Raw genomic sequence first — 136,107 nt, 5'->3', positions numbered from 1 at the left:
GCATAGTTTAAGATTCAAGAGTCAAGAGTGTTTTATTGTCATATGTCCCTAAAGGCGACAATAAAACTCTTACTTGCAGCATGACAACAGGTCTGTAAACACAATAATCAGTAGGTACCATAATAAACAACAACAAAAAAATACATATATAGTTGAAAGAAGCCCTCAAAGGCTTAAATCAGGATTAAAATCCAGAATGCTATGCTTCAGAAAGAAATAAGGTGGAATTTTAATCCCCCAGCGGGATCCCATCACAGCGGTGTTTTGGAACGATTGATCTGCATAGTTGGAAGTGTGCTGCGCTCTGTTCTTGAACAACATGTTCTGGACAATGAAGGGTTGCAAACTTTATTTTGTGAAATTGAAGCAATTTTAAATGATTAGATGATTAGATTAGATATAATTTATTGCCACGATCGACCCGTTACCAGGAGTTCTGATGATCCGAGGGGCTTGGAAGCACTTACACCGAATCATCTTCTTCTATTGAAGACCAATCCAATACTACCACCTGGGCTCTTTGTGAGAGAAGATTTGTACATTGGACGCAGATGGAGACAGGTACAATATATGGCAGACCTTTTTTTGGAAACGGTGGACACAGGAATACTTGCCTCTAATCCAAGAATGACAACGATGGTCAAGGGTTAGAAGAAATTTTATTCCAGGTGATATCATTTTGGTGGTTGATTCAACGAGGCTCCTGGCTGATGGGCAGAATATTAGAGATCAGACCAGACGCTGAAGGTTTGGTGCGTACAGTACGACTTCAGACTAAGAACATCTTGGTAAGACTGATAACCAAGATATGTCTGCTCCTAGAAGCTAAAGAAGAGGATAGAAGAATCGTTAAAGAAGTTTGAATGCTAACATATAGTGCAGATTTATTTTGTTTTTGATAATATGTTAAGCTTTTACAGCTTATTTTACTGTCTGTTAGTAATTGCTTCGTTATATACATAGAACAATTAGGTGCCGGTGTATTGGAGCCATTTATGCTTAAGTTGGTATATTATAGTCATGTCCTGATAGTTCTAGCTTTATCATTCTTTGTATGCTTGTGGGTGGGATTTGATACGTAGTAGGGCATGTCTACGTCTGAGGAGGCTGGCATAGCCACAGAGATTGGGATTCAGTTTAGCCTCGAGGGATGATTGAGACAAGAATTTTTTACCACTCTCACACGACTCTATTTGACACGATATGGATGAATACTTGATATGAATCACTTCTTTGTTTGTACTACAATAAAAGATCAATTAATCAAGAAACAATGACTGGGAGATTCGTTATTGCCATCGACGAGTGCATAAGCTATATGTCTTCTACATCCCCAAGTACTAATGGCAATCAAAAGATGGACATTGGAAAGTTAAGAAATTGCATATATATATATATATATATACACACACACACACATACATATATATATATATATATATATATATATATACTAGACCAAGTGCAGACCCGTTGGGTCTGTTTCCCCAACGCGCATTTGCGGGGGGGGGGGGGGGCTGCGGCATCACTCTCACACTAACCACCCCCAAACACACAGGTGGGGAGAGGGAGGCGGGGTGGGTGAGAAGCGGGGAGGGAGGGGAGAGGGGGAGGAGGAACGGGAGAGATTTGGGAGGAAGAGGAGAGCGGGGTAGGGGGAGAGAGAGGGGGATGGGGAGGGGAGGAGAGAGGGGAGGGGAGAGAGGCGTGGGGGAGGGGGGAGGGAGGCGAGGAGGGAGATGGGGTAGGTGGTAGAGGGGGAAGAGTGTGGATGGAGGGGGAAGAGTGGGAAGGGGGAAGTGGGTGGGAGAGAGAGGGAAAGGGGTGGGGGAGGGAAGGGAGGTGGGTGGGGGAGAGAGGGAAGGGGGTGGGGTGGGGGAAGGATGGGGGGAGAGGGAAGGGGGGTGGAGGAGAGGGATGGGGGTAGGAGGAGGAGGGGAGGGGAGGAGAGGAGAGGGAGAGGGGCAAGGAGGGAGATGGAGAGGGGGAGGAGAGAGGGATGGGGAGGGGGAGAGAGGTATGGGGGAGGGAGGTATGGGGGAGGGGAGAAAGGTGTGGGGGAGGGGGGAGGGATGGGGGAGGGAGGGGAGGAGGGAGATGGGGTAGGGGAGGGAGGGGGAAGAGTGTGGAGGGAGGGGGAGAGGGGTGGGGGGAGAGAGGGGAAATAATGGGGAGGGTGAGTGGAAGGGGGAGGGGTAGGGACAGTCCATCTGTTCCCCATTCCCTATCATCCCCAATCCACTTACTCTATTCCCACACACGTGATGAAGCACTTCGACACAGGCTGCGGGGGTGGGGGGAGGGGCTGGGGCTGCTGCAAAGGCATATGTAAATGATCCATTCCGATTGGACATCCGTGAGCATTGGGCATTGTGACATCACACGATGGAACGTTCACCAACATTCTATGGCTGAGGGCTGTTTTTTTTTTTTAATTTTGGGGAAGGGGGGGGGGAGAAGGATTTTATTAAAAATGTGTACATAAACACGATGACATTTAATCAGGAGTGGATACTTGGAATGAAAAATGAAATCTCTACCGAAATGGAAAATATCTGGGCGTTTCTGTGTCTGGTGTTGGCGTGGCAACGAATCAAAGGCTGGCAGCCACAAGTCAGAAACACACACAGCCACACACACACACACAGAGTTTTAAATATAGATAGATATACACACACACACACACACACACATATATATATATATATACACACATACACATATATACATGTACACATATTTATATACATATACACATATATATATACACACACATATATGCATATACATATATACATCTATACACACACACGCACACAGATATGCCCCCAAGTCTGTAGTTCAGAGCTTATATGGAGGTTGTAGTATTTAATGGCCCACTGACAGGAGAGAAATTAGTGTTTTAACTCACTGCAAGAATCACAAGGAAAGGCTTTTGACTTCATGTTACTTTATCAACAAACTACGTGTCTGTAATTTGAAAAAACTAATGATGGATTTTTTCCGCATTAAATCTAATTTTCTCACCTAATGCAGTGACCACGTGCTGTGCAATGGCCTGCATGCAACAGCTGCCCTGCAGCACAAATGCAATGGCCAATCTTTAAACGCCAGATAAGTTGCACAGTGAATGCATTTTTGCCGCCAGCTTGCTCCACCCATTCATTGATCTATAAATAAAAATTGCTCAGTGTTTTAAACAAAGCATTTTGTGCTTATCTCACTGAGGAGCTATAGCTGAATCTAGACTCAACTGTCTGAACGAGGAAAGTTCAACAAGAACTTTACTTTTTGCCTGTTCAGTTTTGCAGAGTAAACTGTGAATCCTGAAAGCAGAGTTTTACAGAGTTGGTGACTACAATCATACAAAAAAGTCAAATTACCCTTATTATATATAGATAAGTATGGTGAGGTGCAGGTACAATGAAAAACTTGCCTGAAGCAGCATTACAGGAACATAAAGTCAGATTCTCCCCCTCTCTCCCTTGTGTCCCATCTGGACGTGTACCTATTTCTACCATTCCACTTCCCCCCTCCGTTTCTTTCCACCTCTATTCCTTCCTCTGGCTTCACATTTCCTAACCCACCAGATGAGTGAAAGCTGTCCAGGGAGATGGGCAATAATCAGACAGATACCTGCCTATCATATACCTGCCAGAGATGCTGCCTGTCCCACTGAGTTACTCCAGCTTTTTGTGTCTATCTTCAGTTGAAACCAACATCTGCAGTTCCTTCCTCCACAGATGCCTGCCTTCTGTACGATACCTGCTCTTTCACGGTAAAGAACTAAATATGCTCCTCACATAGTGTCATAGAGTCTTAGCATGGAAACAAGTTCTTCAGCCCAACCTTCCCACGCCGACCAACATGCTCCATCTACACTAATCCCACCTGCCTGTGTTTGGCCCATAATCCCACTGAATCTTGCCTACCCATGTACCTGTCTAAATGTTTCTTAACCATTGTGATTGTACCTGCCTCAACTGCCTCTTCTGGCAGCTCATTCCATTCTCCTACCATCCTTTGTGTAAAAATGTTGCCTCTCAGGTTCCTATGAAATCTTCCCCCCTCTGGTTCTCGATTCCCCTACTCGGGGTAAAAGTCTGTGCATTTACCTGATCTATTCCTCACATGATTTTGGGCATGTCTACATGATCAAAATATGTCTGGACTTAAACTCAGATGCTCCAATTGAATTTATGACATTATTAGGTTCATAACCACAGGAAAACGTCAGCTGTGTTTAGCCTAAACCTAAACCCACATTAAATCTATGTCCTCTGGTGCATTTATCCTATCTATTCCTCTCATGATCTCATGCACCTCTATATGGTCACCCCTGCTCTCCAAGGAATAAACTCCTAGCCTGCTCAACCTCTCCCGACAGCTCAGGCAGAAAGTCAGCATATCCGGCCTTGCTCATCCCTCTCTGGCAATGATGACCCATCCAATACAGTATTCAGTTGCTTCCTGTAGCTTATACGCACGTTCCCCTTATAAGACCATAAGACATTGGAGCAGAATTAGGACATTCAACCCATCGAGTCTGCTCTGCCATTTGATCATGCCTGATTTATTTTTCCCTCTCAACCCCATTCCCCTGCTTTCACCCCATAACCTTTGACGCCGTTACTAATCAAGAACTTTATCCTCCCCTTTCTGTTAATCATCTATGAACAGACATGCTTTATGTGTCATTCCTAACTGTCACTTTATATATCATGTTGTCACTCGGGCGGAGCACCAAGGCAAATTCCTTGTATGTGAATACTTGGCCAATAAACTTATTCATTCGTTCATTCCAGTTTGAGGAAGGGTCCAGACACAAAACTTCACCTATTCATGTTCTCCAGAGATGCTTCCTGACCCGCTGAGTTACTCCAGCATTTTGTGTTCTTCTATGCTTTCCTGCTCTTTAATTGTCATAAGGGATAGGAGTAGAATTAGGCCATTCGGCCCATCAAGTCTACATCGCCATTCAATCATGGCTGAACTCTCTCTCCCGCCTAACCCCATTCTCCTGCCTTCTGCCCATAACCTCTGACACCTGTACTAATCAAAAATCTATCTATCTCTGCCTTGTAAAACTATGAGGTATATTAAAAAGACAAATATTACTCCAAGCAAGCCTTTTGCAACATGGAAACAAAATGCCTTTGATTAACCTATAATGCATGTGTTTTAGGAGGCACAACTGCCAAGAATTTTCGATCATTCGTACAGTAAACAGACCAAAGTCCTCAAGCTACAGTATTTTGAGTTGCTGAAGTCCCTTCAATCAGAAACCATTCTCACCGCTGGACCTTTTCCAAGATCTTTTATCACCCGCAATGTGGCAAAGAGAGAGAAACGTAAACAGAGTACGGTATCCTGGATACCTCTGGCCATTGAGGTCATAGTCATAGAGTTATACAGCGTGGAACCAGGCCCTTCGGCCCAACTTGCCCATGCCGACATACATGCCCCATGTACACTAGTCTGACCTGCCTGCATTTGGCCCATGTCTCTCTAAATCTATCAGATCCACATACTGTCCAAATGTTTTTTAAACGTTGTGATAGTACCTGCCTCAACTACCTCCTCCAGCAGCTCATTCCATATACCCACTACCCTTTCTGTAAAAAAAGTTGCCCCTAGGGTTCCCATTAAATCTTTCCCCCTGTCACTTTAAAAAGGTGTACCGTGCGGGCAACTGTATATTTTGAGTGAAACAAATATATAGTTTTTACAACCCATTACACTTATATTTAGCTGCAGTTTCTATTCGTTGGTTATGAGCTTTTAACATTGGAAAAGAAAAACATAGCAAGTACGAGTTGCACTATTCAATTGACCCACATCGTCCAATCCAATGCAGATGGCATGCAAAGTTTGCCATGGCTTTTCACATAGTGAGTGTTTGCTACACATTGCCGGGGTGATGGTGGAGGCAGATACGATAGTGGCGTTTACGAGACTTTTAAATAGGCACACCCATATGGACTGAGTGGGAAAGATAGATTAGCCATGGTTGAATGGCGGAGTAGACTTGATGGGCTGACTGGCCTAATTCTGCTCCTATGACTTATGAAATCACAAAGCAGAGTCTGAAGAAGGGTTTCCGCCCGAAACGTTGTCTTTTTCCTTCACTCCATAGATGCTGCCGCACCCGCTGAGTTTCTCCAGCACTTTTGTCTACCAAGCACTTTACAACCAGTGAGACAGTTTCAAAGCACAGTCAACTGAGCTGTGGAATTCTCCGCCACTGAAGGCAGCGGGATCCAATTCACTGGATGTGTTCAAGAGTTAGATATACCTCTTAGGTCTAACGGAATCAAGGGATATGGGGAGAAAGCAGGAACGGGGTACTGATTTTGGATCATCAGCCATGATCATATCGAATGGTGGTGCTGGTTGGAAGGGCCGAATGGCCTACTCCTGCACCTATTTTCTATGTTTTTATGTTTATATGCAAGGAATGGAGGGATATGAATTATGTGAAGGCGGATAGGATTTGGTCTTGGCATTATGCGAGGCACAGTCATTGTGGGCTGGAGGGCTTGTTGCGCTGTACTGCACTACGTTCTGTGTTATGCCCATAGGGATAAAAGTACTAACTTAAGGAATTTAAGGAAACAACGCACAAAGAAGGAAAAAGCAAGAACAGACTGCTACAAAGATCCCTTTAAGTTTGTGAAAGGCATTTTCACAAAAGAAAAAAAGCGGATCGCTGAAAGCGTTAACAAAGGAGGTTGAAGGACACATCAGAACCATCCACACTGATGACTTAAAAGATGAATCGATTTTTGTCCCCGCTGGCATCCCACCAACCTCACCCCCACCACATCAATTTGACAACAGCCCTCCCAAGCGGAGTGAGGTAAAATAAGTAGTGTAATAAGTAAAATAAGTATTGTAAAAAAGGAAGGCAAGAACGGCCTCTGCACCAGGCCCTAATGGTGTTCCGTATTGTGCCTACAAGAATGCCCCAGATATTCTGAAATTCCTCTGGAGAAATACGAGGGTTGCGTGGGGAAAGGAAGTTATCCCTAAAGCCTGGCGAAGAGCGGGGGGAGTGCCGATCCCAAAAGAAAAAAATTCTTCCACCATCGAACAGTTTCGGCAAATAAACACTCTTAACATAGAGGGCAAGATCTTTTTCAGTGTGGTGGTGAAAAGACTTAAAGTATCTGAAACAAAACCATTTCATTGATACGTCAATCCAAAAGGCTGGCATAGCAGGCTTCTTGGGATGCCTTGAACATACCAGCATCATATGGCATCAAACCCAGACTGCTAAGAAAGAACAAAAGAATCTGCATGTCTTGTTCCTCGATCTGGCCAACGCCTATGGATCAGTTCCTCATTTGCTACTGTAGACTGCTTTTGAATTTTTTCAGGTGCCTGCAATAATAACAAATCTGGTCAAAATCGACTTCCAGGATCTGCAATTTTGTCTCACAACATCAGACTTTACCACAGCTTGGCAGCCATTGGAAGTAGGCATCATGGCGGGGTGCACTATCTCCCCATTGGCCTTTGCTATGGCAATGGAGCTCATTATCTGAGCATCAAAATGGGTTGTGGGAGGAAAACGGCTACAGTGTGGTCAGCGATTGCCACCGGTACGAGCCTATATGGACGATATAACAACACTACCAACAACTATCCCCTACACCAAGAGACTTCTGGAAAAACTTCATCAAAACATCCCATGGGCAAGGATGAAGATTAAACCCAGCAAGTGCAGAAGCATCTCCATTGTCAAAGGTCAAGTCAAGGATCAAAGATTTCATATTGACGGAATACCTGTTCCAACTGTTTCAGAAATGCCAGTGAAGAGTTTGGGCCAATGGTATGATACAAAGCTCAAGGACACCGAGCGGTTTGAACAACTGAAAAAGGATACCATCATGCACATAGCTCGCATCAACAAGACCTTGCCACCAGGGAAACTCAAACTGTGGTGCTTCTAATTTGGCATACTACCAAGAATCATGTGGCCTTTAACTATGTATGAAATCCCCATCAACAAAGTAGAAAAGCTGGAAAGAATGATCAGGACACATGTGAAACAGTGGCTTGGACTTCCACGATGGAAACAAACCATCAATAACCCGTTCACACTAGTTCTATGCAGGAAGGAACTGCAGACGTTGGTTTTAAACTGAAAATAGACACAAAAAGCTGGAGTAACTCAGTGAGACAGGCAGCATCTCTGATGAGAAGGAATGGGTGACGTTTCGGGTCAAGACCCTTCTTCAGACTTCTTCAATCTGAAGAAGGGTCTCGACCCTAAACGTCACCCATTCCTTCTCTCCAGAGGTGCTGCCCGTCCCGCTGAGTTGAACTCCAGCTTTTTGTGTCTATATTTACACGAGTTCTATGTTATCCCGATTCCTCATCCACTCCCTACACACTAGGGGCGATTTACAGAGGGCCAATTAACCATCTAACATGCACGACTTTGGGATGTGGGAGGAAACCGGCGTGTCGGGCGGAAACCGAAGTGTCTGGAGGAAACCCACGCTGTCACAGGGAGAATGTACAAACTGCAGACAATACGCGTGATCAGGATCGAACCCAGGTCTCTGGCGCTGTAAGGCAGCAGCTCTATCTGCCCAGCCCCTGCACAGCCCACAGTGCTCCAGCTTTGGTTTGTTAAACAAAAACTCCACCTGTGCTCTCACACAAACATGAAAAACTCCACCACACTATCTTGAAAAAGATAAGGATTTATCCCATATGTAGAGATAGGCATTAATCCCTCAATCAACTGAAGAAAAGATTATTTAGTTACTATCACTTCCTGGCTGCTGCAAATTCTACACCACAGCAGTGATTGTGCTTTGAAACTGTCTCATTGGTTGTAAAGCGCTTTGTGATTTCGTATGTCATAGGAGCAAAATTAGGCCATTCAGCCCATCAAGTCTACTCTGCCACTCAATCATGGCTGATCTATCTTTGTTTCTCAACCCCATTCTCCTGCCTTCTCCCCATAACCCCTGACGCCATTGCTAATTAAGCATCTGTCAATCTCTGCCTTAAAAATATTCAATGAGTTGGCCTCCATAGCCATCTGTGGCAATGAATTCCACAGATTCACCACCTCTGACTACAGAAATTCGTCCTCATCTCCTTTCTAAAGGTGCTTTCGCGGTGGAGCTCCATCCGGCGCGGCCTTGTTAGCTTCGGAAGCCGCGGTCTCGAGTAGGGAGGCGGCCGTTCCAGGTATCCCAAGCTGCTGTGAGGATTCTCCCGACGCCGGAGCACCATCATCCGGCGAGAACGTCCTGGAACATCGGGTCTCCGTAGAGGCGACTGCAGAGGACTCAATAGGCCCGACTATGGGTGAACTGGGGATGGGGACTGGACATTGTGCCTTCCCCCACAGTGGGAACCATTGTGGGGGGATGTTTTTATGTTTATTGTTAAATTTCTTTAATGTTATGCCTAATCTTTATCTGTGTGCTGCATGGCAAGACAAATTTCACTACACCATTTGGTGTACGTGACAATAAATGTCCTTTGTCCTTTCTTTTATTCTGAGGCTGTGGCCTCTGGTCCTAGGCTCTCCCACTAGTGAAGGCCTTTCGCTTCAGTAAATCAAGAATTTTGTATAAAAAGAAGGGTTTATTTTCTCTGTTTTCTTTCCACAGGTTTACTTGAGCTGGTGTTTTCAACGCTTTTGATTTTATTTCCAACATCAGCAGTACCTTGCTTTTAGACTTAATGCCAAAGTGCATTTTTTGAAAGGGAAGTAGTATTCTAACAACTGCGGGTAGTGGGAGCCATTCCATGACAAATTCTGATGTAGGACAACGCGATTCATTGGCTCTGGGCTCCAGGGTTGATTGAATTGATTGAAAAGTACCGCATGATAACAGGCCATTCGGCCCAACGAGACCATGCCAACCATCGATCACCCATTCACACTAGTTCTATGTTATCCCAGTTTCTCATTCACTCACAAGGGACAATTTATAGAGGGCCGATTAACCTGCAAACCCGCACATCTTTGGGACATGGGAAGAAACCGCACCTGGAGGAAACCCACGTGGTCACAGAGAGAACATGCAAACTCCACACACACAGCACCCAAAGTCAAGATCGAACCCAGGTTTCTGGCGCTGTAAGGCAGCGACTCTACCAGCTGTGCCACCCATGAATGAGCCAAGAGGTTGGCCGTAGATGCTGGAGATATCTTCAACACGGGCCCTGAAGGCCGCTGATGTACAAATTGATGTACAAATGATGTACTGAATGAATGAATGAATGAAACTTTATGAATGATACCTTGTTGTCACATACCCAGGTACAGGGAATGCTTTGTTTCGCTGGTAACCTCGGCAGTACACAAGTGTCGCCATGTTTTGGCGTTGACAAAGTTATAAAAGTACCAAACAGTCCTATCTACTGCCTGCCGCTGCATGTGGTAGCAATTCTTTGTCTCCTGAGATGCTGCCTGACCTGCTGAGTTACTCCAGCGCTTTGTGTTTATCTTTGGTATAAACTGGCATCTGCAGTTCTTTGTTTCTAGAAATTGGAAAATGTGGGTTGGGAGGTTGTGATGTGGTGAGCCAGAGCGGTAGGAACCCATCTGTTACTATCCCTCTGGGATACAATCAATCTGAAGCAGGGTCTCAACCTAAAACATCACCTTTCCTTGTTTTCAGTGATGCTGCCTGACCCACTGAGTTACTCCAGCACTTTGTGTCTTCTCCAGGAAAGATGATGATGATGATGATACCTTTATTGTCACGTGTACCCAAGTACCTAGTCACAGGGAGATTACTTGTTTTGCATACAATCCAGTAAAATCAGACTATAGATAATCACAATCATAGATAGATACGAAAGTACAACAATCGCAGTGTAATAGTAAACTTCACCAAGACAGTACACAAAGAGTCGTCACGTTTCTGGCACACAAAGTTTTTAAGTGGTATGATCTCTTGTAAGAACTCTTCTACCCCTTCACCTTCCCTTCCCCTTCCACAACCTTGCACAGATCTGTCTTGCATGTACCTTCAGCTGCCTCCCTCATTTGTATCCACCTATCTGGAGACTGTCCCAGCTTGAAGAAGGGTCCCATCCCGCAAATTAAAAAAAAAAAAAGCCCCCAAGTCTATATAGTTTGGAGACTATTTGGAGGTTCTAGTGTTTAATAGCCTGATGGTTGCAGGGAAGAAGCTGCTCTGGAATATGGACATTACAGTTTTCAGGCTCCTGTACATTCTTGATGGCAGGAGTGAAATGTGAGTGTGGCTCGGGTGGTGTGGATTTATGAATAGTTCAAGTTCATATAAGGAATGGTTTGAAAAAGATGTAAGACCTAAACACTCAACAACACTTCATAAAGGTTCATGAATGCTCATCAATGTTCTGTTGGTAAACCCCACAGTTTAAAGTACAACAGTGCAAAAATAAATTGATAGGTAACACTTGGGTTTTATCACTGGCCAGTCTGGTGTGTTTAAACAAACCATTACTGTGCCAACTGAAGCGATCTCTGCTCTTACTTAGTGGCCTAACCCGTTTCTAATCTTATGTAAATCTAGCGCACACTGACACATTGGGCCAGGTGTGATCACACCAACGTGTAGAAATAAAGATCCTCAATATCTTCCAGAGAAAACAAATTCCAAATAGGTCCTTTCAATTTACAATTGGGTTATTCAGATGTACAGTTGGTGTAATTTTGCTGAAAGACAATAAATTTCAACAAGGAAAGTTTTTGACCAGAACATTGGAAAAACCATGATATATTTTTAGAAGCAAATTTTTACACCATAAAACATACTGCAGGAGCAGAATTAGGCCATTCGGCCCAGCGAGTCTGCTCTACCATTCGATCATGGCCGGGTCTATTTTATCCTCTCAATCCAATTCTCCTGCCTTCTTCCCGTAACTATTGACACTCTTACTAATCAAGAACTATCAATCTCCACTTTAAAAATACCCAATGACTTGGCTTCCACTGCTGTCTGTGACAATGAATTCTACAGATTGACCACCCTCTGACTAAAGAAATTCCTCCACTCCAAAGGTATGCCCTATTATTCTGAGGCTGTGCCCTCTCGACTCTTCTAAAACAGGAAACATCCTCTCCACATCCACTCTAACCAGGCCATTCATTATTTGATAGACACAAAAAGCTGGAGTAACTCAGCGGGACAGGCAGCATCTCTGGAGAAAAGCTGTATTCATTATTTGGTAGGTTTCAAAGAGATCCTCCCTCATCCTCCCAAACTCCAGCGAGAACAGGCCCAGGGCCATCAAACACTCATCAGACGTTAACCCAATTATTCCCGGGATCACTCTCACAAACCTCGTCTGGACCCTTTGACATCCCACCAAACAGAAATCTCCAACGCCTTCAAGGTTGGCTGCGAGAGGCGCTCTTGTGACGGAAAGATGGTTGGACGAGGAGAGGGATGCCGGTTTGTGGGAACTGCTCCAGTACATCGAGCGCGTGGGCGGACCAGACCTTGGACCTTGGAAATGGCGCCGAAACATGGCAGCGCCTGCATGTGTGATATATGCAAATATAATTTCACTGTGCGGTTGCATAAGTGACAAATAAAGCACTATTGAATTATTGAAGAGACCTGCCTTGGAGATAGATGGTTGATGCTATGTTGATCAGCCTATTTCAAAGTTCAGGAACTTTGAAGATATTGGGATCATGGAAAAGTTTTTGATGGACGATATATTTAAATAAATAACCTGCAATGGCACTAAACATGATCTCATCTTCAGCACACCCTGATTAATGAATCACAGTTTGTACTCATTGTCCTGTAGACAATTACATCAAGTGATCCACATTCTGGACAGTCTGACAAACTTAAAATAAATGTGCACTCAACCTTATTTTGTTATGGGATGAATGTTGGTACAGAAGTCAGAAGAAATCTCTGATGTGTGAATAGTGTAATACCAACTTTTACATGTAGTCCAATTTAAAGCCATAAATATGTGGCATTTCTACTTGGGGGAAAAAAAACACCTCCAGATTCAGGGACAGTTTCTTCACAGTTGTTATCAGGCAACTGAACCATCCTATCACCAACTAGAGCGTGGTCCTGACCTACTATCTACCTCATTGGAGATCTTCGGACTATCTTTAATCGGACTTTACCTTGCACTAAACGTTATTCCCTTTATCACGTATCTGTACACTGTGGGCGGCTCGATTGTAATCATTTATTGTCTTTCCGCTGACTGGTTAGCATGCAACATTTTCACTGTACCTCGGTACATGTGACAATAAACTAAACTGTACTCATATGCCCATTATTATATTGTATGAAACAAGATTAAGAATCAGGAGTTTTATTGTCATATGTTCCAAAACAGAACAATTAAATTCTTACTTGCAAATTTGCAAAGATATGCAAATACTGTATAGTACTCTGTAAAACCCATAATAAATAACAAAAACAAGTTCAGTATTATATCTATAGATCAAAAAAGAAATAAACAAACAATAGTACAAAGACAAAAAATAATGCCCTCAAGTCTGAAGCAGGGTTTCGACCCGAAACGTTGCCTATTTCCTTCGCTCCATAGATGCTGCCTCACCCGCTGAGTTTCTCCAGCATTTTTGTTTGCCCTCAAGTCTATGTAGTTCAGAGCTTATTTGGAGGTTGTAGTGTTTAATAGCCTGGTGGCTGTAGGGAAGAAGCTGCTCGGGACCTGGTCATTACAGTTTCATGCTCCTATACCTTCTCCCCGATGGCAGGAATGAAATGAGTGTGTGGCCAGGGTGGTGTGGGTCTCTGATGATGCTGGTTGCCTTTTTGAGGCAGCGATTTCTGTAGATCCCCTCGATGGAGGGGAGATCAGTGCCAGTGATGGACCTGGTGCTCTATCCCAAACGCTGTGACTTAGAACTGAAAGTGTTAAACAGAGCTAAGCTGCTGGCATAATATCCTGGGGATTTTCTCAATGATGTCAAAGAGAACAAGAGGTATCTACCATACACAAAAATGCTGGAGAAACTCAGCGGGTGCAGCAGCATCTATGGAGCGAAGGAAATAGGCAATGTTTCGGGCTATTTCCTTCGCTCCATAGATGCTGCTGCACCCGCTGAGTTTCTCCAGCATTTTTGTGTATCTTCGATTTTCCAGCATCTGCAGTTCCTTCTTGAACAAGAGGTATCTACCGTTCTGCTGGTTTCTAGATGTGGCAATGTATCAAGTTTAAAACTCTCAGCACTGTTTACATATCCCTCTGTGCCAGTACTATCAGTATAATTTTAACCAGTCCACAATCCAACCCCCGAGATGTTTCTTCTCATCCGTTCTCATACTGGACTCTCACTATGGGTGCTGTCAGTACAGAGTTTGCACGTTCTCCCTTTTACTGTGTGGGTTTCCTCCCACATCCCAAAGACATGAAAGATTGTCGGTCAATTGGCTTCTGTAAATTGCCTCTCGCGTGTAGGATGCGAAAGTGGGGTAACATCGAACTTGTTGTGTACGGGTGATCAATAGTCGGCATGGGTCTGTTTCCACGCTGCATGTCTAAAAACTAAAAATAGTGTACAGCGCAGATGTCTGTGTTGGACATGAAAGATCATACTAATCTCCTGTCCCTTAAAAGTCTCTTAAGCATTACTATCGTATCTGCCCCCACCACCGCGCCTGGCAACACGTTTCAGGCACACACCACCCTGTGTGTAAAAGACTTGCCCCGTACATCTCTATTATCCAAAAACTCTTCCCTTTGTTCTTAACATTCTAAATGTGTGTGGGCCAGTGTTGTGTTGGCTTTCTTTTAATCTCCTTAATTTGTATCTTCTTCTAAACGCTAGGCCACAGCCTTCCCATTTTCACACATTCTACACACATTTGTTCCCTTGATGGGATAAACATCTTCCTGTCGCATTCCAACCTATATTTCCAAAGTTTTTAAAGTTTCAATCGTTTATTTCAAAAAATTAACTGCTTTTCAGTGGGAGACTCTTGCAGCACTTCCCATTGATGGTGTCACAGTGCCATCTCACAGACGTCCAAACACAATGGATCTCATCACAATGGGACGGGTGGGAGATTGCAACCTTCACCTGGTCCGCCTGTTTCGACGAATGCAATCAACCTGGCGTGCACAATCAAATAGAACAAGTTGTCCTCCCCCTCCCTCTCTAACCCCCCTATTTGTCCCCCTTCCTCTCTACCCCACTTCCCTCTCTACCCTGTTTCCCCTCCCTCTCTAACCCCCTCCACCTCCCTCCCTCTTTCCATCTCTACTCCCCTCCCTCTCTACTCCCTCCCTCGCTACCACCTCCCCCTCCTTCTACCCCCCTCCCTCTCTACCCCCGCTCACCCTCCCTCTCTACCCCCTCCCTCTAACCCCTCCCTCTCTGCCTCTTTACTCCTCTCCTCTACACTCCCCTCGCCTCCCTCTACCTCTCTACCCCCTCACTCTCTAACCCCCTCCCCACTCCCTCTGTACCCCCCATCCATCTTTGCCCCCCCCTCCCTCTCAACCACCCCTACCTCTCTAGGGAGTGGTGAGTATTAGGACCTATGAGTGGTGGAGTATTGCGTTTGGGGACCAGCCCTCACCTGTGATGCCATGCAACCCCCCCCCCCCCATCCTCCTCTCTACCCCCTCCCTCTCTGCCCCCTCCCCCTCTGCACCCCCTTCCCTCTCTGCGCTCCCTTCCCTCTCTGCCCTCCCCTCCCTCGCTAGGGAGTGGTGAGTATTGGGACCAATGGGTGAGTGGTTGAGTATTGAGTATTCGGGGTCCAGTACTCCCGTGATGCCGCGCGCCCCCCCCATCCCTCAATCTCTACCCCCCTCCCTCTCTACCCTCTCACCCTCTCTATCCGCGCATGCGCAGTTGGGGGCTATGCGTGAGTGGATAGGGCAGGTGATGGGTGAAAAGGAGCAAATGAATAATTTAAATATAATATCAAGGGGGGGTTTAGTGTGTGTATGTGACACCGGACGCCCCACCCCCCGCAACCACGCGTTGAGGGGACGGGACCCAACGGGTCCCACGTGGTCTAGCCTCCTTTAAACTTTGGCCTTTTCATCTTAACGCTATGCCCTCTATTTCTTGCCATTTCAAATCTCTGAAAAGAGTTCTGTCTGACCTCTCTGTGCCTCTCATAATTTTATATACTCATAATCTCATTCCTCTACTCATAGATATAATTCCTCCACAGAAGAGTAAATGAATAGCTTTCAGAGCAAGTTTCCTGTAGGGTATTTTCTATAAAATAGGGTTACATATTAGACTTTAGAGATACGTACAGAAACAGGTCCTTCGGGTCACTGGGTCCGCATCGAACAGCGATCACCCCGTACCCTAGCACTATCTGATACACTTGGGGCAATTTACAATTTTATCGAAGCCAATTAACCTACAAACCTGCACTTCTTTGGAGTGTGTGAGAAAACTGGAGCACTCGAAGCAACCCCACATGTTCATAGGGAGAACAGACAAATTCCGTACAAACGGCACCTAGGTCTCTGGCCTGTAAGGCAGCAACATATTGAAAAATGTTCACGAGAGCCCCGAGTACCGACGAGTGGCCATTAGCGTAAATCTCCGAGTTTGAATCAGGGCAAACTCGGGAGAGCTCTTGGAATGAACTCGTACCGTGGGACAGGGCTTTAAAGACAGCTGTGTTAACTGTCTCAATATGGAAGTGAGTTTCATGATCTGACTACTCTGAGACAAAGGATGTTTCTCCTGAATTCCCCATTGGCCTTTTCAGTGACTAACTCACATTTATTTCCTAAGCAGATTCCCTAAGAAGTGCCCACTCCACTGAGTCTTAATTCTTTTAAAGATCTCTAAAAGACTGTTCATTCTTCAGTGTCAAAGTAACCCGTCCATTAATGTCACTGTAACAGCACTCTCCTCTTGAGTGGTGAAGGGAGTAGGTCTCTTTTATTTAGGGCCAGTACGTTCTTTTATACGGCCAATGTTACGCTGCATACAATCCTCCATGGAGTCTAAAGTCACAGAAGAACACATCAGCCAGACTTCACAATCGGCATCAATTAAAAATAAAATAATAATTTCTATTAACTGAGCAAAGTCCACACAGCCCACCTGAAGTCGCGATCAAACCCAGTTCTCTAGTGCTGTAAGTCAGTGGCTCTACCAGCTGTATCACTGTTTGTGTCCTTTTTTAAAAAAGTCTGTGGGGGAGGTGACAAACTAAATGCCCATGGATTATTACTAGTCCTGGGGCAACAAAGCTAAACAAAGCAAAAGCAAAGCTGAAAATGCCCGAGTGCCATAATAACTGCTGTTGAATATCTGCCCACTGTGAACATGATCAATCATTCACTTACCTGAGTTGGGTTCCATTGATCCAGCTTCTGGCCTTGTTGTTTTCATTCAGAATCAAGAACCGGGCAGGGAATGATCCATAGGGTGCTGAGAACACCCAGAAAAGGGCCCAACGTACGGACACAAAATGACGGAGGAACGGAAACATCAATAATCGAGGTAACAGTTATGAACATCTGAAACTATTCAACCAATCTGATAAAAATTTGTGCAAAAAAAGTCAAAGTTACATTCAACTGAAACTGGTAGAGTTGCTGCTTCACAGCGCCAGGGATCCAGGTTCGATCCTGACCTTGGGTATTGTCTGTGTGGTGTTTGCACGTTCTCCCGATGACCGTGTGGGTTTCCTCCAGGTGCTCTGGTTTCCTCTTACATCCCAAAGACGTGCGGGTTTGTAGGTTAATTGGCTCTGTAAATTACCCCTGACGTGTAGGGAGTGGATGTGAAAGTGGGATAACATTTGAACGGGTGATAGACCGGCCCAATGGCGCAGCGGTAGAGTTGCTGCCTCACAGCGCTAGAGATCTGGCTTCGATCCTGACTACGGGTGCTGTCTGTACAGTTCTTCCTGTGACAGTGTAGGTTTTCTCCGGGTGCATTCACAGACTGCTGACGATGGACATGAACGTAAGTAAATCCCACTTTCTCGTCCACTCTCAACACAAGTGGGCAATTAACCAACAAACCCGCACAAATTTGGAATGTGGGAGGTAACTGGAGCACCTGGAGGAAACCCACGCGGTCACAGGCAGAACATGCAAACTCCACACAGACAGCAGCCGTGGTCAGGATCAAACCTGGGTCTCTGGTGCCGTAAGGCAGCAGCTATATCAGCTGTGCCACCCCAAATCATTAGAAATTATTGAATTAAATGAGATTTGAGCAGTGGGTGGGAGCAGTGAGAGGAAGGATGTATCCAGACACCAAGCTTATTTTATTGTAAACAGCATTTATTGTCCAATGCACATTTCCAGCTTATTCTATGCAGCAGTTGCTCCATAATTCTCATTGCAACTCTCTGTAATTAAAAAGGTCACTAGCATAGACCTACGGGTGTATATCCCACATAATGATCTCTGTGACGTTAGCACCATTGGGAATTTGGCCTTTTCACATTGTTATTGTCTGTGATTTTTACGACTAAAAGCTCAAAGAATTAAACAAACATTGCTTACAGTTTGCTCCCTACCTCCTGATACCACAACTGCCCATCCACTCACTCATTCATCCTCATCCAACCACCAATTGATCGTGAGAAGTCTTAGGACTTTAAAGATACAGCGTGGAAACAGGCCCTTCAGCCCACCAAACCCGTGCCAACCAGCGATCACCCTGTACATTTCTAACTTCCTCCAGTCCCGGTGAGCTGTTTGTTAACTGTGCATATTTTGTCACAGATCCTTGATATGATGTAAACTTCCAAGAAACCTTCCGCTCTTCTCAAACATGTGTCTGCAGAACTGTTTTCTGATCACTGTCTAGAATGGCCGGTTGTTCCAGACTCTGTTTTCATCTTCTATTCCTAATCCGGCATCTTTTGGCACATAGAAAAAGTGAGTCGGATAATCTCACAAGCTCGATGAGTTTTATTCCCGAATTGTGCAGTCAGATGGCTTCGCCTAACCTGGTGTCACTTAACCTGGGGACGTTTGATACAGGCACTGGATGGTCAATTCATCACGACTGAAGAGTAGATTCATGAGGATGTTTAGCTTGGCTGAGAGATACAGTGTGGAAACAGGCCCTTTGGCCCACCTAGCCCGTGCCGACCAGCGATCACCCCGTACACTAGTTCGATCCTACACACTAGGGACAATTTAGGGAGGCCAATTAACCTACAAGCTTGCACGTCTTTGAAATGTGGGAAGAAACCGGAGCACCCAGAGAAAACCCACGTGGTCACAGGGAGAACATATAAACTTCGTCAGGCAGCACCTGTAGTCAGGATCAAACCTGGGTCTCAGGCGCTGTGAGGCAGCAACTCTACCACTGCGCCATTGTGCCACCCTGTTGCCAAGACTAGATGGCCTGAGATTTAGGGAGAGGTTTGTCAGGCTAGAACTTTATTGAAACACAAGAGGCTGAGCCATAATCTTACAGAGGTGTATAAAATCATGAGTGGAATAGTTAGGGTGAAGGCACAGAGTCTTTTACCTAGAATAGGTGAATTAATAACCAGGGCACATTGTGAGAGGAGCAAGATTTAATAGGAACCCATGGGGCAACAATTTCACTCAGAGGGTGGTGGGTATATGGAACGAGGTGCCAGAGGTACTTTAACAGAATTTTAAAGACACTTGGAAAGGTACATGGATAGGAAAGATTTAGAGGGATAAGGGCCAAAGCAGGAAAATGGGACAAGTTTGGTCGGCATAGACAAGTTGGGCCGAAGGGCCTGATTTCATGCTGTATGACTCTATCTAAGAACCTTCCAGCCATGGAGATACAAACACATTTGAACAGGTACAGGCAGTAATGGTTTAGAGGGATATGGGCCGAATGCGAGCAAATGAGACTAGCTTAGATGGGGCATCTTGGTTGGCACAGACGAGTTGGGCCGACGGTCCTGTTTCTGTGCTGTTTGACTATGATTGCAGTTCCACCTTTATGTTGTAAAATTAATTTAAAAATAAACTATTCTTTGATTTTGTGGGATCTGGATAACTGCAACCAGCCCACCCCTTCCCCATATCTCCCTTCAGAGGGTGAATCGTAAATGTCCTCTCTGCTTTCCACTTTCAATTGGTGAAATGCCAGGAAGAAATATTTAACCTAACTCCATTTCCAAGAACTGTGTACATATACTTGTGTGTATCCAGGCCATTCGATTCAGTCTGAAGTTCCTCATCTTTCTTGTGCGTGTGAAGTGAATTATTATTTTTCCCTGCCAAGTTACTCAGTTGAAAAATCATTAACAGATGCTAAATACATTGCAGTGAATGACTCAACCACAACCCATGGAGATGGTGGTAGTTGGAATTTTGTTTTAACGCCATACTGCAGTTGCCGTCTTTTCTTATTGTTTCCAGCGTCGTTGATTGTGTGGAGATGTCATAAAATTAAAGGAGTCCTCTGCTCTTCCTAAGGCATCATGTCCTTACAGTCCCTTGTTGAAGTAGACGTACTTCACTTTGTCTCCGTACATGGTGGTTATTGACTCCTTCAGCTCTGGATCCAATTTAGAAGTTGCCATAGAACTGTGGAAAGTGGAAAAAGAAACTCTTAGAGAAGGCAAAATGTTTAAGAAGGAACTGCAGATGCTGGAAAATCGAAGGTAGATAAAAAGTGCTGGAGAAACTCAGCGGGTGAGGCAGCATCTATGGAGCGAAGGAAATAGGCAACGTTTCGGGCCGCATTTGCCCGCATCTGAAGAAGGGTTTCGGCCCGAAACTTTGCTTTTTTCCTTCGCTCCATCGATGCTGCCTCACCCGCTGAGTTTCTCCAGCACTTTTGTCTATCTTAGAGAAGGTAGCTGTGTTTCTACAATGGCCAAGGAGCATGAACACCCTCCTCTGTACAAGTGAAGTCGAAGACTATAAATAATGTGGACCAATGTTATCAGTTATTCCACAATAGAATGCTTGAACCCCCAAGCATAAAGCACTCCCATCCTATCACCTCTGTAGGCATTTTGAAAGCAGGGTTTGCCCCAAGTACAACTCAAGTCGTCAAGTCAATTTTATTTCTATAGTACATTTAAAAACAACTCTTGTTGACCAAAATGCTTTACATTGGTGCAGATACTAACATGCTACAAACAGTGGTACATAGATCAACAATACTTACATAGATGCATACATACAGTGCTCCCTCAGAGGACCTCAAGAAAGGCTTGAGAGTAGAAATAAGTTTTAAGTCTAGACTTAAGAGTCGATGGAGGGGGCAGTTCTGATGGGAAGAGGGATGCTGTTCCATAGTCCAGGAGCTGCAACCGCAAAGGCACTGTCGCCCCCTGAGCTTATGCCTAGACCGCGGGATGGTCAGTAACCCCCAAATCGGCCGATCTGAGGGACCTGGAGGTGGTATGGTGGGTTAGCAGATTTTTGATGTAGGTGGGGGCAAGCCCGTTAAGGGCTTTGTATACATAAAGAAGGAGCTTGAAATTGATTTGGAACCACACTGGAAGCCAGTGGAGAGAGACCAGGATCGGGGTGATGTGGTCCCTTTTTCGGGAGCCCGTCAGGAGTCTCGCTGCGACGTTTTGGACCAATTGCAGGTGGGACAGGAAAGATTGGCTGATGCTGTGTAAAGGGAGTAGCAGTAATCTAGGCGGGAGGAGATAAATGAGTGGATGATCTTTTTGAGGTCGTCAAATTGGAGGAATTGTTTTATTTTAGCTATCGTTCGAAGTTGGAAGAAGCTAGCTTTTACCACAGCATTGACTTGTTTGTCAAATTTCAACACGGAATCAAATATCATGCCAAGGTTTTTGACGTGAGGTTTGAGCAATAGGGTAAGGCTTCCAAGGCTGCCTGCTATCGTTTTGATTTGAGTTCGAGGGACCGAGTAGGATGACCTCAGACTTACTCTCATTTAGTTGGAGGAAGTTCTGGGCCATCCAACACTTTATATCCTCGAGGCAGTGGATAAGGCTGAGAAGATTAGATCGGTTGTTGGGTTTCAAGGGAAGATAGAGTTGTGTATCATTCATTATCCTTGCCTGACCCACCCTGCCACTCTCCCCACCCACACTGTACCCCAAACACAATTATGCACCATCCACACGCCCACATGTACCCACGCAAATGTATGCACACACACATTAGCGTACACATACATGCATGGACACACACGTGTACATGTGCACACATGCACGCTGCACACATGCCACATAAACACACTCATACATACACACACGAGCACGCGCACATACACACACTTTCACCCACAAAACCACACAAACATATGCGTGCACATTTGTACATACACACACACGCACACACATTCACATCACCCCTGCTCACAAACACATGCAACCCCCCCAAACCCATGTGCCCATTAATGTCAATACATTATGGGGGAAAATATTCCTACATCCCTCCTGCTATTCACAATGTTCCGTGGAGCACTCAGGCAAACCCTGCCCTCACTCAATCCCACTTGTTCTTCGTTCCGGAATGAGCTGCCAGTCCCGTCCGGTTCGGGAATATAGAATCTCGCTCCACAATTCGCAATTCTTCAACCCTTTTGTCTCACACCTTCTTCCTTTAATCTCTGGCCTTTAGGTCGTGGAGATACAGCGTGGAAACAGGCCCTTCGGCCCTTCGAGTGCATGCTGACTATCAATCACCCTGTACACCAAGAACTGCCCTACACACTAGGGACAATTTACAATTTTTACCAAAGCCAATCACCCTACAAACCTGTACATCTTTGGAGTGTGGGAGGAAACCGGAGCACCGGAGAAAACCCATACAGTCACAGGAGATTGTACAAACACCGTACAGACAGCACCCGAGGTCAGGATCAAACCTGGGTCTCTGGCGCTGTAAGGCACCAACTATAATGCTGCACCAACGTGCCGCTTGTGTTCCAATCATCTGCATTAAAAAAAACCTCTTGCCTCAGTACACCTATCACCTGCCACGCTTAGTCCTGCCTCCCATCCCTCCCAGATTTCTAGCTTCTCCCCCCCTCCCCACCTCACCCTCATACAATCTGTCTGAAGAAAGGTAGACCTGAAAAGTCATCTATCCATGTTCTCCTGAGATACTCCGGCACTTTGTGTCCCTTCTGCCCACAGAAGACATTAAACGAATCACTCACCACCTCTGAGGGAAAAGTGAACATGCAGCTGGCACCATAAAGATTAAGCTGTGAAGAAAAACAGAACCAAGTTCAACCTACAATGCTAAATCCATTAGGTACAACAAACATACTTGCAAATACTGTTGTATAATCGACCTTCTAGGCAACTAGGGCAATCACAAAAACTGTGTTTAGTTTAGTTTAGTTTATGAGATACAATGTGTAAACAGGCCCATTGATCACCCGCACACTAGTTGTATGTTATTCCCACTTTCACATCCTACACACTAGGGGCAATATACAGACGCCAATTAACCTTCAAACCTGCAAATATTTGGGATGCGGGAGGAAACCGGAGCACCCGTAGAAAGCTCACGCGGTCCCTCAGAGAACGTGCAAAGTCCGTGCAGACAGCACCTGTACCACCCTATGTGCTCACACGATTAACTTTAATGTTTATACTTCAAATCACTACTTGCTGATGTTGCTATCTTCACATTTATTCTACATTAAACATTAAACAGGAGATGAAATAGTAAAACATTGATGGAATAAATTCAATTTAGTCTTGAATTCATTTTTGACCTAAGACATTGACCTAACTGTCAGCATGTGTCAGCACTGTGCCGTAACGGTAGAGTTGCTGCCTGGCTGTGTCAGAGACCTGGGTACGATCCTGACTATGGATGCTGCCTGTACAGAGTTTGTACGTTCGCCCTGTGACCGCGTTGGTTTTCTCCCACACTCCAAAGACATGCAGGTTTGCAGGTTAAATTGGCTTCGGTAAAATTTGTAAATTGTCCCTATTATGTAGGATAGTGCTAGTGTATGAGGATCGCTGGTAGGCAGGAACTGGGCCTGTTTCTGCACTGTTTCTCGAAACTAAAAAAATTGTTTAGGGCAGAAGCTAAATGTATTTTAAACTTTAAAAAAAAAACGTGTCTACCTGAACGTGAATCCAAGAAGTGGGGAAAGCGCTGAACACATCACATGTGTAGGATAGAACTGCAGATGCTGGTTTAAATCGAAGGTAGACACAAAATGCTGGAGTAAGTCAGTGGGGCTGGCAGCATCGCTGGGGAGAAGGAATGGGTGATGTTTTGGGTCGATGTCTGAAGAAGGATCTCGACCGGAAACATCAGCCATTTTTTCTCTCCAGAGATGCTGCCCGTCCTGCTGAGTTACTCCAGCAATTTGTGTTTACCTACAGGGATTTAATGACTGGATATTACAGAACTTCTAAACAGGAAGGAGAGCACTGCACCTTCCGTACAGGGCAAATTTAGCACAGACACCAGAAGGTGTTTCCTTTTATAGAGGGCGATTACTGGAATGAGTTGCTGTGACTACATAAAAGGGAAGTGTTGGGTGTTCCCTGTGGGAAAGCACCAGAGTTTTGGAACTGAAAGAATGGGAGGAACAGACCGGAAGGTTGTTTGCGTCACAGAGTTATAAGGCACGGAAACAGGCCCTTCAGCCCAACTTTCCCATGCCGACCTAAATAACCCCCAACTGCACCCGACTCACCATATGCATTTGGGCCATATCTCTCTAAACCCTTACTATCCATGTACCTGTCCAAGTGTCTTTTAAATGTTGCTATAGTACCCGTCTCAACTACCTACTCTGGCAGCTTATCCCATATACCCACCACCCTTTACTTTAGAGTTTAGAGATACAGCACGTACACGGGTCTTTCGGCCCACCAAGTCAACGCCAACTAGCAATCACCCCATTTATTAGCACTATCCTACACACTCGGGACTATTTACATTTGTACCAAAGACAATTAACCTACAAACCTGTACATCTTTGGAATGTGGGAGGAAACCGGAGCACCCAGAGAAAACCCGTACAGTCACAGAGAGAAAGTACAAACTCCGTACAGACAGCGCCCGTAGTCAGGATTGAACCCGGATCTCTGGTGCTATGTGGCAGCAATTCTACCACTGCGCCATTGTGCCGGCTGGTGGGTATATGAATTTTCTGTGGATTTAAAAAAAATCAGAAACTAGGTGTCACCTACATCTCAGTGGGTAGAGTCTTAGTTGCGATGCATCTTGACGCTCTTATAAAGAACCAGGGAATTCCTGCGATGATTTAGACATTTATCTATTCTAAACCTACATCATCGTTATCATTTGTTTAGTTTTGTTTATTTAGTTTAGAGATACAGCATGGAAACAGACCCGCAGTCCAAAGGAATCCAATCTTTGATCACCCATTCACACTAGGTCCACTCCCTACACACTGTGGGTATTATACAGAGGTCCAACCAATTAACCTACAAACCCACATGACTTTGGGAGGAAGCCGGAGCGTCTTGAGGAAACCACGCGGTCAAGAGTCTTTACGGCCATGGTCATTTTTTTTTTTACCATATGTTGACCATTCACGGTCATATGTTTTATTGTCATATGTGCCAGACAGAACAATGACAATCTTACAGCACAACAGAATATATAAACATAGTACTCTGTAAATAATATAACAAACAAATAAAAGTATATATACACACACACACACACACACACGTGTATATTATATATATATATATATATATATATATACACACACGTGTATATTATATACATATATAAACACGCACACACGTGTGTATATTATATATGCACACACACACATATAAACACACTTACACATAGCATGCACACATAAAACAAACAGATAGGGAGAAGAAACAGGGTCACAGGGAGAGTGTGAAAACTCCACACACAGACAGCACCCGTGGTCAGGATTGAACTCGGGTTTCTGGTGCTGTGAGGCAGCAGTTCAACCAACTGGGTCACTGTGCTGCCCAGGTTTTGAGCGCTAACTCATGGTCCTCCGAGCAAGCTTGCTGTGTGCAAAATGGCTGATGGATATTTCAACAGGGGGCAACACATCGAACGGTTATTCATCCACTCCAGACTACTTTAGGACTTGTGATGGGTGCCACACAAATGCAGCGTCTCACGGCACATTACAGTGGGTCCATTTGCTGAAACTATATTTTGGCAAAAGTAAATCCAGTTTTTTTTTCAGTGACTGGGGCTCACTGGGAACAACGCCAAGAATGTATTTGAAATGAATTCAGACAATAGTTTCTTAGATACCTGCATGAACGCAAGTTAATCCAGAGATGTAGACACAAGGAACTACAGATACTGGTTTACACAAAAGGACAAAGTTTGGGAGTAGCTCAGCTCAGCGGCTCAGGCATCATCTCTGGAGAACATGGATAGGTAACTTTTCAGACGGGGAATGCTCCTGATCTGAAACATCACATATCCATGTTCTCCAGAGATGCTGCCTGCTTTGCAGAGTTCTCCAGCACATTGCAACCTTTTAAATCCAGAGATACAGGTACAAATGCCACCATAGCAGCAAAGGAGAGTGTTTAATTAAATAAATGTAGAATTGACAAGAAGATCTGGTCTCAATAACTGTAAGTATTAATGAATTGTCATAAAAACATATCTGATGTAATAGGAATCTGGGGCAACTTTTTTTTAAACATAAAGGTAGGTATATGGAACAAACTGCCAGAGGAGGTATTTGAGGCAAGTACTGTCACAACTTCTAAAAAACATTTGGACAAGCCAATGGACAGGTTAGGTAACGAAGGATATGGTCCCAAGGCAGGCAGGTGGGACTGGTGTAGATGGGGCATGTTGGACTATTTCTGTACACTTTTGTTAATCAGGATGTGCTTGGGTATGGAAATACTCTACTGGACTATTTGTAAGAAAGGAATCTCACTGTGCGTTTGCACATGTGACAATAAAAGCAACATTGAACCATTGCCACTCAACCAATGAAATCAGTTTAATTTGACATCATGTTCGGCACGAGCAACGTGATCTTTTCACTGTACCTTGGTACACGTGACAATCTTAACCTCAATACAGGAGCTTTAGAAGACAGGGGTAGGGCTACGATATCTGACACTTCGAACCTGCTTTGCCGTTCAATGTCATCATGGATGATCTGGCCAGATCTCGAGTTCACACCACAGCCCATCATTCTCCGAACATCCAAAAATGATACCTATACCCTTTCTAAATACCTCCAATAATCTAGTTTCCCCGAGGCAGGAAATTCCAGAGATTCAGCACCTTTAACAAGAAGAAATACCGACACACCTTTCAAATGAACACTCCCTTTTCTTGTACAAATGTCCCTTTGTTTGAGTCTGTCTCACAAGATGAAATATCTCATCAGCTATCCTGTCCTGTCCCCTTATAGGAAAGATATTGTCAAGCTGGAAAGGGTAGTCCCGCTGAGTCACTCCAGTATTTTGTGTCTATAAAAGGGTACAGTGAAGATTTACGAGAGTGTTGCCATGACTCGAGTGCCTGAGCTATAGGGAGGAGTTGAGCAGGCTAGGACTCTATTCCTTGGAACGCAGAAGGATGAGGGGTGTACTAAATCATGAGAGACATAGATCGGGTTGATGTGCAGAGTCTCGTGTCCAGAGTAGGGGAATGAAAAACCAAATGACATTGGTTTAAGGAGAGGGGGGGGAAAGATTCAATAAGAACCTGTGGGGTAACTTTTTCACACAAAGGGCGTTTGGAACGAGCTGCCGGAGGAGGTAGTTGAAGCAAGTACTATTGCAATGTTTAAGAAATATTTAGGCAGATACATGGATAGGATGGGTTTGGAGGGATTTGGGTCAAACGCAGGCAGGTGGGACTAGTGTAGATGTGACATGTTGGTTCGTGTGGGCAAGTTGGGCTGAAGGACCTGTTTCCACACTCTATCACTCTATGTCCTCTCTGACATGCTTAGAGTTCCACCATCAACTGCTCTAAAATCACCCCGTTCTTCTCAACTCCAAAGAACACGGATTCTACTTCTGAAGCCCTTAGATGGTGCAACCACTGTCATGTGGATCTCTTTCGGAATGTCTCCAATATATCCCCTCCCAAACAAGGAGAACAAAACTGTACACGATACTCCAAGTGTGGCTTCACCAACACCCTGTACAATTGAAACAATGCTCCATGGAGTATTACAACGGAGGAAAACATGGTGTCAAATTAAACTAAATCCTTCTGTCTGCATGCGTTCCATATTCTCCATTCCCTACACCTAAAAGACTCTTAAATGCCACTATTGTATCTGGGGCAGTGCGTTCGAGGCACCAACCACTTTCGTTGTAAGAAAAAAAAAAACTTAGCTCACATAATTAGAGTCATAGAGTGATGCAATGTGGAAACAGGCCCTTCGGCTCAACTTGCCCACACTGGCCAACATGTCCCAGTTGCACCTGCCTTCTTCTCAACATTCCAACCAAATTGACGACCTGAAATAATCCCATTTCTTTATACTTGGTTCATACTGCCATTAAATCTTTTCTATCCATGTACTCTCCTAGCCATGTGCTTTTGTGAATGTACTTGCCTTTACCATATCCCATCGCAGCTGGTCCATATACCCATTATCCTCGGAGTGATAAACTAGTCCTTCAGTTCCCGATTAACTCTTTCACCTCCCACGTTAATCCTTTGTCCCCTGGTTATAGACAGACATATGTTTTAGGCTTAACAATCATTAAATGTCTTTTGAGCATATCCTAAAATTTCTACCATATCCTAACATTTCTAACAAATGATTAGAAATATCTTATTCACATGTCATGGATTGTTTAGTTTAGTTTAGAGATATAGTAATGAAACAGGCCCTTCGGCCCAATGAGCACGCCAACCTTCGATCAGCAGTTCACACGAGTTCTATGTTATTTCACATTCTCATTTAAAATTAGGGTAAATTTTACAGGGGCCAATTAACCTGCCAAACTCCATGTCTCAGGGATGTAAGGGGGAAAACAGAGCACCTGGAGAAAACCCACGTGGCCACGAGGATATCGTGCAAGCTCCACACCGACAGGTTCCGAGGTCAGGATCGAACCAGGATCTATGGTGCTGCGAGGCAGTAGCTCTACCAGCTCAATTAAGGAGTTTAAATTGTTTACTCCTATTGTAAAACACATTTTCTGCTGTAAAAATAAAACTGTGCCAAGTTACAGCTCGTAAATAATTTAAGGCATCTTTTACTTCAATAAAGTTTAAAAACAAAACAAATTGCTGTTAAAAACACTGCCTGATTATGCTGATAAATGGCAGATTTTCCAGTCGGCAATCAACATATCGGCAATTAACTAAATCAGAGTGGAATACAAGAGGGAAAATATACTTGTTAAAATAGGCATCAAAAGTATTTATAGATGTAAGCACATGTACTTACAAGCATCCAACCAGCGTCACTTGCAGTGGGGCATGAAGGAACTTAATTCTCTGCAAATGAAAAGTATAAAGATAAATGCAAGATTAGAAGACTAAGAGTCAAAGTTGAAACAACCAAATTAATCAAAAATGAACGAGTAATGATTGTTCTGACTTATAAAGGAAGATAAAGGTCACAGCAATCTTCCAACATTGCTTCCCAGAAAATACCTCAGAAAGAAATGCTTTAATGTCCTCAAATGTTCTGCAAAAACATATTGAAACACATGTTGTAGGACATCGAACTATCTTTAATTGGATTTTATTGGACTTTATCTTGCATTAAACATTATTCCCTTTATCCTGTATCTATACACTGTCGACGGGTTAATTGTAATCATGTATAGTATTTCCACTGACTGGATAGCACACAAAAACCCCCCAAAAAAAACTCACTGTACCTCGGTTACATGTGACAATAATACACTAAACTAAACAGTGCGCAAGGCGCTAACTGTAGATTATCATAACTGATGGATTCCTAATTTCAGCAACACAATCATAGGAACATCGCCTATTTACATTCTCCAGAGATGCTGCCTGACCCACTGAGTTATTCCAGCACTTTGTGTGTTTTTTTGTTGTAAACCAATAGTTCCTTGTGTCTCCGTAGGAGACCAATGATCGGAACCTTTGTGCTTCTACTCTGAAGAATAGGAAAGGTTTACAGACTTTCCCTAGTTCCCTTCTTCAGACTGAAAGTAGAGGGAGGAGGTGTGGGGGGGCCACACCTCCTCCCTCTACTTTCAGTCTGAAGAAGGGTTCCGATCTGAAATGACACCTATCCTTTTTCTCCAGAGTTGCTGCCTGACCCGCTGAGTTACTCCTGCATTTTGTGACTATCTTCAGTATAAGCCAACATCTACAGTTCATCCCTGCACAAGTTTTTGAAGGATATGGACCAAATGCAGGCAAATGGAGCTGACTTAGATGGGGCATCTTGGGCGGCAAGGACGAGTTGGGCCAAAGGGCCCCTTTTCTGTGCCATATGGCTCTAGGTGGGGAGGGGAGATGGAGTTGTGTAACAAATCAGAGAATCTCTCTTGGCAAATATATTGGCCTAGAATTTGACAGTCACTTGCAGAAACATCAAACAGTCATTGAGAGATGCTTTCGTTTGCAGGTTGACTGCTTGGAAATTTCAGGCAGCAACTCTACCAGCTGCTGCCGTCACTGTGCCGCCCTCAATCGGTCTCCAAGGTATAAAGAAGAATAAGGTGGAGGAGAAACGGAACAGTGTAAAATAGAAGAGATGACATTTACCCCTGGTTATATCACACTTGGTTCTAACGAGATCCCTGGAATTTACCATGATATCCCTGGAATTTGCCAGGTTAAATATCAGCCTCAAGCATCTTGTGGCCTTTGTGAAGCTGGCAAGTTGATATGGAACAGATCCAGCTCAAAATACAAGCACCTTCACACACTGGAATCTACAGTACCTGCTCTCGGTGTCATAATTGGCGCCAAAAGGAAAAGAAAAACCTGTTTCTCTTGACTGTTGGTTTCTGAAGTGGTTGCATTAAACTAACAAGCTCATCAGTGCACAGTTGATATTCTCTTACACAAGGCAAGATGCCAACAGCAGTGAATGTTCAGCGTCGTTATTGATTGATAGAAAGATATAGCATGGACTACTTCTATCTTTTTCTTAAAGCTCAAAAAATGAAGCGGTACAAAAAATGTATTAAGACATATGTGTTGTGTATTATTGTAACTTACCGTGCTTCTAATAAAAATATTTAAAAAAAAGAAAAAGAAGAAAGATATAGCATGGCAACGGGTCAACTTACAAACCCGCAAGTCTTTGGGAAGACCTATCTTTCAACGATGCATTTAATATTGTCTAAACATTTTTAGAAATGGATAAACACCACCTATTTTGCCATCTAAATCTTGTTTGTTGCTAAGTTTGTATTACTCATTCCATTCCATAACGTCCAAATATTTTCATAAATGGACAATAACTTCCCATTTGCCAACTATGTCTTGTTTGCTCCTATATTTCTTTTACTTGTCCTCCACAAGCAGGGAAAGGGCTCCCAGGGGTTGTTGGATAGTGAAAAGTTGCATTCATTTAGTTTACTTTAAAGATACAGCGTGGAAACTGGCCCTTCGGCCCACTGAGTTTGCACCGATCAGCAATCCCAGTACACTAGCAGTATCCTACACACTAGGGACAATATACAATACTTACCAAAACCAATTAATCTATAAACCTGTACGTCCTTCAGATGTGGGGGGAAACTGGAGTACCTGGAGGAAACCCACGCAGTCACATGGAGAATATACAAACTCCATGCAGACAGCACCCGTAGTCAGGATTGAACCAAGGTCTTCGATGCTGTAAGGCAGCAACTCTACCGCTGCCGACCCCGACTTGTTCTTGTTTCTTCCTACGTTTGTCTTATTCGTTACATTCCATAACATCCAAATATTTTCATAAATAGATAATAACTTTATGCCAACTACTTCTTGTGTGCACCTATATTTCTTTTACTTGTTCTCCACAAGCAGGAAAAGGGCTCCTAGGGTTTGATGAAGTGGGAAAAATGACATTGCTTTGTAATAGGTATGAGCAATAATTAACATAACCCAAACAGAATGCTCTACCAATCAAGAGTCCGACGAAGGATCCCGACCAAAAATATCACCTATTAATTTTCTCCAGTGATGCTGCCTGACCTGTTGAGTTACTTCAGCATTTAGTGCCTATTTTTAGAGTGTTCCACCACAATGTGTACAATAATACACGTCAGGGAGTGAGCAAAGTTAACATCAGCTCTGGTCGAGTACATCCCGAAACAAAGTAGACCGGCAAAGGCTAGAATGACAGGAAAATACCCATTAGACTGATGGCTGGTTTCAAGGGTCTGACTTACGGGGGGGGGGGGGGGGGGGGGGGCATGACTGACATGTTTTAGGCCTCCATAATGTTTGGGACAAAGACCCATCGTTTATTTATTTATTTGCCTCTGTACTCTACAATTTGAGAATTAGTAATTGAAAAAAAAATCACATGTGGTGAAAGTGCACATTGTCAGATTTTATTAAAGGGTATTTTTTATACATTATGGTTTCACCATGTAGAAATTATAGCTGTGTTTATTCAAAGTCCCCCTTTTTCAGGGCATCATAATGTTTGGGACACATGGCTTCACAGGTGTTTGTAATCGCTCAGGTGTGTTAAAATGCCTCCTTAATGCAGATATAAGAGAGCTCTCAGCACCTAGTCTTTCCTCCAGTCTTTCCATCACCTTTGGAAACTTTTATTGCTGTTTATCAACATGAGGCCCAAAGTTGTGCAAATGAAAGTCAAAGAAGCCATTATGAGACTGAGAACAAGAATAAAACTGTTGGAGATATCAGCCAAACCTTAGGCTTCTCAAAATCAACTGTTTGGAACATCATTAAGAAGAAAGAGCACTGGTGAGCTTACTAATCGCAAAGGGACTGGCAGGCCAAGGAAGACCTCCACAGCTGATGACAGAAGAATTCTCTCTATAATAAAGAAAAATCCCCAAACACCTGTCCAACAGATCAGAAACACTCTTCAGGAGTCAGGTGTGGATTTATCAATGACCACTGTCCGCAGAAGGCTTCATGAACAGAAATTTAGAGACTACACTGCAAGATGCAAACCACTGGTTAGCCGTGAAAATAGGATGGCCAGGTTACAGTTTGCCAAGAAGTACTTAAAAGAGCAACCACAGTTCTGGAAAAAGGCCTTGGGGACAGATGAGACGAAGATTAACTTACATCAGAGTGATGGCAAGAGCAAAATATGGAGGAGAGAAGGAACTGCCCAAGATCCACAGCATACCACCTCATCTGTGAAACACGGTGGTGGGGTTGTTATGGCCTGGGCATGTATGGCTGCTGAAGGTACTGGGTCACTTATCTTCATTGATGATACAACTGTTGATGGTAGTGGCATAATGAATTCACCCATCAGGCAAAATGTATAGAAGTGTAAAAACACACACCACCAGATTCAGGGACAGTTTCTTCCCAACTGTTATCAGGCAACCGGGTCACCCTTCCACAACTAGTGGGCAGTGCTGAACTACCTCTTCGGTGACCCTCGGACTATCCTTGATCGGACTTTACTGGCTTTACCTTGCACAAAATGTTATTCCCTTATCATGTATCTATACACTGTAAATGGATCGATTGTAATCATGTATTGTCTTTCCGCTGACTGGATAGCATGCAACAAAAGCTTTTCACTGTACCTCAGTATACGTGACAATAAACTAAACTGAACTGAGTGAGGATCTTGAGCCGATAGGTTGGCGTACTGCTCGACCGGCTAAACTCTTCAAGCATTCTGTTTTTCTCCTAGATTTCAGCAACTGCGGCATCCTTTGTCTGCAGCCAAATATGAAACATTGCCTCAAGCAGCAAGGACATGCCATGCTTGAGAATGCCTCTCGTTTTAGCACAGAGACATTTTAGTTCTATGTTTTTGTTTGTTAATAGACAAGGTCCACTTACTTGCATGAAAGGATACTTCTCCAACTTTTCCATTATGATGGGCAGAATGACTAGAAACAAGAGAAAGAGGTGAAAAAATGTAAATACACCTGCATTTTGCACAGGGCATGGGTTTTAGCTTCTAAACCCGTAAGTCAAGTAAAAGCAAGTATTCAGAATAGCAATCAAAGTTCATGACTTTACACAAAGGGTGGTAGGTATATGAACGAGCTGCCGGAGGAGTTAGTCGAGGCAGATACCTTCATTACGTTTAAGAAGCATTTGGACAGTTATGGGCCACGCACAGGCAGTTTGGACTAATGTAGATGGGGCATGTTGATCGCCGTGGGCAAGTTGGGCTGAAGTGCCTGTTTCCACGCTGCATGACTATATTGTTACACCAGAGATGCTGGCCTTCATTGAAAGCAACTGGAGTAATCAGAATCAAATACTAACCCTCCTCCACTATTGCATTGGTGTCAGTTTTTGAAGTCCACATATAAGTAAGTTTATTGGCCAAGTATTCACATGCAAGGAATTTGCCTTTGTGCTCCGCCCACAAGTAACAACATGACATACAGTGACAGTTACGAATGACTCAGAAAACACTAAACATTAATAATAATAAAACATAAAACATTAATGATGTTCTCTTCGGAAACATAGAACAAACTACAAGGATGGGAACAGGCTAGGAATACTTAACGTAACCTCTTCCCATGAGGTTGCTGTACCATGGGAGGGCCAATGCTGTTATATACATCTTTCCCTTGCGTGGATCACTAGTTCCTTGTTAGAGGATGGAAACTACAAGGGAACTAGGGACACTGGGATCTATTGTGAAGGCCGTACCATAAACCCGACAGAGAGATCGGAAAATGACTCGGCAACCTTCTGAGTCTGCAGGATTTCCATTCTATTAAACTAAATAATTGCAAAGAGCATTATTCATTCCCCAGTGATAAAGAGCGGCAATTCTCAGCAGATCTCGTTTTCCATAATGGGCCAAGAACCATGAAGTCAAGTTGCAGAAAAATAAAGCAGATTCATTATAGTTCAGCAGAGGGAAACACAAGCATCAGAAATAAAACACTGAGGAGCAGGAGAGAATACAGGAACTCCCAGAAAAATTTAAAGAAAATGCAAGATTTCATACACCGTTCTTGCATGTTTGTTTAGTTTAGAGATACAGCGCGGAAACAGGCCCTTCAGCCCACCGAGTCGGCGCCGACCAGCAATCACCCGGAATGGCATTGGCACTATCCAAACACACTAATTTTACAATTAACCTACAAACCTGCACGTCTTGGGAATGTGAGAGGAAACTGGAGCACCTGGAGAAAACCCACATGGTCACAGGGAGAATGTACAAACTCCGTACAGACAGCCCCTGTAGTCAGGATCGAAGCTGAGTTTCCGGCGCTGTAAGACCTTTGTTCCAACCATCTGCCTGTCAAGACCTATTACGTGTCATGCTTTGTCCTGCCTCTCCCATTTTCCAGCTGTCTTCTCTCCCCCACACCTCCCACAACAATCACTCATAAACCTTGGAGCCAATCCTAGGAATTTAGAAATGTTTTTCGAATTCTTGCCTGCTTTGCCCAGTCTTCCGTGTCCCTTTTAGGGCATCCCAAGACATTTTACAGCTAATGTAAGCCATGGTGATTGTGTAATGTAGGGAGATGTGTTGGGTCGTTCATGTACAGCAGTGTGATAATGACTAGATAATCTGGTTAGTGATGCTGTAAGAGACAGATATTGAGACTGAGTCTGGAGACATTGCTGGTGCTCTTGGAACTATTATTATATGATCTTTAGTGCCCAACCAAACCAGATGGGCCCTGCCACCCTGTTAGCAGGCGGCACAGTGACTCAGCATAGAGTTGCTGCCGTATAGTGCCAGAGACCCGGGTTTGGTCCAGACTATGGGTCCTGCCTGTATGCAGTTTCTCCCCGTGACCGTATGGGTTTTCTCCAGATGCTCCCGTTTCCTCCCACATTCAACAGACATACAAGTTTGCAGATTAATAGGCCACTGTAAATTGCCACTAGTATGTAAGGGGTGGCTACAAATGTGAGATAACATAGAACTGTGTGAATGGGTGATCAATGATCATTGTGGACTCGAAGATAGACACAAAATGCTGGAGTAACTCAGCAGGACAGGCAGCACCTCTGGAGAGACGTCTGTTCCACATTTCGTCATTGTGGACTTGGTGGGCTGATGGAGCTGTTTTCATGCTGTGTATTTCAATCAAAGACATGCAGGTTTGTAGGTGAATTGGCTTCTGTAAATTGCCCACTTGGATAGAACTGATGTACGGGAATCGCTGGTTGGCACAGACTCGGTGGGCCAAAGGATCTGTTTCCCCACTCGATCCATCTCGAAATTGTAATCAACCGTGTATTGTCATGTATACATCGTAATGATCATGTATTGTCTTTCCGCTGACTGGTTAGCACGTGACAAAAGCTTTGCACTGTACCTCAGTACACCTGACAATAAACTAAACACAAACTCAACGAAAGTGCGGCGCAGATAACCAACTGTGTGCATCGGATGGATCAGCAGCATTTTCCTGTCTCAGCGCTTGATGAAACAGTTTACACCAATACACTTAGCTCCAGAGTGACTAAATGGTTATTTCTGGAGACAAAGCCCGGTGTCTGCCTGGCAACACCGATAGATCCCGTCTGATGAGAGTCACAGAGTGATCAGCAACACCTGGGTGCGGCTCAACTTGTTTGAACAATGCTCCTTAAAAAACACTCTTGTCCTTCCCTGCGGGCTTGGATAATTTGCCTCATAGTCAGACGGCCCCCAAAAAAAAACAAAACAAATCTCCCGAGATATATTCCGTGTCATGGTTACGGCAGCTGTTGCTGTAAAACGCTTTATCTACGTAATCACTGGGAGGAAATATGCTTTTACGTTCTTGCCAAAGGCAGAACCAATCTTCAGATGTCTCAGCCGCTGTGAGAGAGGCCCAACGAGCGGAGAACAGAAGGGACATGTAGACGTAAGGAACTGCAGATGGTGGTTTACAAGACACCAAAGTGCTAGAGTAACTCAGCAGGTCAGGTGACATCTCTGGAGAACATGAATAGGTGACGTTTTGGGTCAGGTCTAACAAGGGGTCCAGAGCCGAAACATCACCTATCCATGTGGAAACAACAAACTGCAGATGCTAATTTATACCAAAGATAGACACATCGTGCAGGTCAGGCAGCATCTCTGGAGGAAAAGGATAGGTGACGTTTTGGGTCCGGATTCTTCTTCAAACTACTATCCATGTTCTCCAGAGATGTTGCCCGATCTACTGAGTTACAAAAGAGACAAGTTCTGGTATTTTGCCTGTCCTCTCAAGTGCCAGTGCAAAGGAGGTGAAGTGTTGCAAACATCCTTCACCAGAGGCAAGGTCTCCCAGCAGAGCGAGATGTCCATCAGGGAATGTTGCCCACTGGCCCGCTCCAGACTGCGGGAGTACGTGCTGAGGGACGCACTGAAGCTCAGTGCAGACAACGGCATGGTACAGTGGGGGAGAACCACACTGTAGGTTAAGCTGGTTATTACACAGTGCTGGAATAACTCAGCGGATCAGACAACATCTCTGGAGAACATGAGTGTTGCCGGCCCCTGATATGTTCTGGCCAATTCTCAGCTCCACCCTTGTTACTGAGAGCAAAGGCTTTCCAAAGATCAGCACCAAAAACACCAAGGGTAGCATGGTGGCGCAGCACCAGAGATCCGGGTTCGATCCTGACGACAGGTGCTCTCTGTACGGAGTTTGTACGCTCTCCCCGTGACCATGTGGGTTTTTGCCAGGTGCTCCGGTTTCCTACCACACTCCAAAGACGTACAGGTTTGCAGGTCAATTGGTTTCATAAAAGATTGTAAATTGTCAGGATAGTGTTGGTGTATGGGAATCGCTGGTCGGCGCGGACTCTGTTTCTGTGCTGTATCTCTAAACTAAACTAAACTCTTGGGGGAAGGCACAAGGCCATCTGTGGCCAGAAATATTCTGGGCACGAGGCCAGATTCACCTGTTTTATAAACAGAGCTTTGGTCTGGAGCACTCAACTCTGAGGAGGAAATTACATTTTTTTAGAAAGAGGGTTTTATATTTAAGAATGCAATCCATTGTTGAGATCACTTTGAGCTCAAAGGTCCCTTCCCATCTTTCCCCATGCTAATTATAATAGCTGTCAGGCACACTAATCTATCTCACATTTGATTAAACTAGAAGAACAGCTTTATTTGGAAGGCCATAAACCTTCTTAAAGATATCTACAAAGTATGCAATTGATAGGTGGATAGATACAAAACTCAGCGGGTCAGGCAGCATCTCTGGATAAAAAGGATGGGTGAATTTTCGGGTCGGGACTCTTCTTTGGTTCTCCATAGATGCTGCCTGACCTGCTGAGTTACTCCTGCACTTTTTGTCTATCTTTGGTATAAACCAGCATCTGCAGTTCCTCGTTTATATACTATGTGACAGGTGGATACAGGTGAAAGAGGTTTTTGTTTGGCAGATGACTGGATAAAGGGCAGAGATGAAAAGATAAAAAGTGTGCGAAAAGGAGATAAGGATAGAAATTGCATGAAATGTGAAGCCGGAAGGAATATAGGTGGGAGGAGGTGAGGGAAGATGAGGGGAGATGAAAAGTGATAGGTGGATACAGATAGAGGGGATTCTCTGTCATGATCACGTTATATTGTATTGACTTGCTCAAATGCGGAGCATTGGGTCAAAGCATCAGGAAGTCATGATCTAGGAGCATTGGATCAATAATAATAATATAATAATAATAAACTTTATTTATAATAATAAAACTTTATTTGTAAAGCGCTTTAAACAACCGCAGTTGCCACAAAGTGCTGTACATGAGAACTCATGGACAAAAAGTTATTACAAACCATTAAAAACCGTAAAACGAAGGACTAAAAACAGTAAAAATTAAAAGACATTAAAAGCACTAAGAACAGGAGCAATGTCTCAGCCAGTGTCGAAAGCCAGAGAATAAAAATGAGTTTTTAGGGAGGATTTGAAGATGGACAGTGAGGGGGCCTGTCTGATGTGCAACGGCAAGGTGTTCCAAAGTGCCGGAGCAGCAACAGAAAAGGCTCTATCCCCTCTGAGCTTCCATATAGACAATAGGTGCAGGAGTATGTCATTCGGCCCTTCGAGCCAGCCATTCAATGTGATCATGGCTGATCATCCACAATCAGTACCCCGTTCCTGCCTTCTCCCCATATCCCCTGACTCTGCTATCTTTAAGAGCCCTATCTAGCTCTCTCTTGAAAGTATCCAGAGAAGCATCAGGAAGTCATGATCATGGAGATTTTAGTTAGGCTGCCTTTGGAATGTTGCATGCATCTCTAGCACACGGCATTGGGGGTTCAGTATTGATGTGGATAGAGAACTGGCTGGCAAACAGGAAGCAAAGAGTAGGAGTAAACGGGTCCTTTTCACAATGGCAGGCAGTGACTAGTGGGGTACCGCAAGGCTCAGTGCTGGGACCCCAGCTATTTACAATATATATTAATGATCTGGATGAGGGAATTGAAGGCAATATCTCCAAGTTTGCGGATGACACTAAGCTGGGGGGCAGGGTTAGCTGTGAGGAGGATGCTAGGAGACTGCAAGGTGACTTGGATAGGCTGGGTGAGTGGGCAAATGTTTGGCTGATGCAGTATAATGTGAATAAATGTGAGGTTATCCATTTTGGTGGCAAAAACAGGAAAGCAGACTATTATCTAAATGGTGGCCGACTAGGAAAAGGGGAGATGCAGCGAGACCTGGGTGTCATGGTACACCAGTCATTGAAAGTAGGCATGCAGGTGCAGCAGGCAGTGAAGAAAGCGAATGGTATGTTAGCTTTCATAGCAAAAGGATTTGAGTATAGGAGCAGGGAAGTTCTACTGCAGTTGTACAGGGTCTTGGTGAGACCACACCTGGAGTATTGCGTACAGTTTTGGTCTCCAAATCTGAGGAAGGACATTATTGCCATAGAGGGAGTGCAGAGAAGGTTCACCAGACTGATTCCTGGGATGTCAGGACTGTCTTATGAAGAAAGACTGGATAGACTTGGTTTATACTCTCTAGAATTTAGGAGATTGAGAGGGGATCTTATAGAAACTTACAAAATTCTTAAGGGGTTGGACAGGCTAGATGCAGGAAGATTGCTCCCGATGTTGGGGAAGTCCAGGACAAGGGGTCACAGCTTAAGGATAAGGGGGAAATCCTTTAAAACAGAGATGAGAAGAACTTTTTTCACACAGAGAGTGGTGAATCTCTGGAACTCTCTGCCACAGAGGGTAGTCGAGGCCAGTTCATTGGCTATATTTAAGAGGGAGTTAGATGTGGCCCTTGTGGCTAAGGGGATCAGAGGGTATGGAGAAGGCAGGTACGGGATACTGAGTTGGATGAACAGCCATGATCATATTGAATGGTGGTGCAGGCTCGAAGGGCCGAATGGCCTACTCCTGCACCTAATTTCTATGTTTCTATGTTTACAGGAAGGATGTAGAGAGAGGGTGCATAAGTGGTGTATCTGCATATCCGCCTGCATTAGGAGAGATTGGACAAACTTGGACATCTCTATCCAATTAAGAGATGTAGATAGGGTAAACAGTCAGAATTTTTTTCCCAGGGCGGAAAATGTCAAAGATTAGAGGGCATGGTTTTTAAGGTAAGAGATATGCGAGGCAAGTTTTATTTTTACACAGAGGGTGGTGGGCATCTGGAATGTACAGTTGGTGGAGGCAGATATGATGAGAGCATTTCAGAGGCTTTTAGATACGCACATGGATATGCAGAGGAATGGAGGGATATGGATCACGTGGGCAAATGCAATTAGTGTATCTTGGTGTGAAGTGTAGAAGGAGTCCATAGTTTGCACCAAGCTGCCCGCATTTCATTTATTTTACACCAAGGGGTCAGCAGACAAATGATCAGGTTTATTAAAGTTCAATTTCACATTGAGATCTAAACTCATGGGTTACTACTCTTGCATTTGCCAAACTCCTTGGGCACTTTTGCAAGGTACTGCAGAATTACAATCAGCCAAGGAATGGCGATTAACTGGTATCCATGTCAGCAGCAGGGCAGAGAAAAGTGGTCAGCAAACAATTAAAAAAATATATTTTATTTGTACAAATGCACAATCCTTACGCTCGCAAAACAACCTGAGCTATGAATCAATGTGAGGATCCAAGCCTAATGGAGCTAAACACGAAACGATGAGGTATTAGCAGCTACCCAAACATTTAATAATCTAAAGGAATAGATGAGGCAAACTCAGGTTGGGCCACAATGACTGGATGCTGTTAAAGGACTCACAATAGTCAATCGCTTGCAAATAATTACATACCATTGCATCACCAAATGTGTAGAAGCATCCAAAAGGATAGTCACATTCCAGATTTAGAAGTGGAGCAAGAAGGGTTTAGGTTTAACTCTGGTGAGGTCAGGCAATAAAAGCAGGAGTGTTGAATAAGGACCCATATAAGAGCGGACCAATGGCAGTAGAGAGCTTTATCTCACAACAAAAAAGTCTGCCATCTTGATCCATGATCTCATCTGCAGACAATCTTCTTGACTAACCAAAGATGGTTCTGAGCTAACTACAGATTTGAATTGTGTTTATTTAGATACTTACTCATTCCTGGAGCGGCCATGGTAACTCTAGAGATCACCACTTGCGTGATACCCTTTACAGCTGCAATCTGAAACACAAACATACGCTTAACACGGGCACATCAGAGGGGGAGGGATCATTTGGCAGGATTTGCATTTCATTTGTAACCCCCAAGCCATCGCTTACCAACAATTGCCCAAAGGTTTAGAAACATAGAAAATAGGTGCAGGAGTAGGCCATTCGGCCCTTTGAGCCAGCACCACCATTCAATATGATCATGGCTGATCTTCCAAAATCAGTACCCCGTTCCAGCTTTTCCCTCCCTATCCCTCGATTCCCTTAGCCCCAAGAGCTAAATCTAACTCTCTCTTGAAAACATCCAGTGAATTGGCCTCCACTGCCTTCTGTGGCAGAGAATTCCAGATTCACAACTCTCTGGGTGAAAAGGTTTTTCCTTATCTCAGTCCTAAATGGCATACCCTTTATTCTTAAACTGTGACCCCTGGTTCTGGACTCCCACAACATCGGGAACATTATTCCTGCATCTATTCTGTCCAATCCTCTAAGACAGGGGTTCCCAACCTTTTTCGTCCAGTTTACCGCTGGCAGCTTTAATAGCACATAACAATGTTATTTCACTTATTTATGAACAACTAATGTTGAACTGATACCAGAACCAAACACAGTCTGTCAATGAGAAAAAATATGTACAAATCCATAATCAACAAATTTATCCCCTGGGTAGGTGAAATTTACCCCCCCTGGGGGGAACCCTTGCTCTAAGAATTTTATTAAGGTTTACATTAAGGATTATATGGTTTTACCTACAAGCAAGCGAACTACCCGAACATTGAAAAAGGATTGCCAGAATTAACTCTATGAACATTAACATTACATGACATAATACAACATGAAAATATATAAAGAGTTTTAACTTCTGCCTCAGACATACAGTGGGCAACTTATAATAAGGAGAAATCATCAATAGTATGGGAACAACTTTAAGGCGAGCGTGGGTAAATTTTAAGGAGATGTGCAAGGCAACTATTTTTTTACACAGAGGGTAGTGAGTGCCAGCCAAGGGTGGTGGTTGAGGCATTTAAAAGGCTTTTGGATTGACACATAGATATGCAAAGAATGGCTTGTGTGCAGGTTGATAAGGGATGGTTTTGGCTTCATTTCTGGCACAGACACTGTGGGACAAAGGGCCTGTTTTAGTTCTATTTTCTCACAGCATCCACGCCCAGGTGTTTGTTTTCTAATATAAGAAAGTAGCTTATACATTTTGAGACACTAGACAAATGTAAGAAAAGTAGAACCGGGATTCTGCATGTTCTGTCATGTTGAGAGGAGTAAAGTCTTTGATGCCAACTTTAACTAGTTTAGAGATACAGCATGGAAACAGGCCCTTCAGCCCACCGAGACAATGCCGACCATCGATCACCCTTTCACACTAGTTCTATGTTATCCCACTTTCTCATTGGGAGCAATGGGTGCAAATTTTGGGTGCAAATTTAACAGTTAACCTACAAATGCACACGTCTTTAGGATGTGGGGGGGAAACTGGAGCATCCAGCGGAAACCCATGCAATCACATGGAGAACATACAAACTCCACACAGACAGCAATCTAGGGAAGCACCTCTAACCTTTGGACATAGGCTTAAGTTGACTTTAGAGATACAGTTTAGAAACAGGCCTATCGGCCCCGCACCGACCAGCGATCGTCCTGTATACTAGCACAATCCTACGCACTAGGGACAATTTACAATTTTACTGGTCAATAAACCTACAAAACCAGTATGCCATTTGGTGTAGGAGGAAACCGGAGCACCCAGAGAAAACCCTCGCAGTCACAGGGAGAATGTACAAACTCCACACAGACAGCACCCGTAGTCAGGATCGAACCCGGGTCTCTGGCGCTGTAAGACAGCAACTTTACTGCCGTTAACACTGTGTATTAATTTATAATCTCTTCCTAAATTAAATGCAATGACTGTAATTTGTATTGAATCTGTGAAAAATAATTATACTTGTTTTTCCCTGAAAGCAACCCAGATACCAAGTTCCACTTGGTTTTGCATGTGATTGAGGGTTGAAAAGCAGAGTATAGGAACAGTCTGATGCTCCTCCTGGTGGCTATCCTTGAAAATAACTGATATATTTTTTCAACAGAAAATACAAGACCTTGAATAATTCAGCAGATCAGGCAGCATCTCTGAAGAGCATGGATAGGTGATGTTTTGGTTCGGGACCCTTCGTCAGACTGATTACAACAGGCAGGAGAAAGCTGGAAGAGAGGTGGGGGCAGGACAAAGCCAGGCAAATGACAGGTGGAATAAAAATATACAAAGTGCTGGAGCAAGTATACAGGTCAGGCAGCATCTCTGGAGATCATGGAAAGTTGATGTTTCCGGTCGGGACCCTGAAGAAGATCCCATGTTGTCCAGGGATGCTGCCTGACCCGCTGAGTTACTCCAGCAGTATGTTTCTTTTTTAACACCTATCACTTGCCTGGCTTTGTCCCGCCGCCACTTCTCTTCCAGCTTTCTCCTCACCTATTACAATCAGTCCGAAGAAGGGTTCCCACCCAAAATATCGCCAATCCATGTTCTCCAGAGATGCTGCTTGACCCGCTGAGTTACTGCAGCACTTTGTGTTTTTTATTCAAGATTCTAGTATCTGCAGTCCTTTGTCTCGACTTTTCTTTTGGAGATACAGCGCAGAAACAGGCCCTTTGGCCCACTGAATCCACGCTGGCCAGCGATCTCCTCGTACACCAACATTATCCCACGTAATAGGGACAATTTTACAACTTACCGAAGCCAATTAACCTACAAACCTGCACGTCTTTGGAGAGTGGGAGGAAACTGGGGCACCCGGAAAATCCTATGCGGTCACAGGGAGAACCTACAAACTCCATACAGACAACACCTGTAGTTAGGATCAAACACAGGTCTCTTGCGTTGTAAGGCAGCAACTCTACCACTGCGCAACGGCGCACAGTAAAGATATCTAGTGATTTTTTTTAATGGTGTAACCATATGCTGGTTCTTTCTGTACTCCCCAGAGAGGCTGCTTGTCAGGAGGTCCGAGGCCCTCGGTAGGGTAGCATATTTGTGGTGTAACTTGAGCAACTCACATGACCATTTAGACTTTGTGATGTTCTCATGCTAATACATTTGCTGATTTCCCAGATCATATACCCGAGGCCAATTGCAATAGTTCACCGTTTGCTCTGTCAGTGACACATCAGTAACCCTGTGTGGCAAAGGACTTCACCGAGCATTGCCAAAGGCCCAAATTACGTTGTATTTTCTCCACAGTCACACAGTGTCGAAACAGGCCTTTGGCCCAACTTGCCCACACAGACCTACATACCCCATCTACACCAGTCCCACTTGCCTGCGTTCGGCCCATATCCTCTGAACCTGTCCTATCCATGTACCTGTCTAAATGTTTCTTAAACGTTGAGATGGTCCCTGCCTCAACTACCTCCTCTGGCAGCTCTTTCCATGCACCCACCACCTTTATGTCCAGAGAACCGGAACCAGAACTTGAGGGGAGAGAAGTTATGCTACAGCATAACTTATTTAGTTTATTATATTGTTTACAGAGTATTATGTTTACCTACTATATTTACATATTCTATTGTGCTGCTCCAAGTAAGAATTTCATTTTCTGTCTAGGACGTACGGCAAGAAAACACTCTTGAGCTGTACAAGGTTAGACCATTCACTCAAGGGGCGGTGACTGTATGGAACAAGCAACCAGGGTGGGTAGTTAAGGCAAGCACTGTAGCAGGATTGAAAAGACATTTGGACAGGTACATGGATAGGAGAGGATTAGAGGGATATGGGCTAAATACAGGCCAAATGGGACTGGCTTAGATGGGGTATCTTGATCGGCTTTCTCGATTTGGGCTGACGGGCCTGTTTCTGTGCTGTATGACTAACAACCTTTCAGCCATGTAATCACAAAGACTGTTTCTGTGTGGTTTGACTCTAGAACTCTATCTGGAACTCGTGCAGCGGTTCTAGTCACCACACCTCAGAAAGAATCTAATATCCTTGAAGGAGGAGCAGAACAAATTTGGTCAAACAGTACCCAGTCTCAAAGGGTTGGCGCAGAAATTGATGGCCTAAGAGTATGTTCCCATTCACTACTGTTCCATCCATCTTGGATTACAGCGTGGAAACAGGCCCCTCAGTCCACCGGGTCTGCACCGACCAACAATCACCCCGTAAACTAGCACTAACCTACACACCTGGGACAATTTTTTACCAAAGCCAAATTAACCTACAAACCTGTATGTCTTTGGGGTGTGGGAGGAAACTGGAGCACCTGGGGAAAACCCAAGCAGTCATGGGAAGAACGTACAAACTCTGTACAGACAGAAACCCGTAGTCAGGATCGAACCTGGATATCTGGCGCTGCAATACAGCAACTCTACCGCTGTGCCACTGTGCCACTATGGTTAAATTGTGGAGCAGTTGAGCAATCTGTAGATGTATTAACTTGAATTTAAATGATCAAGGCTAGTTTAATTGAAGTAAGAAGTCCATGAGTGGGGAGAGAAAAGATTGAGCAAATTGACCAAATGCCCATTCAGTCTTGCAGCAGGTAACACTCATCTGTGCAAAAGGAGGCAGATTTGGAAACTTTCTAACCACAAATGGCAATTAATGGCAGGGACGACAGGACGAAGCTTCCCTATCTTTTGAAGTAGAAGTCAATATCCAACGTCTTTATTTAATGAGAAGATTTTCCAGCCACAACCTGCCTCTGTCGTCCAACACATTAGCCAAAGGGTCAGTTGCCGTGTACTACTGTATACTGAACACTACTTGTGTACTGCCGAGGTGAGGTCTGCTGCATGATTTACACGGGTTGAATGCAAATCAAAGCATTTCACTGCACCGGCACATGTGACAATAAAGCATTATTGAATCACTGAAACCCATGTGTGGAAAATCTTCCAAACCATGCCAATATACTTATTAAAGAGTCTTATAGCATTTAAATTACAAAAAAACATACAAACAATGGATGGGGCACAAAATTGCAGCATTCAAAGAAGATGTTTTCACTGTCCATTCCAGCCCATTTAATTAGTCGATAAAACAGCATCCAGTGTGAAAACATTTCTGCCTTGTTTTATCATCATTTTACTAAAGTGCATATTTACCCTGGATTCTCCCAGCTTATTCTCATTTTCATCAGTCACGGCGATTCCACTTATAATTTCCCTAAAATATAGAATGAATACAACACTGTGAACACCAACTCCTGTGTTAAGTGCATCAACTCGATTCTTCAATGGTTGGCATAATAACAAATAATCTCCCAGTGGCTGAAGGCCATTAATTGTATTGATTGATTGTAAATTGAAAACCGTGCCTCCCTGTCACAATTAGTCAAGTTCCCCACCTTCCCAATTGATGCTGCGTTACACTTTACAGATGCAGTGCGGAAACAGGCCCTTCAGCCCATGGAGTCCGCGCTGACCAGCTACAAGTGGAGAAGCAGGCAGTGAAGAAAGCAAATGGCCTTTATAACAAGAGGAGCAAAGAGGTCCTTCTGCAGTTGCACAGAGCCCTAGTGAGACCACACCTGAAGTATTGTGTGCAGTTTTGGTCCCCTAATTTGAGGAAGGACATTCTTGCTATTGAGGTAGTGCAGCGTAGGTTTACAAGGTTAATTCCCGGGATGGCGGGACTTTCATATGCTGAGACAATGGAGCGGCTGGGCTTGTACACTCTGGAGTTTAGAGGGATGAGAGGATATCTTATTGAAACATATAAGATTGTTAGGGTTTGGACACGCTAAAGGCAGAAAACATGTTCCCGATGTTGAGGGAGTCCAGAACCAGGGGCCACAGTTTAAGAATAAGGGGTAAACCATTTAGAATGGAGACGAGGAAACACTTTTTCTCACAGAGTGGTGAGTCTGTGGAATTCTCTACCTCTGAGGGCGGTGGAGGCCGGTTCTCTGGATACTTTCAAGAGAGAGCTAGATAGGGCTTTTAAAGATAGCGGAGTCAGGGGATATGGGGAGAAAGCAGGAACCGGGTACTGATTGGGGATGATGAGCCATCATCACATTGAATGGCTCGAATGGCCTACTCCTGCACCTATTGTTTATAAGAAGCTATTCCTCAATTGTGCCCTTTTGTACCTTCTGCCCAAAGAGAGAGGGAAGAAAAGGGAATGGCTGGGGCTAATAAGGTCCTTGATTATGTTTAGCCAGGCAAGGAAGGAACTGCAGATGCTGGTTTAAACAGAAGATAGACACAAAAAGCTGGAGTAACTCAGGGGGTCAGACAGCATCTCTGGAGAAAAGGAATAGGTGATGTGGAGAAAGGTCTCGTCCCGAAACATCACCTATTCCTTTTCTACAAAGATGCTGTCTGACCCACAGAGTTACTCCAGCTTTTTGTGTTTATCCTTGATTATGTTGTCTGCTTTCCCAAGGCAGTGGAGAAGTATAGATGGAGTCAATGGGGATGTGGGGTAGACCTGTTTTATGTGATGGTCTGGGCTGAAAAGTTGGTTGCTTTCTGGCAGAGTAAAGGGATATCATCGACCCATTTTCAAATATAAGCTTAATTTATTACCCAGCGTTGGACCCCACTCATTGGAGGGACATCTGTACAGATGTTTGGTGAGGAGAAGAACAGGTTAAGCTGTCTCATTAGATAGTCTTCTGACAGAGACCCTCAGCCTTGTCGCTTGTCGCTAAGGGTGATTGTTGGAACAAGGCAAGGCAGAGGTTGGACTGTCCCACGACACATACCAGGGGCGGCACAGCGGTGCAGAGTTGCTGCCTTACGGCGCCAGAGACCCGGGTTCGATCCTGACTACGTGTGTTGTCTGTACGGAGTTTTTACATTCTCCCTGTGACCACTTGGATTTTCTCTGGGTGCTCCAGTTTCTGATTGCAAACTATCCGAGCAAGAGATGCCGTTCCTCCGATTTGCGTGTTGCCTCACTCTGGCAATGGAGGAGGCTCAGACTCAGAGAGGGTACTATGGGAAGGGGAGTAAAAATGATTAGCAACCGAGAGATGCTGAACTCAACGGGACGGGCAACATCCCTGGAGGACATAGACGGGAGATATTTTCGGATCGAGACCCTTATTCAGACTCACTCCATTCGGGAACCTGACCCGAAACGTCACCTGTCCATGTCCTCCATAGATGCTGCCTGATCCGCTGAGTTACTTCAGCACTGTTCTACATAAGATTCCAGCATTTGTGACACAATGATTTTTACTGGATTTTAGACACGGGTTGGGTATGGCACCATGCTGCTCCTATTTTCTTTAGATTGTAGTGAAAATGTGCTGCCCTTTCAGTTGCTTCAGTCTTTGCTGCACATTAAAAAACCATGGAATTCCTAATCTCCTCCAATCTTTCCTCCACCTGGGGGACCACAGGCTTTCAATATTCAAGGCTGGCGAGAACAAAAAGTCAACTCTAGATTTTTCTTCAGGTTAATGAAGCCCTTGGAAGGTCCTCTGACAAACATATTGTAGCTGACATTTTCATAACCAAAAACTAAATGGGTGAAAGATGAAATAATTGTTTTTTTTTTACAAAATTGAACTTACTGCTGTCTCATCATTGGAATGTTTACGCAGTTAGCAGCTGCCACGGCAACAAAAGGGACCCAACGGGCCAATAGGGGTGGAGCTTTCTGGGGAGAGAGAATGAGAAAGAAAACAGAGCATAAATCTCTTTAGTTGGCCGTCCAGAGTAACAATGAGTTTGTTTGTTCTGCTGATAAGTAATGAGGTGAAGGAATGAGCCAGATCACACTGACTGCCTACAGCAGAGGAATGGAATGCATAGAACAGAATTTGGGACAGCCCTGATGGTACTGAGCTTCCTACCTGGCCCCTCAGTTCGAGTGGGAAACACTTCATATCTGGCCCCTCAGCTCCAGTGGGCTGCACTTTCTAGCATGCCCTTTAGCTTGAGTGTGTATCACTTCCTACCTGGCCCCTCAGCTTTGGACTTTAGAGATACAGCACAGAAACAGGCCCTTCGGCCCACCGAGTCTGCACCGACCAGCAACCACCCCATACACCAGCACTATCCTACACACTAGGGAAAATTTACAATTTTACTGATGTCAATTAACCTACAAACCTGTATGTCTTTGGAATGGCAAGGAAAGCAGAGCACCCGGTGAAAGTCCACGCGGTCACAGGGAGAATGTATAAACTCGGTGCAGACAGCTCCCTTCGTCAGTATCAAACCTAGGTCTCTGCCACTGTGAGGTAGCAACTCTAAAAGCAGTAGATAAATAAAGTTTCAAATCCAGTCAATTTTGCTTGCATGTTTCCATTAGTGTTATTCAGGAACACAATGTCTTTGGCCCTTTTGTGTGGCGCAGTTAGTAGAGCTGTTGCCTCATAACACCAGAGCACCTGACCTCGGATGCTGCCTGCGTGGAGTTTGCACGGTCTCCCTATTAAACATTACAACCTCCAAATAAGCTCTGAACTATATATATATATATATATATATATATATATATATATATATATATATATACACTAGACTAAGTGGGACCCGTTGGGTCCCAGCATCACACGGGAGAGCTGGTCAATATTCCACCTCTCCACCATTTCCAATATTGGTGGACGGGGGGGGGGGGGCAGGGCTTTCTGGAGCGCTAGTATGGGGGTTGTGGGCTGAAGGGACTGGTTTCCAGAGGGCTAGTATGGACATTGTGAACTGAATGGATTCTTGGGCTGGCAGCTCACTCACTCACTGCTGGTGGGCTGGCAGTTGACTCATGGCTATTCCTTGAAATTCCATTTCAAGCAGGGTGGAAGGCCATCAAATTCAAGTGCAGTTTCATACCATTTCAAGCACGGTGCAAGGCCACTAAAGACAGCGAGTCGTGACCTCTCCCTCCTCCATCTTGCAGAGACTGAGCCACGCACACACTTCTGGGTTTTATAGTCCCCCCCCCCCCAACAGAAGGGGCGGGCCTTCATGGCGTGATTGACAGGAGAGAGAATCTCAACATTTTTTAAACACTAATAACTCTTTTATTTTTCTTCGATGGGAAAAATCATCGGCACTGATGAGCGGAGGGGGACTCTGAGTAAGATGGCCAAAAATCACAGCCGTACGTGGTAGCGTTTTTTCTAAAATCAATATAAAGCTCAAACAGTGGTCAAGATTAGACTTTTAATTATATAGAAGGCAAGGCAACTTTAATTGGGCAAGGCAACTTTAATTGGGCAAGGCAACTTTAATTGGGCAAGGGAACTTTAATTGGGCAAGGGAACTTTAATTGGGCAAGGGAACTTTAATTGGGCAAGGGAACTTTAATTGGGCAAGGGAACTTTAATTGGGCAAGGCAACTTTAATTGGGCAACACAGCTTTAGCATTTCCAAACCAAAGGCAACGCAGCTTTAGCATTTCCAAACCAAAGGCAACGCAGCTTTAGCATTTCCAAACTATATTTTCAAACCACATTAAGCGCACTGACAGGTCAGTAAAACCACTCACAGTTTAGTAGACCTGTGTTCAGTGTTATTCACAGCTCAGACTGAGGGAATTGACCCTCTCGCTCCCCCATCTTGCAGAGACTGACTGAGGCACTCAACACTTCCGGGTTTTATAGTCCCTCCGGAAGGGGCGTGGCCTTCAGGAGAGAGAATCTCAACATTTTTTAAACACTAATTACTCTTTTATTTTTCATCGATGGGAAAAATCCTCTTGTCCTGTGCAGCAGAGGGGGACTGAGTAAGATGGCCAAAAATCACAGCCGTAAGTGGCATCGATTTTTCTAAAATCAATATACAGAACAACAGGAAGTGGTCAAGATCAGACTTTTAGTAATATACATATAGATATATGTGTGTGTGTGTGTGTGTGTGTGTGTGTGTGTGTGTGTGTGTGTGTGTGTATATATATATATATATATATATATACATACATATCTATATATATATATATATATATATATATACATATCTATATGGGTACATATATATACACACATTGATCTTTTTGTTTTATCATTTATCATATTGTTTACAGTGTACTGTGCTTACATATTCTGTTGTGCTGCTGCAAGTAAGAATGTCATTGTTCTATCTTGGACATATGACAATAAAACACTGTTAACCACATGGGTTTCCTCCGTGTGTTCTGGTTTCCACCCACTTCCCAAAGACGTGCGAGTTTGTAAGTTAATTGGCCATCTGTAAATTTCCCCTGATGTCTAGGGAGTGAGCACGAAAGTCGGATAGCATAGAACTAGCGTGAATGGGCATTCAATGGTCAGTGGAGACACAGTGGGCCAAAGGGCCTGTTTCCATGTCATATTTTTCAATCAATCAACATTTTTAAGAATGTGTAGGCTCCATAAACCACAGTGCAGGAAAAATCAAAGTCCATAGTTACACCCCACAGTTTGCATTGTAGTGCACATGAATTTCTATTTCTACACTATTGTGTAGAAATATTGATGAAGGAAAGATGAAAATCTATCATAGAATCAAACAGCGAGGAAATAGGCTCAACTTGCCACGCTGACCAACACTAGTTCCACCTTCCTGCATTTGGCCTGTATATCCCTGTAAACCTATCCTATCCATGTTCCTGTCTAAATGTTTCTTAAAAGTTGCGTTAGTACCTGCCTCAACTACCTCCTCCGACAGCTCATTCCATACACTCACCACTCTTTGTGCAAGAAAGTTACCCCTCAGGTTACTATTGAATCTTTCCCCCCTCATCTTAAACCAAAGTCCTCTTGTTGTTGAATCCCCTACTCTGGGCAAAAGACTCCATGCATTTAACTGATCTATTCCTCTCATAATCTTGTACACCTCGATAACATTATCATTCGTCCTCCCGCACTCCAAGGAATAAAGTCCTAAGCTGTTCAACCTCCTTCTATTGCTTAGGCCCACGAGTCCTGACAACATCCTCATAAATCTTCTCTGCACCCTTTCTAGCTTGATAACATTTTCCTTTATCATTCTTTCAATGTTCTCAAGGCAAATTTCTAGTGCCAAGTCATCACTGTACCTTTGTGTAGAGGTTCAATCCAACAGCAGTGGCCAGCGCAGTGCTGGTTGCAGTTAAGTACGCAACGCCTATTTGTCTAAACAACAAAGGGAAAGAAAGCTTGTTCAAAATGTACCTCATTTAAAAACAAAGTATATATATTTCATCTTCCACACCCATTTCCAACTGAGGCTTGTGCAACTACCTGCAAGGAACAGGCTGTGCATAACACACAAGGTTCATTTCACATCCATATTAGAGTCAATTTACAGAGGGCCAATTAACATTTCAATCCCACTCATCTTTGGGATGTGGGAGAAAATAATATCGGTGGGGGGATGGACACAAAGTGCTAGAGTAACTCAGCAGGTCAAGCAGCATCTCTAGAAGAAAAGGAAGGGTGACATTTCGGATTGGGACCCTTCTTCAGACCGACCACAGACACTGACCAGAAAGGTTTAGAAGGATATGGGCCAAACTCAAGCAAATGAGACTAGTTTAGATGGCGCATCTCAGTCGACATGGACGAGTTAGGTTGAAGGGCCCGTTTCCATTCTGTACGACTCCATAACCCCTGCAATACCTACCAAGTGGCCAGCCGAAAGGATAATGTGAATTTAAAGCCAAGATAAGATCTATTTAAAAAACTTGAAACTTGAGGGGCACAAAATGGCGCCCAAAACGTGGCGACTCATTGAAGTCTAATGCCTGAAATCTGTAACGTCCAGGTTCGGGAGCAGCTTCTCCCTTGCAACCATCAGGCTATTAAGCACGACAACCTGCATATAAGCTCTGAACTACATAGACTTGGGGCCATTATTTTTGCTTGTTTGTTATATATATATTGTATTTATTATGGTGTTTACAGAGTACTATATTTACATATGTTTGCAAGTAAGAATGTCATTATTCTGTTTCAGGACATATGACACTCTTAAAACATAAAAACACTTGACTCGTGGCTAATTAAAGTCTACTATACTTACACTACAATCGTTGCACTATTGTGCTTATTTATGATTGTGCTAATGTCTCATACAATTTCATGGAATTAATGTCAAACTAAGAATTTCACTGTATCGAGGTACACGTGACAATAAATTACTATTGAACCATTGCATTGCAATGAAGAATGGGCACTAATTATCTGTCTGTCTGTAGATGAGGCCACCCAAGAGAGTAGGAAAGGGAAGAGAACATCGCAACACTCGTTTAATTTGACAAAGAACAGGACAGCTGTGCTGAAAAAATCCAAAGCTGATCTGCCAAGTCCAATAATAGCAGCACAAGATGTCCCATTTTCAATGAATAAGACCAACCAATTTTCTGGCTGCGTTCGTAGTTCGCTGCTTGCGGATGAACAAAGAGGGAGTAAGATACAACCGAATTAGAACTGAAGACTTACTTTGTGCTAGATAAAGAGCCAAAGCACTCACTTTGCAGTTATTGGCGATGCAGCATTTCTATTAGTGTAGTTGACCAAGGCATTGAATGACTGATTCACCCACTGCCAAAATACCACAGCTGGAACAGACCTGAAAGGAATGCAAGAACAATTACCGGTGATGAATTAAGCTCTTGCAAGTAGCCTAAGAAGATAAGGCCATAAGACATAGGAGCAGAATTAGGCCATTCAGCCCATTGAGTCCACCCTGCCATTCAATGAGGGCTGATCTATTTCCCCCATCGTAAATTACCCGTTGTAAATTACCCAAGTCCTATGCTATCCGAATCCTAAATTACTCAAGTCCTGAACTACCCAAGTCCTGAACTACCCAAATTGCCCAAACTCTAAATTGCCCAAATCCTAAATTACCCAAATCTTACCTGTAAAACTGTAGCATTAAGCCAGTGATTGCCATGCCGCCAGGGACTTGAAATGACATTCGCCCAATTAAGTTCATCCTGTCTCCGCTGTCGGGGTGGAACGCAGAGTCGTAGAGCTTCTTTGCGTACAGCAACTGTTCCTTGGTCGTACCCGGGAGTAGAGTGCCAGCTCTGGAAAAAATAAAACAGAAACAACGCGAATCGTCAAATTTTCTCTTCACACTTTTGCCCCATTTGACTGCTGGGCAAAATATGGGTCACACTTGAGATCGGTAACCCTACAATCTTTGCTACGATACCCAATTCTCAAGCAACAAGACTTCCATTTACATAGGAAAAACCCCCCCAAAATGCTGGAGTAATTCAAACCATGTTTTGTTCCCAAACTATGCTGCGATGCATCCCGATAAAATGTTTTCTACGTCGCATCTGTAGAAGTTTGTGAGGATTGTTGGGGACATACAAAGTTCCTACGCCTTCTAAGGATGTAGAAGCATTGATGTGCTTTCTTGGCCGTGGTTTTGATATGGCTGGTCCAGGACAAGTGGCTAATGCTATCTACTCCTAGAAACTTTCAACCATCTCTGATTCAGCACCGTCAATATATACTGGGATATGTGTAATTCTTACTTGCAGTAGCACAATAGGTTTGTAAACATTGTACTCAATAGGTAATATAAAAAACAAATTTTAAAAAGTTCAATAAATTAAAAAAATATTGTGCAACAAAAAAACAAACCCCACAGGCCCCGAGTGCAACCCAGGCCATTTGTAGTTTGGAGTTTAGTTGGAGTTCATGGCGTTCAATAACTTGATGGTTGTTGGGAAGAAGCTGTTCCTGAACCTGGACATAACCGTTTTCAGTTTCTAAACTTTCTTCCCGAAGGCAGGAGTGAAATGAGAGCGTGGCCAGGATGGTGTGGGGTCCTTGATAGATTTAGACCAAAAAAATGATAATGAGGTAAAAGAGGAAGTAGAGGGAGACACAAGAAACTGTACACGCTGGAATCTTGAGCAAAACACAAAATGCTGGAGGAACTCAGGGTGTCAGACAGTATCTGGGGGATAATGGACAGGCGAAGTTTCAGGTTTGAAGAAGTGTTCCGACCAGAAACGTCACCTGTCCATTCTCTCCCCAGACACCTCCTGAGCTGCCGAATTCCTCCAGCACTCTGTGTTTTGTCGAGGAAGTATTAGAATGGACGGTTCAAAATTGGGAGATTTTGGAGCGCAGCTTAAAAAAGTTATTGGTGGGTGATTTGAGAGGTTAGGACAAAGGCAGTTTAGACTTGTTAGCGATACCGTGTGGAGACAGGCTCTTCGGCCCACTGAGTCTGGGCCAACTAGCGATCACCCCATACACTAACACGATCCTACACAGGAGGGATAATTTTACAACTTACTGTAGCCAATTAACCTACAAACCTGTACGGCTTTGGAGTGTGGGAGGAAACCGAAGCACCTGGAGAAAACCCACGCGGTCATCGGGAGAATGTACAAATTCCTTACTGACAGCACCCGTAGTCAGGACCGAACCTGTTTTTTTGGTGTTGTAATGCAATAACTGTACCGCTGCACCACTGTGCCACCCTGGCAATGTAAATGGATTGCGGAGGCAAAAGACAAAGACAACAGCATTCACCAAGAGTTGTGGCCCATCCAAAATTAGAATCATCACTTCACATTTAAAAAATAAAATCATGATTCTTTTGATTTTTTTCCCCTCTGCTATTTACAAGTTCTGATGAAGGTTCTTGACCTGAAACACTTCATCAGTTACTCATCCCACTGGTGCAGTCTGACTTACTGAGTCATTCAATCATTTTCTATTTTTATTCTATTTACAAAGATCCATGTTTGCTGAATTTAACTTTCAAAATTCTGCCACGATTCTCTTTTGAGGCAAATGTCTTTTTCTGAAAAGTTTGTTCGTGGAAATGATGTGACATTTTCAAAGAGTTAGAATGAACGTAATGGGCCCAATTGGCTTCCTCATGGAGTGTAACCATTCTATGAATGTAAGTAACTGTGCGGGAAAAGCAGATCAAGCCCAAATCAAGGGCACAACGGATATACAATCAGAACCTATTTCCCAGGACAGAAATATCAAATTTAGAGGGCATTGCTTCAAGGAGAGTTTAAAGGAGATATGCGGGGCAAGTTTTTTTTTTTTTTACACAGACGGTGGTGGGTGCCTGGAACGAACTAACTAACTAATCATAACTTGCAATAAAAATCTTTAAAGAGTAATATTTATGATTTTATTCCCCAATTGGTCAGTCAGATGGTCCAGTAAATCTAAAATTTCCAGTAGTCATGGTCACAAGACTTGAGAACGTGTTGTTTGCATAATACATCATCAAATATGTGCAAATGAAATTCAGCAGGAAGGTCATTTACACAAAGTCACAGGTAAATGGCAAAGGACTGAAAGCAAGGTGAGAATTTATTCAAGCGGGAAAACTGTTATTATCTCGAATGCATTGCCTGAAATGGAATAAAAATGAATTCATAATTAGCTTTCAAAGGAAAACGGAATAAACACATATTGGGGATAGAATGAAGAGATATGGGGAGAGGAGTAATCACAATCAAAGAGCCAGCACAATAGGGCAAGTAGCCTCCTCTGCTGCTGTGGTCTATTGTAAAATAGTTCTAAAGAGTCATACAGCACGGAAACAGGCCCTTCAGCCCAACTTGACTATGCTGACCAAGATGTCTCAGCTACACTAGTTCCACCTACACATTTTTAGCCCATATCCATCTATATTTTTCCTATCCATGTACTTGTTCAAATATCTTTTAAATGTTGTTATAGAACGTTTGTTTGTACCTTCTCTGTGTGACCACATAGGTTTTCTCTGATTGCTCCAGTTTCCTCCCACACTCCAAAGACATACAGGTATGTAGGTTAATTGGTTTCAGTAAAAATTGTAAATTGGCCCTAGTATGTAGGGTAGTGTTAGTATGCGGGGTGATTGCTGGTTGGCGCGAACTCGGTGGGCTGAATGGCCTGTTTCCGCGCTGCATCTCTAAAATCTACAGTACATCAATAATTCCTAACCACCCACAGATGTTGCCTGACCCGCCGAGTTCCTCCAGCACTTTGTTTTCACTCCAGATTCCAGTTTCTGCATTCTCTCATCACTACATGAAAAGAGAGCTTCATCTTAAAAAGAAACTTTGTGCACACTGATTGATTAGGATATGGACTACACTGCTGGAGGGGAGATAGATCTGGATTAAAACGTGGCATTCAAAGGGAGGTGGATATCTAGTTGCATATGTGTGTGTTTTGTGTGTACGCATGTGTACGTATGTGTGCGCGTGTGTGTGTATATATATGTGTGTGTGTGCATTTGTATGTGTATATATGCACACACTGAACTTTTTTTCTCTCTCTCATTGTTATATTGTTTATAGTGTACTACGTTTACATATTCTGTTGTGCTGCTGCAAGTAAGAATTTTATTGTTCTATCTGGGACATAAGACAATAAAATACTCTTGACTCTTGAAAATACAAAGATCTGCAGGGCCACCTGGGAGTGGCACTAATTGGATTGCAGTCTCCCAGAGGCAATACAGAGCTGATGGGCCGAATGTCCCCCCATCTCCTAAAATGACTGTGTTTCCAGAATATTTTAGTAGATCTGCTAAAAAGTCACTTTCCTTTCTCTTTCCAATGTATGCTTTAGGGTATCTACTGGTGATTGTGGTAACGATAGACACAAAGTGCTGGAGTAACTCAGCGGGTCAGGCAGCATTTCTGGAGAAAAGGATGGGTGACATTTTGGGTCGGGGCCTTTCTTCAGACACCCGACCCAAATCCTCACATACTTTTTCTCCAGAGATGCTGCCCGCCCCGCTTTGATAGACACTTTATGTCTATCATTGGTATAACCCAACATCTGCAGTTCTTTGTGTCTTCATTTTAGCAATGGTTGTATCTTGTTTTGTGGCCTTATCAAACTTTTCTAGTATTTTAAACAGCTGTAAACCGGGTTTGCCTAACTGGAGTTTTCTTTAGCTTTTTAAAGTTATTTTCTGGTACTGCGTGGGAATCAAGTTAGATAATCTATCCCGAAGGAAAGGATAGGTTGATGAGATCATGGTGGCAAGGCATATAAACAGCTGTGTGAATTTGCAAGATTTTGCCTGCAAGAGAGATAAGTGGCAGAAGCAAAACCTGTTCCAAATCCTGAGAGTCGAAAATATTATCCTGGCAAAAGGCATCCTTGGCATCTGTCATTTGAAAAGGACTGTGCCCTATCAGGAAAAATGAATGACAGCACTCTCCGTGGGAATGAGGGGGGTAATTCTGTGAGTGAATAAAGCAGGGACATTAGCAACAAATTAGCAGAGTTATTTTGAGGATAAAACACTGTGGGTAACCAAAGGAAATTGGACAGGGTTTCAAGAAAAAAATTACGAGAACTGTGAAGAAGGGTTTGGATGTCAAGGGCATCTAAAAGGACTGTATGGTCATTTCCTCACATGACCATTAGATATAGGAGCAGAATTAAGCCATTCAGCCCATTGAGTCGACTCCACCATTCGATCATGGTTGAACTATTTTTCCTGCTCAAACGCATTCTTCTCCTTTCTCTCTGTAAGCTTTGATTCTCTTACTAATCAAGAACGTATCAATCTCCACTTTAAAAATACCCAATGATGTGGGCTCTACTGCTGTCTGTGGCAATGAATTCCACAGTTCACCACCCTCTTGCTAAAGAAATTCCTTATCTCCATTCTAAAGATACATTCTTTTTTACCACCGTATCTACCTATGGGTGTCAGGGGTTATGCGGCGAAGGCAGGAGAATGGGTTTGAGAGGGAACGATAGATCAGCCATGATTCAATGGCGGAGTAAACTTGATGGGCCGAATGGCCTAATTCTGTTCCTAGAACGTATGAAATTATGTTAATTTCAATGTGCCGCTTTACTAGGCTGCAATAATAAATTACGTACCTGCATCTGTCCACCAGATCCTTTGCCTTATCGAGGTTTGCATTGGATACACCCACTGTGCGTGGGTCTGTGATGTTGAAAAAGTGCTTTAACCGTCCCATGAAAGTGCTCTGATTCCATCTCGGGGCGTCAATGTTAAATTTACTGAGATCCATCATGTTTCCTGCCATTGTTCAAAATCTGGAAGAGAAAATGTTTTCAAGGCTTTAATTTCAGAAGAGCTAAGCTCAAGCAGTTTAGAAGATCATAAGACATAGGAGCAGAATTAGGCCATTCCGCCCAACGAGTCTGCTCCATCATTCAATCATGGCTGATCTGTTTTTTTGCTCCAAACCCCATTCTCCTGCCTTCTCCCCATAACCTTTGACACCCTTAAGGGCCTGTCCCATTTAGGCGATTTTTCAGGCGACTGTCAGAGTGGAACACACACACACACACACACACATCTCTTCCTTCACCAGCCCATTATGCAGGCGGGGGACAGGGCAAGCGGGGGGGGTGCTGTCTGAGTGAAATTTACACGGTGCAAAGCCAAGGTGATACAGACAAGGTGAGCACGAAGGTTGGCGCTGTAATTAAGACGGTGAAAGCACAGTGTACGGGAAGGGTCACGTAAGTCCTTTAAAAGAGAGAGGGGAGAAGGGGAGTGAAGGGGGGTAGAATGGGGGAGAAGGAGTGGAGACAACTTTTAAGAAGCCAGAGATACACGGCTGTGAAGCTCGGCGGACATTTAATATTACCTTTCGGTTCACCTTGGTTCTGAAACTACTGCTTACGGTTTTTTCCCCCAATGAGCCAATGAAATTCACCGGTCAGCACCGGCTACAACCTACGAGAACCAACGCCAACCTTCAACCTCCTGGCAACCCACTTCCACTGCACCTACGGCACGAGAATTCTCAATACTCTCCATGGCGGCTTCATTGTGGTCGCCGCTAATGTTTCAACAATATGTCAATCGCCACTTTAAAAATACCCAATAACTTGGCCTTCACCACAGTATGTGGCAATGAATGCCACAGATTTACCACCCTCTGACTAAAGAAATTCCTCCTTATCTCTGTTCTAAAGATATGTCCTTTTATCCTGAGGCTGTGCTCTCTGGTCCTGGACTCTCCCTCTACCGGAAACATCCTCTCCACATCCACTATCTTGGCCTTTCATTATTCGATAGGTTTCAATGAGATTTCTCCCTCATCCTTCCACACTCTAGCAAGTACAGGTCCAGAGCCAAACACTACATGAGAGCAACCTTTCCCAAAGTTAAGTTTATCAAACACCAGACAGATTATAAATGTTTTCTCTCTCATTATCCTCCCAGATCAAGCTGCCATTGAAGGTTCACTTGGTTCACCTTGAATTCTCCAATTTTAGTTAACTAACTTACAAACAAATCTTTTTTCCTTCCACCCCATCCTTCAACCCTTCCCTGCACAACACCTGGATTCCCAGGCTCAATAGGAAGAAATGGAGAGACTTCCATTGACATGGCACGGTGGCGCAGCAGTAGAGTTGCTGCCTTACAGCGCCAGAGACCCGGGTCCGATCCTGACCATGGGTGCTGTCTGTGCGGGAGTTTGGACGTTCTCCCTGTGACACGTGTAAGTTTTTTCCGGGTATTCTGGTTTCCTCCCACACTCCAAAGATACACAGGTATGTAAGTTAATTAGCTTTGGTAAAATTGTAAACTTGTCCTCAGTGTATGTAGGATAGTGTTAGTGCGGGGGAAACTCACTGGTCGGCACGGGTGCAGTGGGCCGAAAGACCTGATTCATCACCTTAACCTAAGCTCACCTAAACTCTAAATATGACGCCTTTCACAAGCTCATGATGTGCCCGATCTCCCTGCACTTGAGAAGTTCATCGATTGTAATCAACATTGTGGAAAGCACGGCAGCAATTTTTGTTTTTGGGTGTTATTTTTTAATTGGCCTAACAACACCAGGCATTTCAGCTGTGTTACATGACCCAATGTCAGCAGCTCCCACTACCAACTGTTGCTGAATTTAGAAGGAGACACAGCAACTTCAATTTAATCCTAATACTGCACCAGGAATGCAAACCTTCCACCCCCAACCGTGACTGCAAATGCAAGACGTCTCCCCAACTCGCACTGTCAACCTTGTGGCATCACTTTGAGAGCTGCTTATTTTAGCCATGGGATCACACAAGGTTAACTCTGCCCCCATCACTACCAGCAGCAGGAGGATTTACATTTCATTAGTTTGCACTGAATTTAAATTCCTAGCCCTGATATGCAGAAACTCAAGATGCAGCGTTTAAGATGTTTTTAGATAGGCACGTGGATATGCAGGGAATGGAGGGATATAGATCATGTGCAGACAGATGAGATTAGTTTATCTTCATAAGTTCATAAATGCACATTATAGGAGCAGAATTATGCCATTCAGCCCATCGTCTGCTACGTCATTCAATCATGGCTGATCTATCTTTCCCTCCCAACCCCATTCTCCTGCCTTCTCCCCATAACCTTGGACACTCTTACTAATCAACAACCTGTCAATCTCAGCTTTAAAAATATCCAATGACGGCCTCCATTGCAGTCTGTGGCAATGAATTCCACAGATTCATCACCTTCTGACTAAAGAAATTCAATAGACAATAGGTACAGGAGTAGGCCATTCGGCCCTTCGAGCCAGCACCACCATTCAATGTGATCATGGCTGATCATCCACAATCAGTACCCCGTTCCTACCTTCTCCCCATATCCCTTGACTCCGCTATCTTTAAGAGCCCTATCAAGCTCTCTCTTGAAAGTATCCAGAGAACCGGCCTCCACCACCCTCTGAGGCAGAGAATTAAACACTCACAGCTCTCTGTGTGAAACAGTGTTTCCTCATCTCCATTCTAAATGCCTTACTCCTTATTCTTAAACTGTGGCCCCTGGCACTGGACTCCCCCAACATCAGGAACATGTTTCCTGCCTCTTGTGTGTCCAAACCCTTAATAATCTTATATGTTTCAATAAGATTCCCTCTCATCCTTCCAAATTCCAGAGTATACAAGCTCAGCCGCTCCATTCTCTCAGCATATGACAGTCCCGCCATCCCTGGGAATTAACCTTGTGAACCTACGCTGCACTCCCTCAATAGCAAGTATGTCCTTCCTCAAATTAGGGGACGAAAAATGCACTTGATACTGCAGGTGTGGTCTCACAAGGGCCCTGTACAACTGCAGAAAGACCTCTTTGCTCCTATACTCAACTGCTCTTGTTATGAAGGCAGAGCTGCCAACTCTCACACATTGAGCGTGAGAATCACGCATTTCACCAAATTCTCACGCTCTCACGCTGATCACAGAATTTCACACGCACTGTCGTGAGAAATTCTGTGATTAACGAGAATTTCAAAACTAATATCAACTGAATGGGCCGTGGATGTTGGAGCGTCAAGGGGGAGGGAGGGATGGAAGCAGAAGCAGCAGTGGGGGTAGATGCGGACGGGGAGCCGGGGCTGGTGAGTGTTTGCCGGGGTGGCGAGTTGCTCGCTGCAGCTCCGACCATGGAGCAGCTCAGTGAAAGAGTCCCGGGCTGTCGGAAGCGTCGGAAGCGTTGCGCCGCTGCCATGAGAGTCTCTGTGCCGAATTCGCCCTGTTGACCGGCAGGGACCAGGCTGCGGCTCGGTGCATCCTGGAGGACAACCAGAGGCTGCTGGAAGTAGGCACTGGGTGGAAGTGGTGGAAGATAGTGGCCTTCAAATGGGGGTGGTTGGAGAAAGCATCCTGCTTGCCTGCTAGATTTTCACTTACTGTAACGGCAGGAAAAATGTTCCCGATGTTGGGGAAGTTCAGAACCAGGTGTCACACAGTTTAAGAATAAGGCCTCCTCCTGCACCTATTTTCTATGTTTCTAAGGGGTAGGCCATTTAGGACTGAGATGAGGACAAACTTTCTTCACCAAGAAAGTTGTGAATCTGTGGAGTTCTCTGCCACAGAATGCAATGGAGGCCAATTCACTGGATGTATTCAAGAGAGAGTTACATTTAGATCTTGGGGCTAGCGAAATCAAGTATTATGGGGAAAAAAACAGGAACGAAGTGCTGATTTTAGATGAACAGCCATGGTCATGTTGAATTGCAGTGCTGGCTCGAAGGGCCGAATGGCCATTTCCTGCACTTATTTTCTATGTTTCTATGCTTGAGTATATGGCAATAAAACTCAACCACTTGATTTTGAAGCATTCATGCATGGTGGAGGTATAATGTAGTCATAGAGTGATACAGTGTGAAAACAGGCCCTTCGGCCCAACTTGCCCACACCCACCAACATGTCCCAGCTGCACTACCTGCTTTTGGTCCATATCCCTCCAAACATGTCCTATCCATGTATCAGTCTGTTTCTCGAATGTTGGGATAGTCCCTGCCTCAACTACCTCCTCTGATAGCTTGTTCCATACACCCACCACCCTTTGTGTGGAAAAAGTTACCCCTTAAAAAGTGACCTTAAAAATACTTCAAACAAAAAACATTGAAATCATACTTCTACAATGCACTAAAACATGATTTTAATACATCAAACTTCAAAAAGCTCCTCCTATCCCTCCCCCCACTTGGTCGCTCCACTCCCATGCCGGGTACCCTCAAGGCCAGTGATCGCTCAGCCCCACACGCGGCCCCTGGTTCAGACTGAGAACACTGCCAGATGTGAGCGGGGAACTGATGCCAGTTGTCCGTGATGCCTGGATCCCAATGCTCATCGCTTCATGTTTCGGAGTTGGCTAATGTTATTGATTTGTAATTAGCCTGATTTGTAATTAGTTGACAAAACCTTAATTTATTAATCCAGAATATCCAGGGGGATGGGACATGTGTAATATTAAAATGACATGCAAGGTGTTAGGCTGTCTATCACAACATACAGCCCCAATAACCCATTATTTCCTTCAGTTAAATATTGGGAAGGTAGCACAATTGTCATTTGCCACTCAACTATTATGTTTGTTTACCTCACTGACTATTTCTACCCCCCCCCCCCCCCCCAAATTCCTTTGACAGGTTGAATAGAAATGTCCCCAATCTCATTGTTTTATTCATTGAACACATAGCTGAACATCCTCAACGAGAGTAATCAGATGGAAACTGATTCAGATGCAATGTTTAAGAGCTTGTTCAAAGAAGGGGCATATTTTAAAGGAATGACAGAGATACTTGCAGGGGAATGTGTGAGGAGGTTATTATTTGTCTTTAGTTTTAGCTTGAACCAGGACATCTGAAGATTCAAAGTTTAATATAGTAATTGTGCTGATACTGACTCCAATCAACTACATAAATGAATATCATCCATTCCGGAGGTTTTATTTTTCTGATGCCATTTAAACTTCACTTGGATTTCAATCACTTCAATGTAAAAGTAATTGGGAATGGGGAGCATTGGAACAGAAAATTACCCTTGGTACATATTAACTGTAATATAATAATGTATGCATGTTGGTAGGTGCAAAGAAAACAAAGATCTTTTTATCATTGTTGTGTTTTGAATACCACAGAAAATATTATGTACTCTCAAGATCACATTAAATAGAATATTATTGCTTAAATATATAGTTATTGCACTTTGCTTTTCGGAAAAGTCGCAGCTGAGAGGAAGACAGCAAATTACTGAAAATATTGTGGGTGAAAATAACTTCAGGACAGTTTGTTAGGAAAATGAAGGAAATGGTAACAGAATACTTATACAGCTGAGTGAGTATAATTTTATGGATGAGAAATTGTGTTCAACCAATTGATGACTTCTTTGACAAAGTAACTAGCATGTTAGATAACAAGAAAGCCATTGGATGGAGCAAATTTTGTTATATAAAATTTGGTCCATGAAGTGCCCTATAAAAGATTACCGCATTAGATAAGCACCTGTGGACTTGAACGTAATAGGTTAAGTCCAGGGGGTCAGATCCTGGGGCTCTATGTGTGGACCAGATATATTGTCAGTGCAGAGGGGCTAGGAGCAAGGCCATGTGTGCATCCAGAGTCAAGGTCTGGAATAGTACTAGGTGTGCAGTCAAAGCTGGGACAATGGGAGTGTTCAGCACTGGGAACCTAAGCAGGTAAGCAGCTATGATCAGGGTAGAATAGGGGGCCAGGGGTAAGGCTGGACTCGGGGTCAGGAATGAGAGAAGGTATGCAACTGGAGTCAGGGTCAGGAGTAGTACCAGGTGTGAAGTGAGACCCAGGTTGGTCAACATGGGCCAAGTGCCTGATTATAATCTGATTTCCATACATGAATAAACTAAGATCATTCATGTGCTGCACCTGTTAATCAGAGCCTGGCTCTACTGTGGAATGTAATTAGGAATGTAATTTAGCCTAATCTTATTCATAGCTAATCCAATTTAAAGCATAAATATTGCATTCAAGTGTAAGTTAAAAGACTAGCTACAGTATGCACCAGATTGCATAATTTCAAGCTGAAAAATGCAAAAACTCTGTACCAATGGGAGGGGGGACACCCCCCTCCCATATGCTCCCCCCCCCCCCGACCCCCTCGGGCTTGGTCTCTCGCAATTTCTCACTCCCAACTCACACCCAATGTAGGCAGCCCTGTGAAGGCCAACATGCCATTTGCTTACTTCATTGCCTGCTGTACCTGCATGCTTACTTTCATTGACTGATGAACAAGGACCCCCAGATCCCGTTGTACTTCCCCTTTTCCCAACGACACAATTTAGATAATAATCTGCCTTCCTGTTTTTGCTACCAAAGTGGATAACCTCACATCTATTCACATTAAACTGCATCTGCCATGCATCTGCCCACTCACCCAACCTGTTCAAGTCACCCTGCATTCTCATAGCATCCTCCTCACAGCTCACACTGCCACCCAGCTTTGTGTCATCTGTAAATTTGCTAATGTTACTTTGAATCCCTTCATCCAAATCATTGATGTATATTGTAAATAGCTGCGGTCCCAACACCGAGCGTTGCGGTACCCCACTAGTCATTGCCTGCCATTCTGAAAGGGACCCGTTAATCCCTACTCTTTGTTTCCTGTCTGCCAACAAATTTTCTATCTATGTCAGCACTCTATCCCCAATACCATGTGCCCTAATTTTGCCCACTAATCTCCTATGTGGGATCTTATCAAATGCTTTCTGATAGTCCAAGTACACTACATCCACTGGCACTCCCTTGTTCATTTTCCTAGTTACACCCTCAGAAAATTCCAGAAGATTAGTCAAGCATGATTTCCCCTTCGTAAATCCATGCTGACTCGGACCGATCTTGTTACTGCTGTCCAAATGTGCCGCTATTTCATCTTTTGTGATTGACTCCAGCATCTTCCCCACCACCGATGGCAGGCTAATTTTTGTGCTTCTCCTCATCTCCTTTCTAAAGGTACATCCTTTTATTCTGAGGCGTTGGCCTTTGGCCTCACCCAATAGTCTCAGCATCTTGAACGGCACAGATAGTTTGGGCCGAAGGGGCCTGTTCCTGTGTCGTATTTTTCTATGTTCTATTTTCTATAACACAAAAATTAGTGGAGTTGTGAACTGAAGGTTGTCGAAGGCTACAGCAAGATATACATCAGTTACAGATATGAGTGTTTAGGCTGAGCTACTGTGACGTGTACTTTCAGAGGTCAAATGTAAGGGGAAAGTATACAAGTAAAAATACAATTTTAACTTAAGGGCGACACAGTGGTGCAGCGGTAAATTTGCTGTCTTACAGCGTCAGAGTCCGGGGTTCGATCCTGACTACAGGTTCTATCTGTACCATTTCTCCAGGTCCTCCAGTTTCCTCCCACATTCCAAAGACGTGAGGGCTTGTAGGATAATTAGCTTCTGGAAATTGTCCCTAGTGTGTAGGATAAAACTGGTGTTCGGGGCGATTGTTGGTTGGCATGGACTTGGTGGGCCAAAGGGCACGTTTCCACGCTGTATCTCTATACTAAACTAATGCAAGACCTTTAACAGCCTTGATGTACAGAGGAATATTAAGGTACAAGTCCATAGCTCCCTGAATGCAGAAACACAAGTAGATAGAGTGGTAAAGAAGGCATATGGTATGCTTGTCTTCAACGGATGGGACATTGAGTATGAGAGTTTCGATTTTTAAATTGGCATACAATTTCATCAAAGGTTAAAGAAGATAACATATACATACTCACTAAAGAACCAGAAGAGACTTCCTTTAGCATGGAACAGTGCAAGTACAGTGGCAAGCTTCAACTGGAGCCCATTTTTAGCAAATTAAATAATCAAAGGAAAAAAAGACACAAAATGCTGGAGCAACTCAGGTCAAGCAGCATCACTGGACAATGTTGCCTATCCATGTTTCACAGAAATGCTGCCTTACCCACTAAGTTATTCTAGCACTGTGTCATATTTTGTAAACCAGTATCTGCAGTTCCTTGTGTCTCTATTAAACGTTCTAATTGGGTTTATGAATTTTGCGGAAACAAATCTGAGGAAATATTTCCACAAACGACACGATTAGAGGGCATGCCGATTTTTTTGAGACTTTTGGAGATGCAGCTTGGAAACAGACCCTTCAGTTCACCGAGTCCACGCCGAGCAGCGATCGCCCGTACACATTAGAGACAATTTACAAAAGCCTACAAACCCAGGTTTGTAAACCTAGGTTTACCTACAAACCTATACACGTTTGGGATGTGGGAGGAAACTGGAGCAACTGGAAGAAACCCACGTGGTCACAGGGGGAACGTACAAATTCCGTATAGGCAACATCCGTGGTCAGGATTGAACCCGGGTTTCTGATGCTGTAAGGCAGCAACCCTACTGCTGCGCCACTGTGCTGCTTTCTCAATGTTATTAATTTAAACCCAACTGTGATTGGATTGCCATGTCTCAATAACCTCGCAGCACAGTCAGTGAGGCGATAATCGTAACAAGGTCCATGTGCAGCTCAGAGCCTTCTTCCCTCACAGTAAACGACCGCCATACATCCATGACCGGAGTTTCTATGCCATATCAATGTTTCCAATCCTGCCCCTGCTAAGCCTCACTGAGCCAGAGACTCGGGGTTTGATCCTGACTTCGAGTGCTGTCTGTATGGAGTTTGCACGTTCTCCCTGTGACTGTGTGGGTTTTCTTTGGTTTTCTCCCACATCCGAAAGAGGTGTGGGTTCGTATGTTAATTGGCCCTCTGTAAATTGCCCCTAGTGTGTAAGGAATGGGCCAACTTAGAACCAGTGTGAACGGGTGATCAATGTGACGGGTAGTCAACGCGTGGACTAGTGGGCCAAATGTCCGGTTTCCATGCTGTGTCCTTAAAATAAAATAAATAACCAGCAATGCAAAGAAATGCTAAAGGAAACAACCTAAAAACATAGCAAATCAAGATTTCATTAAAATTACAGGTTTAATGACTGATCAGAGTTGCACTTTCGTACAATCCCTTCCCCAATCTCATGAAAAGGAACTCCATGTCTTGTTTCCAGGTGTCACATAGGACCTCAGAAGATGATCAGTCACTACATAAAAATGGTCCAAGGGCAGCATATAAACAAAAATCTAGACTTAACCAAGTAATTGATAACTTTTTTTTTACTGAATGTGCCATCTCCATTTTGATCTTTATCCCTCTATTAACAGTGGTGGTACCAGTTGCCTTCATGCCCTGCTCTGGAATTACCTTCCTAAATATTTGCCGCTGTTACCCTTCCTTTAAGAGACTGCTTATTTCTTTCATCAGCTGTTTGGTTAACTCTCTTAATATCAGACAGCATCTCTGGAAAATATGCATACGTGACATTTTGGGTCGGCACCCTTCTTCAGACATCGGTCCCTAGTTCATAGTTTTAGAAGGTGTTCTGTAGTAACTCAGTGGGTCAGGCAGTATCTCTGGAGAACTCCAGCACTTCGTGTCCTTTTGGGTAAGATGTTGGCATGGACATGGTGGGCAGAAGGGCTAGTTTAGTTGATAACGGAACCCGTTTCTGTGCTGTACAACTCTATGACCAGGAGAAAGCGTGTTTTTCAATAATAAAACTTGCATATTTATCGACAGCTCAATGGAACATTATACGACATTTGAAGCTTAACAGGTGGTGGGTATAGAGTTGCAAAGAGCAATTCAATCAAGCAGTTGTGATTGCCTATTAAATAGTTTATTAACATTACCAGAGATTGGAATGTACCATCTGAGATGGACACCCTGTCAACTTTGAATCTTTGTGCATTTTGGACAAAATAAAATTTTCGACCTCTTTTAAAATTGAATTTTTGAGGCAAGTACACTGTTACTAAGTGAGCCATTGGTTCAAAGCAATAGAGCTTAAACATTAGTGGTCTGGCTTGCATTAGACTTTTAATGTACTGATGAAATTACATATCCAAATTGATTCTTTTTTTTACATGTATGTGCCTGCTATTGAAACACAGATAAGTTCATTTGGTTTTCTGATGTAGTTTATGGATTCAATTCGGCACAGTGCCGCAGCTGGTAGAGCTGCTGCCTCATAGTGCCAGCGAGCCGTGTTCAAGCCTGACTACGGGTGCTGTCTGTACGAAGTTTGTACGTTCTCCCTGTGACCACGTTGGTTGTCTCCGGGTGCTTCGGTTTCCTCTCACATTCTAAAGACATACAGGTTTGAATGTTAATTGACTTCAGTAAATTATAAGTGTGTAAGATAGTGCTAGTGTACAGGGTGATCGCTGGTCGTTGCAGATTTGGCGGGCAGAAGGACCTGTTTCCATGCTGTATGTCTACATTTGAAAGTCAAAGAGACATGCGGGTTTGTAGGTTAATTGGCTGCTGTAAAAATCACCCCGAGTTTGTGGGGAGTTGATGAGCAAGTGGGATAGCATAGAACGAGTGGGAATGGGCTGAAGAGCCTGTTTCCATGCAGTATCTCTTCCCATTCTAGATGTGCATGCATATACTCAGGGCTCACACCTCATTACGATCACGAGTCTGACAGGCAAGACATCTGCTGACATAAAGGATTCGAAGGTCACTGATGCCTACATATGATGAACACAAACATACTGCTCCTCCCGAGAGAGGACCAGTAAAAAGATGTACTGAATAAGCAAACCACAATCAAACTGCATGGCTAATACACCAAACATGCACCTGAAGGTAATGTCTTGAACATTAAATTAAAGATCAACTTAACTGCTCCATTCATGAAAATGCAGTATGCGATTTGATTCATGGTAAAACATCTATCTGTTTCACTTCTTTAGGAGCACATAAACATGAGCTAAAGGAAAGTGGTTAATTTATCTGAATGGCCAAGGACAAATGCCCATCGGGTCAAAAGAGGGTTATTTAGCAAAAGGAGAGAAATAACCACCTCTCGGATCCAAGAATCATACAAGAATCATGGAAATAGGCACTTCAGCCCAACTCATCCATGCTGACCAAGATGCCCCATCTACACGAGTCCCATTTGCATGTGTGTGGCCAATGTCCCTTTAAACCTTTCCTACCCATGTACCTGTCCAAGTGTCTTTTAAATGTTATTATAGTACTTGCCTCAACTACCTCCTCTGGCAGTTTATTCCATACACCCACCACCCTTTACTCCAACATTAGGTCAGTCTGAAGAAGGGTCTCGACCCAAAACGTCATCTATTCCTTTTCTCCAGATACTGTATGCTGTCTGCCCGCTGAGTTACTCCAGCTCCCTGTGTCTATCTTCGATTTGAACCAGCATCTGCAGTTCTTTCCTACACATCCCGTCAGTCATGATGCAGAATATGGAAGCTCATTGATTTCAATGTGGATTCTACAGAAATGGATTAGAGTACAAAGGAGAAGGCAAAAACGTTGGTTTACTTTAATTCTCTTAAACAGCATCTTTAGCTACAAATAATTGAACATTAAAGAATAACGTCTTGTTAATTAATTGTTTTAATAGCTCCTAAGTATCTCTGAAAACCACACAATGGCCAACCACTAGCATTCTAGTCAAGAGTATTCTATGGTCATATGTCCCAAAATTGAGCAATGCAATTATTACTTACAGCAGCACAACAGATATGTAAACATAGTACTCTATAAAACCCATAATAAACTAAAAAAGTTATAGTCTACGTGCATATTAAAAAAACACATAAACAAACAATAATAGTGCAAAGAAATAAAATAATGCCCCCAAATCCATGTAGTTTGGAGCTTAATAGCCTGATTGGTTGCAGGGAAGCTGTTCCTGAACCTGGACGTTAATTTTTCATGCTTTTATATCTTCCTCCGGATGGCAGCAGTGAAATGAGAGTGTGACCAGGGTGGTGGACAACCACAATTGGAATAAAAAACAAGTCTGTGGTAATGGCAGAGTTTCATAAATATTTGCGAGTTTACTTAAATTAGACAAGATTGCATTGGAACATGCAAGATACCCGGAATGATTGATATTGCAGATGGTGAGATACATAGTATCAAAATAGTTAGAGGGAAATTAGTTATCTGGAGGCTTGTGAACACTCGCAAGTCTCTACACAAAAGGGCTGAGTCTTTCATGGTAATGCAGGCCGAGATCAATATATTTTGGAAATCTTTTGAGCATATTCACTCTGCAAGATTAATGATTATGAAACAGTTTATAGGATCATAGGGTAATTTAGTACAGGAGCTTGTTAAATTCTCAAATTTACGCCAGCAATTTCAATCCGGTCACGTCCCATTTCATCACTTTTCCCATTGGCCTCTGTAAATTTGTTTCTACCTCAAATATTCACCTTCTTCTTGAAGGCTCCAGCAATTAATTCCAATACTAACCACCTGTTGGTTAACCAAATTCTTCTTCACATTGTTATTAGTGCTAGACAGAATGCACAATGAATCAGCAGCAACGTGAAGAAAAAATTTATTATTTTAGTTTAATTTATTGTCATGTGCAAGAAGGTACAGAGAAAATCTTATTTTTGTTGCATGTTATCCAGTCAGTGGAAAGACTATATATGATTACAATCAAACCGTCCGCAGTATACAGATACAGGATAAAGGGAATAACCTTTAGTGCAAGGTAAAGTCCGATTAAAGAGAGTCGGAGGGTTTCCAATGAGGTAGATAGTAGCTCAGGATTGCTTTTTAGTTGGGGATAGGATGGTCAGTTATCTGAAGAAACTATGCTTGAATCTGATGATATGCCCTTTCACTCTTTTGTACCTTTGCCTGATGGGAGAGGAGAGAAGTGGGAATGTCCAGGGTGAGACTTGTCCTTGATTATGCTGGTGGCCTTGTCAACGCAGCGTGAAGTGTAGATGAAGTCAATGGAAGATTCATACGATGGTCTAGACTGCGTCCACAATTCTCTGCACTTTCTTGTGGTCTAGGGTGGAGCTGTTCCCAACAGGTGGCTAGCGTTTGGAATCCTTTGCCAGAAAACATCCACTGGTAGCCTTCTAGAAGGAACTGCATATTCAAGGGTGGAAAGAAATTGCTGGGATTTGTGGGAAAAGCAAGGATGTGGGTGTAACTGGGTTGAAACAACTGGTTGGAGGAATCTAATTGCTTCCTAATCTAATTTATGGAATTCCCTGCCACAGAGGACAGTGGAGGCCAAATCACTGGATGGATTTAAGAGCGTTAGATAGAGCTCTAGGAGCTAGTGGAATCAAGGGATATGGGGAGAAGGCAGGCACGGGTTATTGATAGGGGACGAACTGCCATGATCACAATGAATGGCGGTGCTGGCTCGAAGGGCCGAATAGCCTCCTCCTGCACCTATTTTCTATGTTTCCTTCTGTATTATATTACCCAATGATTCTATAAATTGATGCATAACTAACCTTGCAAAGTGAATAGCTACTTCCCCACAGCCATCAGGCTATTAAACCTGGCTCGGACAAAACTCTAATTATTAATAACCACTTTCTGTTATTTGCACTTTACCAGTTTATTTATTCATGTGTGTATATATTTATATCATGGTATATGGACACATTTATCTGTTTTGTAGTAAATGCCTACTATTTTCTGTGTGCTTAAGCAAAGCAAGAATTTCATTGTCCTATACAGGGACACATGACAATAAACTCACTTGAACTTGAATGCATTCAAAGGGTACCCGAGCTAACTCAAAACAGCAAAATATTACTTCCTTGGCCTACCTCAATTAAATATATTTGCCTTATGTTAAAATAAAGGCAATGCAATATTCCTCTTCAAAACTTCTTATATTCTTTTTGGAACAAAACGTATCACAAACTTGGAGGCAATGTTGAACGATTGTCCACATTGGCAATCACAATTATCTGGACACCTTGGACGTTGCTGGATTTAGCAGTCACCGAATAATACGAAACACACCAGGAAGAGACCAGAAAGAAACAAAAAGTGCAAAAGTGCAACCTTTTTATACCTTCCTTCCAATACAAGTTAACGAACAACTTAAACGTGCAAATAATTATCATGCAAGTCATAGATTTGCAGAAACCCCTAGAACAGAATGCAAGTTCTGCAAGCGGGATTGCTAAGCAGTTTAAAAAAGATTTAAAGACAAATTAAAAGCAGTATACAGTATGGTCAAAGGTGCTCCGACACGAAAGTAACGTACAATTGAGAAGGGGGCAAATAATTATCATGCAAGTCACAACGCTGCAGGGACCCCTGGAACAGAATGTAAATTCTGCAATTGTGATTGCTAAACAGTTTTTTTAAGGTAAAAAATCAAAGTTGAAATTAGTAAATGGGTAAAATGAGCTTTGACACGAGTGCAGAATTGCTGAGGCGAGAGTGACAGCTGCCCCAGGGGCTGGCAGCATGTGGGGAACAATCACTGCGTGATACGGGATAAGGAGCAGCTCAGGTCCAAGACTATTAAAATAGCAGGGATATTGCAACATGGTTACCAACATACCTGAGCATTTATTTCTTACAAGCGCAAGTTGGGCGGTAAAATAAAGCATCAACTTGGCTGCTTTTCCCTCTGGGGAACGGCCGGACCGAATGTCCACGCGTGCGCAGTTTGCGCTGGCGGAACGAGCGCCCAAGCCTGAACTTCACGCATGCGCAGTTTGCGCTGGCGGAACGATCGCCCAGCTGGGGGTTCACGCATGCGCAGGTTTGTCATCGCTCGACGCGCCGCCGTCATGGAGAAGGGAGGAGGGGGGAAGGGGAGGAGAGCGGAGGTGGGAAGGGGGAGGAGAGGTGGGATGATCTTTGGGTGGGAGGGGGAGGAAAAGGGGATGAGGAGGGGTGGGAGGAGGAGGAGGGAGGAGGCGGGGGGGAAAGGAGGAGGGGGAGAGGAGAAAGGGAAAGGAGGGGGAGGGGCGGGGAGAGGGGAGGGGAAGAGAAGGGGCGAGCGCGGCCGGGGGTCACGTGTCCACTGGGGGGGGTCACGTGTCCACGCCGCCCTGGGTGGGGGTCACGTGTCTGCCTTACGCAGGTTGCGAGGTGACGCCGCCGCCCATAGTTACCCGGCGCCGTGAGGGGAAGATGGTGAGTGAATGAGTGAGGGGAGCGGAGAGAGAGACCAGGCCAGGCCGTCGCCGCCGAGCAGGGGGATGGGGCCGGCGGCTAGGCCCGGGGCAGAGCGCGGTGTTGATCTCCGCTCCACTGCTGCCGGGAATGCCGCTCCGTGTTGTGAGGCGAGCGGTTGCTGCGACGCCATGGCTGCGGACGATCAGGCTGCAGCGTGTGGAGAGAGGCCGGCAGGGGATTAGCCGCCGATTTACACCCCGGGGAATTGAGGCCTAATCCCCTGTTTCATGACACTGGGAGCGCGGGGACTCTTTGCGTGCTGGTCCCTGATGAAAAGGCGACATTTCGGTTCTTCAGACTGGTCCCCACTTGAAATGTCATCTGTCCACGTTCTCCAGAGATGCTGAGTTACTCCAGCACTTTGTGTTCTGCCCTATCATCCGCTACAATCGCTCTACTCTTTAAAATATCTTTTCCATTTGTAACTCTATCAACATTCCTTGTTGTAATAATATTACCCATTATAATAAAACAATCCCCCTCTTCCATGTGCCACACATGGATGCGCACCCATTTCTCCCACTATCCTCCCTCATTCACTTGCAGCAATACCCTTCATCTACGCATTTCACTCTTTTTCTGTCCGTATCTCACAGCTGTTTGTCTTCTTTTCATCCCTGGCCTTTGTACACCAATTTGTCAATCAAAATCCCCCTCACCTGTATCTATCTGTCACCAGGCTTTATGCCACCTGCACCTCTTTTACAACTTTCTCCCTCATTTCCCCCACCTCATACAGTCATTCTGAAGAAGGATCCTGACCTGAAACGTCACCTATCCATTTGCTCTGGAGATGCTGCCTGACATGCTGATTTACACCAGCATTTATTTTGCAAACCAGCATCTGCACTTCGTTGTGTTGACTGGATTCTAACTCTATTCTGCACTCTGTCTTTCCCTTCACTCTACATATTGTACTTGAACTTGGCTTAATTGTATTTATGTATAGTATTATCTGATTTGATTGGGTGGCATGCGAAACAGCTTTTCACTGCACCTTGGTACACATTTCAGTAATAATTCACCTAAACCTCAGACTCAAGGATCTGCAGATGTTTTTATACACAAAAAAAACACAGGTGGTGGAGTAACTCAATGGGTTGGACTTATGATTAGAGTTAAATTGAAGCTTATGATAGTGTAGTTTGAACAGAACTTTGATTTCATTTAGCTTAGGCTGATCACAGTACAGTAAATTTTAGAAAGCCTATCGTTCAGCATCTTAATATGCATTGTAAATACGTATTTTTAAGTTAACTAACTTGTTTAGTTAGTCACCCTTGCCACAGTGTCTGGAGGATGCCCACAAATGCAACCTAGTGATTTTTATTCCTAAATGGTTTGCGGTAAAGGGAATATTAGTCAGTGTACTGGAATAAGTTCTTTGTCCTTTGAATAGTAACATGAATCGATTAATCTGTTTTAACCATTGCAGTTTGTTTCTTAGCCTAGATAACCCTTTGAAAGTAAATGTAATAGATTGAAATGAGAACCTTTTTAAAGTGAGGCATCAACGAATGCTAGTTTAAATGAAACAATCATTTGCACATTAAAAATAGAAAATATCCAAAATGTTAAACAGATCTGGCTACATCTGTGTGAAGATGTGGCCTGCTCAGGTTTTTTTAGCATTTCTGTTCTTATTTTAGATTTCCAGCCTCTGCAGTTTTCCTTTTTTTCCATGTGTAAGTGTGTGTGTGTGTGTGTGTGAGTAATAAACAAGCATGGAACATAGTACAATTTTAAAAACTTTGAAGTAAATGGTACACGATTCAGCAAAGGATAGAGGTTTGGCAGCAAGACGGGTGTGTGGAAATTATCTGTTACATCTTGTCCAGGTAAGCTTAATTGGTTGGAGCATTTTCTTGCAGCTGCCACTTGAGATTAGTCTTCACATATACTTTTGTAAACGTATTATTGTTGAATTGCAGCATTTACAGGTGTGTGCCTCTGTCCTCACTCTTTTCTAGTTCTAGACATCAAGCTTCTCTCGATTTGTGCAGTTTATTGTCCTGACCTTACTGGAAAATGTTTATTTTCTTTTGCTAATTATTGTTGCTGCTCCGTATTGCTGGAATTTTTATTAATTAGATGTCACGGTGAGTTCATTGTCATGTGTATAATTACAGTGAGGTACAGGTGCAATAAAATCTTGTTTGTAGCAGCATCACAGGCAATTAGAGTCACAGCACACAAAACATTAGTTTACATAGGACTCACAAGAAACTGCAGATGCTGGAATCATGAGCAAAGCAGCAAGTGCTGGAGAAACTCAGGGGGTCAGGCAACATCTGTGGAGGGAAAGGACAGACAATGTTTTGGGGCAGATAGGGAAAGCAAAAGACTGGAAAATGACGTTAGTGCAAAAATACACAATTAGAAAACAAGTCCACAGGAGTTCAAGAGGTTGTCCGCAGTGTTCTGTTGTTAGGGTTGGATTAGAGTTGTCCAGATCAGTTCAAGAACCTATTGTAGTAATGTAGCTGTTCCTGAACCTCATGATGTGGGATTTCAGGCCTCTGTCTCTGGCCCGATGGTAGCAGTGGGAAAAGAGCAGCAGTACAGATTTCAATCTGTGCTGGAAGAATGAGTTAGATTAATGTATAGTCTGGTAAAAAGGATTGTACTGGAGTAAAATACAGCTCTCCCCCTCCATGATGACACACTGGTCGACCTGAGGAGTACCTTCAGCAACAGACTGGTTCCACCAAGATGCAAGACAGAACGCCACAGGAGATCCTTCTCCCCCGTGGCTATCAAACTTTACAACTGCCCCTTCTGTCCTGGGGTAGACTGCGACTGACTCCCCTTCCTAATCTTTGCACATCCCCAAGCCCTTCTATTCGTCACTTTAATTTCATGTTTCATATATTTTGTGTTTTTATGACTGTTGGCAGATTAATTTCCCTCCTGGGATAAATAAAGTTCTATTGTATCGTGACAAATACACAGTGCAGCCGTTAACTATTTTCTTATTAAGTTAAAGTTAAGGGTCTATTTCTTTCAATGGTGATTCTTAAATTTACTGTGGATCTGCAGCAAGTAAATACCATAGTGGAAAGAAATGAAACTCTTTTCACTATGAAAAGCACCAAGCCTACAAAGTTCAATTGTTCTTTGGACAAGCAGATTCAATTTGATGGTCCTTCTGATGGTGTAATGCACCAAATGAGTGCATTAAAATAACACACCCCTTCCTCCCACAGTAAAGCTATATAAAATCACTAGACTAAGTGTGACCCATTGGGTCCCAGCATCACATGGGAGGGCTGGTCCCTCCCCCTCCCACCAGAAGGGGCGTGCCCTTCATGGCTTGATTGACAGGAGAGAGAACACTAATAACATTTATTTTTCATCGATGGGAAAAATCCTCGGCACCTGATAAGCGGAGGGGGACTCTGAGTAAGATGGCCAAAAATCACAGCCATACGTGGTAGCGTTCTTTCTAAAATCAATATAAAGCGTAAACAGGAAGTGGTCAAGATTAGACTTTTGATTATATAGAAGGCAAGGCAACTTTAATTAGGCAAGGCAACTTTAATTAGGCAACACAGCTTTAGCATTTCCAAACCAAAGGCAACACAGCTTTAGCATTTCCAAACTACATTTTCAAACCACATTAAGGGCACTGACAGGTCAGTAAAACCACTCACAGTTTAGTAGACATGTGTTCAGTGTTATTCACAGCTCAGACTGAGGGAATTGACCCTCTCGCTTCCCCCATCTTGCAGAGACTGACTGAGGCACTCAACACTTCCTGGTTTTATAGTCCTGCCGGCAGGGGCGTGGCCTTCAGGAGAGAGAATCTCAACATTTTTTAAACACTAATAACTCTTTTATTTTTCATCTATGGGAAAAATCCTCTTGTCCTGCGCAGCGGAGGGGGACTCTGAGTAAGATGGCTCAAAATCACAGCCGTAAGTGGCAGCACTTTTTCTAATATCAATATACAGAACAACAGGAAGTGGTCAAGATCAGACTTTTAGTTGGGGAATCTATATCTAGAGCACATAAGTTTAAGATGAGAGGGGAATGGTTTAAAAGAGACGTGAGGGGCAATTTTTTCACACGGAGGGTGATGAATTGCTAAAAGAAGTGGTAGCAACAAGCACAATTACAACATTTAAAGGACAATTGAACAGGTACGTGGATAGGAAAGGTTTGGAGGGAACATTGGTCAGGTGCAGGCAAGAGACTAGCTCGGTTGGGTAACTTGGTCAGCATGGACTAGTTAGGCTGAGGGCCCTGTTTTTGTGCTGCATAGCTCAATGCTTTGATGCAATGAAATTTAGCTTGGATGGTTTTTGGGCTTAGAGTTTTGTTTCTGTCTTAAATAGTTAATAAAATAGTTAATAGTTTCTTTATAAAACTCAGAGTGGTGGCAGAGGAAGATTGCCAGCAAAACATATATAAAATATGAGGAGAAAGTAATAAGAAGAGATAGTAAGTCTTCGCTCATGCACTTGTTGCAATCTACCATAGTTATAAACTGAAATGTTTAGGAGTCTTATCCTCTGTGTTGTCTAACTCAGCTAAATTTTGGATGATTGTAGAACTTTGTGATCCACTGGCTTGAAATGAGACATGGAAGATGTCTGTCTTTGATGGGAATATAGTCTGGAAGTATCCAAGTAGGTGAGATCATTTAGGATATTGGTGTACAGATCATTGATTTTATTAGTTCAAGGCTTCAGGTGGTATTAAAAAGATACACTTGTAACCATTTAACCAATGAAATTATTAGTATGGAATACAAAGACTGCAACATTAATACTTTAAATAACTTTAAAACTGCATGGTGCTGTGGTATGATCACATCTAGAGTATTGAAGTCTGAAGAAGGGTTTCGGCCCAAAACGTTGCCTATTTCCTTCGCTCCATAGATGCTGCCTCACCCGCTGAGTTTCTCCAGCATTTTTGTCTAGCTTAGAGTATTGTCTAGATGTGGTTTGTCCTCTATCAAAAATAATACAATTGGATACCTTTTCAAAAGGCTATAATATATCTCATAATTAATAGGATGCAGTAAGATTGTGTGTTTTGAACCTTCTGTCCTGAGATGACAGAAAATTTGCTAGATATTTAAGATTTTGATAGGATACAATATTTTGCTAGAAAAGCTATTTTATTGTGTTGTATATGGGATTTTGTAACCGTAGAGATAAGATGGAGGAAATTAAACGGGCCACAATTCTTTTGGATAAAACATGGGAAATGTCTTATTCTATTGTAGCCATGCTGGCCATAAGAAAACTTTCAACTTTATCCTCCTGTACAGTTTTGATTCATTGCTTTGTAAATTACAATTTGTGCTCATTCAAGTTATTTTAAAATGTGACTAGGGATTTATACCTCTGCGATATTCCACTCTGAAAACAGTCCCTAACAACCTGTGACTGTTAAAGGTTATCCTCAAACCTGTCCTAATCCTTCTACCGATACTTTAATAGTGTAATGCTCTTTGCTAAAGAAATTCTATATAAATGTCATTAAATATGTCACTTTTAAAATTGAGAAGGCAAGTATATTCTATGAATATGAACGTGAAATAAAAGATGATGCTGTTCATAAATAATAAAAAAACAAATCTGAAACCTGGCCTTAAAAGATGGTAGCTTTTAGTTACCAGAAAGTACTAGGGATGGATAATAGTTGCTTGATTTTTGTGAATGAATTCATGGGAGACTGCAGCAGTGAGTGAGTATTAGCACATTAACTTTTAAGGAAGAGCAAGTGAGCAACATATGCACCTTGGCATTTGTATTGATATTGTGGAAGTTTTAAATGCTGAATGATATGTTGCTTTCCAAAGGTAGTAAAATTACCTTATGTAGAAACAAAGAACTGCAGATGCTGATTCATACCAAAGATAGCACTTTGTGTCTATCGGTAGTAAAATTACTTTTTCTGATTAAAGATCATTGACCGCAAGCAATTCTCCCTCCACTGGCACTGCCTGATCTGCTGAGTATTTCCAGTACTTTGTTTAGTTCAGATTTCCACATCTGTAGTTATTTTTTGCTTTATTCACAGTTCACAGGTTCTAGGAGCAGAATTATGCCATTTGGCCCATCGAGTCTACTCCGCCATTAAATCATGGCTGATCTCTCTCCCTCCTAATCCCATTCACCTGCCTTCGCGCCATAACCGCTGACCCGTACCACTCAAGTGATCTATCCATCTCTGCCTTAAATACATCCACTGACTCAGCCTCCACCGCCGTCTGTGGCAATGAATCCCACAGATTCACCACCCTCTGGCTGAAGAAATTCCTCATCTCCTTCCTAGATTTATTTTAGTTTAGTTTATTATTGACATGTGTACCGAGGAGGTACAGTGAAAAGCTTTTTTGTTGCGTGCTCGATTCCGATTTCTCGATTCTCTCCCCATTTAGAAAGTAGTCTACACCTTTATTGCGACGACTATTACTATTTATTGATAAATGTGTGACTGCGGAAACTACGTGTTTTTTTGTTCGCCATTTACTCAGTAATATGTAGTTATGAACCTCATTAGAGGAGTGAAAAACTATGGGCTGGTAGACAAAGTGTGGTGGAAATCTATAGCTAAAAGTGAGCATTCTTTTTCCTCTTTTAGGGTTTGCTGTCCATACTGCGCAAATTGAAGAGTGCTCCTGATCAGGAGGTTAGAATTCTCCTTCTAGGTTTGGACAATGCAGGGAAAACAACATTACTCAAACAGTTGGCTTCAGAAGACATTAGTCACATCACACCTACACAGGTAATGTTTTCATCGAGGCACAGCTACAAATTTCATAGCTTTAGTTTTATTTATTTTTAAATAGAGCAAATTAACTGTTGTAAATGGTTGGACACTGATATTTCACCTGGGATCCCGGTTAAAATTCAGTACAGACTGATGAATAGAAATTTATTTCTGTCTGCTGGGTCCTTGGTCAAGCTTTTCAGGGATGAGGCCTGAAGCTGAAAATTATCTCATTGCAGCACAGGTGACCCACATGTTTTCCGGCATCATTGGTTCCAGAATCTTTCTGGGTTATCTGCTTTACTGGACCAAGAGAGCTCACTGCCTCTGAGAGGAGTTCAAAGGTACTGGAATGCAGGCACGGAAATCGCTATCAAAACATGGGAGGGGACCGTGGTGACACAATTTCTTGCGCACACTCCCACACATGCGCGAGGCTTCGGAGGCTTCAGTCGTGGGCCCTGTGGACGATAATTACGGGTACGATGGCCCAGGCTTACGGCCAGCGTGGAGAAGCAGCTCTAGCTCCACGGCTCCGGACAGGTATCCCGTCAGTCCAGGCAGGGCTGTAGGCAGTCACGTGCCGTTAGGGTAGGCAAGGTAGGCACTGCCTACCCTGACTAAAATTATGAAATGGCAATTAATAAATATAAATAGTAAAGGCATGGGAGAATTATGTCTATCTAAGAGATCAATCTCTTAGTTAGGCATAACTCTCCGTGCCTTTCAACCGTAGCACTTGCAACACGCAAGGTCTGTGCAGTCCACGTGCCGTTGATGCTGCTTCAAGCCGACAATGACAAGCGGGGCTGAAGGCAGCTGAAATTCTGCCTTTGCAGTACTGTGCATGCGCAGCAGCTTACTGCGCATGTGTAGCGCGAGTTTCTTGGCGGGTTTTTCAAATATGGATTGTCATTATTTTAAGAGTATCTTAGGAAACAAAGAGTGAAGAATGGAGTTCATGTGCCAATAACGTGGTATGTACATTTCTTGGTGCTATATGTTTTTAAATACCGTATTTCCCAGGGTGGGGGGAGCTCCTTTCACAGTGTTTGGGGAGTCTGGCCCGGGGTAAAGTTGCGGGGAGGGCAGGAGCGTTGTGAAAGAGGGGATCGGGGCCAGTAAACCACTTGCGAAGCTCCGGGCACGGAGCCACCGCATTGTGGCCGTAGAGTGAAGTAGCTTGGGTGGCTGCGATTGGCCGCCGGGACCGGACAGCCCCTTCTGCCGGTCCCCGCACACATCTGGCAGTGCTCTCCGTCTGAAAATCTCTCTCCTGCCGCTCGCCAGCCTCACTCGTGTAAGCCGCTTCCCGCAAATCCTTAAATTCCGACAGCGCGCTCAAAGGACCAACTGAGATTACTCGGCTGTCGGAATTTAAGGATTTGCGGGAAGCGGCTGACATGAGCGAAGCCAGCGAACGGCCGGTGAGAGGTGTTCAGACGGAGAGAGGTGAGCGGGCCGGCAGAAGGCGCTGAAGTGGCAGCTGATTCTGCTGTCGGGTCCCGGCGGCCGCTTGTAGTCACCCAAGCTGCTTCCCTCCCCGGAAGTGGCGGTCAGTTCTGCTGTCCATGCCCGGAGCGCTGCGGCAGCGGTGAGTGAGTCTGACATGATCTCCAAACCCCTCCTTCTCAACACTCCTGCCTTCCCCGCATCTTTAACCCCTGGCACAGACACTCCACACGCTGCGAAAGGAACTCTCCCTCCAATTTGTCCCTTGCATTAGTATTGTCATTCAATTAGATGACAACTGATTCAACGCCCCGGTGTGCTCCCATTTTTCCCGCCATCTCTCCACCTGCCTTCATCCTCCATCCCCCACCCATTCAGTAATTTAAAAATGAAGGAGATTTAGAAGCATTGGGAAAATTGAATTGTTACTTATTTTTATTTTTTACAGAGAGAACAATCTGCGCATGCGCGGTTTCAGATTTTTTTAAAGCCGACTGACTGCCTACCTTGAGTAATTACTCAAGGCACGTGCCTAGCTGTAGGTTAACCCGGCGAGACAGGCAGTCGTTCCCGTCAGTCCAGGCAGGGCTGTAGGTTAACCTGGCGGGACAGACAGAGTTGAATGTAGACAAAAATGCTGGAGGAACTCAGCGGGTGAGGCAGCATCTATGGAGCGAAGGAAATAGGCAATGTTTCGGGTCGAAACCCCTCATCGGTCTAAAGAAGGATCTCGACTCGAAACGTTGCCTATTTCCTTCGCTCCATAGGTGCTGCCCTACCCGCTGAGTTTCTCCAGCATTTTTGTCTACCTTCAATTTTTCCCGCATCTGCAGTTCCTTCTTAAACAGGCAGAGTTGAGCTGGGTTTAGCGCTGCTTCTCTGCGCTGGCTGGGGGCACCGCTCCCGTCTGACTTCCGACGTCTCCGGCCACCCCCAGGCGTGGGGGGGGGGGCACTCGGGTGGGACAGGGATGGTCCACTGGCGGTTCGGCAGCGATTGCAGCGCCGGAGAGCCGGGATCGATCCTGGCTGCGGATAAGGCGCAGGCCTGTGTCCAGGGAATGTGTTTCTCTTGTGTCCCTATGACCTGGGCATGCAATTTAAGCCCCGCTCTATGATCTTTGCTCCACAGACGTCTCCCTCCTCCAATCACCGCGCTCTATCCTCAGTCCCACCCCCCTACTTCCGCCTCTGATCGACACCTCCCTCCTCCAATCATCGCGCTGAATCATCATGTCCCGCCCCCATTGCCGACTGACCGACGTCTCCCCCGTCCAATCGGCTCCCTCGATCATTAGTCCCACCTTCACTGTCTCGCGGAAAGCGGAGATTTCACCGGGTTTTAAAATCCGGATTACAAAAAACGGGGATTGTTCCCCACCTCTCAAAACGGGGGTGGGTGGGGGGGGGACGTGTCCCCCCTGGCCCTCCCGGGATTTCCGCCCCTGCCAGAACGGGCAACTCAGGCGGCCATGGAGCTGATATATTGGCCTTAGAAGTCGGCTGTAGGAATGAACCTGCCAGCTCTGGCCAGGCCGGAGTTCTCATGCCTCGGCCCCAGAGTGCAAATTCGACCCGCCGACCAGCATGGATGTCCCAGTGAGAATGTGATCAGCTGCCTTACCCGGCCTAGGTGCCATATATTCAAGGGGGGAGGGAAATTTCAAGTGCGTGATTAAAGGAGGTACCAGTTGCCAGGAAATCGGTGGTAGACCTGTAGTAGATTGGCTATTTCATCAGAGAGGCCACTGAATAATAAGTTGGGAAATCTGAAAAATGAATCTGCAAATGTTTGGATGTTATTAAGCAAAATATTTGGAGCTTCACTTGAGGTCAAATATTTTTAAACATTTGTTAAAATATACAATATGATGATAGTTTTTGCAAGTGCAGGTAGTTCTGTTATAACATAATAATTGCATTCCTAAGATGCTTTGTGTATTTGGAAATCTCGTTATAAAGGCAATTGTGTCAATGGGGAGAAGGGAGCTAGGGGCTGGAGAGTTTCAGATTCGCAATAACAAAGTTAATTTTTCTTGCAGGATTTGCAGAAATAAAGATCTTTTCAATGGCAATAAGTTTATTTTTGTTACTGCAAGCTAAAAATACTAAAGGCTATATGTTCATTATTTAATAGCATCTAAAGAAATGATAACTTGTCAATTTTAATGGCCATCCATGGTTACAGTAGCAGCTATGTTCTTAAAAGACAATGGTGTCTGATTACTGCCGGAAGGTTACGTGGGAACAGCATTTTCCCCCATATACTATTTAAACCCAAGACAGCTTTCTCTCTACTTGTTAATTTCCAAAATCAGTTCTTTATCAAACTCGCATTGCAACCACTCCGGCCAGCATAATACAAATAACATTCCTCTGTTTGTCAGGCGTGCTATATCCAATTTGTGTTATGGAACTACCTGTACCATTTTAATTGTCACAGGCATCCATACTTTTGCTGTTTGATACATAAATTATCTGCATACTGTGAGTCAAAAGGGAGCAGAAAATATTTATGTGCATTGTTTTGGAAGAAATTTGTTCCGAGCATTGCTTCCATGTGTGCTCCCGATGTCTGCTGTGGATGTTAACACAGAAAATATTTTAAAATATTTGATCAAGGCATTAATGAGTGTGGTGACTCCATCTTAAACTGGTTGCTGTTTACTGCATGGATACCAATTTCAAGAGGTTAAATTGTGTGCCTTGGCCTGCTTAATTTACCCTCCCACTAGGAGACAAAAAATATATATATTTACTTTTCCCTTATCCCTGCGCCTCTTCCATAACCAACTCACACGCACTATACTGGGATTCTTTTGAACATTCTGAGATATCGCTGTATGATGCTGCAACTTTGCACTTTCAATTAGACATTGTGAAAAGCAAATTAACTGGATCTCCACTAACAGACAACTGGCTCTCTGCCACTGTGATTTACTGCATGTGTCCAATCGATTTTTATACTCTGAAGGTCATCTGTGGTGTTTACCATTCTTGAGTTCAACCGGCAAGCCTGAGTAACTATGCTGCTCTTTTGGAAAGCTGTTATTTGCTAACCACCTCATGATTATTTAAAATCTGTAACCAGCAATTTAATGCAGTATTTCAGAACTTCTGTGAGTTACTCAGATTTGATCATTCGTCCTCGTTATTTGAGAAGCTTACGATTTTTATCTTCGTTTTTTCTCCATCTTTCTTTTAAAGTTCATTATTTATCAAATGCTCGAAGAACCAAACAAATCCTATTGGATAACTAAACAAAACAGGGAATAATGTTAGCTTTACATGACAACTCAAATGTAAGCCACATTTACAAGTTATTTTTGTAGTGTGGGATGAATCCCGTGAATGATTAGGAGTGAGACATGATTTGATGGGTCTTCATCTCCATTTCAGAATAACAAGACACATGGATGTGTTTTTTCCCCCAGCAGAGGTCCAGAAAGAGTCAAGTTACGTTTTGGTACATAGAAGAGTAGGAACAAATAATGTTTTCTTTACATTAGGGGCATCAAAACCCTTTATTGTGGTCACAGTTATAAACCAAGTGCTGATAAATGGGATTATTATAGAAAGCCACTTGATATAGATATAGACATGAGCCAGAGTGTCTATTTCTCCGGGGTAGACACAAAATGCTGCAGTCACTCAGCAGGACAGGCAGCATCTCTTCTCCTATCAGTCTAACTGTCTCGACTACATATTATCTCTGGTCCGCCCACTCCCCTGACATCAGTCTGAGTAAGGGTCTCGACCCGAAACGTCACCCATTCCTTTTCTCGAAAGATGCTGAGTTACTCCAGCATTTTGTGTCTACCTTTGATTTAAACCAGCATCTGCAGTTCTTTCCTACACATTATGTCTATTTCTCTGCTGTATAACTTTGACTATTATTAGGACCACTTCTTACACACCATGGGCTTGTTTTTTTTTCTAACTGTGTTTCGTGGACTAATGCATTATTTCTGCAGTCCTTTTTTTAACTGTCTTGCAGGATTTGAGTAATTTATATATGATTTTTTTTTCTGTATTGTCAGATTCTGTGTCTTAGCTGCTGCAAGCAATATTTTTATTGTACCTATACCTTACTATACTTGGTGCATATGACAATGAACTTGACGTGACTTAACTTGTCCTTGGACCCCACATTGGTAATGATATCAACAGTAGGAGGAGCCATCTTGGTGAACGGCTGCTAGCAGCAGCCGTCCGTCTTAAATTCGTTTTTTTTTTAGTTTTTAGTGAGTCCTGTTTTTTTGTTTGTAGGGGATATGGTCTTTTAATGTGGGGGGGTAGGTGTTACTTTATTTATAGGTCCCTACCTGGTCGGTGTGGCAGCCTTTTTTCCGGGCTGCCCGTCGACCCGTCGTCGTGGCCTACCAGCGGGCTTGGAGCGCCGTTTCTTGGCGGGAACCACCCAGCACCTCGGCCTGCGTGGCGGCACTGCATTGGAGCGCTGAAGCGCTGGAGCGGAGCGGAGCGGAGCGGGCGATGCCTTGCCTGGGTCGCCGCGCTGGAGCTCTGGCGAGCTGGACCGCCGTGAGCAACATCTCCGGGCTGCGGGTTTGCGGAGCGGAGAGGCGGCTTGCGTAGAGGCGGCAAGGCGGCAGTGAGGAGAGCGGTCGCCGACTTTTTCATCTGGAGCCTAGGAGCGCCAAACCGGCGCGGCCTTGTCGGCTTCGGCAGCCGCGGGCTCCAACCAAGAAGCGGCCGTTCCAAGTGGCCCAGCCGCCGAAAGGACTCTCCCGACGCCGGGGCAAGACCACCCGGTGAGAACGGCCAGGGACATCGGGCCTCCGTAGAGGCAACTGCGGTGGCCTCAATAGGCCTGACTTTGGGGTGAACATGGGGTGGGGACTGGACATTGTGCCTTCCTCCACAGTGCTATCCACTGTGGGGGGATGATTTTTTTTGTCTAACTGTAGTCTTGTAGGTCTGTGTCCAAGATGGCTGCCGTGAAGGGAGAGTGGACGCTGGCACGAATTGGTTGCCGCTGCTCTCTCTTCACACTGTGTTTTTGATTTTCTGTTTTTGGATTGAATTCTGTTTTTAATTTGTGTCATTGTGATGTCTTTAATTACTTGTTTTACTCCGATTATATGTTTTTATTCCGATTACTATGTAAGGTGTCCTTGAGATTTTGTATGAAAGGCGCCCATTAAATATAAAATTTATTATTATTATTATTATATCACCTTTAACGATGGTCCAAACTTTTATTATTTTTATTAGGGTGGCACAGTGGTGCACCTGGTTGAGGTGCTATCTTGCCCACATGGACTTCATCAGAGTGCTCAGGTTTCCTCCCACACCCGAAAGACGAGTGGGTTTGTAGGTAAATTGACCATAGTGTGTAGGGAGTAGATGTGAAAGTGGGATAACATAGAATTAGCGTGAAAGGCTGATCAATGGTTAGCATGGATTTGGTGGGCTGAAAGGCCCATTTCAATGCTGTATCTCTTTTAAAATCCCTTTTACTCTTGTGCCTTATTTTTCCCCTCCATTACCCATGCTCACCATCTTTCTGCTATCTCTACCCACCCACTGACCCAAAGGCCACTAGGGGTGCCGCATTGATGGCAGCCTCTGCCTAGAGTGTCTGTTTTTCAGTCTTTTTTTTTTTTAGTCAGTTTAAAAAGTTTGTTTTGGAGATTTCTTTAGCTTTTCTACTTGGGGGAGGGGGGTAGGGTAAGGGGAAAACCGTTACCCAGTCACTTCCTGGCAAGGACGCGACTATTTTCTGAGTCGCGCCCTCGCCCCCCCTCCTTGCGGCCTACCACCTGGATTGGAGTGGCCTTTCCTGCCGGGGTCCCAGACCAGAGCTTCAGCAGCAGCGACGCAGCACTGGATACATCCCGGAGCGGGCAATTGCTTACCTGGATCGCTGTTGAAGCTCCGGAGTGTTGGGCCTGCTGCTTCAACATCGGAGCTGTGGCTTGTAGAGCTTCCAGCGCGGGTGGCGCTGACTTCAACATCGCGGAGTCCTGGGGCCCTTTGCCGAGGGCCGTCAGTGTTGAATCTCCGCCCAGCGAGGCCTGTGGACTTCGGGAGCCATGGACTCCGGTAGGAGGTAGCCAATTCGGATGCCCAAGCCACTGAGGATGTCCTCCAGTCCCAATGTCAGACTTCCATCACCCCGGCGAGCGGGCCTGAACATCGGGCCGCCCGTAGCAGCGACAGCGGGGGGTTCGGGAGCCCCCGGACCACGGGAGGACAACAAAGGAGGATAACTGAATTTTGGAGCCTTCCCTCACAGTGGGAAACTTTGATCCCACTGTATGGGGATGTCTGTGTTAAAAACTATCGTGTTTTGTGCTCTTTATTATTCGTATGGCTGTATGGCGACCACACATTTCACTGTACCAATTGATACATGTGACAAATAAATGTATCTTGTGTCTTGTAAATGGGTCTTTCCCCTCTCTTTATCCTATAGCTGTTCCTTAATGTTACAAATCACATACTAACAAGCTCTTATCTTGGTGATACTTCTTTCTCTCTCTGCACTGCTACTGCTCCCTACTACTGTACCTGCTACAACTGTTTCAGTGCTAGAGTTCTTACATCTGACATACAGCAAGCAGTATTTGATGCAGAAACAACAATGTTATATGGATTTGTACTGAGAGCTGAAAAAGGAAGATACACAGTGCTGCCATCCAAGGTAGACACAAATGCTGGAGTAACTCAGCGAGTCAGGCAGCATCTCTGGAGAAAAGGAATAGGTGATGTTTTGGGTCAACACTTCTTCAGACTCGAAATGGCAGCATTTTGTGTCTATCTTCGGTGTAAACTAGCATCTGCAGTTCCTTCTTACACGTGTTGCCATCCATCTGTTTGGGCCAGATTGTGAGCATACATGGGCTAAATGACCATGTGTAGCAGTCATAGTCTTGATCGGTTGGTTATGCAGCTGTAAACAGTTGGAGCTGCATTCTTTCATCAGCTTGGAATCTTTTTGTTTATGTTAAATGTTTGTTTAAAAACATTCCATCGATTAAAATCAGTACTAATAATAGCATTTTCTTGGAACTGTAGTGTGAAGGACTAAATTGCCATGTTTAAATTGCATGACAATTCAACTAATTCTTAAATGTTTCAAATCAGAAAGAATGTTCTATGCTGAGGTTTTCTGGTGTAGGGAAAACAAGTTTGCAACTCAGCTGGGAAGAATCTATTACATAACCTTCTGTCAGCTACCATTCTAAGCGGATAATCACCCTATCAAAAAGCAGAAGCTTTTCACTCCAAAACCGATTAACCCACAGCCTCAGATGAAACGTGCACCATTTATGATTCCCTTCCATGTAGAGAAATCGTACAGAATGCGTCTCAAGATAATACCATATGTTGTTGCCTTAAATGTTCCGGAAAAGCAGCGGACTTGAGCGATTCACAGTTTTGTCCCACATAATGTACAGATAAATTAAGAACTGCACACTGTAAATAATATTTTATAAGTAAGCTGTTTAGATAACTTGGGTTTTGAAATGCAATGTAGCTTCTCCTCATTATTAAGATTTTAAGATTATTTGATGTGGTTGCAAATGTTATCGTGCTTCACAGATTCTGGAGACATTACAGGTTAGTCATTGTACTTCTTTGAGGTAGAAGTTAACTTGGCATCATGTTCCACATGGACATTGTGGGCTGAAGGGATTGTTCCTGTGCCGTTTTATTCTATGTTAAATGTTAAGTTGCCTTGTTACAAGATTGAGATGTATTAAAATGAAAGACTGAAATGTTTTATTAAGATTTGACATGATTCCATCTTTTAATACAAGTATATTATAGATACTGAATAATTCCTGTCAAAATAGATATTTTGAAAATCATTGTTGATTGTAAAGACTATTATCATTCTTTATCAAGCTGCTATCCTGAGTTTCTATCTTAGTCCAGTGATTGCTCAAACTATCAGCACATGCATCAGCACCTGCAGTCCAATTGTCAGTACCTTGTATTAATTATAGCGAACCCCAAACACAAATGCTTGAATGCCTACCTACATTGTGTCCTGTTCATTTATTTTCCCTATTCGCGTTGATGTCATTGTTGCCACCAGCACCCAACTCTTCAAATTTATATTTTTATTTTCATTTGGACTTGCAGATGAAGGTTGCTCTGTATGATCTTTAATTTTATTCACCTTCCAATTCTTCCATTCCATTACCTCCTGTTGCTTATGCCTCTCCTTCCACTGCATCTGCTCTCCCCTTTACCCTTTTTGTAGGTGCCTTTGCTTTCATATAGCAAAGGCACAAGTTTCATATGTCCAATTCCACTGCAGATGCTGCCTGACCCGCTGAGTTCGTCCAGCACTTTGTGCCTAGCTTTCATATAGCAAAGTCACAGAAATTCTGGAATAATTCCACTGAGTACCATTTACCTGTTCGTCTTTCTATCCTGCGTTAAACACCTTGTTAAACTGCATTATTTTGACAAAGTTTTAGCTAATGTTTTCTAATATCCCTTTTGACTCGGCATCAATTTATACCTTGTATGTCAGAGAAGCATTTGGATTTTCCACTGTTTAAAAGCCCTGTATGCATTTTTCTTATGATATCTATATTATGTACTTTAAACCTGCAGACTTCAGAACAAAAATACATTATTTCTTTCTCAGGGGTTTAATATCAAAAGTGTGCAGTCTCAAGGTTTCAAATTGAACGTGTGGGATATTGGAGGACAGCGAAAAATTAGACCGTATTGGAGGAACTACTTTGAAAATACTGATGTTCTGGTGAGTATTACTTATTTACTGATACTATACGATACGATAGAACTTTATTCATCCCCGGTGGGAAATTGGTCTGCCAACAGTCACAACACACAAGGTACACAAAAACTTGAAATTAAAATTAAATTAAAAGTGAGGAAAAAAAGAAAGAAAAACAAAAGCAACTGTGGGCTGGCGGCCATGTGCACCGCGCCTTAACCGGAACGAATGAACAAACAAACAAACGCAGGCTGATCCCCTGGGCAGAGGATTCTAAATCTAGAGTGCCCTCTTTGTTCTCCCACCATCCCACACGGCGGTCCCCCCACGCCAGGTCCTCCATTGTTCTTCACCGTGGGCTGAAGGGTTCTTCATTGTTCTTAATGGCGGTCACCCCACGCCGGCTCCACATTGTCTTCCCCTCCCCCCTCACGTTCATCGACTGCTGATCGCTGGTCGATCGCGAGGCCCCACCATCACCGAGGCTCCCGCTGCTGCCGAGGCCCCACGTCTTCCCCACTGCCGCCTATGTCGAGGCTCCCACTGCCGCCGTCGAGGCTCCTTCGGCCCAGACAGGCCTCGACACCCAGCTTCTCTGCAGTCCTGTGGGGCGAGTCGGGCCTACCGGGGCGCGTTCCAGTCGGTGGCGTGTTTAGTTTGGCGGGTGGATCGGGCCTGCACGGCTCACCGGGAACTACTGGTGCTTTGTAAAACATGTAGCCCTATGGGCTCTAAGTCTACTCATATATTCATTCAATACAGCTTCCACTCGTCCTTTGCTAGTATGAACAAATGTGATCAGCCATTTATTGTGTTTGGATTATTACTGAAGAACATAAATTGCCTCTATCACTAATCATTTCAAATAGAGTGACTGAACTTGTTTGTGTGTTTGCAGGTAATATTGCCCCTTGGGTGTAGGGAATGAATTAAAAAATTGACCACATAAAACTAGTGTGAACAGGTGATTGATGATCGGCATGGACTTGGTGGGCTGAAGGGTTTCTTTCCATGCTGTATCCCTTTCTCAGCGGCAGGCTCATAAGTGTTGTTCAATTTTCTAATGTGCAAGGCCTCCATAGCCTTCTGTGGCAAAGAATTCCACAGATTCACCTCCCTCTGACTAGAAAAAAATTCTCATCTCCTTTAATTCTGAGGCTATGACCTCTAGTTCTAATCTCTCCCACTATTCCACAGCCTTCCACTATTCTGTATCTTTCAATGAGGTCCCCCTCATTCTTCTAAACTCCAGCGAGTCCAGTGCTGACAAACGCTCACCAACGTTAACCTACTCATTCCTGCGATCAACCTCTGGACCCACTCCATCCTTCCTCTGATATGGTGCCCAAAATTGCTCACAATATTCCAAATGCTGCCTTACCAGCACCTTATAGAGCCTCAACATTACATCCACCGGATGACCCACCAGATCACCTACAAAATCCTGATCCTCACCTACAAAGCCCTCCACCATCTGGCCCCCCCCCATATCTCACTGACCTCCTCTCCCCCTACCAACCCTCACGGTCCCTCAGATCCACATCAGCCGGTCTCCTCTCCATCCACAAGTCCAACCTCCGCAGTTTTGGGGACAGAGCCTTCTCCAGGGCAGCTCCCAGGCTCTGGAACTCCCTCCCCCAACTGATCCGCAATTCCGTGTCCCTCACCATCTTCCAGTCCCGCCTCAAGACCCATCTCTTCACCTCTGCCTATCTTTAGCCCCACGTCCCCCTCCCTTTTCATCTGTGCATTAATTGCCTCATATTGTGTTTTGAATTGAATTCTGTCTTTACTTTGTGTACTAGTCATGTCTCTACTACTTATTTCATTCCCCTTACATGTTTTTCCTCTACCTGCTAAATCTTTGTAAGGTGTCCTTGAGACTCTTGAAAGGCGCCCATAAATAAAATGTATTATTATTATTATTATTATCCCTGTTTTTGTATACAAGCCCTCTTGAAATAAATGCTAGCATTGGGTTTGCTTTCTTTACTACCGGTGGGTGCAGCCTTACAGCACCAGGGACCCTAGTTTCATCCTGATGATGGGCGCTGTCTGTGACCTCATGGGTTTCCTCCAGCTGCTCCGGTTTCCTCCCAGACTCCAAAGACGTACAGGTTTGTAGGTTAATTGGCTGCTGTAAATTGTCCCTAAAGTGTAGGATGGAACGAATGTATGGATGATCGTGGATCGGCGTGGGCTAAAGGGCCTATTTCCACGTCGTATCTCTAAACTAAGCTGCCATATTCTTGCCGAGTAATATCAATGTTTTACTTAATTTGAATGAAATGGCAACTATCTTTCAATTAGAAATTTAATTGTGATTTCCAGTCCCATTCCCAGAGATCTGAGTACTCAAAAGAAGGCATACTGATGCTTCAATGTAGATCTAAGGGCATGATGAAATATTGTAGGTATTGAATGTTGTATGTAACATTAAACCAAAGTGTCTCTACGCTCGAGCGGATGTTAACAATGTGCAATTGATTGCTAATTTGTCCTACCCTGCAACAGAAATTACATCTCAGAAATATCTTTGATTAATACATTTGGAATGTCTTAAAAGGGGTCTCAGATGTGTTATGTAAATTAACGGTTGTAATTTAAAAAATTGCTTCCCCCCCCTCCCCCTCCCCCTCCCCCCAGATCTATGTCATTGACAGTGCCGACCGGAAAAGGTTTGAAGAAACGGGGCAGGTAAGAGCTTAATATTCCTCCTGAAATGGTATACACATAGCTATATCAGTCCATGATATGGTACACAAGTTGTCTAAACTACCAGATCTGTTCCGCTAAAATTAGGCCCACAGCAACTAAAAATGAAGATGGATACATTCAACAGTCACCAAAACAAATCCCTGATTTTCTTATAATAATTGATATGTATTGTTGGAGAAAGACGCAAAATGCTGGAGTAACTCAGCGGGTCAGGCAGCAAGGAAAGTTGACATTACGGGTCAGGATCTTTCTTCAGTCTCGACCAAAAGCATCACCTATCCATGTACTCCAGAGATGTTGCCTGACCAGCTGAGTTACTCCAGCATTTTTGTATCTATTTGTATCTTTTGTACTTATTGTAAACCAGCACCTGCAGTTTATTGTTATTATGTATTGACGGAGAGTTTTAAGGCCCTGTCCCACGATGCAAGCGGAGTTTGTGGATGTCTCGTAGCGGCTCGTAATGCTAACGGCAGGTACTCGGGAAATGCGGAAACTCATTACGTTTTTTCAACAGTGTGAAAAATTTCCACTCGTGATGAAGTATCATGAGTTTGATTTTTTTTTAACTTGGGAGAACTCTTGGGTAAACTCGCATCGTGGGACAGGGGCTTAATTCACAAATATTAACTGGGTGGTCTACTTCCAATATTCTAGTGTGCCAGCAAACACCCTATTCCAGTGCCCTCTACAATCTACAGGGCCAATTCACAAACAGAAGCAAATAGATTTGGTTTATATTTATCCACCAGATTGATGGCTGGGATGGTGAAACTGACATGAAAGGAGAGATTAAGTCAGTTTTATATTCATTTGAGTTTAGAAGAATGAGAAGGGATCTAATTGATACTTTGAAAACTCTGTCAGGACTAGACAGACTCAATAATTCTTCTGACTGGAGCAATTAGAATGAGGTTATAGGAGAAATGGTTTAAGGCTGAAATGAGGAGAAATGTCTTCACTCCAAGTGGCGAACCTTTAGAATATACTTTGTCCAAGTGGTGATCCTTGGTCGAGACCAAGTCGCTGATGAATTTGTAAACGTAAACAGCATCAAAGAACACGGGAAAAGAGTGGGAATATAGTGTGAGCATAGATAATCAGCCACGATGGAACAAAATGGCACAGAAAGCGTAAAGAAGCCAAATGACCCACAGTTGCTTCTGTGTTGCATGGAAACAATTAAGCCCTCTGAAATAGCTCATGACTGTTCTCCATTTCAATGGTCGGTACAGATACATAATTGAAGAAATATCAAGATTTCTTCATGACTTAGTGAGGAGAAGAAAGAATTGAAAGCAAAAATTTTCAAGTCTGGCAAGAATGAGAGAAGAATCTTCAAGTTAATAAATAACAACAGAGGGGTAAAGATGAAAGCAAGATTAGCAGTTCAAATGCAAATTTATCAAATAGTATAAATAAATAATGTCCCATTCACAAAAACTTGTTCTTGTAATGTATAGCTACATTCTAAAGACAAAATATTAAATATAGCCCAACTCCGGCATTATTTTCAGTAAACAGCTTAAATGTTTCTTGACTGTTTTATTAATGAGGCATTTCAGGACATATTTGTATATAACACAGCACTTCAACAGATCCAGTGCCAAATCCCATGCATTGGGCACTGTGGTGGGACTTGAGGCATTTGGAATAATAGGAATAGAACTCTTGTTTTTAAGGTGTTGTAGCTTTTGCTTGAAATACATTCTAGTTTTAACAGTCAAATGTAACGTTTTCACTTGGAATTTGGATACAGGAGCTCGCTGAACTATTGGATGAAGAGAAACTAAGTGGTGTTGCTGTTCTCATTTTTGCCAACAAGCAAGATTTGCTGACAGCTGCCCCAGCATCTGAGATAGCTGAGGGATTGAACCTGCATACAATCCGTGACCGTGTCTGGCAAATCCAGTCTTGTTCTGCGCTCACAGGAGAAGGTGTACAGGTGTGCTGTCATCACTTTTTCCCCCCGATTTAAGCGGTTTCATTAACTTTATTGAGGTGCTCATTGTAGTCACGTTTGTTTTTTTAATCCTGAATTACTGTGGCAGGGTAGTGATGGCTTTTTACAGGTAAGGAGGCGATCTCAGTAGCAGATTATAGACACTACCCGACTCACGCAATTGGCAACTTGCATAAACTCTCATTACTGAAACAATTCTATCTTCTTCTTTCGTGTGGCGTGCACAGCCTAAGGTTGTTGGACAACGTGTTCTATTTGATCTTCTGTTTGTGCACGTCGAGTTGATTGCATTAGTCGAAACAGGGCGGACCACGTGAAGGTTGCAATCTTCCACCCCAAACAATTCTATACTCAGTCCCTAGTGCAATTAAGGCAGTTTATCATTTCCCCAATACTGTACCATCACTCAAGTTTACATCGGAGCCAGGCCAGTAATGGCGGTGGTGCTTACCCAGAATTCCGCGCGCCACAGAAATTGCCGGCTTTCGCGAAAGTCAGTGATACTGAGTTACATAAAATCTGACTTGCATAAGGGTTCACGAAATGTAACCCTTGCGAGTCGGGGAGTGTCTGTATTGCACATTCATGTTCCTGAGGATTTGAGTATCCTGATTTTTTAAAAAAAATTTAACTAATATACATTTGCTATTAAACAAAAATGCATATGTATTTTTGAAAAATCCACTATGTTTATAAAACAGATCATACTAGAGAAATTTAGCAGGTCTACTTTTTAGTGTCTCAGTTGAACCTCAGCGTTTAGCTGTTATTAAGTCAGATTTTTTTTTTCCTTGTATCCTTAGTGTGTTGCAGTTATTAATCCTTAAGGTTGGAATTCTTCTCGTAACCGTTCTGAATAAACCGACTGTCTTTCCCCACTATAGTGGACATGTTGGGAAAGCAGTTGAAGTAGACTTTAATTTGTTAAATTCTTGCAGTTCTATTCCAGTACAGAATGAATTAGGTCCACAGTGTACAGCATTGGCAATGACATAATTGCTGGACTGATTCCAAGGCATTTGCCAATTCCAATATAAATTGGGATCTGTATCCATTATTGGCATTTAACCCCATTGACGTCCAATGTTTAGTTTAGAGATACAACGTGGAAATCAATTACCTGTTCACACTAGTTCTATGTTATTTCTCATCCACTTCCTACGCGGTAAAGGCAATTTACAGAGGCCAATTATCCTGCAAACCCGCACATCTTTGTGATGTTGAACGAAACTGGAGAACCCGGAAGAAACCCATGTGGTCACAGGGAAAACGTGCAAATTCCACGGCGACTGTGCCCAATAGTGTCTGTTTCCTTCATGTCCTCGCCTTTCAGCTCCGTGAGGTAGTTTGGGCAAGGATCAGCAAACCTGATTGCTGAGTTAGTAACGGTGGAAGGTTCAGTGATGGGGAGGTGCAAGGTTCAGTAACTTCCATTGAGGCAGAGGAATGCTTTACTTCTGTGTTCTCCCAATCGCAGGCATCTCCTGTTCTCTCCTTCCCTACATTCTTTCTTTGATTGTCATTACCCATGTATCCCTAATCTCTTTTGATGATAGATCGTGGACCTGAAATGTTAACTCATAAATGCCAATCAATTTTTTGTTTGCCTTCCATACACAGAGGGCTGTCAATCACTTAAGGATTGTTTCCAACCATGAAGAAAATTGTTTATTAATCAAAAAAATAATTTCAGTAATGTAACAATGCAAAATTATAAAAATTTGCAGAATTTTTATAAACTCTGCCCCAATTCTGCTCACAGGTCATTTATCCCCTGCCTCCTATATAACAAAAATAACAAATTATTAAAAGTGTTAGCAGTTTGAGAGTTTTGGCTCCACAATGTAATTTATGCATCTTTATTTGTTTAAAATCTTGCAATTCTATTCCAGGATGGGATGAATTGGGTCTGCAAAAATGTCAATTCAAAGAAGAAATGAAATTGGCTCAAGTACAAAGGAAGGAACCAGTTGGACCATTTCTACTTTGATGATGATAATTAATTGTTATTGACCAAATTCTCCTCTCTTCGCAATTTTAGCTCTGAACCCAGAAGCCACATGGGATTAATGTATCTGATGTACCATTTGAATTTCTGGAATCCTTTTATAAATACTGTATGTGTTTTGTGAATGTTTCTGCAATATATAATTTTGTGCATTTCATACTATCCTTCCGAATACACTGTGCTGCAAACTGCATGGACTGATGTGTGATAATAACTCTTGTGACTCATGCCCGTATTTTCTTTGTTAGCTTTGTTATCTGTAAATTACAATTGTTGCCTGTTTTCACTCCTCCTAACTTAATGTTCCTCTTCACAAGACTTATTTCCCCTTGCGTTTGTGCGGATGAACCATTGTCTATATTTCAACCTCTACTGATTTGATTGCCCTTTATGGGGATACATATCCATTTTCCAATGTATAATTAATATATATATTTTAATCAGAATGATTTGCCATGCATATCCTCGAGGAATTATTTCTCTCTCCTGTTCCTTTGTGGATGCACAAATCTCTGGCGCACCATTTCTCTGAAATCTAAATTGTGGAGGTGCAAGACAGAAAAACAGGTTGGATAGGCGTATGGTTCAGTCGTATGATGCAGCCAATAGATCCAAAGCAAAAGAACCGCAGTAAATTTTACCCAGAGCTTGTTGACAACCTAAATTGATCCAGAAACTGTCCACATGTACACAAGCATGTTTGAACTGCATGCAACTGATAAATTGCCTTAGTCATGTTGGATTTTTTTTTAAACAGATTTTGGTTTATAGAATCCATTTCTTGCGAGGCTTTTGTTTTCACCTCTTGGATAGGAAAGCAGCAAAGCAAATGATTGGCAAAGCTGTAGTGCCGAGGCTTGGCTGATTTAAATCATCTTTAATGAGCTGCGAGCAGATTTGCCATTAAAGAGTTGGAGAGAAAGCAGCTGCCCGGCCGTAGGAATAGAGTAGGGGAGTGGCTGCCAAAGCCTGAGGGGAAAGATCCCTGGCATAAGGTAAATTCTTGGTGTGTGACCATTGTGATTGTCTGTTGTGCTGTGTCAATGGGGGTACCTGTACCTTTCGATGTTACTTATTTGCTTTAAATTTGATCATTCCTTTTGGTTTAGATAAGGCAGAACACTTAAAAGTGTGCATTCCAGTGTCTGGAATGTTTTCCTTGGGTTAATGCTGGTTACTTTTAAATGCAGATTTAGTACAGTGAACTGAACCAGGTTTCTTCATCTACAATACGTGCTGCAGTTGAAATGATGGTGGTGGAAGAACTGGGGGCATTTAACACAAGGGAGGTGGAACGTATACATTCAGCCTCACAAGTCTTGGCATACAACGGATATGCCTGCCTGCAAATAAGAATTTAGGTTATTTTTGCTAGTTTAAGGTTATTTTTTCTGTTAGTAAAACAGCTTATCGGCTATGAATGAATCTAACTAGTTAGGAGGCTGAAATCTAATGTTCGCTGCGGTATTGAGTACACTGTTAAAGGAAAAGCGAAAATATCTATTATTGCAGTGTTTTATTACGTGGAAATAGTTGTGCAGGTTGAAGCAGTGATTTGCTGGTCATCCTCTTTGGACGTTTTAGATTTTTTTTCCTTGATTTTAATTGCTACTCCTAGTTGGGAATGCTTCCTAGTCTGTCCCAGTAGGCATGGATATCCTGTTTGTTCCCCCAGCATGTTTATTACTGACTGAATCGCGCTACTGTGCATGTTCTAAGATGCATCATCCTAGACAGAGCCGCATTATGGTAGCTGAAATACTATCTAGAGAATTATCCCTAGACTGCCTTGACTTTGAAAACTGAAACATTCACCTAGTTTCTTCATCATACAGTGTGTGGAAAGGAACTGCAGATGCTGGTATATACCGAAGAAAGACACAAAGTGCTGGAGTAACTCAGCGGGACAGGCAGCATCTCTGGAGAAAAAGAATGGGTGATGTTTTGGAACGAGACCTGATTGAAGAAGGGCCCTGACCCAAAACATCACCCGTTCTTTTTCTCCAGGGATGCTGCCTGACTCGCCAAGTTACTCCAGCACTTTATGTTGAGCTTCTTCATCATGCAGTGCTGGTCTGACTCCGATGCACTTCTGTCTCTGCGAGATTCTTGTGAAGGGAATGTCAAGTTCTGAATCCCGGGAATAGTTCTGCTGAGCAGCGTTGACGAGGCTTGAGATGGCACCAAAGACCGTTCCAATTTTCATTTTAAATCTTTGGGAAATAGCTGTTGGTGCACTGGTCTCCAGGAGTCCACAGTCGGTGTTGTAGCAATGGGTCAGCTTGGCCTGCTTTTTTTCAACGTGTAGATTATTGTTGTGATATTGATTGTCAGAAGTCAAAACATGTTATATATGTTTGCGCACAAGGTTGTGGAAGTAGCTGGAGCTATATGTTGTGGCAGAGCAGTCTGACCTTTTAACTTGATATTTTCCTCTCAGTATTAAACTAGGTTTTATGATTCAAAAGAAAAGGTTGCTCCCATTGAAATAGGCTGAAATAATCGGACTTGAGGCTTTCTTCATTGTACTCTAGTTAACCATGTTACTTGTCATGGTACTTTACATGCCACTAATGTGCTCTTTTGCACTGTCCTCCACTGTTTCTAATTGAACTCCATACTTCACTCCATGGTTTGTCTTGGTGAATGTTACATACAAAAGTTCTTGTAGTTGCCTTTGATGCTACTAAACATTATTGAAAGGCAAGTCTTCTTTCCATCTCACTGAGAAAGAACACAGCTGGTTTATGAAAATTAATTCCTTCAATTAAATGGTTGCAAATGTGGTGTTTGAGGGTTTTCATATTGAATGGAATCACATGGTGGCAGAAATTGGCATGTACCAATGTTTGCAATGGCACTAAAACACCAATACTAACACGACCATCAATGTATTAGGAAAGCAATAGTTCCCTGGCAGACTCTCCCTTTAAGTTTAAAGTGCAACACCTTGCTGATGTTGCTGAATAAATTCAATAATCGGTCAACTTTTCTCTCAGCAATAACAATGTGGTCTTTGATATTAAAGCAGCTTAGATTGGCCTCTACACTTTGAAAACCTGAAAACTAAGCTGGAAATGTGAACCAGGCCAGAACCATTTTGTAATAAAGGATAAATGCATTTGGTGGGGAATTTCATTAGAAAATGCATTTACTCTCGGATGTTAATGAGTTGCTGTTCATTTCAAACTTATTTGTTCAATTCTGCAACTTGAATGACTGCTAATTAACAAAATCTTCAGATATCCACAAACACATAGCTTCCAAATTTGTAAGCATATTCTATGAAGGTTAGCTCCTGTGAGCAAGATCTAAAAATTCTGATTTTGTAAAGTTTATAACCACTTCAGTGGCACATAAAAACTAAGTTTTCCCCATAGTGTATATAAAACATAATTTAGTGTAATTCACCCCTTGCAGAGGTATCTACAGAACACTTCACGTATAATAGTTTGCTGATCTTCTGTACCCCAAAGTTAATGAATCTCGGAACCATTTAAATTTGTTTAACATGTCAGTAAGCAGTTAAATTTGTTTAAGAAGTGACTGCGAACAGCTCTCATCTCATGCTATGATGGAAGAGATTTCTATGTCAGTACACTATTCTGTTAATTAAGGAACTCATGCACACAGCAATTGCTTTTAACTGCACCTGTGGAAGATTAAGCCATCTCAACATTAACAGAAGTCGTTGACCTCTCTGTTCAAATCCATTTTAATTCAACTACAACCTATTTACAGAGAGCACAGCTGACCAGCAATAAGCCAGTCTCAAATTTCAGCTGGGCAAAGTGCTACTTTTCTGCACCTTAAAATTCTTGCTATAATTCTTCTGGCACTCCTCATCTGCGTTAGTAGATGGAGATTCCTGTCCCTGAACAATTAAGTCCAGCTTCTTGCTTCAATCCCAGTATTACCAATTATCCTTGTACAAATATTGTTTGTAATTTCATTTATAAATTCTGTGACCATAGTATAGATGGTAGAAGTGGAATGGATATTTTTTTGAACACTAAACCTTTTGGAGAGGACAATATGCTTTATTTGGTCTTTCCTAATGCATTCTCTGTGAGTGATTATTGTACTTCAAAGCAGTAATTTAAGCACAGGATTACAACTCTAATGACCCTCTCTTTTTCATGAAGTCCCTTCATATTTGCTTTGCCATCTCTTTCATTTACAATATTTGCAAGTTAAATTTACCCTGGAGTTTATCCAGCATGTGTTTTATTTTGTTTGTGTTGATAAAGTGTAAATGATTGTGGTCCATTAACATGCAGTTAGCATTACATCCTTCATTGGCTGTAGATATTCTATGGTTAAGTTCATATTGTTACTGTGTTATCAATTGTTTGCAGCTTTTCAATAGTCAAAGGATAAAGAATGTGGTATTTTGTCATAGATCACACGGTACACTTACTTCAAATGCAGAATGTCTTGTTCATGAAATAAAGACTATTTAATAAACTATGGAATTGAATTGATTTCATTCCGCTTCACCTGTCAGCCCATTTATCATGAACCCAATATGATGTCGTGATAATCCAGTTCACTACCATAGTTACAATAGTAAATACAAATTGGAAAGAAGAGGTTAAATGATGTGAAGCTTGTTTTTTAAAGACAGAATAAAGAGGTTTGCCAAATCTGTGTGTGTTCCAGGAAGCATCATTATGTGGCAAGCTAAATCTTCCCCCCCCCTGCCCCCCATCTCTTACATTTGTTTTCCAAGCCTCGGTTAAGGATGAAGGTAGCCTATTCACTCCAGCTGTAAAGAAAACAGTCAATTGTACCTTTTTGAAATTAAATAATTCATTCCATTTCTTTAACAAAATTGATTATGCATGTTGGTTATTTGCAGTTTAACATTTAGCATAGCAGACATAAGGACAAATCTGAAGGATTTTTTATGACGAAAATTGGAAGAATACTCCATTTTATAGGTTCTCGAAGAGAATGATTGTACAAGATTGGAATGAGCTTCTATTTCCCCAAAGTTTGTTGCAGCACTAAAGGGGAATGAATGTGGGGTGTGATATCAATGAAGTTGATGAGAAAATATGTCGTGAAATTAGTATTGCAAGAGGAAGAATCTCCAAACAATAAATTTGCCAAGAATGACCTTCCTAGAAATACGATCTGTATTTAAGTTTTGGAATTAACTTGAATGTGTGCATTAAGATAAGTGGGAGGTGTTTGGACGGAATAGTATCTCTAGGAGGCAACTAACATTGTGTAGACACGATGTGTATGTGTTGCGTGCAGGTTAGCAGTAACCTGAATTTGTATAACACTTTAACATGACAAAACATCCCATATGCTTTCAGTCAAGGGTGTTTAATTGCCATAGGAAGGAACTGCAGGTGCTGGTTTATACCGAAGATAGTCTGATGAAGGGTTCCGACCCGAAACATCACCTAGTCCTTTTCGTCAGAGATCCTACCTGACCTGAGTTAATCCAGCATTTGTGTCAACCTTCATGTTTAATTGTCAAAAATGAAATTCTTACTTGCATCAGCATAATAAGCCTGCAAACGCAGTACTCATAGAGAACATAATAAACAACAACAAAAATACATTTAAAAAATAATATTTCTGTAAAACAAAAGCTTGAAGTCCCTAATGCAAACAAGGCAGGCCATTGTTTTGTTGGTGTTTAAAGTGTTCAAGAGCCTGGGAAGAAGCTGTTCCTGAACCTAGAGGTCACAGTTTTCAGACTTCCATAGCTTCTTCTCGATGGTAGAAGTGAAATGAAAGTGTGGGTCCTTGTGTGTAGGATGCTTTTTTAAGGCAGTGCCTCCTCTAGATCCCTTCAGTGGTGGGAAGGGCAATATTCATGATGCTGATGTGGTATCAACAGTGTGACCGAGTTGCAGGTTACTAAGTTGAGCCAAAAAAAGGTAGGTTTTAAGAAGCGTCTTGGAGCAAATCGATAGGTGAGAAGTTGGAGTTGATGGTCTTTACTTAACTCTGTAGTGTTAATGGTGGAGCAGATGAAGAGTTGCTGCCTTACAACGCCAGAGACCCCGGTTCGTTCCTGACCACAGATGCTGTCTGTACGGAGTTTGTACGTTCTCCCTGTGGCTGCGCGGGATTTCACCGCGTGCTCCAGTTTCATCCCACACTCCAAAGGCGTGCAGGTTTGTGGGTTAATTGGCTTCTGTAAATTGTCACTAGCGTGTAGGTTACAACTAGTGTATGGGTGATTGTTGGTCAGCGCAGACACGATGGGCCAAAGAGCCTGTTTCCACGCTGTATCTCTAAGTGGTGAGGGGGATGTGTCACTTTTTGACACTTCCACATGCATACATATTTGCTTCAAGGCTCATAACCTATAAACATATGTAACAATCTGAAAGACTCAGTTACTACACTCGTAACCAATGAAAATTCATTTGGTGAGTTCATAAAAATTAGTGAAGGGGAAAACATTTAATAGGAATCTGAGGGGTAACTTTTTCACACTGAGGTGTATAGAACAAGCTGCCAGAGGAAGTAGTTGAGGCAGGGACTACCCCAATAATTAGGAAACAGACAGGTACATGTATAGGACAGGTTTGGAGGGATATTGACCAAACGCAGGCAGGTGGGATTAGCGTAACTGGAACATGTTGGCCGGTGTGGGCAAGTTGGGCTGAAGGGCCTGTTTCCACACTGTATCATTCTAATGCTCTATAATAAAAAATAGCAGAATAGAGCCAATAAATTTAGGTTTGTCTCACTGGGTAATTTTAACTCTCCTAATCGATTCATATTAGTTTATTGTTACACACCAGAGTGCAATTAAATTCCTTGATTGCAGCAAGCTCAGGGAGTAAACAATATACTTACATTAATGATAAGTAGCACAAGTTCAAAACAGCAGAAAGGTGAAGCATTCGTATGGCTTTTTAACACCACCTTCATGTAAAATATTGCCACTATAGACTGGGATAACAAATGCCAATGGCTTAGATGGGGCCAGAAGCTGGTGCTACCAGGCAGACTTCTTGAAATAATATGCCGCTAGTCTAAGCAGGAAAGGTTCAGAATACACCATGTACGTGAGCCTGGCCTATTGGTCAAAGTTTGAACGGGGAACATTTTGCAACCTGATCATAATTCTTTAAGGTTATATATAGTTATAGATAAGGATAAGGGTGGCACAGTGGCGTGACGGTAGAGTTGCTGCCTTACAGCGCCGGAGACCAGGGTTCGATCCTGACTACGGTTGCTGTCTGTGCAGAGTTTGTATGTTCTCCCTGTGACCGCATGAGTTTCCTTCAAGTGCTCCAGTTTCCTCCTACATTCAAATGACGTGCAGGGTTGTAGGTTAATTGGCTTCTGTAAATTATCCGTAGCGTGTACAATAGGAATTCCGTATGGGTGATCATTGTTCTGCGTGGACCCAAAGGGCATGTTTCTACACTGTTTCTCTAAACTGTCAAGTCAAGTCAAGAGAGTTTATTGTCATGTGTCCCAGATGGGACAATTACATTCTTGCTTGCTGCAGCACAACAGAATATTGTAGACATAAATACAAATTAGATCAGATATATATATCTGCAATAGGCTGTTATAGTTCAGAGTTTGTTTGAAGTTGTGTTTAATAGTCTAATGGTTGTGGGGAAGGAGCTGTTCCTGAACCTGGATGTTGCAGATTTCAGGCTCCTGTATCTTCTACCTGATGTCAGCAGAGAGATGAGTGTGTGGACAGGATGGTGTGGGTCCTTGATGATGCTGGCAGCCTTTTTGAGGCAGTGCCTGCGATAGATCCCCTCGATGGTAGGGAGGTCAGTGGGATGATGGACTGGGCAGTGTTTACAACTTTTTACAGCCTTTTCCGCTCCTGGATGCTCAGGTTGGTGTACCAAGCCACGATGCAACAGGTCAGCATGCTCTCTACTGTGCACCTGTAGATGTTCGAGAGAGTCCTCCTTGACATACCGACTCTCCGTAATCTTCTCAGGAAGTAGAGGCGCTGATGTGCTTTCTTTATCATTGCATCAGTGTTCTGGGACCAGGAGAGATCTTCGGAAATATGCACGCCCAGGAATTTGAAGTTCTTGACCGTTTCCACCATCGACCCATTGATATAAACGAAACTGTGGGTCCCCATCCTACCCCTTCCGAAGTCCACAATCGGTTCCTTGGTTTTGCTGGTGTTGAGGGCCAGGTTATTGTGCTGGCACCATATGGTCAATCGGTCGATCTCACTTCTATACTCTGACTAGTCCCCATTTTTTGTTGGGGTATGTGTGTGGGGGGGGGGGGGTTGGGGGTAACTTTTAAATCTCTCCCTGCACGGGAGACCCGACCTTTTCTTTGTCGGGTCTCCGTTGTCGTTGGGGCTGCAACGAGGAACGGCCTCCAACAGGAAAACCGGGGACTCTGGTGCTGACTACTCACCTCACCGTCGCGGAGCTGGCCGAGTCCAGAGCGGGTGGAGCTGTGGTGGACGCTGCTGCGACCCGACCCCCGGAGATTCGGTGGCTGCAACTGCGGGTTTGGCGTGCGGCACCGGGAGCCCGCGGGTCCCTGGAGGGAGACCGCTTTTCGGGGCTTCCGCAGCGGCGACTTCTCCCGCCCGAGTTGCGGGGTTGAAGAGCACCTGAGCGGGGCTTTACAGCACCGCCCCGCGCGGCTTGGAATGGCCGCGGGAGTTTGCGAGCGCACGCCGGGGGCTCTAACACCAAGACCCGGTGCGCGACCTTGCATTACCCGGCGTGGCTGTAATGGCCACGGGACAATTCGCCATCGCCCGCCGGGGGCTTTGACTTTGACTCTGACATGGGGGGGGGGAGTGCAGTGGAGAGAAAAGTTTTTTTGGCCTTCCATCACAGCAATGTGATGGATGTTTATGTAAAATATGTTGTGTCTTGGGTCTATTTGTTTGTAATGTATGGCTGCAGAAACGGCATTTCGTTTGGACCTCAAGGGGTCCAAATGACAATAAATTGAATTGTATTGTATTGTTGTATTGTATCAGTGATACGTCCCACAACAGTGGTGTCGTCGGCGAACTTGATGATGGAGTTTGCACTATGTGGAGTGGTTCCTGAGGATTGGCGGGTAGCAAACGTAACCCCACTTTTTAAGAAGGGAGGGAGAGAGAAAACGGGGAATTACAGACCAGTTAGTCTAACGTCGGTGGTGGGGAAACTGCTAGAGTCAGTTATTAAAGATGGGATAGCAGCACATTTGGAAAGTGGTGAAATCATTGGACAAAGTCAGCATGGATTTACAAAAGGTAAATCATGTCTGACGAATCTTATAGAATTTTTCGAGGATGTAACTAGTAGCGTGAATAGGGGAGAACCAGTGGATGTGGTGTATCTGGACTTCCAGAAGGCTTTCGACAAGGTCCCACATAAGAGATTAGTATACAAACTTAAAGCACACGGCATTGGGGGTTCAGTATTGATGTGGATAGAGAACTGGCTGGCAAACAGGAAGCAAAGAGTAGGAGTAAACGGGTCCTTTTCACAATGGCGGGCAGTGACTAGTGGGGTACCGCAAGGCTCAGTGCTGGGACCCCAGCTATTTACAATATATATTAATGATCTGGATGAGGGAATTGAAGGCAATAGCTCCAAATTTGCGGATGACACTAAGCTGGGGGGCAGTGTTAGCTGTGAAGAGGATGCTAGGAGACTGCAAGGTGACTTGGATAGGCTGGGTGAGTGGGCAAATGTTTGGCAGATGCAGTATAATGTGGATAAATGTGAGGTTATCCATTTTGGTGGCAAAAACAGGAAAGCAGACTATTATCTAAATGGTGGCCGACTAGGAAAAGGGGAGATGCAGCGAGACCTGGGTGTCATGGTACACCAGTCATTGAAAGTAGGCATGCAGGTGCAGCAGGCAGTGAAGAAAGCGAATGGTATGTTAGCTTTCATAGCAAAAGGATTTGAGTATAGGAGCAGGGAGGTTCTATTGCAGTTGTACATGGTCTTGGTGAGACCACACCTGGAGTATTGCGTACAGTTTTGGTCTCCAAATCTGAGGAAGGACACTATTGCCATAGAGGGAGTGCAGAGAAGGTTCACCAGACTGATTCCTGGGATGTCAGGACTGTCTTATGAAGAAAGACTGGATAGACTTGGTTTATACTCTCTAGAATTTAGGAGATTGAGAGGGGATCTTATAGAAACTTACAAAATTCTTAAGGGGTTGGACAGGCTAGATGCAGGAAGATTGTTCCCGATGTTGGGGAAGTCCAGGACAAGGGGTCACAGCTTAAGGATAAGGGGGAAATCCTTTAAAACCGAGATGAGAAAAACTTTTTTCACACAGAGAGTGGTGAATCTCTGGAACTCTCTGCCACAGAGGGTAGTTGAGGCCAGTTCATTGGCTATATTTAAGAGGGAGTTAGATGTGGCCCTTGTGGCTAAGGGGATCAGAGGGTATGGAGAGAAGGCAGGTACGGGATACTGAGTTGGATGATCAGCCATGATCATATTGAATGGCGGTGCAGGCTCGAAGGGCCGAATGGCCTACTCCTGCACCTAATTTCTATGTTTCTATGTACGGCTACGCAGTCATGAGTATAGAGTGAGTACAGCAGGGGGCTGAGCACGTAGCCTTGAGGTGCTCCTGTGCTGATTGTTATCGAGGATGACACATTTCCACCAATACAGACAGACTGTAAATGAGGTAGTCGAGGATCCAATTGCAGAGGGATATGCAGAGACCCAGTTCTGCGAGTTTGGTAACCAGCTTGGAGGGGATGATTGTATTAAATGCTGAGCTGTAGTCAATGAATAACAGCCTGACATATGAGTTTTTGCTATCCAAGTGGTCCAGAGCAGAGTGGAAAGCCAGTGAGATCACATCCACCGTTTTTTTGTTTTTTTTAACCTTTTTCTATGGTTTGTATGGAAACTTATTATTTATTTTATGTAAAGCACTTTGTTGTCAATGCAAGTTGACTTAAAACGTGCTATATAAATAAAACGTACTTACTTACTTACTTACCGTTGATCTGTTGTGGCGGTAATCGAACTGCAGTGGGTCCAGGTTTTTGTCGAGGTATGAGTTGATTTGCGCCATGATCCAGCCTCTCAAAGCACTTCATCACCACAGACATTAGTGCCACTGGTCGATAGTCATTGAGGCACGTCACCTTACTCTTCTTGGGCACCGGTATTATTGATGCCCTTTTAAATCAGGTGGGAACCTCAGACCTCAGGTTGAAAATGTCCGTTAAAAACTCCAGCCAATTGGTCCGCACAGGTTTTTAAAACACGCCCGGGTATACCATCAGGTCCAGGCACTTTCCAAGGGTTCACCTCTCTGAAGGATCTTCTGACATCGGCCTCTGTGACTGTGACCGAAATACCATCACGGCGAAAGGGGGCTCGGGAAGGCATGAGTGTTCTCCCTGTCAAAGCGTGCGTAAAACACATTGAGCTCATCAGGGAGTAATGCTTCGCTGACATTTGAGCTGCCTCCTGATTTCGTCTTGTAGGAGGTGATTGCATTCAAGCCCCGCCCGCCACTGTTGCCAAACATCCATCTTATCCTCCAGTTTGGAGCAGAAGTCCCTCTTGGCCTTTTTGATGGCCTTACCAAGGTCGTATCTGGACTTCATGTAGGCCACTGTATCATCGGAAGTGAATGCCCTGTGTCTGGACTTCAGGAGAGTGCGGATCTCAAAGTTCATCCAAGGTTTCTGATTGGGAAACACTCGGAAGGTTTTTGTAGGGATGCAGTCCTCCACACATTTCTTTATGAAGTTTGTAACGACTGTGGCGTATTCGTTCAAGTCCGCCGCCGAGTCCTTGAACATTGCCCAGTCTACAGACTCCAAACAGTCCTGGAGTTGTTCTTCTGCCCCCCCCGACCAGCTCTGTGCTGTCCTCACTTCTGGGGGTGCGCTCTTCAATTGCTGCCTGTAGGCAGGGAGAAGCAGCATCGCGGTATGGTCGGATTTACCGAAGTGAGGGCGAGGGATAGAACGATAGGCATTCTTGATGGTGGTGTAGCAGTGGTCGAGGGTGTTAGGTCCTCTGGTGCAGCAGGAGACATGTTGATGGAAGTTGGGGAGTGATTTCTTGAGGTTTGCCTTATTGAAGTCCCCAGCAATGGTGGTAAATGCCTCGGGGTAAGACGTCTGGTGTTTGTTGACCACGGCGTGCAGCTCCTCCAATGCCAGACGGACGTCTGCCTGGGGTGGGATGTAGACCGCTGTCAGGATGATGGAGGAGAATTCCCTCGGTAGGTAGAAGGGACGGCACTTCACCGCCAGATGTTCGAGGTGTGGAGAGCAGGAGTTGGATGGGACTGCCACATCTGAGCACAACGCAGAGTTGACTATGAGGCAGACGCCCCCTCCTCTCCCTTTCCCAGATGCCTGCGTAAGGTGCATGTGATAGATGGAGAACCCTTCAGGCTGGTCCGCTGAGTCTGGGGAGCTGGGGGTGAGCCATGTCTCTGTGAAATAGAACACAGAGCATTCCCTCAGCTTGCTTTAGTAAAGCAGCCTTGCCCTTAAGTCCTCCACTTGGTTTTCTAGTGACTGGACGTTAGCCAGTAGGATGGTAGGGAGAGGGGGCCGAAGTCCCCTACGCTTCAGTCTTACTTGTAGTCCTGCCCGACGGTGTTTAAAGGTACAGTACTTACTATACCTGCGCGCCGCCGCGAGGTTGGGGATTCCCCTCCGTTCGGGGATTCCCTTACCATCGCTATCTTCGGGTAACTGTATGTACCTATTTAAATAATCTATACTTTGTAAGCGCATTAATTATTCCTCTCTTAACCAAAATCTAGTCAACTGGTTATTGCGTGAGTGGGTGATATTAACTCCCCTGTGGAACGTAAGAACAGTAGCAACCAGCTCTTTATTTTTATATATTGCAGCAGACTTGAATCTACTTTGTGGTGCAGATATTTTTGTGCATAAATTGGTCCACTCAGGATGCAACTTTACGGTGAGAGGGGTAAAGTTTAAAGGAGATGTGAGGAGCAACGATTTACAGAGGGTAGCAAGTGCCTGGAACATGTGGTCAGTTGTGGTGGTTGAGGCAGATGCAGTAGTAGCTTTTAAAAGGCTTTTGGATAGGCAAATAGATAAGCAGGGAATGGAGGGATATGGATTATTCCTATGTAGATAAGAGATAATCTTTTTATCACAAAAGATAGACATAAAATGCCGGAGTAACTCAGCAGGTCGGGCAGCATCTCTGGAGAAAAAGAATAGGTGACGTTTGGGTTGGACCTCTTCAGACGACCCTATGTTTCTCCAGAGATGCGGCCTGACCTGCTGAGTTACTCTCACATTTTGTGTCTCTCTTCTGTACAAATCAGCATTTGCCGTTCCTACACATACTGATCTTGGTATCACGTTTGGCACAGACATTGTGGGTCGAAGGGCCTGTTTTTTGTGCTGCATTGTTCTATGTTCAACATCCATATTATCTCCTGGGTTCTCACTGGCTTTGCCTACTAAGGCTTAGAGAGTCAGAAGACCCAAAATATCACGTTTTGCCTGACCACCCGTCTTCCTGCAGTAATAGGTTTTTATGGTTGCTCAACTTTCCAGCATCTGCAGTCCCTTGTGTCTCCAAGACTGGGAATGATCTGGCCTCAACAACACTGTTTAGTTTAGTTGAGAGGTACAGCGCGGAAACAGTCCATTCGGCCCACCAAGTCTGCGGCAACCAGCGATCCCTGCACTATCCTACACACAAGGAACAATGTACACTGTTTCTTTTTACAGGAGCTAAATTAACCTACAAACTGGTAGTTTGAAGTGTGGGAGGAAACCAGAGCACCCTGTGAAAACCCACGCGGTCACGGGGACAAACTCTGTACAGACAGCACCCATCGTCAGGATCGAACCTGGGTCTCTGGCGCTGTAAGGAAGCAACTCTACTGCTGCACCACCGTGCTACCCAAAGCTTAGACTGCTCAAGGCTAACAGCCTGGGCAAATTTAGTAAAGGTGAAGACCTCTGCTGTCCGCAGGATATTGTTGTGGACGTTCTTGTTATTTAGTGGGAAGACAGAGTCAAACCAAAACCCTTTCTTCTTCTTGCGTATGGCATGTACAGCCTAAAGTTGTAGGACAACTTGTCCTATTTGATATTATTTGATTGTGCACGCCGGGTTGATTGCATTCATCAAAAAAAGGCGGACCACCTGAAGGTTGCAATCTCCCAGCCCATCAAAACCCTTTGAGGGAGATGCTCTTGTGGCAATGATGTGCAAAAATATAAACGTGTCTGGAGAGGGAGGATGGGCTGTGGATGTGAGATTAGAAACAGCCCACAAACCAGACAAGACAAATGACCCATGCGATCCCTTAGGAACTTAATCTCTCTGGCTCATTTCATTCCAAAAAGGAAGAAAGATTCTAAGGGGAGTAGGAGGCAACCGTGGCTGACAAGAGAAGTTAGGAATAGAATAAAACTAAAAGAAGAGATGTATAACACAGCAAAGAGTAGCCGGAAGCCAGAGGATTGGGAAACTTTCATAGGACAACAGAAGGAAACAAAACGGGCAATACGGGCTGAAAAGATGAAGTACGAAGGGAAGCTGGCCAGGAATATAAAGAAGGATAGTAAAAGCTTCTTTAGATATGTTAAGGGAAAAAGAGTAGCAAAGTCAACTGTGGGTCTCTTGAAGGCAGACATGGGTGAAATTATTGTGGGTAACAAGGAAATGGCAGAAGAGTTGAACAGGTTCTTCGGATCTGTCTTCACTAAGGAAGCCACAAACAATCTCCCAGATGTACTGGAGGGCAGAGGATCTAAGGGGGTAGAGGAACTGAAAGAAATTTTCATTAGGCGAGAAATAGTATTGGGTAGGCTGGAGGTGGCTCTAGAAATAGTGGACGCATTGGTGATCATTTTCCAATGTTCAATAGATTCAGGATCAGTTCCCGGGATTGGAGGACAGCTAATGTTATCCCACTTTTCAAGAAAGGAGCGAGAGGGAAAACAAGGAATTACAGACCAGTTAGCCTGACTTCGGTGGTGGGAAAAAATGCTGGAGTCAATTATTAAAGAGGTAATCATGGGGCATTTGGATAGCAGTAAAAGGATTAGTCTAAGTCAACATGGATTTATGAAAGGGAAGTCATGCTTGACTAATCTTCTGGAATTTTTTGTGGATGTGACAAGTAAAATGGATGAAGGGGTGCCAGTGGATGTAGTGTATCTAGACTTTCAGAAAGCCTTTGATAAGGTCCCACACGGGAGACTGGTGACTAAAATTAGAGCACATGGTATTGGGGGTAGGGTGTTGACATGGATAGAAAATTGGTTGGCAGACAGGAAGCAAAGAGTAGGAGTGAACGGGTCCTTTTCAGAATGGCAGGCAGTGGCGAGTGGAGTGCCGCAAGGCTCGGTGTTGGGGCCGTAATTGTTTACCATATATATTAATGATTTGGAAGAGGGAATTAGGAGCAACACTAGCAAGTTTGTGGATGACACAAAGCTGGGTGGCAGTGTGAACTGTGAAGAGGATGTTAGGAGGTTGCAGGGTGACCTGGACAGGTTGAGTGAGTGGGCAGATGTGTGGCAGATGCAGTATAATATAGATAGATGTGAGGTTATCCACTTTGGCGGCAAAAACAATGGCGCAGATTATTATCTCAATGGGGTTAGGTTAGGTAAGGGGGAGGTGCAGCGAGACCTGGGCATCCTTGTACACCGGTCACTGAAAGTTGGCGTGCAGGTACAGCAGGCAGTGTAGAAAGCTAATGGAATGTTGGCCTTCATTACAGGATTTCAGTACAGGAGGATTTCAGTATAGGAGTAATGATGTTCTTCTGCAGTTGTATAGGGCTCTGGTAAGACCACATCTGGAGTATTGCGTACAGTTTTGGTCTCCTAATTTGAGGAAGGACATCCTTGTGATTGAGGCAGTGCAGCGTAGGTTCACAAGATTGATCACTGGGAGGGCGGGACTGTCATATGAGGAAAGGTTGAAAAGACTAGGCTTGTATTCACTGGAGTTTAGAAGGATGAGGGGGAATCTTATAGAAACATATAAAATTATAAAAGGACTGGACAAGCTAGATGCAGGAAAAATGCTCCCAATGTTGGGCGAGTCCAGAACCAGGGGCCACAGTCTTCGAATAAAGAGGAGGCCATTTAAGACTGAGGTGAGAAAAAACCTTTTCACCCAGAGAGTTGTGAATTTGTGGAATTCCCTGCCACAGAGGGCAGTGGAGGCCAAGTCACTGGATGGATTTAAGAGAGAATTAGATAGAGCTCTACGGGCTAGTGGAGTCAAGGGATATGGGGAGAAGGCAGGCACAGGTTATTAATTGGGGACGATCAGCCATGATCACAATGAATGGCGGTGTTGGCTCGAAGAGCCGAATGGCCTCCTCCACCTATTTTCTATATTTCTTTGTTTGCAGTGTCTGAAGTAATCAGAGTGGATAACACTAAGGCATCTGTGTACGGTAACTCCAGAATCGACTTGTATACCTCACCCCGTCTTCCTCTCCCTACCTGCAAATATTAGTTTGAACCGTTGAGGGCTTTAGTTGAGGCCTGCCACAGACCAAGGCAATGCTCCAGCCTTGCCTGCTGCCAAATCCCTTCTTACTGTGTTCCCAACAATGTGGGCCTGATCTGCATCACTCACCAAAAGCCTTCTCCTGCTGCTTCTAATCATCGCACTGGCCCACATATTTAAAACATTTAAACAGTCCTTTTTTAAAAAAGAACAGGAGTTGTTTTTATTCCTCTTCCTGGTGTTAAGGGTTTTCTTTGCTCAAGGGGGTCCTGAAGGTGAACGCATTAAGCAAACTGTGCCTCAGTTTAAGAAAGGAAGACTTGTGAGAGCTTATCTCACACCAGAGGAATGTGAAGGGTGAGGTAGTCTGTCTTATACCTCCTGGCTGTAACTGGCTTGAGTCAGAGCTTCTTACTCATTTGTTAATCAAACACCAGATGTGTGGACTATTCTGGTTATTGTCCCATGTTTTCTAGTTCACAGGAAGTGAACTTGGAGATCTTCTGTACTTCATTAGGATGGAAAATGGGGGGGGGGGGGGCAGATTTTAGTGGGGAGGAAGTTCATCCACTTAGTGTGTTTCTTGGATCTTGGATCCTGGAAATCAATCATCAAGAAAAAAAAGTGGAATCCTGCATCATAGCAGTGTTTTGGCAAGCACTCTCAAGTTTCTACAAGGATTATATGTGGACGTACTAACATGCCTGTCTAAACCTAGTTCACTTTAAATATGTACTGCACCCTGTCTACAGGTGCGTCTCCCCTTTTTGGAAGTGGGTGACACTAACCCTTCCATAACTTGAAGAGAAGATTGCTACAGGGACCAAAGGATGGCATAAAGACTCCAATCATAAACACTTTCTAAAACTTTAACAAAAACTCACATTATGCTGTTATGATCCGGAATGCGCTGCCTGAGAAAATATACACTGGAAAACGGTTCAGTAATAATATACCTTTCCAAAGTATTTTGAAAATTAACTAAAAAAATAAGCATTTTTTAGAGGTCAAGGGTGAGAAAGGGTTTTAAGTGGAAACTTGCTCTGGCTGGAGATACTGAATTAGGTGAATGTTATGCTATTTCATTATGTATGTATGTATGTATGTATGTATGGGAGGAAGAAAATAGATAAATAAATAGATAAAATAATGGAAACAGGCCCTTCGACCCATTGAGCACACGAACCATCGATCGCTGGTTCACTCTAGTTCTATGTAATCCCACTTTCTCATCCACTCCCTAATTGCAGGCCAATTAACCTACAAACCTGCACGTCTTTGAAATGTGGGAGGAAACCCACGTGGTCACAGGGAGAACGTGCAAACTCCACACAGACAGCACCCGAGGTCAGGATCTAACCTGGGTCTCGGACGCTGTGAGGCAGAAGTACTACCAGCTGCTCCACTGATGCCCCTGCAAGTTCCAACGCCAACATCGCTGAGTGCGGGAGTAACTCAGAGGGTCAGGCAGTTTCTCTGGAGAAAATGGATGGTTGACGTATCGGGTAGGGACCCTTCTCGAGACTGAAAGTGGGGGTGAGGTGTGTGGAGGGGGGGGGGAGGGGGGATGGGGGTGGTGATGCGGGGGGGTGATGGGGGGGATAGGGGGATGATGGGGGGGCGAGGTGAAGAACTGGAAAAGACCTCCACAGATGCAAACTGACATACTGTTCCTCCAGCACTTTGTTACTTTATTCAAGGTTGTACTCTTGTGTTTCTGCTTCTCCGATCTATCTTTCTCTGCTCATTGGGATCCAGTTCCACGCGGTGGTCTCTCAGTAACACAATCCCCAGTCATGTTGAAGCTGTGGATGGGGCCAACTTTCGAAACAAAAGACGTGAGATGGGAGGAAGGAGACCACAAATAAGCCAACGCTATCCTCAGCTGACATCTCCACATCTACCCATTCAGCAGAAGTCATTGAACGCCAGTCAGGAAGTCAGAACCCGGCCAATTTCCCTTCCCTGGCCCCCAATAAGCACAACAACTCCGTGGAGCATTAAATGTGGCAAAAAAGGTCTTAAAGTCTCTTACAAAGATTGATAGTGCACCAGATATTTGGGAACATGTCCAAAACCTTGGTCAAAAAGGAAGGTTTTATTGCAGGAAGAGGAAGAAAGGTTTCAGGAGGGACAAGGGTGTGGGATATTACAGACATTTAGTTTAGTTTAGAGATACAGCATGGCATCAGTCCTTTCGGCTCACCAAGACCATGCCGGTGTAGTGTAATGTTATCCCACTTTCTCATTCACTTCCCTACACACTTGGGGACCATTTCCTGAGTGCCAACTAACCTACAAGCCCGCACGACCTTGCGATGTGGGAAGAAACCCGGAGGATCTGGAGGAAACCCACCCATTCTCAGGAGAATGTGCAAACTCCACCCAGACAGCACCCGAGGTCAGGATTAAACCAGGGGCTGTGGAGTTGTGAGGCAGCAGCTCTACCAGCTGCGCCACTGTGCTCCTATTTATTTTTTAGTTGGAAGGATCTTGTGTTCCCCCTTTCCCCACCCACCCATATTTCATGCTCTGACCTCATATTTTGACCTCATCTATCCTTATGGGGCTGTCCCTCTGTACGGGTTAATTCAAGAGTTCTCCCGAGTTTCCTCTGATTCGAACTCAGAGAAATATGGTAATAGCCACTCGTAGGTACTCTGGGCTCTCGTGGACATTTTTCAACATGTTGAAAAATCTTCCCGAGTCTTCCCGAGCTTATCCCATTGCCAGAGTACCTGCCGTTTGCATTACGAGCCGCTAAGAGACGTTCTGAGCTCCGACGTACCCGCTACGTACATTCTACGTGCTTCCTCGAGTTTGATTTTTTTTTAAACTCGGGAGAGCTCTTGGGTGAGCCCGTACAGTAGGACAGGCCCATTATCTCTATATCCTCACACTTTTTGTCTTTTCATCTCTGTCCATTTATCTGTCAATCTCACCCCTCCCCCCCCCCCCCCACCACCACCACCCCTTCTCTCTGTAGCCACCTATCGCTTGCCAGACTTTGCCCTACCAAAACCTTTCTTCCAGCTTTCTCTCCTCCTATTGCAATCTGTCTGAAGAAAGATCCCAACCCAAAGTTTTACCTGTCATGTTCTCCAGAGATATTCTCCAGAACAAAAGGATGTACCTTTGGAAAGTAGATGAGGAGAAATGTCTTCAGTCAGAGGGTGATGAAGGCCAAGTCAATGGATATTTTTAAGGTGGAGATTGACGGATTCTTGATTAGTAAGGGGTTAAGGGGAGAAGGCAGGAGAATGGGGTTGAGAGGGAAAGATAGATCAGGCATGTTTGAATAGCGGAGTAGACTTGATGGGCCAAATGGTCTAATTCTGCTCCTATAGCTTATGAACCAATGCTACCTGACCCACTGAGCTACTCCAGCATTTTGCATCTTTTTTTCTAAACCATCATCTGCAGTTCTTTGCTATTACATGACTACAGATTTTTTTTTCTCTGCCAGAACAATTGCAAGGTGGCATAAATGCTTTCCACGGATGGATGTAGCAGATGTTTCTCTGCGGAGGATTCATCCTAAATGTGGAAGATGCCAGGAACAACAGATGGAAAGGAAATCAATTGTCCACACTCCCTGATTGAAAATGGATGCAAGTCTGAGTGAACAACCTCTACCATCTCTCTGGAACTCTACCTGGGTTACGGGTATTTGTAGCTGGTTTACTCCGAAGAAGGGTCGAGACCCTTCTTTTGAACAAAACAGGGCCAGCAACTGATGAGCACAGGAACAGTGGAGTCCATAATGTCTCATTGTTGGCTGGGGAAGATGGCACGTGGATATGCTGGGAATGGAGAGCTATAGATCATGTGCAGGCAGAGATTAGTTTAACTTGACATCATGTTCGGCATGGACATTGTGGGTTAAAGGGCCTGATCCTGTACTGCTCTATGTTCTATATTAACCGGACCTCATCAATATAGCATAATCACAGATAAATGCAAACAGGACCTCAAGGGAAGTTTCTTCACTCCCAGAGAGGGGAGAATGTGGAAGGTCCTCTCATGGGGAACAGTTGACATGGATACTAAGAATGTTTATGAAGGAACTGCAGATGCTGGAAAATCGAAGGTAGACAAAAAAGCTGGAGAAACTCAGCGGGTGAGGCAGCATCTATGGAGCGAAGGAAATAGGTGACGTTTCGGGTAGAAACCCTTCTTCAGACTGTAGAAGGGTTTTGACCCAAAACGTTGCCTATTTCCTTCGCTCCATAGATGCTGCCTCACCCGCTGAGTTTCTCCAGTATTTTATGAATACTAAGAAAGCTGGATAAAGAGAGAGAGAGAGAGTCATAGTCATACAGCTTGAAATCAGGCCCTTCAGCCCAACTTGCCCACGCCGACCAACATGACCCCTCTACACTAGTCCCACCTGTCTGCGTTTGGCCCCTATCCCTCTAAATCTATCCTATCCATGTATCTGTCTAAATCTATCTATCTATATCTATCTATCTAACTGTACATAACTAAAACTCTGATCTTGTTATCTTCCGGTTTGGCGGTCTTTTTATTTGTGCAAAAATGGTTCGCGATAGCGCTACGATTTTTTGCCAGTTCACACACAGTTCTCCTGTGCAGTGAGTGTGTAAGTTTCATTCCGATCGGTTGAATGTCGTAAAGGATAGCGAGGTTTAGAAATCTTTAAAACCGCGTGTGCGCAGATCGATCGCTTCTCCTGCCAGTCACCGCCGCGCGGATTAGTCTCTTCACCTGTCACTCCCCAGGACGGTCCGCCCCTTCCTGCGTCATCGCGTTTTTACTGGAGCTGAGGGTGGCCGGTGGAGGTTTCCAACCGGACATTCAGAGGAACCCGAAGCAGCCCCCCCCCCCCACCGCCTGCAGCCCAGCCCCAAGCAGCAGCCCAGCCCCAAGCAGCAGCCCCGCCCCAAGCAGCGGCCCAGCCCCAAGCAGCGGCCCAGCCCCAAGCAGCAGCCCAGCCCAGCATCGGAGACTCGACCCAGCCCAGCCCAGAGTCAGAGATGTCGCCAAATGGAAAGCGGAGACTCTGATCCCGGCGGAGGAGAACGACCAATGGCCAGTGACCAGCGCCCACTGTGATTCCCTATCGTGCCGCCAATTCCTGTCACCACCCCTCTGGTCCCCCTCGCTGGCTCCTTCCCCGTGATGCCCCCCTCTCCCCCATGCCTCTTCCCCTGTCTTTTCTCCGAGCTTGCTCCCCCCCCCGCCCACACACATCTCTCCCCCCACAACCCCCTCCTCCCACACACCCACCCCCCCGACACACCCACTCCACCCACACCACCCTCTCCCCCCCTACACCTCCCGTCCACACACACCCCTCCTCCCCTCCCACCCCACACCCCCCCCGCCACACACCCCACTTCCCTCCCCCCCTCCCCCCCTCCCCTCCTCCCCCCTCACATGAAAAGGAGAGAGAGGGAGTGCTCGTGGATGAGGGAAAATGAGGCGCAGTTAGGGGCTATGGTTGAGTGGTGGAATATTGCGTTGGGGGAACGGGTTTCATTGTGGGAACGGGTGAGTGGTGGAATATTGTGTTGGGGAACGGGTTTCGTTGTGGGAACGGGTGAGTGGTGGAATATTGCGTTGGGGAACGGATTTCGTTGTGGGAACGGGTGAGTGGTGGAATATTGCGTTGGGGAACGATGTTGCGTTGGGGGACCAGGCCTCCCCTGTGACTGGGGCCTAACGGGTCCCACTTAGTCTAGTGTTTCTTAAATGCTGCAATAGTGCTGGCTTCAGCTGCCTCCTCTGGCAGCTCGTTCCATTTACCCAGCACCCTTTGTGTAAAAAGGTTACCCCACAGATTCCCAATTAAATCTTCCCCCCCCCCCCCCCCTCTCACCTTAAACATGAGGTAGAAAGGAACAGAGGAGCAGATGGAGGAGGTTTGTATGCAGTAAGTTCTGGGATAAACACAGATCCTGCCGATTTGTCAGTATATAACCCCATTAGTATGCTGGGATATATTTTTTGCTCTCCCTTGCGGTAATAATAGATTTAAGTTCCTCTCATCCTTTTGCCCCTTGTTGCCGACGATTTTTCTAGCACGCTTTTAGCACAAAAACAAATTTGTTTAGCGTCTCTGTCATTTCCTCTTCCCTCATTATTAATTCCCCCGTCTCAGCTTCTGAAAGACCAATGTTTCCCTTTCAGCTAAAAGCTGCACAAACCCAACAATAAAAAAAAAAACCCTGAGCACTCACCAGTAAAACTGCCTTTCAACAAGCTGTGCACCAAGGATGATTTCAGCAATCAAGTTTATTTGAAACTAATATCCACAAGAAGAATGTTGCAACACTAAGTGATTTATGTAGATCAAACCGTAGCTACTGATCTCGGATTTCATCCTTGAGAATTCTTATGTTTGATCTCACCAGCCACTTTGAACTATCTGCTGATTCGGAACAATATGAAGCATTCTGACTCAGTCCTTTCATCTCCTCTAAAGTTTTTACAACTTAGGGAGTGAAATCTATTAAAAATTTAACACAAATACTTTAAAACTTAGATAAGATCTAATTTTGCAAAGTAAAGATATTATGTCTCACAGTGACTGAATCTTCGAATTATGTTCGAGTGGGAAGAGTAGCCTGAATCTACATACTCACATATTGATGTTATGGACACTCGTTTTAGTTTAGTTTAGAGATACATTGGAGAAACAGACCCTTCGGCCCACCAAGTCCACGCCGACCAACAATCACCCGTACACCCAATCTGAAGAAGGGTTCCGACCCGAAACGTCACCTATTCCTTTTCTCCAGAGACGCTGCCTGACCCGCTGAGTTCCTCTAGTATTTTGTGAGTATCAGCCAGTTCTATCCCACTTAAGAGGGACATTTTACAGAAGCCAATTAACCTACAAACATAAGATAGACACAAAGTGCTGGAGTAACTCAGAGGGTCAGGCAGCATCGCTGGGGGAAAATAACGGGTGACGTTTCGGGTCGGGACCCTTCCTCAGACTGAGAGTAGCAGGTGGGGGGTGGTGAGGATCTGGAGGCGAGAAAAGACCAGGTCCTGAATCAGGGCTGCCCACAACTGACCTCAGGCAGGTCGTTGCCTGGTAGACCCATTGTTGGCTAAGGAAGGCGTGATCCCAAGAGGGAAAGGGGAAGGGGGCGAAAGGGGGAAGGGATGGGAATAAGTGGAAGTTACTTAAAAGTAGAGAATTCATTGTTTCTTACTTGCACGTCTTTGGAGCGTGGGAGGAAACCGAAGCACCCAGATGAAACCTACAAAGTCACAGGGAGAACGCAGAGACTCCGAACAGACAGCACCCATAGTCAGGATCGAACTTGTGTCCCTGGCGCTGTAAGGCAGCAACTCTACCGCCCGCCACTGTGCCAATATGGAATTTCATTTTTGCTTATTCATATAATTGCTCTGTGTGAATTTGTATTGTATCACGATTCAAACCTGTTCAATTTGAAGCAGAAGTTTAGTCTCATCAAAACATTGACTCTAACAGTTGACATGTTTAAAAAAATTATAGTCATACCAAAGGAAAAAAAGTTTAATCAAGGACCAGTCTCACCCTCTTCTCCCCTTGCCCATCAGACAAGAGGTACATGCCTCCAGATTCAGGGACACTCCCCTTGCCCATCAGACAAGAGGTACATGCCTCCAGATTCAGGGACACTCCCCTTGCCCATCAGACAAGAGGTACATGCCTCCAGATTCAGGGACAGTTTCTTCCCAGCTGTTATCAGGCTACTGGACTATCCTATCAACAACTAGAGACGGGTCCTGAGCTACCATCTACCTCATTGGAGACCCAACGATTATCTCTAATCAGACTTTACTGGACGTTATCTGCACTAAACATTATTCCCTTTATCCTGTATCTATACACTGTGGATGGCTCGATTGTGATCACGTATAGTCTTTCCGCTGACTGGATAGCATGCAACAAAAGCATGCGTACCTTGTACCTTGCACACTGTACCTTGGTACACGTGATAATAAACTAAACTCAAGTAAGTTGTTACGTCTTTTATGATTTATGTATTTTTACTCAAGTGTTAATACTCAGGAGTATTTATACACAAAAACAGGAAAAGGCATGAACAATCAAAATATGATCTTGATCACAAGATCAGTGAACCTAATTGCTAAGATGAAGATGTGCATATGCGTGTGTGTGTGTGTGTGTGTGTGTGTGTGTGTGTGTGTGTGTGTGTGTGTGTGTGTGTGTGTGTGTGTGTGTGTGTGTGTGTGTGTGTGTGTTTTTTTTATTTTATTTTTTATTTTTTTGGCCCGGGTGTGGTCTTGTGTACATGCCTAGCTGTGAGCACATGGATCCGTGTCTGAATTTGTGTTTACCCTTGTGTGCTTCTGTCTGTGAGCGCATGTGCATGTACTCGGATGTCACACGTGTGCCTGCACGTGCTCCCGTGTTTGCGTGCACGTGTGTGGGTGTTTGCAAAACGCGTTTTAGAAAAGTTATTTCCAACACCTCCCTTCCTCTTCAGGCAGCACAATGCAATGTCTGAATGGCAATTTAGTTGTAAACCTTCAGGCAGATGTGAACATAGAGGGTTTTGTGTGACCAATAGAGACCACAGTGGTGTTGGCAGGAAGTGAGAGGAAAATAAAATCATTTACAGTCACATAAGAAATATTTAAAGGCACAGAGAGAATGCAAGTTAAAACCAGTTGGATCTCGAAGCCAATCCATTGTGGGAGATAGATTGAAATTAATATATTTTATACTCTACCATGGGAAACTTGAGAGTTAAACAGGTTTAGATCTTGTTTTTCAATGTCCTCGAGCACACACTGGATACAGAAGATAAGTATTTAGTTGCTTTTCTAATAGTCTTGCAAATCCAGTTTCTCACAGATTAGAGAGACACAGGGGAATTCAGGTTCTGGAAGCTTGAGCGATGCACAAGTGCCGGGGGAACTCAAAGGGTCAGGCAACATCTGTGGAGGGAATGGACAGACAACGTTTCAGGTCGGGACCCTTCATCAGGCTGATGGAAGTGGGGGAGAAAGCTGGAAAAGAGAAGTCACGGAACACGGGCCCTTTTGGCCAAACTTGTCCATGGTGACAGAGATGTCTCATCCAATTTGCCCGCATTTGGCCCATATCTCTCAAAGCCTTTCCTATCCATGTACCTGTGTGCAATTTATCAAACTGTTATGAACCATCAGGATATTGGGCTACCAGGCATCATTTTAACCAATGGTGTTCAACTGTGCACAAGGGTTCTGCCACTGAAATGTATTCAGTCTGATACAGAGGTGCCAGGAAACTGATTGGCTGGGCATTTGGAAATCAACATGGGCAGCACAGTTGCACAGCTGATAGAACTGCTGCCTCACAGCGCCAGAGACCCTGGTTCGTTCATGACCATGGGTGCTGTTTGTGAAGAGTTTGGACGTTCCCCCTGTGACCATGTGAATTTCCTCCAGGTACTCCAGTTTCCTCCCACATCCCAAAGACGTTCGTAGGTTAATTGACCCTCTGTAAACTGCCCTTAGTGTGTGTAAGAAGCAGATGAGAATGTGGGATAACATAGAACTAGTGTGAACGGGTGATCGATGGTCGGTGTGGACCCGGTGGGCCAAAGAGCCTGTTTCCGTGCTGCATCTTTCAATCGAACATCATTGATTTTGGAAGACATTTTATCGCAGCCATTTGTTACGTTTATTTACTTCCGAGTTTCTCGCTACTAAAAAAAACAATCAAAGTTTTGATTAAACGCTTCGTTTAACGCTTCCATCTTTTGAAAGTTCCAAATCATTTCTTTCCTTGAGCGACAAGAAGCTTAAACCTAGTTTTATATTTTTCCTATTTAATTCAAGACGTCTTTTCAAAGCTCGGCAACCAGAAAGCGAAGCTTTAATCTGACAATAACCAATAACTAGTTTTAATTACGCAGTGCTCTAAACACAAGAAAATGTCCCAGGGCACATTATTGGTGTGTTAACAGTTAAACATTGACACTGGGCCATATAAAGAAAAAGCAAAAATGCAGTAAAATAACTCAGCCGGTCTGGTGGCATCTTCAGAGAAAAGGTATAGGTGACGTTTCGGGTCGAGACCCCTCTTCAGACTGAGAGTCGGGGGGAAAGGGGAACGAGAGATATAGAGGGTACTTTGGACAAATCAATGGAAGATATGCAGACAGCAAAGATAATCAAAGAAATGTGGAGCCCACAATGGTCTATTGTTGGCAGTGCGGCAGGTGATAATGAGCTGATACAGGCAGATGAAATCAACAGGACAATAGTAAAACTAGAATGACGACCAGTGTGGGGGAGGGACGGAGAGAGCGGGGATGCAAGCGTTACTTGAAGTTAGAGAAAACAATATTCATACCGCTGGCAAAATATGAGGTGCTGTTCCTCCAATGGAGGAGGCCCAGGACAGAGAGGTCAGTATGGGAATTGGAAGGGGAGTTTGCAACCGGGAGATCACGTAGGCTGAGGCTGACTGAGCGAAGGTGTTCAGCGAAACGGTCACCAAAAAATGAGGGCAGGTGCAGCTCGGCCACACGTGTAGAGAGGGGCAGAAGAGAGAGAGGCAAAGGTTAAGAGAATTGATTGCAGAGCCTAGGAAGCTGGAAGCATAAATGATGCAACATTGAAAATCAACAGTGCACAAGAGCTGAAGGCTGAGGAGATACTTCCAGTAATGATACCATCACTGCCTCGGGTTAGATAATCTATTTAACTCAACATATTGAATATCATTGCACAGATCATAGCAGCTCATTGTGTAAATCTTTCCTGGGAGAAGGCAGGAGAATGGGGTTAAGATGGAGAGATAGATCAGCCATGATTGAATGGCGAGAGTAGACTTGATAGGACGAATGGCCTAATTCTGCCCCTATCACGTATGACCTTTCCCAATCCATTGCAGTCCAGGAGAGGTTACAAAAACACAGTGGAATAGGTGGGAAGTGGGGCAGGGTCGGGGAAGGGTTTGAACAAAGGGATGAGCACTTTAGAATCAAATCATTCTCAGATGGGGATCAGTATAAATCAGCAAGAGTTTAGTTTAGTTTATTGTCACGTGTACCGAGGTACAGCGAAAAGTTTTTTATTGCGTGCTATCCAGTCAGCGGAAAGACTATACATGATTACAATCTCTGTGTCATGTGATAATAATCTAAACTAAACTAAACTAAACTAGACTAAACTAGAGTAAACTATTCTAATCTCATTCACAGTACATCCTCTGTTAAATTCCATGCTTATTTTCAACATTTCCATCTGTTAAACCCTTTCAATTATTTTTGTACGACCTTCATTTCCTTGAATTCAAAACCAAGAGGGAATAAATATTTATTTTTATTTCAGATTTCCCAGCATCCACAGTATTTTGCCTTTGTAAAATGCACTGTTGTTTATCCGGGGGATGTGATTAGCAACAAGCTGACATTGCAACGTCACTAACCCACAGCCCCCAGAGTTTCGTCGTTATAAACTGCTCAAAGAAATGCGATCAGAAATTCCTTTACATCCACCACAGCCGATTTGAAAAAAGCTTGAGATATCTGTCTATAGAGTGGGACACAAAGCGCTGGAGTAACTCAGCGGGTCAGGCAGTATCTCTGGAGAACATGGATAGGTGACGCTTCGGGTCGGGATCCTTCTTAAATATTTCCGCCTCATTAAAGTGCCTTTAAAGTTTGTTCCAACATGGTGGGGAAACGAGGTGATGGTTGGTGGGGGTGAGATCTGGAACAATATTCCCATCTGACACTGACACTTTTGTAAGCACTTTCTGAGGATCAGCCACTGTTTGCTTTTGTTGGTGATCTTTACAGCCACGTAGCAACCAGAAACTGTGGCGTGTTCAAGCCCTCTGGGGTTTGTTCTATTTACTAAAGTTGTCACCGTGCTGGCTGCAATGATCTCCCCTTTCTTGTTCCTCCCGAGCAACATTAATATATCCTGCTCCCTCTCCCTCTCCCTCTCCCTCTCCCTCTCCCTCTCCCTCTCCCTCTCTCTCTCTCTCCCTCTCTCCCTCTCTCTCGTGCCTCTATCATGATTCATCGCACATCAGCCCACTCAAAGTCACTCTCCCACCCCTCCCTCAGAACTTCTTTAACTCCTTCCGCGCCGCTAGAGGTCCCTGCACAAGAGGGATTAACAAAATCAATCAAGGCCGAAGATAGACATAAAGTGCTGGAGTAACTCAGCGGGTCAGGCTGCATCTCTGGAGATAATGGATAAGTGACTGTTTGAGTCGGGGCCCTTCTTCAGACATTCAAGCAAGGCCGTTCAGCCCACTGTAATAATTCTAGCCAACAACTAGGTACATAGCATTGGAGATTAGGGCACGACCAGTGCACATCATTTTTTAGAAAGCAAGATTTTCTGCCCTTTCAGGGCACTGAGTTTCAGACCTTAAACCCTGCCCCAAAAATTTGTCAACTGGTCTCTCATTTTTAGACCTTAACACAAAGGAGAATTCTACTCCACCATTCGGTCATGGCTGATATATTTTTCCTTCTCATCCCCATTCTCATAGGTTCATAAGTCATAAGAGCCAAGTTAGGCCATTTGGCCCATCTAGTCTACTCCACCATTCAATCATGGCCGATCTATTTTTCCCTCTCAACCACATTGCCCTGCCTTTTCCCCATAACCCCTGACCCCCTTACCAATCAAGAACCTCTTACTCTCCATCTTAAAAATACCCAATGACGTAGGTTTGATGAGGACATAGGTTTAAGGAGAGGGGGGAGAAAGCTTTAATATGAAATTGAGGGGCAACCTTTTTCCACAAAGGGTGGTGGGGGTATGGAACGAGGTGCTGGAGGCAGGTACTATTACAATGTTTAAAAAACAATTGGATACGTACATGGATAGGACAGGTTTGGAGGGATATGGGCCGACCGCAGACAGGTGGAACTAGTGTAGATGGGGCATGTTGGTTGCCATGGGCAAGTTGGGCTGAATGGCCTATTTCCGTGCTGTATGTCTCTCTATGACTCATTGACATAGCCCTCACAATTAATTCCACAGATTCACCACCCTCTGGTTAAAGATCCACATCCACTCGATCTAGGCTACCTTTCTACCAGTCCAGTCTCTGTGTCCGCAGGTTGGGTTAGAGTAAAGGGCCGGTCCCACCAGCATGCGCCTGCATGCAGCAAGTGCGACCTAACGTGGTTGCTTGAGCCGTACGGCATGCGGCAAGCGCAACCAAACCAGAAGCGGGAGCCGCGCGGAGGTCAAGTGAGTGACACGGTGTCGAGGCGGCTGCGGGCCGGCAGGCCGTTGCCGCGCGGAATTTTTAAACACGGTCAGTTTTTCGGAGCCCCGCGCGATGTCGGGACCAGCTCCGCACAACTCCATACAGCTCCGGCGATCGAAGTGGGACCGGCCCCGCGAGGCCGTACGGCTCAAGCGACCACGTTAGGTTGCGCTTGCCGCATGCAGGCGCATGCTGTTGGGACCGGCCCTTTAGGTCGCGCTTGCCGCATGGAGTCGCATGTTCGTGGGACAGGCCCTTAACTGAGGTACAATGGAGACGATTTTCTGTATGTCTCTTGAGCTTCTACAAGTGTACAGTCGTGAGCATGTTGACTGGTTGCATCACAGCCAACATGATGGGTATATCGATGGAATCTACAGGAGTTGCTGCCTCAGAATGGCAGCCAGCGTCATCAAATATCACCACCCTGGCCACACTCTCATTTCACTCCCGCCATCGGGAAGAAGGCACAGGAGCCTGAAAACCATGACCACCAGGTTCAAGAATAGCTTTGCTTTTTCACACGGTGGTGGGTATATGAACGAGCTGCGAGAGGAAGTCGTAGAGGCAGGTACTGTAACATGGATAGGAAAGGTTTGATGGGATATGGGCCAAATGCGGGCTGGTGGGACTGGTGTAGAAGGAGCATCTTAGTCAACATAGATGCAGTCACGGGGAGAACATGCAAACTCCTTATGCCCCTGTCCCACTTAGGAAACCTGAACGGAAACCTCTGGAGACTTTGTGCCCCACCCAAGGATTCCGTGCGGTTCCCGGAGGTTTTTAATCAGTCTCCCTACCTGCTTCCACTACCTGCAACCTCCGGCAACCACCTGTAACCTCCGGGAACCGCACGGAAACCTTGGGTGGGGCGCAAAGTCTCCAGAGGTTTCCGTTCAGGTTTCCTAAGTGGGACAGGGGCATATCAGATTGCACCCAGAGCCAGGATCGACCCTGGGTCTCTGGCGCAGTAAGGCAGCAACTTTACCGCTGCGCCACTTTGCTGCCCTAGAAAGGGTCAGGACCCTTCTTCAATGATTCATGCACGGGATGTCCTGACTGGAGTCGAAAAAATCGATTGGCTGCGCTCAAATTGAGGGCACTGTGGATTAACACAGCAAAATTCTCTCCTGATCACGGTGTGAGCTGTGTGGCAAGACAGGGCTGAATTCCAGCAGAGTAGCAAATGACTGTGGTAACCGGTTTCAGAACCAGCACTGTTTGCCTGGGTGAAGTTAGTTGATCAGGCCCAGCCCAGCAATAAACCTTGCTCTCTCTTTGTCACTGTTTGATGCAGTGCCTTTCCAACTGAGCCAGCAGGAGTCCTCGCTGAGTCACTGCACCTAAACAAACAATGGGCCAAAGAGAGAGCTGCAGTAGCGGCTGTAATTTAGTCTATTGTCACGTGTACCGCGGTGTGTATAGTGAAAAGCTTTTTAGTGGAGATTAGTTTAGAGATACAGCACAGAAACAGGCCCTTCAACCCACCGAATCCCCGCTGACCAACGATCGCCCCATGCACTGGGGTGGGAGATTGCAACCTTCACGTGGTCCGCCCTGTTTCGACGAATGCAATCAACCTAGCGTGCAAAATAAAATAACATCAAATATAACAAGTTGCCCTACAACTTTAGGCTGTGCACGCCATACGCAAGAAGAAGACCCCGTACACTAACATTATCTTACACACAATAGGGACAATTTACAATTTTTACCCAAGCCAATTAACCTACAAACCCATACGTCTTTGAAGTGTGGGTGGAATCCGGAGCACCCGGAGAAAACCCATATGGTCAAGGGGAGAACATACAAACTGTGTACAGACAGCACCCATAGACGGGATCGAACCTGCGTCTCTGGCGCTGTAAGGCAGCAAATCTACCGCTGTGCCACCATGCCACCATTTTGTTGAATGCTAACCAGTCAGCGGAAAGACAATACATGACTACAATCGAGCCATCCACAATGTACAGATAGATGATAAAGGGAATTACGTGAGTAATATTTAGAGCAAGATTAAATCCAGTAAAGTCCAATCAAAGATAGTTCGAGTGTCTCCAATGAAGTAGATAGTAGCTCAGGACTGTTCTCTAGTTGTTGGTAGGATGGTTCCATTGCCTGATAACTGCTGATCTGTGAACTGTTGTTTTATGTAGTGAATCTGTGACCAGTGAGACATTAGCTCACAACGCCCGCTGTAGTTTACCTAATGCGACCCCTTATCCATGAAAGCAAATTGTGTAGTGTACACACTGTGCAGAAGGCCTCCATACTGAATAAACAACAGCAAGCCAACACCAGGAAACTGCTCACGGTACAAATAGTTATTTGTCCAGCAACATGGTATCAAGCGTGGTAAAGCCGTGTTTTCTTTGCTCTTTAACTCCCGAACCATTTTCATTAGATCCAGCCCTCACAGAATGTGTAATCACCAAGGCTGCTATCACAAGGAGGTCGCTTAGTGATACTTATGGGCCTGTCCCACTTAGGAGACTGCAGGAGACTATGCAGTCGCCACATGGTCGCCACATGGTCGCGGGTGGTTGCCGGGCAGTCGCCTTCATGGTCGCGAGGAGTTCCCGCATTCTGGGAACTAGTCGCGGCCTCATTATGGTCACCGCAAATTTTTCAACATGTTGAAGAATTTGCAGCGACTAGAATGAAGTCGCCATGGAGAGTAGCGAGAATTCTCGTGCCGTAGGTGGGTCGCCAGGAGGTCCGAGTGGGTTGTCAGGAGTTCGAAGTTGTAGGTTCTCGTAGGTTGTAGCCGGTGCTGACCGGTGAATTTCATTGGCTCATTGGGGAAAAAAACGTAAGCAGTAGTTTTCAGAAGCAAGGATAACCGACCGGTAATGTTAATGTCCGCCGAGCTTCACAGCTGTGTATCTCTGCCTTCTTAAAAGTTGTCTCCACTCCTCCTCCACTCCTTCTCCCCCCCTCTCCCCCCCCCCTTTTAAAGGACTTACCATACACTGTGCTTTAGCTGTCTTAATTACAGCGCCAACCTTCCTGTTCATCGCAGTGTGTGTCTGTATCACCTTGGCTTTGCACCGTGTGAATTTCACTCGGATAGCGCTCCCCCCGCTTGCTCTGCCCCCCGCCTGCATAACGGGCTGGTGAAGGAAGCGATGTGTGTGTGTGTGTTCCACTATGACAGTCGCCGCTCCAGTCGCCGGCAGTCGCCTGAAAAATCACCTAAGTGGGACAGGCCCATTAGAACTTAGTCTCATAAAAGCGTGCAACTTTTCCATAAGGACTTAGAACTTTAGAGATACAGTGTGGAAACAGGCCCTTCGGACCACCAAGTCCACGCCGACCAGCACCGTACACTAGCACCACCCTACACACTAGGGACAATTTTACAATTTACAGAAGCCAATTAACCTACAAACCGGTACATCTTTAGAGTATGGGAGGAAACTGGAGCACCCGGAGAAAACCCACGCGGTCACAAACTCCGTACAGACAACACCTGTAGTCAGGATGGAACCCGGGTCTCTGGCACTGTAAGCCAGCACCTTAAGGTCCTCATGCTATGAGTACTCCTTCCTACAGTGAAAAACAAGAAACATGCAGATGCTGGGAGTCTGAAATTAAAACAGGAAAAGACACAAGGGCTGGAATAGCTCGGCGGGCCAGACAGCATCTCTGGGTAACATTGAAGGGTTCACACAGTGGATATATGGAACAAGCTGCCAGAGGAGGCGGTTGAGGCAGGTGCTATCACAGCATTTAAAAGACACTTGGGCGGGTACATAGATAGGAAAGGTTTAGAGGGACAAATGCGACGAGCTTAGATGAGGCATCTTGGTTGGCTTGGACAAGTTGGGCACAAGGGCCTGTCTCCATGCTGTAGGACTCTGATCCTATGCCATAGCAACAGGAAGGGTGGAGCCCACAATGACCCATTGTTGGCTGGGGAAGGTGTGATAACAAGAGAGATACAAGGATGCAACCAGTGGAACTGGTAGGACAACTAGGGTGTTGGGGGGTGGCAGAGGAGGGAATGCAGGAATTTGGTTAGGCGCCTCCACAAACCACAAATTTAAGGGCAAGCCATTGTTATGACAGTGCTGGCATCAGTTGGTGAATTGTCCTTGACTTTGTGCATTCTTTTATGAGACTAAGTGGATGCATGTGCTGCTGTCAAGTTGATATCAAACTGGTTATTTGGCTGGTGAATTTCTTGACATGTGCTATCAGTCTCCATCTCAAACGTCTGCTACCTCACCTGTGATCAGCCGGGTGCAAATAGTGACAAAGCCAAGCTGTACGATGTACGGACATAAAGCATGCACATGCATATGTGTGTGTATATGCACCAGCGTGTGGCTGTGTATGTGTATATCTGTGTAAGCATCTGTGTATGAGTGTGTGTGTGTGGGGGGGGGGGGGGGGGGGGGGGGGTGGGGGGAGGGGTGTGTATGCGTATTTATGTGTTTTTATATGCGTGTATGGGTTTGCATGTATGCATCTGTGTGTCTGTGTGAATGTATTTGGGTTGGTGTGTCTCTGTGTTTGTACGTGTCGGTATTGCGTAATTGTGCATGTGTATGTACATGTGTGTGCATGCTTGTATGTGTCTATGTATGCACCTGTGTGTGTGTGTGTGTGTGTGTGTGTGTGTGTGTGTGTGTGTGTGTGTGTGTGTGTGTGTGTGTGTGTGTGTGTGTGTGTGTGTGTCAATGTGTGCATGCGTGCATGTGTCTGTGTATAACCTGCGTCTGTGGGAGCGTGTGTATCTGTCTATGTGTCCATGTGTGCACCTATGTGTGTGTGTATGTGTCTGTGTGTGTTTGTAAGTGTCTATGTATTCGTGTGCATGTGTTCATGCGTGTGTGTGTTCACGCGTGTGTATCACCGCCAGCAGATTTTTATTGGTGGGGTTTCACATATAAAGCTGGACCTGGCAATGGGAACATTAAGGGCAGCACGGTGGCCCAGTGGTAGAGTTGCTGCCTTCCAGCACCAGGGACCCGGGTTCGACCCTGACTACGGGTGCCATCTGCACCGAGTTTGCACGTTCTCCCTGTGACCACGTGGGTTTTCTCCGGGTGCTCCAGTTTCCTCCCACATTCCAAAGACGTGCAGGTTTGTGGGTTACAGTAATTGGCTTCTGTAAATTGTCCCTAGTGTGTAGGATAGAACAAGTGAATGGGTGATCGTGTAGGAAGGAGCTGCAGATGCTGGTTTACACCGAAGATTGACACCAAATGCTGCAGCAACTCAACGGGACAGGCAGCATCTCTGGAGAGGTGACGTTTTGGGTCAAATCTGAAGAAGGGTCTCAACCCGAAACATCACCCATTCCTTCTCTCCAGAGATGCTGCCTGTCCCGCTGTGTTACTACAGCATTCTGTATCTATCTTCGTGTATAGGCGATTGTGGTCAGCGCGGACTCGGTGGGCCAAAGGTCCTGGTTCTACGCTGCATCACTAAGGCCTAAACCGAAGATAGGCACAAAATGCTGCAGTAACTCAGCGGGACAGCCAGCATTTCTGTAGAGAAGGAATGGGTGACGTTGCGGGTCGAGACCCTTCTTCAGACTAATGTCCAAAGTCTATTAACTTCATTAATTAGATTTGAATTCACCAGAAGTCTGAAGAAGGGTCTTGACCCGAAACGTCACCTATCCTTGTTCTCCTGGGACGCTGCCTGACCCATTGAGTTACTCCAGCACTCTGTGTCTTTTTTTTCCCTCAGATGCTTGGATTTGACCTGCAGCTTCTTGATTACCAGAATGCTCATGATACCGACACACATATATTTGAATGCAAGGAAGGAAGAAGGAAGCAAAGATAATGTTAAAACTACCTCTTTAATCAGGAGATGGTGATTAACACCAATGCGCAGTTAAAGGGTAATTGATCAGTACATGCATAAATTTTACATATAGGCAGCTGAAAGTATTTACTGTAACCATGGAGATGCAAGTTAATCACCCACATTAGAAATGTCCCTGTGAAGGGTTCAATGAATATTAATGAGATCTCAGGCAAACAATTGTAAACAAGAGATTTACAGTAAATCGAAGAGTTTGAATGATGTAACGGATTAAATTGTGAGGGGGGATAAAAAACAACCAAATGCCTAGGCCAGTTGTTATTACTACAATTTGTACTTTGTCTGTTTGCTTAACATTGCAAATCTACCCAAACACAGTGTAGCAGGCAGGGCTGGTTATAGATTGAAGGTAGACACTAAATGCTGGAGTAACTCAGCGGGTCAGGCAGGATCTCCAGAGAAAAGGAATAGGTGACGTTTTGGGTCGAGACCCTTCATCAGAGCTGGTGGAGGTGGGAGGGAGGAGGGGAGGGGGAAGGAGGGGGGGAGGTGGAAGGGGGGGAGGGGGGAAGGGCGGGGCTTGTACATAAATTGTTCAAATATTTTTCACAGTGCAGAATCACAATTGATGATGGAATTGCTGGGGGAACCCAACGGGTAGCAGAGCGTCTGTGGGGTCTGCGGGCCGATCGACCCGAAATGTTACTTATCCGTGTCCCCTTTTTCTCCAGAGATGCTGCCTGACCTGTTGATATCTCCAGCACTTGGTGCCTTTTCATGATGATGGATTTCTCTTTATTGTCGAACATCATCCGTTTGACAAACAGTCGGCATGTTCATAAGTCATAGGTGCAGAAGTTGCCCATTTGGCCCATGGAGTCTACTCCGCCGTTCAATTATGGCATGCAGATTAGTTTTGTTTAGTTTAGTTTAGTTTAGAGAAACAAATTGAAACAGGCCCTTCGACCCACCGAGTCTGCGCCGACCAGCTTCTCCGCACGCTAACATTGTCCCGCGCATACTAGGGATAGTTTACAATTTAGCCGAAGCCAATTAACCTACGAACCTGTACGTCTTTCGAGTGTGGGAGGAAACTGGAGATCCCAGTTGGTATGGAGAGAAGGCAGGTACGGGATACTGAGTTGGATGATCAGCCATGATCATATTCAATGGCGGTGCAGGCTTGAAGGACCGAATGGCCTACTCCTGCACCTATTTTCTATGTATCCCATAGAAAACCCACACGGTCACGGGGAGAACGTACAAACTCCATACAGACAGCTCCCGTAGTCAGGATTGAACCCGGGTCTCTGGCACTGTAAGGCAGCAACTCAACTGTGGCAGCCACTGTGCTGCCCAATAAACTCAGTAGACTATTTCTGCACACTTGGATCGGTCTACTGGGCTGTTTATATGAAAATGAATGTCCCTGTGTCGGCACATGTGACAATGAAAGCATCATTCAACCATTACATCAACATAGATTGATGGAAGACCCTCCCATTATACCAAACCATCTCCCTGATATCCAAGCAATAAAAGATACACACTGTCAAGAGTTGCATGGTGCAGTATTGTATATTTGGGTGTAGCCACTTGTTTTACTTTGTCCATATAGCCCAGGGCATGTATTTGCCAAGATACTGTTTTCTTTCTCATTCCCTACAGTTGCTGTAGGTTCTAACACGTTGCAGTCATCCTTGGTTTGGGAAAAATGCCAGAAATTTCCGTGCATGAAAGAGGAGACACAAGGAACTGCAGAAACCTGTTTACGAAAATAAGCCACAATGTGCTGGAGTAACTCTGTGGGTCAGACAGCATCTCTGGAGAACATGGGTAGGCGACGGTTCGGTTCACGACCCCTCAGACTCATTAAACAGGAGTTCATTTTAACTAGTGCTTTTTTTTGCACACAAAAAGGTGCCAGTGCACACGTCAATTAAAAATCAAGCTACATTTATCTGTTCTGACTGTCTACCCTATCTATGCCTCTATAATCTGAATCTCTTAGGCCAGAGGGTGGTGAATCGATGGAATTCATTGCCACAGGTCGGTGGTACGCTGGCGCAGCAGTAGAATTGCTGCTTTACAGCGCCAGAGACCCGGGTTCGATCCTGAATACAGGTGCTGTCTGTACGGAGTTTGCACGTTCTCCCCGTGACCTGTGTGGATTTTCTCTGGGATCTCCAGTTTCCTCACACACTCCAAAGACGTACAGGTTAGTAGGTTAATTCCCCGGGTGCTCCGGTTTCCTCCCACACCCAGATAAGACGTACAGGTGTGTAGGTTAATTGTCTTCGGTAAAATTGTAAATTGTCCCTAGTGTGTGGGATAGTATCAGTGTATGGGGTGATCGCTGGTCGGCAGACTCAG

General features: G+C 44.3%; 2 protein-coding genes across 6 annotated transcripts; one reads left to right on the top strand and one right to left on the bottom strand.

The window, feature by feature from the left end:
* Positions 1-18,228: 18,228 nt before the first annotated feature.
* On the bottom strand, positions 18,229-74,313 carry sfxn2 (sideroflexin 2). Of its 4 annotated transcripts, XM_033034039.1 has the most exons (13): positions 74,070-74,313; positions 73,412-73,483; positions 59,286-59,465; positions 54,314-54,484; positions 53,923-54,021; positions 52,508-52,583; positions 49,062-49,147; positions 46,639-46,699; positions 41,473-41,539; positions 33,832-33,881; positions 29,297-29,346; positions 23,066-23,113; positions 18,229-20,496 (listed from the first exon to the last, which is right to left on the bottom strand). In XM_033034039.1, exons 3-13 carry the CDS (start codon positions 59,453-59,455, stop codon positions 20,397-20,399), a joined length of 978 nt encoding a protein of 325 aa, XP_032889930.1. In that variant the 5' UTR covers positions 59,456-59,465; positions 73,412-73,483; positions 74,070-74,313; the 3' UTR covers positions 18,229-20,396. The 4 variants fall into 4 exon arrangements, with proteins under 4 accessions (XP_032889930.1, XP_032889929.1, XP_032889931.1 ...); XM_033034038.1 differs by lacking the exon at positions 73,412-73,483 and having other exon boundaries at positions 74,070-74,309; XM_033034040.1 differs by lacking the exons at positions 46,639-46,699; positions 49,062-49,147; positions 73,412-73,483.
* arl3 (ADP ribosylation factor like GTPase 3) lies at positions 74,278-102,748 on the top strand. Of its 2 annotated transcripts, none has more exons than XM_033034042.1 (6): positions 74,278-74,340; positions 81,290-81,433; positions 91,499-91,615; positions 94,238-94,288; positions 96,069-96,254; positions 98,165-102,748. In XM_033034042.1, the coding sequence occupies exons 1-6, from the start codon at positions 74,302-74,304 to the stop codon at positions 98,210-98,212; spliced, it is 585 nt and encodes a 194-aa protein (XP_032889933.1). In that variant the 5' UTR covers positions 74,278-74,301; the 3' UTR covers positions 98,213-102,748. The 2 variants fall into 2 exon arrangements, with proteins under 2 accessions (XP_032889933.1, XP_032889934.1); XM_033034043.1 differs by lacking the exon at positions 74,278-74,340 and adding an exon at positions 74,553-74,650.
* The last annotated feature ends 33,359 nt before the right edge of the window (positions 102,749-136,107 follow it).

The sequence above is a fragment of the Amblyraja radiata genome, chromosome 15 (genome assembly GCF_010909765.2).
Source record: "Amblyraja radiata isolate CabotCenter1 chromosome 15, sAmbRad1.1.pri, whole genome shotgun sequence".
Classification (NCBI taxonomy): Eukaryota; Metazoa; Chordata; class Chondrichthyes; order Rajiformes; family Rajidae; genus Amblyraja; species Amblyraja radiata.
This window is presented reverse-complemented; position numbering and strand designations above follow the sequence as displayed.

Bases quoted from the DNA above. Each gene is read 5' to 3' on its own strand.
- sfxn2 (XM_033034039.1), bottom strand. From the start codon at position 59,455: ATGGCAGGAAACATGATGGATCTCAGTAAATTTAACATTGACGCCCCG. The intron at 54,485-59,285 runs GTACGTAATTTA...TATTTTTTCCAG, and splicing joins GATCTGGTGGACAGATGCAG to AGCTGGCACTCTACTCCCGG. The intron at 52,584-53,922 runs GTGAGTGCTTTG...TTTGTTGTTTAG, and splicing joins GCATCGCCAATAACTGCAAA to ACAAATAGGCGTTGCGTACT.
- arl3 (XM_033034042.1), top strand. From the start codon at position 74,302: ATGGAGAAGGGAGGAGGGGGGAAGGGGAGGAGAGCGGAG. The intron at 94,289-96,068 runs GTAAGAGCTTAA...ATTTGGATACAG, and splicing joins GGTTTGAAGAAACGGGGCAG to GAGCTCGCTGAACTATTGGA. The intron at 96,255-98,164 runs GTGTGCTGTCAT...ATTCTATTCCAG, and splicing joins TCACAGGAGAAGGTGTACAG to GATGGGATGAATTGGGTCTG.